Below are 144179 nucleotides of genomic sequence, written 5' to 3' on the forward strand. Positions count from 1 at the left end.
TGGTTGAATGTGGCAAGACGACTTGTTTAGCAGCAGCTTGTTTTGGGAGATAAGAGAGAGTCATGGGTTAAGAGGAGTCCTGTGGTCAGCCTCGTCCTCAGACTGTTGGTCTTGTCCCCGCCTCGAGTCGTCTCCCTCTGTTTCTTTGGTGTCTCATGGTGTCACTCCCCCAGCAGCTTACATTGTGTCTATGTCAAGACGATGTTTCATCTTAAAGCCTCAGGGCTTTGTTAAGCAAATGTTCTTTTTCTGCTGCTGCTGCTGCTGCTGTGAGGATAAAGGCCAACACAAGGTCGGGGGAACAAGACCCGGAGTGGTTGAAGAAAGTACTCGAATCTTTAGATACAAGAAGGAGAAATACAAAAATGTTAGATGACATAATTAAAGAAAAACTGTTGGTGCAAGGTGTTTGTCAAAATAAGAATATGTGAGTGTGAATGATCGACTTTAGTGTTTAAAGTGAAGATGCTCGTTTTGAAATTGGTCCATTTGCAGTGTTTAATCTATAACATGCAATTTCATGAAGTACATATAATGTTCAGTAGTTTCAAATGTTCATAGTCAATCCCATGCTTTACTGTACAGCCATCAGATCAACATGGTTGAATTCAAAGTAGAATATCACCTTCTGTGATGTGTGAGTAAAGAGGAAAAGTCCACAAAAATGAACAGTTACAGTATGGCAAAATTGTATTAAACCACTTGAGACTTTATTATGTAGACCTTAGATTATAGCTGCCATTAAGATAAATGAATAAAAAAAATGATATATGTAAAAATACTCAATAAATTAACAAGTGAAATAATAAGGAAATTAATGTAGAAATAAAAGTCTCAATTATCAAATAAATGTGCAAAAATATGCACAAAAAAATTAAATAATAATAAATAAACAATGTTATTTTATTTTATTTTTTATGATTATTATTTATTTTATTTATTATAATGTCATCTTAAACTATCTGTACAAACCAGTCCTGGCAATGAAGGTAAGCTTATTTAAAATATGGCGCTGGAACCAGGGGCAGTTAGCTTAGCTTACTAGCCTGGCTCTGTCCAAAGGTAACTAAATAAATAGCTGCTTCACCGTGTTTGCGGGCTATATGCTAAGCTAAGTTAACTGTAGCTGTAACTCGCTGTAGCTTCATATTTATCCTCCAAACATAAGGAGTGATATAAATCTTCTCCTCTTACGCTAAGGAATAATGAGGTTATTTTGACGAATGCCAAACTATCTCCCTAAAGGATAATCAAGTGATCTGTGACTTTAATTTATATCTGCTGGTGTTGAGTAGGATTTGATTTAACTTGGCTTTTCCTCTTCTCAATACTCTATTGCACACGATCCAGTGTAAATATGTCATTTCTGTATTTGTAATGATTAACAACACAACATGATTTAGGCCTGCCGTCTGGTGAAGAAAGCTCCACATGAACCTGGGTTTACGCATGTTTCAGTTTTAATCATCAGGCTACGCGTCATAAAACTGGAGGCGGTAGAGAAATATAATGGAGCGTCTGGAATGCATTTTCACTGTTAACTATTATCCCATGTGTGTGACAGGTGGTTACAAACGGGTCTTACGTTTGCTTAATTAGAGCAGCGCTCCAACAGAAACATCTACTGTGACGAAGAGGTGATAAATCTTGGTGATATTATAGCGGCACAGTATTTGGGCTTGAAAAAAAACAATTAAGGCCTTGTTGAGTCATAATCGAGCTGTTTAATGACAGCCTGAGGGTAGAGCAAGAGGAGGAGAACTGAAGGTGTGCTGACATTCCTGCGGGCGGAGAGTTCAGAGTTCAGGTTGAAAAGTCATATTTGGAGCTGCTAATCCGAGCACCTGGCAGCGTAAACACTGAGTCATGGACATGATCTACACACCTGCCTGTAAATCATGCTCAATATAACAGTTATTCCATGGCATGAAGCAAAGAAAATCACACTTCATGGTGTAGATGTTGCTTTTCCAACCTATATGTTTCGACCACCATTTTCTGCCTCCCTGTTGAGGCATTAAAAGACTCAGTAAGTGATTATGAGCAGCAAAGCTTGTCATTACCCAGCACTGTTCTGTGTGTTTCAGACCGTCCTGTTCCCTCCTGTTTCTTGTCTGCCGCTTACACCACAAAAACACTCCATCACTTAGAACTGCCTTTGTTACGACGCAAAACCTAATTACCATGCAATTAGTGTCTGACAAAGACCTTTCTTGTTGAGAATTCACTGAGTTGTGTTTTATGTCCCTGCTGCCCTCAGTGGGATTCTGATTTAAAGTGTTTTTAACTTTGTAAAGTACACTAAAGTGCTGCCTGGTGTCTCTCATTGTCTCCCTGGGGGTTTTAACTGCACATGGGGAAAAGTTTGCCTTCAGAGCTCCATTCTGCCAGAAATCTCTTTAAATTTAGTACAGAAACCCACTTGGTTAGGTTTAGAAAAATATCATAGTTTGGGTTAAAATAAACCATTTTACCCTGAAGGCAAACTTCTCACATGCGCGTTAAATCTGCCACTTGCCGACTTTTTTCCTCCTCAGCCCTTTCTTTTAATAAACATATGATATTGCTGACAAACAAACTGGATGGCATTCCACTGCGAGGCTGAACAAATGAGGGCAAAGAGGCATGAAAGAGACTGCTGACATTAAATCCCCTGAAACGTCAAATAATTTAGTCCATCATTTTTTTTCCGTAAATGAATAGCTGGACGTTTTTGGAAATGTGCTTATTTGCCTCCTTGCAGAACGCTAGGAGCCAGGAGCTGATTAGCTCAGCGAAAAGCACCCGTAAAGCTCACCTATTAAATACTTTATATGTTGTTTGTTGTCTGTTAAAAAATAAATTGTAAATTTTACAATGGCATTATGCCCCAAACTGTGAAGGAGCAGTCACTCCCTAGCATGTTAATTAGAGAGCTTTAGAGGTACTGGAAGGTGGATATTATTAGCTGTGGACAGAGGTAGGCTAGCTGTTTCTCCTGTGTCTCCTGTGTCTTTATGCTAAGCTAAACTAAGCTAAGCTAAGCTAAGTGCCTTTTTTTCTGATGAAACATGTCAGTTTTTAATTGGAGACAGATTTGCTAAAGTGCAGAGTTTATTACACGACAAAAAAACAAAACATCCCACTTCGAACAAAGCAGATTTAATTAAATGTTTAGTTGGTTGCAACAGTATTCCTGCTCCCAGTTCAGTGCCAGACTATTGGACTCTCAGCAGCAAGGCGTTGATTTGCCAGCAGAGGGCAGTGACGAGCTCCAAGAAGAGGAAAGCCTCAATGACTAAGCAAACTTTAGACTTTTAAAAAGGGAGAGTTCTTCATGAGAAATAATGTGTAAAAAGAGGCCAGCTGTTATCACAGCTTGAGTAGTGCTAAAGTAGCACAAAACATAAATTACTCTTTGCATAAATAGTTAATGTAGCTTCAACTTGTAGTAAGACAAGCTCACTGTGGTAAAATAAGAGAATAGTGGTACACTGGAGGGAGAGGGAGAGCTTAATTTATTCACAATATTACAAACATTATGGAATTTTCAACTCCAAACAGGCACAAAAAACAACTCAAACTCTTGACGGAAAATAAAGAGCAGAAAATGTGGATTTAGAAATGTCTCTGCTGTCATCCCACCAGCTCGGATTCATTGAAATATGTCTTTCTTTCTCGGCTTTAAAACAGATTCTGTTTGTATCAATGTCACACGTCTCCGGAAATTTGAAATAAACCAAACAAACATAATCCTTCTTCAAAAACAGGGCGTATTTCCCTGGGACCTCAACAAAACACTGCTTTGATTGAATGACGGAAACAAGGAATGACTCAGGAAGTTGTCAAATGTTTGTTAGTATGCACTCATAGCAGGAACTAAAATGAGTATTTGTCCATGTGCTGCTGCTCCTCCTCTGTGGGAGCATTTTTTCCTCACTCTCTCTCCCCCCCCACAGTCTTTCTTTCTCCAAAATGTTGCATACTTCAGGAATTCCAGCAGCCTGCGAGGAACAACTCTTTTCTAACCCTTCGGCCCCGCGTCAGCACAAGGGCCAAAACAAACATACTTTTGTTTAGCAAACTGAAACAGACAGGGCCGTAAATCTCCAGAGAAAAGTTTCGGTGGTGGTGGGGAGGGGTGGAGGAACTGTTTAGCAGAAGAAACTGAAAATATCTTTCAACGTAAAAGAGTTTCCAGTTTATCTTTTTGACAATTTGAGTTATTAAGTAAATGGTTTTTTTTTAATGGTTAGAGGCGGCTCATGATGCTCGGCCGCTTTGTGGTCATTATAACATAAATATCATATACACAAAAAGGAATCCAAACTCTGGATCAGTTTTTCTTTTTCAGTTCAGCCAACAGGGGACGATAACATTTTTTGATCAGTTTATGACTTCATATGAGTTTTTTGTTGAAAACTTTAAACGGCAAACACCGAGAGGAGTTCTGTCTTTCTGTTTGACAACGAATCTCTACACATGAAATTAAAACATTCATGATTTCAAGCACACACACACACACACACTCATATAAACACACGCTGCACATAATCTGGCGTAGAGCAACAGCTCACAACACCGATGGCTGAAGATTCAGTACAAAGAAATGAATACATCTATAAAAACGAATGCCACTATTAATGTAAAAACACAGATGCAGTTTTTAAAATGGGTAATTCCAAAAGGGGGAAAGTCATTTGATTCAAGAGTCTGTCTTCATTCAAAGCTTTTTTAACTACTGTGTAAATTTAAATAAACTTAAAAAGGTAATATCTGTCTAAAAGGGGAAGAACAGTGGAGGTAGAGAATAGAAAATGTAGTTTCAAGACACCTGAAGTGAAGATTGTGGACTTTCCTCTTTCATAAAAAAAGGGTTTCAAGTATCACGTGTCACCTCTGCGGCGAAGGGGACATTTGGGAGAAAAATACTCAGTGATATAATTGTTGCTTACTTATAATCTGCTTTAAAGAGGTTTAGCACCTCCTTATGAGGAACCTTTCCAGCATGAAATCATCAAGACGTAATAACATAAAGTATGAAATGAGCTGGAAAGGTATTTCACCACAGGCCTTAATGTTGCTGGGTGTGCTCATACCTCTGTTTAAAAAAAAAAAAAAGATTAGTTCTACATTCCTATTCAAAATGAATGACAAATCTAGAAAAATAAGTTTAACTGGATGGAGTAAGGCTTTCAATTGAAATTACTTGAATCTGATTTAAAGAAATGTGCGTTTATGTATTATTACAAAGTGCTTTTTTTTTTTCCATTCACCCTTTTTGGTTTTTAGTGCCTTAATTTGAAATAACATTTAAAAAAACATTCACAAACACATAAAAGATTTAAATCGACTAAATCTATTGTACATTTTACTGACGTGATACAGCACACCGCCCTCTCTCTCAGACTACGCTCTTCCATTGAAGCCTTCTCATAGGTCAAAATACAATCTTAAAGCTTATAATGGGGTTTCCACAGGTGCAGATACAGGGCTGTAGCACTACCGTCTTATTAAAAGAAGTGAAGGACAGTTGCTGAATTGCTAACAGGGAGGGGGGACGCAAAGTTTCCACACAGCAGCTCTAATGGAAAACGTTCCACAGCAACCCCAACATCAAGGCACACAGAAAAGCAAAAAACAGCTCATTCCTCTGTTCAAAGTCAACGGAAACATGTGCGACACATCGGGGGGGGGAGTCTTCAGGTGCACATTGCACAATGGGCGGAGATTGGGTGGAGCGTCCTGGGCACCCTCGGTGGATGGCAGAAAGGCAAGAAGCTTTAGTCTCAACGGTCTTTATTGCTCATCTCGTGTGCATCCTATGTAGTAGGAGACGAGCAGAAGAACCGACAAACTCTATTAAAAGGACAAAAGAAACTCATAACAGAGTGCAAAGTGTGTCAGACATTAACTTGACTACTTATAATCCGTGTGATAAGCACAGCCAAAACACTCTCTACATGTCTTTTTTTGAATATAAGCCATCCTTCTTCAAGTCATAAAAAGAGAAAAGGAGGAATCTGTGCTGTGGTTGCTCCTCCCTTCACAGACTCAGGCTGTTGGAAAGGGCCTCCAGCTGCTCCTCTCCCAGCCTCTGCTTCTCCTCCAGGTCCTTCTGCCGGATGAGCAGCGAGGCCTTGGTCTGGACGAAGCGCCGGTAGTCCTGCAGCTGCTCGGCGGACAGCTGGCGCGACAGGAAGGTGGAGACCAGGTTCTCCCTCCGGTCCAGGTTATCCTTCAGATCTTTGGCGTCCTCCCTCTGTTTGCACAGCAGACGGTGGCGACTGTCCAGAGATTGCTGAGTGCAAAGGAGAATAAGGATCATGAGTTACAGCTGATAGAGATAAAAGATTACATTTCAATTAGAACCTTTTATTCTGGTTTTGTATTCATGCCCTGCAGAGCGTCAGACCCATGCTTATAACATCAAATGGATAAGTAAATATCCTGCTGTGTGCCAAGTCAAACAAATACAGAATTTGAAAGGACTGCTGATAGAAAATCTGAAAGTGAATTGTGTCCAAAACTTCCTTTTGGGTCATATTTTGAGTTTTAATTGAACGTTAATATGTTGTTTGGTGAAACAGAGAGGTGTGAAAATCGCAATATTATGATTGAAACAGCCACAGGGCAGGAGGTGCAGTTTTACCATATGTCAACAGAGGGCAGGGTTAGATATGAATGTCATCGAAACCGGTCTGGAGTTTCGGTGACTCAGTGTAAATACCAGTGTTGCTGATAACAGCAAGAAAACAAACGAGCCTCTAACAAGCCCGCAGTGTGCAGCACGTTCAGCCGGGCTTTTACAGATGGACCAACTGACAAAGAGCTCCTTTCAGGGATAACTCTAGAAATCGAATGTATCCATGCAAACACAAATTGATGCTGTAAATACTGGAACACCTAATGAAACAGGATATTCAGAGGGGAAAAAACAAAGCTAAGCACAGAGCTCAGGTCAGATCCTGTGACACGACTCAGGATATCTGAATTAAAGACATTAATGACTGACGGTGATCGTGTTTTAATTAATGGTATCTACCTCAGATGCAGCATGATGAAATTGAAGGAATTATTTCTCAGTCTATCTAATCAAAAAAGTGCAGTCCTATCAAACTGCTGCATATCAAAAAAGTAATCTTTGAACGTCTGATAAAGCATTTGGCTTAAACAGAGATAAGCTAAAAAAAATAAAAAATAAAAAATGGCGAAACACAGATAACATATTTTGAATTCCACACAGTGAGAAACCTTGACCTCTTTTTAAGTCGCCCTTAAACTGTTTCCAAGCGGCATGTGTTTGCTGTTCTAAGGTAAACAGAACGGAGAGTAGCTGAGGGCCTGGGAGCAGCCAGACACTTCTCACACTCGTTTCGCCAGAAGTTGCAATAAATAATGACATCTGTACGGTTACATAACACATAATCATGTATCCGCGTGTATGTTTAAACAAATTCAGGGAGGAAAGACGGGAGTGCAAATGGACGGTGCATTACAGTACATCAGTAGATCTTTATCACATCTTATTTAACTGATTCAGTTGACCTTTAACCCCAGAGATCTTGGATTCAGTCACAATATTAGCACTCTCATAATGAGTAGAAGACACAGAAACAAGCAGCTTTGATACATGTATATTGGATTTATAGAATTTTTGAAGGAGATTCAAATGGTGATGCTTTGGCTCCATGCTTTTTATTACTTGTGTGACGTAAGATGAAAATAATTACAATTCATTTGGGAATCAGCTGCTAAAACACAGCACTCATAAGCCATACTGACAGAAAATCCAAAGACAAACAAAAGGCAAAAACATGGATAATGTGCAACGGTTTATGTTCATTTGGTTGCATTCAACATTTTTGTTAATGCAGATATCTTGGATTTCGGAGGGTTCTTGAATGCACCAACAAGGAGAGCTTTCAAAACAGTCTCTAGTATGTGTATTCCTATCAGACTGTTATGCAACTTTGACAAATAAATGAAGCAACAAACTAATGTATCGCTATTGCATTGCAAGCTTTTGCAAGCTGTTTATCAAAGAATAGAGTATGAATGAAAAACAAAGGCTTCTGGGAGATATGAGGAATCTTGAAAGGGAACCCTAATTTGTGAACCCACTGATCTCCAATGAAAGAGGATGAAAAAAAACAGCTTTGGGTTCCTCACCTTCTCCTCGGCATCCGTGTGTTGGTCCACGGTGCTCAGGGCGTTCTGCACCCTGGCCAGCCGGGCAGAGAGGCACAGCAGCAGGTTGACCACCCTCTCCAGGTCTCCTATGAACAGGTTGTACCTCTCCAGCTCCACAGGCAGACAGCGGTCACGGACCAGCACCTCCAGGGCCTCTCCGTGGGCCAAGTTCTCCTGAATCTCCGTCTGGAGGGCGCCACGTGTCTCTTCCAGCGAGAGTAGACGCTCCTTGATGTGCGACGCTAACAGACGCTGTAAATGTTAAGCAGAGGAGGTGTGATGTGTGAAGAGATTTTAGGCCGTGATGCTACAGAAGAGATACACATGGTGAAACATGTATTTTTTATCTCCAAATATGTGGGAACAAAATACAGATTTTTCTTTTTAATCTTTCACATTTACAGTAGAATAAAAGCATACTGTATCAAGAGTGAATGTGGGAGGCCGCCAGGAAAAGGGGGAGGCTATCTGCTAAACCAAACATTAGGCAAGTGGGAGACACTGATAAGAGGCCAGACGGTACATCATGTGATAAGAGACACACAACTATCTCAGTCCCAAATGAGTCCGCTTAAGGCCGAATAGCAGCCAAATGGTTTCAAAATGAAATCACCACGGTTTGTGTTTTATGGATGTGGCTAAAGGTCCTACTGTCATGTCTGCTGTCTTGTAATTTGTAATGCACATGCAGCAAAGCTCTGCTTATTTTAGAGACATATTGTTTGGCTATTAGAAAAGTTACACACATTGGCTACACATAGGCTTCTTTATAATGGTTTGTTTCTGTTTTAACTGTGAAAGATCACTTTCACCTCTCTGTCATGGGGAATTAGAACAATATTTGATTGTTTCTAATTATTAGAATATATACATTACTTGTGCTATGAGGTACTTTGGACAAAGACCATCCACTCATTTGCACAAATTAATAATTACCTTTTTCTCGGTGAAGTCAGCTTTGCTCTGCATGTCTGTGCACTGAGGTTTAAGGCTGTCAGGAGCAGAAGGACGAGGCGATGGTTCAGCCCCTTCCACCATTTCAGCGCTAGAAAAAAGAAACATGTGTTTAGGTCATGCTAGCTCTATGCAGTCTGTTAATGTGCCACATACAGAGTCTCCACAGGTAGCATTCTCCACTCCTATTTACATATTACAGAACTCGGAAATGCTACTGCACATTCTCTCTATATCTACACTGTGCTAATACAAGCAGAATGGTGATAGCCCGGTGTGCCTTTTCATGTGATGCAACACAAGGTAACAGAGCACCGGTGGAGCTCAGCTCTTTAGTCATTATAAACTAGAATCAAGTTACACAGAGAAACATCAAACCAGGAATCCTAATTAACTTGCCACTAAAAACAATATTTCAATTCTAAACTAGTTTTAAATTGATTATTATGTCAATTTACACAGCTGTGTATATACAAGATAAAGTGTTTACATTTACAGTCACCTGAAAGGATGGAAAGCAAAAGATTTGGGAAATTTATGAAGTAATGTTACATTTCTATACCAATTAATTTATCATTTCTCATATCTTATTCATAATTTCACAACAATTAATCTCGAGTTGTGTCTTCTCTTACTCAGGCAGTAAAATGCTCTCTATAGTTTAAACTACTGTGAATGTATTTATGACTACCAGAGCTGGTTTAATTTAGATGTTGTGTTCCAGGACATTAACGTTTACCTTTCCGTCGCTCCTTTCTGCTCCTGTTTCTTCTTGTAGTGCTCCTCCATCAGCAGTGTGTCCTCTGACAGCAGCTGCTCCATCAGCATCAGCGCCGTCTTACGATTGGCCAGCGGGTAGAACACTATGGCCAGTGATTGGTCGGCCTTGACCACCGCTTCCACCAGCTCCTCCCACTGCGGTCTCTCAGCGGGCCTCTCCAGGCTCTCCCTCTCTCCCGCCGGTGTCCCCCTCTCCTCATTTTCCTTGGTTTCTCCCGACTTCTCATCTTCCGTTTCGGGATTTTCCTCCGCCTCCACCTCCTGACTGATGTCTGTGTAAGAGACGGAGGTGGGGGGAGACACTGGGGTTTCACTTGTCGGCGTTGGAGGGGCCAAGCTGGTGGACTCGTCTTCAAAAACGTCCATCAGCTGTGAAGTCTGGACTTCCTCTTTGATCTCTTCCTCTGGAGGGAGGATCCACAGTGACGGATCCGTGGTGACGCCGCAGCTCAAAGACACTTCGTGGTTTGAATCAGGCTGTAGGGCGTCTCTGCTTGGTTCATCCACTGACTGCTCCCTCTCTGATCCAGTCGCAGACGGAGAAGACCTGACTCTACTGGAAGTCAAACAAATGATGGTATAAATTAAGAATCACACCGGGCCAAAATTGGATTTTGCAGAATCAGAAAAACAACCTCAAAAGATGACAACGCAATGAATGTCAGGAAGTTCAAATAGTCAAATCATTCCACTGGAGGAAAGAAATACTGCATTGACATTGAGTCTAATCTTACCTGGAGCTAGACCAGTTTTCAAAAGGAAGCTTTGTCTGGGTGGGGGTAGACGTGGTGGATTTGATCTCACTGGTATCTAGACATCTGGGGGAAGGTGGGTCAGGTGAAGTCTCACTGGGCGGTCTACTGGACCTCAGCTCATCTGTGACAGGGCCGTGAGAACCAGGAGATCCAGAGTGAACCCTGACCCGAGAAGAGGCCGGGGAGGTGGATCTGCTTAAGTTCTTTGTTCCTACTGTGGCATCCTCGCCTGATTCTGAGTTCTCCTTCAGCTTTTTCTGGGTTTGGTTTTGTGTCTGACCCTGAGTACTCTTCTGACCAACACTCTCTGGTTCTTGGCCCGCCTGCTCCGTTACATTTTGTTTCTTCCTTCCTTGGTCCTGCCTCTGGGCTTCTCTGACTTCGGCAAAGATCGAAACGCCCATCTTGTCTCCGTCCGGTCCTACTGGTGGAGTCGAATACCTCCACAGGTGATCTAGCTGCTCAGAACTTTTACTCAGGGCTGATGGTCTTTTTAACTTTGATGCCCCGAGTTCTTCCATGGACTTCCCCCTCTGTGCGACCACACGGACCCGCTGCTGGCCCTCAGGGGTCGGCTCTGTTAAGGAGTCCTCAGTGGCATTCGTCTGGGGACTGACATTGACAATCAGTGTTTAAATGTGAAACAAAAGCCGCCATTTTATACAAACAATGATAGATATTTGAATGAAAAGAAAAAAACTGCTACATGCAACACTTTTAACTATCATATTTTCATATGCAACTTCTTTAAAATACAAATAAATCATAGAGCAATCAGGAAAGTTTTACTTCAAAGACCGGCAGTAACATTTAATATTCCTAAAAATCATAATTTAGTTCTTGAAAATGGTTGAGTCAATGACTCTTCTTTTGCAACCCTTGCATTAATCCTTTAAAAGGAATGGTGGTTTGCTGGAGCAGGTGGGTGTTGATTTTTCACTGCCACAATGAATCAAGTGGAGATTTATAGTCTTTTACACACACTCACTGAACTAAAACTCTTCTGACCTAAAACCAATAAAAATGTCCAAATTTGTCTGGGGTGCTGGTAAATACCTCAGGGTTTCCATAGTATCAGCTGGAAATGGATCCTCCTCATAGTCGAGTGCCTACAGGCCCAGAAGAAAAGCCAAAAGGCAACACATGAATTACAATGGAATCTGTAGACACTTCAATTCTTCTGAATTCAAGAGCAAAGTATATAAAATGAATGTGAAACACCACAACCAGATGATGTTAATAATACATATCTTGTTTTCTTTGACTTTTCTGACTGGCTTGTTCATGTTTAACATGTTTTATATTTTGAATTGTCTCAATCTGAAGGGACTTACCTGAAATGCAAGTGGTGTGGATGTGGATCTGCTCCTGAAAAAACTAGGTGGTTCTGGCTGGTCTAAGAGACTCTCCACTGAGGCGGACTTCCCCTGAGATGGACCTTGGCTCTCCCTCCATCTGGGTTGATTCAACTGGCCTGAACAAGACTGAGCTGAGAAGAACTGAGCATACCTGTTTTGGGGAGAATTGAAATACATTTTTTAACGATTTGATCCATACAACAAAAAGCATCACACACATTTTCTTGCTCTAGGGGTCTGCTTCATTTTCGTACCTGATGGAGCTGGTGGAGGAGTCAAGGATGCGGCCCGCAGAATGGGGTCTGTGGAGTTTCTTCTTGGTGTTATTGCCTTCATGATTTCCTGATAGAGGCCTGGGAACCCAATCGAAGGGTTTCTCCCCCAGAGAATGCCTCTGTCTGGATGGAGATGGTATCTGGGGCGTTGGTTGCTGTGGCTCAGCCACTTTCTGGCCCGTCTTACGCTCCATGTACTCCACCAGGGCCTTCTGTTGCAGATGTTTTAAGTTTGTCTTTGAAGAGCTAGGGGCTGAAAGAGCTCTCCCTCTTGTCTCAAACATCTTCCTCCGTGCTGCAACCAGTCCCTGCTCTCCATCCTGCCAACATTCCTCTCCCTCGCTTTCGTTGCCAAAGGAGCGGCATGCAGAGTGGATGGGGGCACCACCGAGCTGGTTGAGTTTCTCTGGTTCAGAGAAGCACATCTTCTTCTGCTCTTGGGTCAGTCGCTTCCTCCCTCCGATGCGTGCTACCTGGGGCTGGGCCACATTCGCTGGTCTCCCGTTTTCCTTTTCAGTCTCTTTGTCCTTCTCCTCATGAATCTCCCTGACCTCTTCTTTTATGCTCCCCCTCTCTGTCTCCTCAGAGGTCACAGAGGGAGTGAGTGTATCTGTGGAAGTCTCAGAGTCCTGTGATGGGGAGAAAGTGTGAATCACTGTGGGCCTCATCTCGGGTTTTTGCCTGATTCGGTGTGGCCATGACAGCTGCAGGTCCCTCCTTTTAAATGAGGTCTCCCTTAGGACTTTTGACTGGGCATCCTTCAGCTTCTCTTTGTAGTACTTTTTAAACGAGTCATCCAGAGTGTTACAGGCAACGGAGAGAACTTCCCCTCTATCTTTCCTGCTTGTGTCACTTTTTTGAGCTCCCTCCTTATCTTCAACAGCCACGTCTTCATGACCTATTCTGTTTGGGATTGCTTCCTTGCCTTTTATACTGAAATCAGCATCCTTTTTAGGCTGTAACGCTGCCCTGCTGGCTCCAGTGAGGTGGTACAGAAGTGGGGTTGTTTCTTTGTTTATCCTCTCGCTGGCTACATCACCCAAAGGCTGCCGTTTCCCTCTCTTTGCCTGCTCCTCTCTCTTGTGGTAGTTGGGCTGTTCATTGTTTATCAGTGAGGTGACCTCCTTCGTATGTTTGGTTGAATGTGGTGGACAGTTTCTGTCAGGTCCACAGTAGAATATAGGGTTGTTGGTAGTGTGGCGCCCAATATCTCGACTCTGAATCATGTCGATCTCCTCTAAGGCGTCGAAGCTTTGGGAGGACTGGGTCGAGATGTAGGATAGTCTGTGGTTCTCCTGGTCCTGGTTTCTGGAGGACAGGTCGTTGCTCTGAGAAGTGAAAGATTCTCTCTCATCTGGAATCACACCACTGGAACAGCGAGAGCTCTCTTGGAGCGGTCTAAACAAATTATCCATTGTGCTGTGGCATCTTTGTTTTTCTCTTAGCCGGTAAGTCTCCACCACAGTGGAGCTCTCGCTCCCAGACTCAGACCCACACACCGATGCAGAGTACGTCCTCATTCCAGATTCAGACTTACAGACTCCCGTGACAAAGTAGAACTGACCCTTATGCTGGATGCTGCTGTTGATTAAACTCTGACCAGCATTCCAGGGGCTGGAAGCTCGAGTTGGCTCTGAACCAAGCCAATCATGAGCTGAGTGTGCTCTTTTGCGCTGACTCTCAAAATGGCTACTGCTACCAGTGGACTTGTTGGGATGGTCTCCATTACACTCACCACTGCTTGAGGAATGTCTCAGTTTCAGGTGCTCGGGCTGGCTTGTGGCTCTGGGAGGTGATCGGCTTGTTGACTTCTGCTGCTCAGAGGCAGCTTTATTATCTGTGATGAAAATGTATTCTGGGTTCAATGGCGTCCTGGTGTGATCATGAACCTGGAGTTGGGGGCGGTAGCTTGGTGGCAGCTGGGCCTGTGGCTGCTGCTGTTGAGAGCCCCTCCAAACTGAGTACACTGGGTCAGACTTGTAGCTTGATTTGCCTGTGTCTGGGTTAGGCGTCTCAGGGTTTAGGGTATTCTGACCATGGGGCTGTGGATGGAGTCGATTGTGGGGTTTGGGAGGTTTTTGTGGCTGTGGCTGCTGGGGTTGAAACTCAGTACCTTGATGGTGGACCCTGCTGTTTTCCAAGTTTTTTGTGGCTATAAAACTATCCATGCGTGCTGGGACTGGAGGAGGACGGACCGGAGGGTAAGCACCTTGGGATGGAGGCCCCTCTTTTTTAGAAAGTGCTTTGTTGTTGGGATAGAGACTGCCATAGCCATTTTGGTTGTGGCGGTTTACATTGGTGCTGGTATTGTTGCGATACTGCTGTGAGATGGCTTCCACAGAGCGATAGATCTGGTCCATGGTCTTTGAGTCGGACTGCAGAACCTGGGTGGGATGGAAAATGGATTTTACATACTTCAGATCAGCATAGTGGCTGAAGGAGCTGGACTGTAGGTCGTCTGGGAGAAAAGGAGAGGGGTAGTCTGGGGCGGTTGATCCGCCAGAGAAGGAGCTGTACGCAGAGTCTCCTTTGCCGTGTTGGTGGTGGCCAAGTTGGTCGGGAATGCTGCTGTTGGACTTGGCTGGGGAGAGCCGGCTGACAGGCAGGCTCAGAGGATGCAGGTCCACGTTGCTCATTCTCTCAAAGTGTAAGTTGTAGGAATCCATGGAGGACTGGGGTGGATGGCAGGAAGGGAAGGGCAGGGTTTGTAAATACGCCGTACGGGTATGTGCGCTGATGCATGTGTGTCTTCCTTGTGGGTGAAACTGGAGAAATTACCACTAATACATTCGCATCAGGGTTGTCCGTCACGCTGGGCGCTAATTAGGTCATTTTCCTGCCTCCTTTTTGTTTATTCAAAGTCCTTTCAAACGGTCTGTTCAGTAGCTCCTGGGGGAGAAAACACAAACACAGAACAAATTTGTTATCAACATGGAAATGTTGACACAGGATTCACATTCAGGGCAAGTGACTGCTCAAACGTGTAAAGGTTAGACACAATGTGACTGACCGATACTCAATACATCACGTGGCTTTGTGTGGTCTCCACAAACTTCCCATTGCATAGCTGTTTGAATGCTTTGCAACAACATGACAATTGTACACAAACACACATGTTTGTATTGGATTGTCAACTTGGCATGTCCACTAGGTTAAAGGTAGACTGCTACACATTCTCCGTGAGCTACCCAACAAAAATAGCAATTTTTTGCTGGGTGCTTTCTACTCAAACACTATGAAGATCCCAGAAAACAGTAAGTCACCAGAGAAAAATCTTTGCCTGGCATTTCTAGGTCGAATTCCTTTAGTAAAAGATCATGCTCCACCTGTTATAAATTGCCAAAGTCAAACCATATACCTCTTGAATATTTCTTTTTTCAGTAGAGAAACTGTTTAAGCCTACCCAGAAACGTAGAGGTGCTGGTACCTGGCAGCACCAGGGGAGAAATCCTTTAATTGTCCTAATTATTATACTCCTGTATTTTACTTCATGTTTTAAGTCTTTTATAATATTATTGTTCTTCATTCATTTGGGATATTTTTCACTCATACCTTCGTTTTTACTTTACTCAAACTACTTCTACTTAACTTGTTAAGTGCCAATTCATTTTTAGGCTTAAATATAAAAAAAAAAATGTTAGCATGTCAAACAAGGTTGTGTCAAAACTAGTGAGCAACTATCAATCATTTTCATTATCAATTAATTGATTGGTCCGAAATGTCATAAATAATGAAAAAAAGGCCCATTTTCTCAGACACATGGTTTTGGTCATTTTTCCGTTTCACAGCTCACACGGTTTACTGCAGCTTGGTTTAGTGGGACAGAACAGTTAACCACCTGTTGAAGGAGTCTGTATGCCTTTTTGCATCAACAAGGCCCAAAATGAACTGCCTTGAGGTTAGCAGTGCACGTTGAAAAACAAAACACACACACACACACACACACAAGAAAATATGCCAGGAATTCCATATGGAGCTACAGAAATCTGGGAGGATTAGTCATGTGATGGATGTATAAAGACTTGTTATACAGAACTGCGACCTGTAAGACTTTTGTACCTTTAACCCTTCTTGTTCGTGGGACAGAAGCATTTGCTTTACTCATTTCCTGACAAATAATCGCCTAAAAATGTCACAATTTGGGCAAGATTTAACTATAACTTAACTATACAAGCACTGTATAGGAAACCTTTACAGGATATGATTCTGTGCAAGAAGCTGTAGTGTTTTGCAGATTGCTTTAAAACTCTATCAACCAATAAAATACCTGCAAATACCACTTAATAAATAGTCTTTGGGCCTTTCAAACTGAGGCTCTTGCAGCACTCATAAGCTGCAGGAAATTTGCTTTGACTGGGATGAATCTTTTAATGGCTAGAAACCAATCGACTTTAATCTCCACTTCAGTCTATGGTGGGTTTCTTCAATCTATTCTAGTACTTTATTTCAAGTTTGCTTATTTACTGTAAAAGCACACAGAATTTAAAAACTTTAAAGGGACGCAATTGGGTAACACACAGAACCCTGCTGCCATCATGAGCTATCCAAAAACGTATCTTCAGAACATAAACCAGCCCCTGCAGGGTAATGATATGTTTATGTTTTACGATGGACTCTAATGACAGAGTAGATTTAGTCTTCTCTCTCCAATGACAAGCATGACTTTGTCATCAAGTTGAAGCTACATACCTGTCACGCATGTACAAAGGTCAATGCGGCCCATAAAACCAAGACAAGCCAACGAGCTAATCAGCTCTGACACTGCAGAATGAGAGCTGGGCTAAAGCACTGACGGAAGTGCAAGAAATGTTGTGGACGAACTAAAAGTTATTCTAGCCAACGAATATAAAAATCCTGACGTAAATGACCACTGATTGACTAAGAGTGACAACTCAAAACTCCTTTATAATCAGTTCAAATGAGCAACATTCTTCCCCAGCATTGTCATGTTTGGTTGCCGAGATGAAATCAAAGATGATCCTAGGTGGTCGATTTGCATACACACAAAACCCACCTCCCAAGAGCCTTTCAAACTACAGTATTAAGGGGGATTCCATGTGTTTATGAAGGCCCTTCTGATCTGTGGTGTGTGTGTTTGTGTCTGTGTGTGTGTGTGTGTGTGTGTGTGTGTGTGTGTGTGTGTGTGTGTGTGTGTGTGTGTGTGTGTGTGTGTGTGTGTGTGTGTGTGTGTGTGTGTGTGTGTGGGGTTTCCAGCCCTCCTCTTCCCTCTGCAGAAAGAGAGGGAGAGGCTCCCAAACAGGGGAGCGCTCAAGTGGAAGTGATGGAGGGGACAGGCAGTGACAAAATGTACAGAGAGGGGGGAGGGAGGGAGAGGGGGGAGGCAGAGGGTGACCGGCCCAGACAAATACCCTCACACGCAAACCACAACAACGTGAGACAAGAGAACTGAACAATGACAGCCGGAAAGCTGAACACAAGTTGGAAGGCTGGATCAACAGTCACAGCAGCAAGGCAGATGGCTACCAAGCCACTAAGAGTTTAACCACTTGCGGACTGGTGTGAATGGAAGTTTAGGAAGTTCAGAGAGCAGTGTTAGCCAGATAGAAAGAGGAAAAAACTCACCCAAACTTTGTGTCTAAGTTGATGACCTTCCTGTTTGCCAACCAAAAAAAGTATTATAAAGTATTCTAAAATTCAATTTAAAGAAGGATTTTCTGAATGATCCACATTTCTCTTTCAGTTCATCTTTCTTCCTCCAAAAGACGGACCAGACTAAGTAACCATGAGAGCTAGATATTAGAGAGAAGGCTTCTAGCGAGTCCCTTCTCCCCCCACCGAGACCCCGAAGCTGCCTAGCGGGAGCCACTGATTGGCCAGCCGATGACGTCCGGCTCTGCGATGCACAATGAGCGCAGCGGAGGGAATATTTCACTGCCGCAGATAGCTGCTAGTGCTGCCGGCCGGCCAAACAACAGAGAGAGAGAGAGAGAGAGAGAGAGAGAGAGGGAAAAAAAAAAAAAAAAAAGAGAGGCCTCGCATTCCTGGCCGGCTTCAAAGACGGAGCAGAGGCCGGGCGCCATTCATTCCCAAGGCCCTGAGCCTGGCACATGGAGACTAGCCAAGGCAGGAGGGAGGACGGAGGACGGAGGAGGGGAGGGGGTATCGTGGTGGGGCCTGGTGGGTGGATGGGTGACCTCCCAGCCTCCACCCAAAAAAAACAAAAAACTGTCACAAAGACTAACTATCCCCCATCATCACCCTCATTTTCTCTCTTATTGCTGACAGCTATTAGTCTGTATTCCTCTATTCTTTAAAACCCTGTTATTAACAGTAGTAAAGAAGTTACACAGCTACCCATTAACCACCTGCAGAAATCTCTAATGATCACTACAGCAGCAACACTGATAAATGTCATCATTGCTGCAATTTATTGTAGAAACTTTGTGTTAAATTTATGTAGAAATTGCACTTTTCAATTTTTCCTGAGAAAAAAAAAATCTTGTTCACGAGACGATAAATGTGACAGCTAAAATGAGAATGAAACACTTTTAATAGACAAGAGGTGGGCTTTATTACATCATAAAGATTTGGTTGCAACTATGTTATCTCAACATATAGTACTAAAATTCACAGAAATAGCTAAGACTTAATGAATACACAATGAGACACTGATATGTCTTTTGCATGGGTCTTACTCTCTCTCACTGTGACCATCGGCTTTCAAAACTCCTGCCAGACAAAGACCCTAGATGCCCTCTCTTTTGTTTTCTACGGTGGCTGGCAGTGCTCATGCTCATCTATGCCAAGTTGTTGTTACTGTTGGTACAGTGTCAGACAAAGTGGTGCAAAGAGCAGCATCATTGTGATGTTGTTGGTTTAACTGCTGCTGCTGTTCCACCTGATGACAACGTAACCTTTCTTTGCAATGTGGTACTGAGACGGGGAGAGATGTAGCCAGATTTCATGATTAATATGTGCAACTGTAGCTTTAATAATATTTTTCAAGATACAAAATTATAGAAAACCCAAAGTGAAATGCTTGCTATACAAGCAGACATTTTGTATTATAAACCAAATCTCACCTAAGTTATTCATTTTATTTTATCCAGTTTTTATTCAGCTTTTGGAAGATATTAAAGGATTTATTGAGTCGCATTCCACACGTGACTAGAAGAGATCTCCATAACAGGGGTCAACATTAAATAGAGATGCGTAAACAAGGATAAGCTCATGACCCCTTTCTGCCCGGTAACTGAGCTAACCAAGTACTATATCATGGTGGAGGGAGGAGAGAGTGTGCCTTAAGAGCCGCAAGAATTTAAAGACCATATGTTGTAAAAAAAATAAACCCAACAAGGTCAGGAAAGGTGTCAGGCCAGGACACGTTCTCGTACTTCCAAGAAGATTGGATTTATAAAACAAATGAAATAGAGAGAGGGAACACACAGTGAGGCTGATGTGAGAGAGGAATGATGGATGGGAGGGGGGGTGTTAAATTCTTTCACTTTTTTTTTTTTTTTTTTTTTTTTGTCATTCATTGGTGATTATGTGTTCCAGCGTGACCTTCACCATGCAGCCACGAGACCGGACAGCCAGGCGTCTGAGAAGCAAAAGGCAGGGATAGATAGAAAACACAGACAAGGAGGTGCAAGATGATAAAGAGATGCATCAGAACCACAAGGTAAAATAAGAGAGAGAGAGAGAGAGAGAGAGAGAGAGGAAGACGAAAAGACACAAGCAGGAAATTTAGGAACTACAGTGACTAATGCCATGGTAGCCAGCCAACCAACTAGCAAGCCAAAAGCAATAAGCTTGTTAGCCCTGCTGGCCTTGCTAAGTCTGCGGATAAAGATGATGATGGGTCGAAGGACCTCTGAGCTAAATAGAAAACTACCGTTAGTAATGTTGCTTTCAATCAGATGCATTCACCAGTGAGGAATAAGACTTTTGGGGTAAAACTCAGGAACTAATAATACATCATCACTGCATAACCTTTTGACACATCAAATCAGGGAAACCTCAGGTGTAATCAATGACATTAGCTGTGGCGTCAATCCATTTAGGGTCAGTGTAACAACAAGTTGTTTCACAAAGATATTTTAGACCGGTCTGTATTGTCAGGGCCAGACTTATTTGTGTTTTTGATGACTGTCAGCCATCAGTGATGTATGTTTTCATCTTTCATTGGCTCTACCCTAAAATATACAGTAGTGAGGACATCGTCAGTTGTCTTCATCTATCCAAAGAAACGATCCTGAGCCTGACTGGCTCCTAGAAATATTCTATTATCTAAAGTCTAACTATAAATAAGATCTTAGCCAAAGTCAAATATATCTTTGTGAATCTGACCCTTGGTATTGTGCATTCCTGCAAATTGGCATGACTTAAGCCTGGTGTGCACAAGATCATTTTTAAATCTCTCCCTGATTTAACAGATTTTTCGGACTTACGTCGTCAGATTGTTTGAGCTGTGTGTGCAAAGTTCTGCACCAAATAGTTTTAAAGTTTTCAACATCCCATCCCTGTTCGTTTCAAACTACAGGATTTCAAATATCAGTCAGCAATCAATTATTCTGATTAAAGTATCCTGGCCACTTGTAATAAAAAGTTACATAGCACTGTGGCTGTATGAACACACTATTGCCTACAACTTTTATTGTGTTAAAAATAATTCAACTGTATAATGTGGACTCTATCTTTCAGACAGGTCAGTTAAAACCATGGCTAATATACCAGACGACTCCAAGGGCAGAGCATTGATTCAAATTAAGAAAACAACAAAAACAAAACTCACACATGGATCCTTGTCACGATGCACAACTCTTGCTTACGAGATGATTGATTTAAGCTACTTGCTGTGTAGGATTTAAATTACTCCACTGACCATTTGGCCCATGAAGGCCGTCATTGAAACATGAAGCAATATATTGTTTACTTACTTACAATGTATAGTATGCTTGACCCTCCAGTAAACGCCACCGAGGTGCGCTTAACTCCCGGTTAGGCTGAGAGTAACAGAAAGTAACAGAAGCCAGTAGAAACGTATCCAGAATCTTTACCTGGTGTCTTAAATGGATGGAGGAGAAATCACACACACTTTCATACTGCACTACGATATCACTTCTGGACTCTAGTCTTCCACAGGACCTGGAAGACCTCATTCCTATTGTTTCCCGATCAAACATAAACAGAAAGGAAGCGGCTTTTTGAAAAGGTGCCATGCACTGTTATCACCTACGCCTGCAGTGCAATTCTTCCTGAATGTGCGTCAGACACATAAAAAAAAGACAGAGCGATTCAGCAGGTCTATGTGTGTGTGTGTGTGTGTGTGTGTGTGTGTGTGTGTGTGTGTGTGTGTGTGTGTGTGTGTGTGTGTGTGTGTGTGTGTGTGTGTGTGTGTGTGTGTGTGAGTGTGTGCAGTGGGAGAGAGAGAGACTGTGGCTGTGTGTTGCTGGGCAGTGCTCACATCGCTGTCTAAAATCTCTAACTGATCAAGACAAGCTGTCACACTCTAATAAGCTCTGCATTCCTGCCTTGATCTGGCCTAAATACTTACTTGACAATATTAACATTTGGGCTACTTGATTTCATAATGATGTTTTCACAAAAGTTGCATACACCGAAATAAACCGTCGATGGCAGCTCTGAAAATAGCTCACAGCCCTGCAATATCTATGTGGCTGTTAGTAAAAAAAAAAAAAATGCTTACTGACACACACACACACACTTTGCACACAAATGCAAAGGTCAATAAGAGTATATTAAGAATATTCTGCGTGATAAAAAAAAACAGTTAAACATTCTGTATCCTCCCTTGTCAACCATTAACCAGGAAGTGCAACACGCCCGGCAGCTTAGAGCCTTAAAACTGAACCCTCTGTGAATGATACACTTCTTATTACTTGCAAGTGGCTTCTGAGAAGACAATTACTTTTGTATTAAGGACCCCCCGGAGGGGCTGCAATATGATCTAGTCATGGTGAATTTAACTGGATACTGTAGGAATTTCTACCAACTAGAATAGCACAAGGCTGCAGGCGGTAGGAGTTTTGTTTGAGTCTAGGTGCGTTTGGTCTAAAAATGGGGCATTGCAAATTCATCATTACTGCAGAGTGTCGTTTTCAGCCTCTGGTATGTGTATTAAAATCTGAGAACATACTGTTCTGGGTCAAAGTCGGATGTGGAATGATTATAAAAAGGGACAATTATGGAAGCAATTGGGTTATCGGGAACTTTTAAACATGATATAAAACAACGTGTGTTGCATAGTGCTTATCGTGGTGAAATAGCATTCATTTGTGCAGGAGCCAACACACTTTTCTTAACTGGAGATGGTAACGTCTGATGTCAGCAGAGAGATGATCTGTGCCTTTCACACACCCGACCTCGAGGCTCAAGGCTCACATGTTTCGCTGGCTTAAAAACAGTGACAGCACCTAACCACATCTCTTCAAATTAAAAGATTACCTTATTCAGAGCAAATGTGTGATACCGCCGCCAACAACAAGGGAGCCACGGTGACAAAAGAGGGGCCAGGACGAGGAATGCATGAAAGGAGGAGAAACACCGAAAGTGAGAAAGAAGAGACAGCCCGGCAGGAAGCTGAGGACAAACACCACAGGAAAAGAAACACACAATAACAAATGACCCACTTCCTGTTTGAAGGTGGGAAAAGTTTCAATGACTCCATCATTACGGGAAAATCTTATCCTAAAAAGAGAAAGAAAAACATCTATTGTTCTTGGTTCCCAAGTGTACCGTCTACGTCTCAGCAGGGCAGATAATACAAGGCTCAGTCTGGTCTTCACCTGAAATTCACCCGTTTAAAAAAAAAAAAAGGATGAATTTTGGGCAAGATCCGCTTTGCATAATTGCATATGTTATTTTCTCAATACTAGATTCATTGTTTAATCACTAAAATGGCAGAAAAGAGGGAACATTTGTTACCTACAGTAGTGTCTAACAAACCAGAAATGATGTTGTCATGAATTCACCACTTTGTAGCAGAGAGCTCAGAGGCACTTCATCATCAGAGACAGACCGTGTCATCTCTTGCCTATAGTCGTCTCTGTTCTGTTACGTAACGAGGTACCGCCTGACAAGCGGACCGCAGAACACATAACTGACGCAAGAATTCATCCACGGTGGCCCCTGAGCTGGTACTGCAGCGGCCATGACACTGTGTGACATCACCAGGAGCACCTGAGGTTTAACACAGAGGTCAAGACTTACCAGAGGAACATTGACTTTACTGTATGTATGGTTCTTGCAATATAACCCATCGTTAGTCTCACAGTGACTTCTATCTCATGATTAAGGGTTTGTAATAACTCACCAAAACTGTATTTTTTTTATCGTTTGAATCACTGACAAACAAAAACAATGAAGCAAATGCTAATATCAGATAAAATACAGGTTAGATGAAAGATCAAATCAAGACAAATCCCAATAATAAACAAAGTGATTAACCCCATTAATGAGAGCACATTATGGGCATCAGTTTGTTTCATAAAATGTCGACAGAAAATAAAGCTAAGGAAATAAGTCCTAATTTAAATACATTACAGAACAATGAAGTCCTTGTGCATGCTGCTATATATCTACATTTCCCCGTTCCAAGTATTTATGGTTACTTATGGAAAGTATTAATGCTTGTAAAATCCGTGGCAAAAGCTGTTAATGGACTTATCGTACCTTATAAAAAGAGTGGTGTGGCATAAAGGCCGTACAATATGACCTGGTACATCCTGCTGTTTTTACAATTTGCATAAAGTGACTTCTGTTCTGCTCAAATGTCAGGACCTTATTACCATAGAAAATAGTGCTGAAAAGTACTAAAATGAAAAGACAATTTGCTTGAATGTTGTTATTTAGAGAGATTCTGAAGTTGTGGTGTCTGCACTTTCCTTCAGACTGCCTCACAATTTTAATTCTATACTGATACTGAGGTAATGAAGTGGTAAAATCAGAATATTTGTATTTTATTTAACTGTCTAGGGCTATGCAGAGGGAATTGTGCATGTTGAATTATGTATTTCTAGCAATGATAGCAGCAGATATCCAGTGACAATCTCAAAATCTATGAAATGGATTGGGACAACAATTTTGTGCAGATATTCATGGTTCCCAGAGGAAGCATCTTATAAACGTTGGTGATCCACTGACTACCACATGGTGAATGACTTTGATGATCCCTGAAGTTTTCATCTAGCTCCATCTTCAAGTCAAAGATGTAATATGGCAATTACAAATAACCAAACGCCTGAAAAACAAATGACATTACCATTAGCCTCAGCTGTACCTTATGTTTGGTGCTAATTAACAAATATATGCATGTGCTCGTGCTAAACTAACAACGTGTTAGCACGCCGATGTTATCATTTAGCACAAGGCTCCATCGTGCCCGAGTACAGCCTCAAAGAGCACTCGATAAAGTAGAGAAAGGTACAAACTCAACTTCAAACAACTAACAATATAAAAACCATACAATAAAACAATCTACTATCTGTATCAGGTAAGAATCTCGATCAGCTGGCAAAACACCTGACACTTTATGGCGGCATGGAACTCTCACCCTCTTTGCCTTATCGCTGGTTTGGTTGTTTGGCAGAGGCACTTTGAAAAGGAATGTGCCTGATAAACAGCTAACAGGTACAGATACAGCAGGTAAAGCAAACATATAAGGTTGTTATATTCAGTACACGGCTGTCCGTTTAACGATGTAAAACTTAATATGCAAATCAAAGAATCAAACTTTCAGCGACTTGTAGTGCTGTGTTTTTCCTCACGCATATTTGTGCTCAACAAGTTTAACAAATTTACTGAGTATTCAAATATCACTTGTATGACTCATCTGTGCAGTGATCTCATCAGTCATGTGTTGCCCTATGCAGACAGCAGGGGAAGATAAGAGGATAAGAGGATAGCCTGCAGGACACTTCCTGGTTGAAGGAAGAACTGTGCATACAGAAAGATCACATTCAATAAAGCAACCTGGTGACTTGTGGCAAAAGGATAGGAATGAGTCCAAGGTGGCTTGTTTAGTCTGAACAAAAGTCTCAAACCCCAAAGATATTCAGTTTAATATCATAGAGGACAAAGAATAACAGAAAAATAATCACATATGGGAATATGGAGCGCTGGATTCTTTCTCTAAAACAAGGCTTTGACGTCACATTCAGTAAGCCATCCTGATTATTTCATATCAAGAGGCTATATTAAAGGCCAAGGACAACGTTTTAGTCCCAATACCCGTTACATAACGACATTAGATATTTAATCCTGCAGCGATGAGAATATGCAAGAGAAGAAGTGACAGATTAACAGAGCGCCAAGGGCAATTTCTGCAGAGACGCCTATGCAACCAATCAGGAATTGCCAAAAAGTGTTTAGCTGTAACACTGAGTGACAGAGTACGCCTTAAATGTAGTCATTCTATTCAGCTGACTTCACTTAGTCTTCTCCAGACATTTCATCCATTTCAGCCAGAAGTGCTATGTCTATAGCCTTGGGTTATTTAGACGCTGCACACAAACATCTTTCATGGGAAAACACACAAAACTTTATCCCCCATTTTTCTGCAGTTAAACACATCATAAAATCTCCACATCAACACACTATCCTATTCACTTTCAGACTACATAATTACGAGTGTGTGTTTTTTTCCCCTCATGAAATCGTCCGACCTCCTGGAGAGGCCAAAGTCAGGTTACAGTACAAAATGACCTGCTGAGCTCTGAGACAACAGCATTCCTCGTACGGCCTTATTGCTCCTCTAGAACCCGTCTAATATGAGGCAATTACAGCCAATGATGGGTATTTTAAACCACAGAATATAATGAAAGCTATACAAGGACTGGAAAAAGAAAAAACACATTCCAGTATCCAACAGTAAATACACTCCCCCAATGCTACCTCAAACAATCGCCGCACAATGCATGCCGGTTAGATTTGTGTCCGACTTGATCCCGACTTCCTCTGACGTCATGCACACGTGGTCAACGATTAACTCACGAGATCGAGGCGGCTGCAGTTTTTAGACCACCATTGTATGCATGACCCAGGGCATGATATTTATAAATTGTTCCAGTAAGCTTGACCAGTGAGCCAGCATGCACCATAATGGCCCTCCTCTGTGAAATGCAGCTATCCTTAGTGGTATTAAATACACCTGTGCTTTTCCAATTCTAACATGTCATAATGTCTGCGTAAAAAAAAAAAGTAAAGTAATGAATACCACTCTCGTGTCTGTACGCTAATAAAAAGCTACAGCTAATAGGCAATTAGCTTAGCTTAGCATAAAGACTGGAAACAGGGGGAAAACAGCTAGCCCTAAGTCCAAAGTAAAAAGTATAACAACACCTAACAGCAATTCTAATTTTTACTATTGAACATGTTTTGTCTTACTCTGTACAAACACATCAAAAAGTATAACTCTTGGTAAGAAAGCAAGTCATCCTCTTTCTCAAAATGTTGAATAAGTCCTTTAAGGGACAAAAAAACCTTCCACCATTGGCAGATGCAGAACATTTTTAACCAATACATTTCGGCAATGCGTGCATCCTTGGTTCATTTTGAATGGGTCACATGCGCACAAACTCTGCACTGACGTCAGAGTAAAAGGCTTTCTGACAGCAGGAGTCATTCATGCGTGGAGCTCCTGCTGTTACATGGGCATGTCTCTGACATCATGTCTGGTAATGAAGAAGAAACAGCCCAAAAAACAAAAAGTAATATGAGGATAAATAGGATAAAAGGTGTGAGAAACGGGGTCACTGTCAACAATCTAATACGGCGTGATGAGAGTGAACAGACATGCCTCTAATCTCTCCTTATATACCCGCCAGGTTGCTTTAAGCAGCGTGAAAAGGAGAGTCCAGATACACGATACGCTGCTTTGCAGAGCCGCAGCGGCAGGACAACAAGGAAGCATTTGCTCAGTGTTGCGCCAGACATTTGAATTGCAAAAGAACCTGCCAGTGTGTGAGGGCGAACGGTTAACATTCACTTCCCCCGCTGACCCCAACATGGCTGCCGTTGATGTCAACATCAGATCCGAGCCGACACTTCAGAAAGCGCATTTCCAATCTAGTTGAGCAACGACTGTAAGGTGAATAAAAGCAATTAAGAATGTGGCCATTCATTCTAAACATTTTTTATTTAGCAAAGTATCAGGAGCACCCACCCTGAGCTCATTAAGAAAAGTGGAAGAGATGATCTATATTTAAGCAGATGAAGATAAATAAGTCTAGTGGGTAACAGGTGTCCATACATGCAGAATCTTTCTGTCTCATATTGCCATTCTTCAAAATCCTGTAATTTATTGGCCTTTCAAATCTCCCTCTGTCTCCTTCTCCTCAGTTTACACCTCTGTTTCCGGCTAATTCCTAAGACAAATAAAAGTTAGAACAGGTGAGTGGAGTAATGACAGCTTCAATAGTCACAATTGTTTCACCTGATCTACTTTGCTGATTAAAGTCCATGAAATACAGAAGGAAATATTTACTTTGGGTTTATCTACCCCGTTTTTTTTTTATCTTGTGAATCATCGCTGTAAAACACACAAAGAACTGGTTTCACCGTATCACAGTTACTGGTCGGAGATCACTTTGGCTCTATTTGTCCAAACGAGCACGTTTGTCCATAAGCTTTGTGTACTGGGACACATTTTTTTTCCCTGCAGAAAGATGCCGATTCAAACAAGTACAAACATTTAACTGATTGGTCCAGAGCAGACCACGGCAAACATTTTCCCTCCCACCTTGTGACGCACAATTTGATATGGAAAAAAAACAGAGGCCCACAAGATGGCTTGATTACATCCGTCAAGGTGTCCGATTTTGCAAAACCTGCCATTTCTGTTGGCCTGAGCTGTCTAATTTATGTGCAAAGCTGGTGAATATAATCAATGAAGTCGACTTTGTTGAAGTTATTGCTTGAATTCAGTTAAAAAAAAAAAAAAAAAAGTTTTAGGCAAACTTTGTCTTTGGCCTCTTCACATACAAAAACAAACCAAAAGCTATCTAGAAGAAAAGAAAAACTTGCACAGCAGTGACAACAGAATTTCAATTACACCTGATGCCCACTCAGCAGCTGTTACAACAAAATGAAAAAAATTGCCCATCATAACAATAAAAAGCCTTCATTTTGGCCCCAAACACACAAAGGGAAAGTTTCAAGAAAGTTTGCTCTCAACATCCATCTGCCATTTCTATCATTTCTCTCCTCTCTCTCCTGCTTCTCACCCGCTCGAGCTCCATATCAAGTCTACAGGGGGGATTTTTTTCTGTAAAATGAAACCTTGAATAAATGTGATTTAGTGGACAGTTTAACGCTAGAAAAGCAAAACTGCGGATTTACATTTGAGAGTGCAAAGATCTCAGCTTTCAACATGTTCCTCGAGGGCTTTTCCATGCCCCCGTACTGTGCAAAGTAGTGCAGCCTCGTCATAGACAAGAAAAATAATGCCCTGGCATTAAAGCGCCCACAGCTTTTGACATTTAATTAATCTGTTCCAGGTGGACACTGAGTTAGCATTCAGCCGGTGTTGTCATAGTTCACCATGGAGCTGATGATCAACGTAACACAGCCAACCATTTTCCCCTTAAACAGGCTGATAAGTCTCTCAAACTCAGTAATCCGGGGTAAGCGCTTTTCCTCTGAGAAGTTTGCTTTATGCTGCATAAAGCTATATTAAGAAAATAATGTAACAATGAAAAAGAAAATGATTATTTTATCCGGAGTACAGTTGGTCTTTGTTAGCGCGATAACCGCGTGGATTGTGATTTTGCAGTCCTCCCGCCTCCATCTCAGTAGATTTTGACAACAGAACATTATCTTATCTTATCTTATCTTATCTTATGTGTGGGAGCTCTATTGTAAGAACAAAGAGAGTCTAATGTGCTCATAATGTGCTCATAATGACAGAGTCCCACCTCCACCTCAGGCTACAGACCGCAGGCTGAATATCTCCCATTATATCTGTGCCTCTGCAGACACTAAACACTCTGCATTGACTTTTAATTGTCCCGCTTTTGTAACTTATACAGTAGCCCAATAGTACTGATCACCGCGCACAGGAGTCAAGTGATTTCTAATCTCCATTGTGTTTCTTAGCACAAAGTCTGCCAACCATGGTTCATTTTTTGGGGGGGAGCTGATCACAATGAGCTCCTTTTACTGCTGGCAGGGCAGGTTTCCTACCTCAGAGCAAGGGATGAGAGGGGGATCAGAGGAGGAAGGTGGGTGGAGGGGAGGGGGGGGTTTAAGGCTGTAAAATAAATTACACAGAGATTAAAACTTCACCAGAAAACTGCGCACACACTCTGGACTTTGTAACCTGGGAGAAAAAAACTGGTGCGGTAGTCAGATGTGGTGCTGCTTGAGGAAGTATCGATGTGAGTATCGGAGAGGAACGTTTCCCCTTCTTATGATGCAAAACTATTTGAAGTAAAAATATACTCTCATGACTTGGGATTTTTTAAGATCTTCCTTTCTAGCAAGATTATCAACAAAAAAAATGTAAGAAAATAACATGTTTTAATTAGGGCTGCAACTACCAATTATTTCTAATCGATCTGATAATTCCCTTTTTTTGATTAATCCTCTATTAAATCTAAAAAGAATGTAAAATGAATGCCCATCACAAGGTGACGTCCCCAAATTTCATGTTTTGTCCAAAGCCCAAAGATATGCAATTCACAATGATGAAAAAACAAAGAGATGCAACAAAAGGTTTCACTGTTTTTGATTGAAAATTCATTGACATGATTAATCTATTATCAAAATATTTTCAAAATTATCTTTCAGACCTAACTTATTTAAAATTGTGTCCTTTATCTCATCAACTGGCCCTCTACTTATCAGTAATATTTATTTATTACACTGTTTTATTCATCAACTTAAACACTGAAAATGTAACTGAGTCACAGCCCAGGTGTTGAAGCCCCTCCAGCTCCGCCTGAACACACACACACACACACACACACACACACACACACACACGGACACACAGGACACACATAAAAAAGAAAGACATCAAGCCTCTACTTCCTCCCATGTCAGACAGCTGTAAATGACTCTTTTATCCGTCCATATCACAGCCGTATTACTGCGTCTGCGGCCGGCTCAGGTCTCGGTGACAACCCCTCACCCACACCTTTTCATCAGGGGCTATGAAACGTGAGAAGGCCCTCCAGCGGACCTGTTAACACGCTGTATTATGGAGGTACAGTGACCACATAAACTCTCAAGCAGACACAAAGGATGAGGGTTTTGCTCTGTAGTACAAACTGAGACAAAAAACTTTGCCTCTCTGCATAGGCCCTTTCTTTTGATGCATCGGTCAACATTTTAAATTTGCATTTCAGTCAAAAAATGTGGCTTGCATTTGGATTGAGTTTGCCACTGAGGCTAACAAAAGAGCACGGGAGAAGAAGACTGCTGACTAGTAAACATGGATGTAAACAATGCAGGTTTTAAAAAATGCTTTTGCTCGAGGACACAAGGTTAGGTTACACTGAATGTAAACATTTGCTCCACAGATGCTCGCATCTTTACTGACTCTATGACTATATAAGAGTTTTTTTGTTTCTGCAGTGCTGTGACAGTTGCATTTCCTGTTTGTCTACAATTACCCATAAAGGTATAGAAAAAGGAGTAAGACATATGTTTTAAAGCTGCCTATACAATGTTACTCACACACACGTACCCACATGACATACGACACTGCCACGTCCCAAAGGGTCCTATAGGGACATACAATAGCGTAGGTGTGGTCCTGTCAGATAACCAGAATAGGCGGACAGACACATAACCATACACACTTTCCAGCCTGCCCTCGGGGGGGTCTTGTATTAGCCAACAATAACCCCGGTCGGCCATTTGTCTCCTTCTCGTCTATCTGCTCTGTAGGACCTGAAGAGGCCTCTCTGTTCCTCTGACAAAAGGAGGACGATCTGACAATAACTCACAACTGCGGACCAGTCAGTGGTCAAACACAGGTAACAAAAGATTAAAAAAAAAATAAAAAAAAAGAAAGCCCTCTGGCCTTGCCTGTAGAAATGAGCTCTGAGGGAACAACTGAGGAGAACAAACTAGACAAAAGATGGTGAGAAAGAGAGCTGGGAAGGATGTGAATGTCTGGGTCCTTTTTCTTTTTTTTGCACAATGAATAAGTGACTTAAACAACTTATTTATTGCAGCAGGGTGTTTGCCCTTCAAGGCCGATAACTGCAAAAATATTAAACCAACTTGTGACAGGGTAGGACCTAATGACTTAAACCGGAATCAACTTCCTTAACCTTTTAAGTTTATAGGATTTTTTAAGCAAACATTGAGCATCATTAGTATTTAATTGGAGTTGTGTTTCTGGCCACCTAAAGAAGCTATGACCAATATTCACTCTTCTTTTAGCTTCTATTTTGCTCCTCACAAACTCCTGAGGGAAATATCTGGTTCTCTAGCTGCTAAAAGCTCCATGATGCCCTGGTGACCTCTATACAAAAGCAATAATACTTTAGAAGAAAGTCTCTACAGTGATTATGGATATGTCGAGTCATGCCAACGGTTCTTATCCTGAGCCGCATCACCTTTATATATAGATATGACCAACACTAAAAACACGGTGCCAAGTTTTACCACAATGAGATAATTGTAATAATAATAATACTTTAATTCTATATAGCGCTTTTCTAGGTACTCAAAGACGCTTACTTGTGTGTTCATCCTGATTAGCTATATCATTTTAAATGTTTCCTTTTGCAACACGCCAGCTAGTTAAAGCAACCTCAGATTTTCCTCCTGTTATTTCCTATTACTTATTAATCATGTGGGGAAAATGTTAACTCGTATATGGCATCTTAAGCAGGCCTCTCTCTTCCTCTTCTGCGCTCTGAATTTAGACAATACGGATTTACTTATATGACAATTTTCGTTTAAACGCAGTGTGCAATAAACTATAACTTTTCTAAAATAAAATAATCCTTTTTTTTCTTTTTTCAGATGACATTAATTACATAACTTATAATGTTTTTAAAATAAAGAAGTTAACATTTTGCCATGATGGTTATTTCTTACATTAGTTCATTCTTGGGGCCCCCAGTCGGCAGTTGTTCAATATGTTGGTAGGATGAGGGTTAAAGAGACCAATCTAATCCTAACTGAATTACTGTATGCAACAATCATGCACTAAAAAGTGAATTACTTTATTAACCCTTTCCAGGGTCATTGGTTTCAGAACAGAGCATGGCGCCATGATGACTTTCACAAACCAGGATGCCACACCTCCATGCTCACTACAGCTAATTATAGCACAACTATTATTCACCATACTTCTAAAACATAAAAGGTACATCCGCATGACATCATGTTATGAGCTTATCCCTATTATGTTATCCTGAATGGCCTCACTTTATTACCGATTAAACCCTTGATAATAAACAGGTCGGATGAACTTTGGTCAGCTGAGTAGTTTTCACATTGTAGCTCTGCTTTACGAGCACAATCTCATTCTTTTGGGGCTAAAGTGTATCCCTGGTCCCCTTCTTATTCCTTTTAATGAAATCATCAGTTCTTACTAAAATATTACACATGATGAAATGCTTGCGATTGATTACATCAGCTGATTTCTATCTAAAATCATGCTAAATAGTTTGGGTGTTTTCATTACAAAGCCTCTCTTTTACCTGATTAAATCAATCGTTTCCCTGTTAAAAGGCACAATAGAATTCCCCGTCCCTTAGAATGAGTCATTCACAGCTATATCCTTAACACATTTATTTTCCTGAAATGAGCAACGGCAGTGAAAGTCTGACATCATGCGAGTACAAAGGTTGAGGTGGAATTACAACAAGATCACACTTCCATTAAGGGAAAGTGTAAACATTACAGGTAAAAAATACCAGAAACCAACAAGCTGTTAACTTATTTATAACTCTGACACCTTCCTGCTACATCCATGTCCATTACCTCACTCTAACACCTAACAAAGAGAGATAATGATTTAAATACAGCAGCAATGGGCCATTTGATAAAAGTTTTTAGAACTTATATCAGCTTTATTTCTGGAATTGAATTATTATTATTTTTAATCTAACATAAAGTATCCCCTGCATAATCCTACCATTTCATTTTGATCCCTTTTAGCAACATTTTTACAAGTTTTTAGAATATAATGTCTTATAAGCTAGTTCCTCCATGAACTTCCTTATTCCATCTGAACCTGAACTAACCTTACTCACACAGCCAAACCAGTTAGTTCATCCTTGTAGAGGTGGGCTGTGTGAAAGGTCATGGAAAGAATGTAAACATCAGTGTAAAAACCCACACACACACCAAGAGTAATTTTCCACTGTTAAAGGAACAACCAGCCCCACGAAGTAAAAAACCCCACCACATTGCATGCAGTTCCAAACCCCCAACTAGTGCGTTGAGTCTGAAATGTCCTAAAATGACTGCACTATTCAAACTTATTGTAATTTGTTAAGTTGCTTTTTCCGCAGCACAACATTAATACCCAACGCACATTTTTTTATTACCTCCGAGTGAGAAGAAATAAGAGAGACATACAGAGAAAGAGATCATGTTCCAACACCCAGGGTGAGTTTACATGTATGGCCCCTTGCTTTGTGACCCTACTCTACTTTATAGCGTTCATGTTGCTTCCATCTTTTGTTTCTGGCTTCCTTTCTTCTTTAGACTTCCTGCAAAGAGTCAGACCACCAACTCACGTTATCACACACAACCACCTGTATGCAACGATAGCACACAAATGTGTGTTTTCGTTGCCACGTGTTTGAATGTTTTGTCTCTGTGTCAACTTATCATGCAACCTTAGATGACTTTCGGATCAACAGGTGTTAATGTGGGCACCTGTGTGTACAAGGCGGATGCATGCTTTTTGGTTTTTGCTCGCCTCTATGCGCATGTGAGTTGTCTGTATGTACGCACGCACGATTTACACCAACATGAACGTCTGTTCTGCACAAACGTCTCTGTCAGGGTCTCTCTGCAGCCTCCAGGTCAGACTCTGTGGGTGCAGTGGAGTCGGGTCGGGTCAGCGGCCTGAATAGGGCGTCCAGCAGCAGCGCACAGAGGGGGCCAGTGTGCTCCTACTGCTCCCACCATCTGACCAATGCACCGCATGAGTGCTTCAGTTTCAGCCACGGCACAAAAACACCAGTGTCTGGTTTCCCCCCAAAAGCGACACTGCCACAGCCACGGGCCGCCTTTTGTTCCCACTTTAAATAAAACATAGTCCAGTCATTAGGTAGAAAGGTCGTCCTGTGCATAATTCAAGGCCGGGTATCAATTTGAGGCGAGGAGATAAGGTTATGGAAGGACAATAGAGGTTTGTATTTTTTTTTGTTTTTGTCACAATACTGTCAAACAACAGATATGTAACATGCAACGTAGAAATTATGAAAATGGCAATTAAATGTGGTGGAAACAGCAGGTTTGGGTTGCTGTTTGTCTCCAGTCCACAATATCCATTACAGGTCTGCAACCTGCAACTAACCATCACCTAACACCAGTTACTCAGTGAGTGGTTTCCCCAAGAGCCTATGATTGTATTGAATTGCTTGTAAAATAAAAACATGCAAAGAAAAATTGAAGAGAATTCTAGTTTTACTAAAATGTTATCTATTATAAACTATTAAGAACACTAAAGATAAAACAGATATCCATATGAGGAGACCAAACTACAGCTACAATAAAATACATTTTTATATATTTGAAAAATTGCAAAACTTACAATACACTAAGTTAGAACATGATGTGACAGACAATTAAGTAGCAATAATAGCCTCCTATGTTCAAAAATAGAATAAACCAGTCTACCCACTAACAAGGACTATTAGTGTTTGCTCCTGACACAACTGAGCTGAGATCAGCTGTAACACATTTAGGGTTCGTTTATTTACCTCCCAACAAGCATTACAACTTTTAAAAACTACACATAAAAAGAAATAATCAAGGTAACAGGTTTTCAATAAGCTGTTTTGACTGGAAAAAGCATGCAACAGGTTGACAGCAGACAACCGAAACCGCAGAGCCGCAGCGATACTGGATGCACCTGCTGCAGCCGAAGACCCCTTCACGTACCTGCGGATTCCCGGCCACTCCGCCTGTTTTTCCAACTTGTAGTCCTTGTTTCTCTCGGCTGTGTTTCTGAATAATGGTTAAAAATAGAATAAACTTACAGACAGAACTCACTTTCTGTTTCTAGACGGCTGACTTGCTTCTCCGCCCCGCGGTAATGAGCTTTCCTTTTGGGTTTTTTTTCTCCCGTCGCTCGCACTCAGCTTACCTTATTCCCTGGAGAGGAGAGGAGCGGATGAAAGGTAATGGATGGCCTTGTTGACCAATCAGACGCGGCGGGAGGCGGGGCATGTTTGGAAGACACGACACCTGATTGGCCAGTTTGTGCTCATGTCGGAACAGTGAAAAAAAAAAAAAAAGGGAATTTCTCTGTATTGTTTTGATAGAAGCAGAAGGTTAAACAGAGCAGGTTTTACTATTATAGGATACTGATCTCACTGAAACCCGTGCAGTATAAGTGAATTGTTTGACATATTAAATATTTATGCTAAGAAAAAAATGTCAAGAAAAAAAAATTGTATAATAGTATAATAAATAGTCCACACAAAAGTTAATGTTCTCAGGGCATTTGGATTGAAAGGGGCTAATCATTCCTAAGAGGCTCTGCAATGCAAAGCTATATAAACTACTTTGAATACCTTTGCTTCATGCACAGAAAGATTAACCAAGCACCATCTATTTCCTGTTAAAACAGACAAATAACTGAGGCTGCATTGTTCGGATGGCTCAGGATTCAGTAAAATAACTAAATATGAACATTAACATTAACATACTCTTATTTTCATCCAGCAGGAAATATGTGTTGTTGTTATTGAATGTGAGACATATTGGTACAGATGCTTTTAGGTAGCCCACATTATATATTTTATATTAGGGCAGGTTCACACTTAGTTACAATTAGATTAAGTCATGTAATATGAACAAAATAATGTCATTCTGAGAGAACTATTGTTAATATAGTGGCACAAAATCAAAAAACAGATATGACATGGATCCTTGTTCCTAATATTATTTTAAATTGTCTCTAGCAAACATCTCCACAGGATAGCTGCTTTTAACCTTTATACACCGTTTTCCTTGCAAGATTACAACCAGGAAGCCTTTCAACGACTGATAAGTGCCTGTTCATACTCTCATTAGTTCAACGTCGGTGATAACACTGCAATCACAACTATCAACAACAAAAATAACAGAGATTGTCATGACAATCCAGTGATAGCAAGGCAGAAACAGATAGGACGACAGCAATGACGGTAGCACCTCATGACCACTTGGTGGCAATTTATTCACAGAGAACTGAAGCACAGGCCGGAGCTGTTGTCAGAATAACGCGTGTGAAATGAGACTTCAGCTCAAACACAGCTGCAAAGGTAGGTTAGTACACTCTGTGACATAGCCTATGTAACTATTTACTTAACTACTTTCTTATATTTTACATGGGGCATTTTCATTTCATGTCACTTTATACTTCATCTCAGAGGGGAATATTATACTTTTTATTCAATTACATTTAAATATCTACTGTAGTAACTTTGCAAATGACGTTATTATAAACAAAACCCATGAGTTTATGAAATACTAGGCATTGCAATATGTTTACAAATCTGTTTACAAAAGTATGTAAATTAAAAAGAAATTGCTGATATTTACTGCTTATTATCAACCAATAGGAAAGAAATTGAAATTTAGTCATTTCCAATTTAAGTCTGCCCGAAAAATATTGATACGGCGTTACCTATGCCATTCATTTAGACTTTATGAAAAGTGTTACTTAGTTTCCAGCTGTGCTCCCACAACATAAACAGAAAATGTTTTTGGCCTCCGGTAGCACTAAGGGTCAGAGGGTCGGTGGTTCGATACCTGGCTTCGGCAGTCGACGTGTCCTTGGGCAAGACACTTAACCCCAAGTTGCTCCCGAAGGCTTGCCATCGGTGTGGACTGGATGTTGCATGAATGTTAGTTAGAGTCTGATGGTGGCACCTTGCATGGTAGCCTGTCATCAGTGTGTGAATGGGTGAATGATATGTAATATACTACTGATTGTAAGTCGCTTTGGATAAAAGCGTCTGCTAAATGACTGTAATGTAATGTACATAAGGATGCAAACAGTGTATTTTGTTGAGTAACAGTGACTGTAAACATTACTTGTATATTATTGTTATACAATTATTGTTCAATAAATCATTTATAATAAATAATTGTTAGGTAGTCAGGAACTTTTCACTTATTCATACCTCCCCCCCCCAAGAAATACCACGTTACATCCCCTTGGCCAAAATAAATAACAGGTTTAGACACGAGATGCCTCAAGCCCTCTTTTGCCTTCTCTAGAACATAATACTCTCGTGCTGCAAGAATAAAATGAGTAACACTCCATTAAACATATCCATATATATTTTATTCTCAATACGGCAAAATACAAAGAATATTCAGGACAGACTCTCATTAGTCACAATTAATACTCACTTCACAAGAATGCTTTAAATTACATAACCTAAGTTTGAAGATCAAACTCAATGAGTACCTTTAATCATATTGCATCCATCATATATAGTATCTCTATCATCAGTTCTCGTAAAACTAATCCAATTTAGACTATTGTACATAGTGTATGCTGCTGGTCTCACTTTAGAGACGACTTTTAGAAAAAAGGTGTTATACAACATACTGTATAAACTGCTACAACTGTTTTGACCTGTAGAGAAATACCTCTGTTTCAAAAAACATGTTGGACCAATTGTTCAAAAGGGACACATAGTAAATACATCTCTCGTTCTCTCTCTCGTGAGGAGGAAACAGACGTGGTTTTACACAACGGACTGTACACACCATCCATCCATCCCATGAGCTTAACAATATACATTTCATGAAAAGAACACGCCTCCATATCAAATACAGAGAAGACCAAATATTCTCACTTGGATCTAGAGACATTAATGATTATGTGGCGACCGTGATACTGGGAGACAGTGAAGCAGAAGACAAAGAATACGAGCACGAGTAAGAAAAAGGACTGAGAAATAAATTTGATATACAGTGTTAAGAGACTGGGATGTTCTCTGTAACAGCTTGGAAGAATAAGAGAACAAAAAAGCCCACAGTGGGGGGGACAAAAAATGTGCATAAAGTATCTCACAAATGTATTTACAGCATTTTTAAATTTCAATAAAAATGTCAACCTGTAGTAGAAATTCACCCTTAAAGAAATGTTATATTTACAATTTATACATTTGTATTTAAATAGAAACATGCAAGTGTTAACATCTTCCTACTGAATGTCCAAAAAAAAAAAAAAAAAAAAAAAAAAGAAACTCATCTTACCCTGGATTCTTTCAAGTTAGAATTAATATTAATTACTACTTACAATGAAATCTCATCATGAACAACCCCAATACATTTACATCTTCCTCATTTCATAAAATGGAACTCCTTAAAATGGCAAAATAGAAAAAAAAAATATTAGGCAAAGGGGCAGAAAAATAAATAAGTGTGAGTAGCAAACTGTTAAAAATTACTCTAATGCTAAATTTTTGTACATCTGACTACAAGATAGTGTAGGGAACACAAGGCGCGGACCTGTACTTACAAAGTGTACCAGTGTATGAAGACATTGACTGGGCTGGCAAAACCCACAGAGGAATCCCTATGAGAAAAGTGGCCTCCAGCTTTAAGTACAAAATGGCTCAAGCCATCTGTGTTTGGTTATAAAAAACAGATCTATATACACATATATACTAAACCAGTACACAAAATTGCAAAAAGCTAAAGGCATTGGACACTTGAGTTCAACAGGTTTCTCACTGAGGCAAGAAAAAGAAGCAGGGAAAAAAAATCCCAAGCCAAAAAGTTTTCCACAGAAACGGATCCTTTTTTTTTTTTTTTGTTAAAAATCCTGCATAGATAAAATAATACCCCCTCTGGCTTTCTCTTTTTCAAGTGCCAGAGGAAATAACAGTATCCCCTCCTACAATTAAGGCCAGGGAGCCAGTGAATGAAAGAAAATACAAAACACAACAAAAAAAAAAAAGGTCAAACCTTGGTCAAATAGTACAATTCTTCAGCTTTGTTTTACCTTGAGATGAAAAGGGTGTACGTTTAAGGGACAATACACCACATTTATGATGGAAAGATACAAATAAAGTGTCAGAAAGAAACAAGACTATTGCAGGTCTGAAACTTTCTGGCACTTTCTTCTTTTCCAAACTCGTCTGCCATTAACCAAAACATAACCAACCATAGTTTCCATGAATACTATTTGACCCAGGCTTAAATGTTTCCAGCATGTTTTAAGTGGAAGTGAGCTTAAAAAACATACACACAAAAAAAAGCACAGTCCTTCATGTCATTGACAATTAACAAAACACACTGAATCTTGGGTGAAATGTTAACGTCTTCATTCAAAAACCACTGCCATCCACATATCCCTTGATGACAACCAGTCATTTTAAACAAGAGAGATGTTGATATCTGGACAGCCGGCATTCACTGTTACTCAGTCGGTCTTTACCCGCCTAACGACTAACTGAAAACGTTTCTTATCTACCGCCTTGTAATACAAGTATGATTAAAATTTAAATAGGAAAAAAAAAAATAAAAATGACATACACAAACAAATACTTTGCATCTCATAACCCTTGGTTCAACCCTGTTTTAAAAGAATGCATTTGAAAAAGTTATACTTCTGCGTGGCCAGAGGAAGAAAAAAAAAAAAAAAAAAAAACTGCTTGGTATATAAATAAAATCTTTATTGGCCGTTATACTTCTTTTTCGAAATATATAATGATAGATTTAAAACTCTTTTATCTATAAATGCAACACTGATGAGTTTGCCTCTAAATATTTCCTTACAGATTTGCTTGATTTTGTTGTTTCAAATTAGTGGTCATTCAGGCCCATTTTGTATAAACTGCACTGTAAATAACTGCATTGCGTGTGTGTGTGTGTGTGTGTGTGTGTGTGTGTGTGTGTGTGTGTGTGTGTGTGTGTGTGTGTGTGTGTGTGGAAGTGATCTTCAATACTTAAGACACTCCCTGCTGTTCCTTAGAAAAATACACTCTGAGCAAACAAGGGATCAAAACAATGAATAACACCGTCTGGAAGTCACTCTTCCTCAAGGAAATTTCTCAATGAACAATGTCGCTACAAGTGTAAAAACATTTCATAGGAAGTGGCCTCGTATCCTGGAGCTTAAAAAGAAAGCAAATCTCTTAGAGAGAACATTGACAAGATCAATTTTATTAAAGGGACCAAGAGGCTAAAGGCTCCTGCTAGCGCCCCCTAGAGGGCATGCTGCTCCTTGCATTAAACCGGACCACAGTGGTTTGAACAAACTGATCAACATTTCATTTTCTAGCCGGGATTAAATTAGTTCATGATTCCGGGAAATAAAAACAACTGTTTAAAAACTAATACGCTGATCGATAAAGAGAACATTTATAAATATGTGTGTGTCAGAAGTATTAATCTGCTGTGCACAGTAGCCCTTCCTACAGTCCAGGATTAAGCTATAGCGCCTAGAGACTTTGCAGGAAAGATAAATCATGATGGTGCAATGTAGCTTCATTTGTGGCCAACTCCATCTTTGCTCTAAAATGTGTTAACAGGACGTGACTTAAAACTGAAAGATTGCAATCAAAATCATGAATGTTGCCAGCTTCCATTAACTGTTAAATAATTTTTTAAAAATGCATAAAATTAGTTAAAGCAAAAAATAATTAAAAAATTCAGATATGATGGGTGGCTGTTTGTTTTCCTGTCACTCACATACAAGGCACAAAAATGATAAAGAGAAACCTTCATTTTAAAGCACCTTTGGTGTTTATGGGAGGTACTTTGGTGAAACAAAGTAAAACAAAAAGTTAAAAGCCAAAGTAGCCTAAAAACCAAACCCCATTTGTAAGCGTTTTCATAGCAAATAGATCACCCAGCGCTTCCATGCCAAGATTGTAAGAATGCCGATATATGAAGCATGGCGATAAGCTTTTTTTTTTTTTTTTTTTCTTCTTCTTCTTTTTTAGTTCCTGTGCTGCAGTTTTCCGATGTTTCTCCCTGTGTGGTGCTGTCGACGGCGTGAGATGCTCTAGACTGCTCAGTGTTTTTGGCAAGCTGGTGTAGAAAATGGACACAGTGTTGGAGATATGTCTGAGAAGTTCATCACGTGTGTGTGTGTTTACATGGAGGAGCAGAGGTGGACTGTTTGTTTGTGTGTGTGCGTGCGTACAGTACATCATTGTATGTGTGTCTGTCTGTGAGGGCGTGCGTGACTGTCTTTGAGCACACGTTGCTGAACTCAAGAAGCTGAGGTGTGTGTGCGTCTGTGTGTGTGTGTGTGTGTGTGACGAAGCAGCGAGCAGGGAACGAGTGCTTGCTAGGGAATAAGCTTTGCGTCCAGTCGCAGCCAGTGGAGGCCCTGCCGCGTGTAACGCACCAGTTCTGTCATGCTGCTGGTGTTGAAGATCAGAGGACCCATCACCTTGTCCAACTCCAAGAAGAATTCTGGGAAAACAAAAGACACAGCAACTCAATTTCAAGATGGAAAAAAGCAGCATCATTTATATTTTCATTATCCTGACTATCTGTTCACTATTTCTCAATAATCAATTGAATGTTTATACTATAAAATGTCAGAAAATAGTGGGGTTTTTTTTTTGCCAAAGCCTAAGATGATGTCTTAAAAGTGCTTGTTATAAACAAACAACATTTCAAAACCTAAAGATATTCACGTTTCACAAATTCTGATATTTGAGAAGCTGAAACCAGCATTTGTTTGATTAATGACCAAAAAAAAAAGGAATGGACTGTTAACAATTTCATGTTCATCAACTAATTGTTCGAGCACTATTAAATTGTTAGTGTTCATTAGGAGTTGTAGCTAATTATCATGCTATTTAAAAGCAATCTTTTTTAGGGTGTTTTTGCCTTCAATTGATAGCAGATGGTAGAGCGGTAAAAAGGGGAAGACACACAACTGAGGTCTCGATCAAATGGTCACACTGTATTCAATTTCGAAACTGAAAGTGCTGGAATTGTAGGAAACTTCCAGAATATCAGCATTACCGTGAAGCGTTCTAAAACAGAGCAACATGTGGGATCAAGTTGCAACACATCAGTGTACTAAAATAAATGTACTGAAGTCATAAAAGCAAAAGGAAAATGCTATAATATTACAGTATTTGGAATGAGACTCTGGTGGTGATACCAATAAGTACACATTTCAGTATTGTGATCTATCAGGAATTCCCCTTTTCATTTGGTCTTTGGTCTCCCACTTGATTCGATGATGCGCCAATTTTATAATGAAGTATTGATTTGTCCTAAAACATGGGCTGTTTTAAGGTAGCTTACCTTTCTGCTCCTTGGATAGTTGCTCCGCCTGGTCCCAGACCTCGGTGGCGTACAGGAAGTTGGAGGTGACCTGGACGTAGCTGGCGGCCATCTGGTGGATACGCTGAGGTATGGTCACAGACGAGCTGGCGCTGCTGCTGCTGCTGACTGACGAGTAGCCACCGGCCGTACCAGGCGACAGTTTGGGAGACACTGGAGAGGGCATACCCGCTGCCTTGCTGAATTGGGAAACAGAAATCGATGGTTGGTCAAACTGTTCTTTATAACATGACGTTATAAGTATCTCAATAGGTGCTGATATTTATATTAAATAGTAGTTTCAAGTAGTTTTCTCAAATCTCTGAAATTCTAAAACTTTTAACAAATGGGAAAATGTCAATTTATTTCCTCTCAACATTCAGCACATGCAGGAAACAGATGGTTCCTTTACAATTATGTCTAATCTACAAACAGCAAGGGAGGACATGACTTACTTTCCCATTCCAGGAGAGGGAGCCTGGGTGTTACTCAGAGAATTCTGTCAAACAAAATAAAGGGAAGAACATTATGTACAGAGCGAGTTACACATTCACATTACAAAATAACTCGGATACATGGAATTCATATTGCATTTCTTTGGTTTTGAAGATTTGCCAAGCCAAACTTCATTCCAGCTTCCAGGAAACAAAAAGTACCTTTAAGTGTTCGGTGAGTGTTTTGGAGTATTTTAGTGCGCTGTCTTTCCTCAGCTTGAATAACCGCAGGTAGAGGAGGGACTGGCATCGGAGGCTGGAAAGAGGAAAAAAAAGGTTCATGTTGTTCCAAAACATGCAAAGAAGAAAGCAATGACCAGAGATAAGTAAATCGTTTAAATACACAACCCTCCTTCCAATCAAATATCTGGGGTTTTGAGGACTTTTGGTTGAAGGCTAAGAACAGGACAACACCTCTTTAACATGAAGTACGTCTCCGGTTGTCAGACAGCGTACTCACCAAAGCACAGCTAGCCTCTTGTCCGCTGAAGTAGCATCTGGGGCCAGGTAGCTTTTTAACTTCATAGTGTATCTGAACATACAGGGAGAACAAATGTTAAGTTTCTCAAAGAACCAACTGCTTAGGTATTAACAGAAACATTTACTTTATAAATAAACACATTTTGCGCTTCCGTAACATGACCTTACAAAAATGGACCCACAAACCCAGGTACATCATCTTTTTAATTCCAAACATCAGTCTTTCTTGTCAAAACCTGGCTCCTACATTACCCACAATCCAACTTGACCACCGTCAGTTCATTTGGATATCGCGTGTGTTATGTCAGCAGCAGGTAAAGTAGCCTCACAGCGCTAGCCACAAGCAGACATGAGGAACCGCCTACAGAGTTTTGGGTTTGTTTTCATATTCAAACTTATAGTCTACAGCCACAACCGACGGCGACTCAAGTTACATCACTTAAGGGCAAATCCAAATGCTCAGTGGTACAACACAAGTCCTGTAAACGGACTTTGGTGTGACAATGAAAAACATTTGTCCTCACTTGATAAGCTCCACCGTTTCAGCATACATGGGGAAGGGAGACTTTGCTTCTTGAGCGCTCTTCTCCAGAGCATTACCACATTCAATGAACGACACCACAGCGTCCAGGTAGTAAACGGCCTTCTCGAAGCGGTCCAGCTGTCAAAGAGGGAACAGGGAATAAAACAATGAAATCACTGTTGGCACTGCATCCCGAGTTAGGGAGCATGTACTGTTCTAATATTACATTTCTGTCTGAAACTGTCACGGATAACTGCTGTTCACATGACTTTCAATTTGACATGGTTTTGGCCATGGTATATAACTGTCATGGTTTGGTGTGGAATACAATAAACTATTTTGATAACAACAGCAACAACTCAATTATGTATGTGTATAACACCATAGATGTGGACTAATGAACTGTACTGTGTGTTAATGAATTGTAATCCACGTACATTATAGATCAATTGAAAAGTGTATCTATAATGTAAAATACTATTTTTAACAGAGGAAAAATATTATTGCTTAGTTTTCAGCAATAGGGTGTGTGTGTGTGTGTTTATTTGTATAATGTTTGCTTGTCTTACTTAATGTAGGAGTTATTTTCTGATTTGCATTTAAAATTACAAAAAAATGGGAACAAGTTTTTTAAGAATTTGGGGTGAATAGCATGCAGCCAAGTCAGATATCTCAGGTCAAATCTCAGGTAAGTCACTGATACTAACCCGGCACTTAAATATAGTCACCTGCTCATTTTTCAGCGACCCGTTGAAAGCATTTTTTTTTTTTTTTTTTTAACTTTCTGCTTAATATCTGTGAGAGCACAGAGAAAGAAGAACTGCTGAGATTCTGTGCCTGAGGTACATTTCCCAGTTAATACAACACAAATTCTATATAGTCATAAAAATGTCAGCAATAAAAAAAGGAAATATGTTAAACAAATAAACTGTGTTGCTTTCTCAAAACATTCATCTCCATGAAAAAACCTCGCCAGGATGTTGTTTCACAAGGCCTAGACCTCTCCTCTCACTGCTTTGCATGCATCAACTGACACTGCAGCATCTAAATTACACATGTAAATAGGCATTAAGCTCACGCTCTTACCAGTGCATCTGCATTGTGTTTCAGTTTCTTGGCCTCTTGTAAGTAGTGATCTGCCGAATGGACCCTGAAACAACATTATTAAACAGGTCAAACTAGTTTAATTACTTCTCTGAACAAGCATACATTTCCACAGATCACGGATAAACAGAAATACAACATCGTTATTCTTCCATTTAATCAAACCATGAAACGGCAGACAACAAACTAAGAGGCAGGACTATTTTTATTTCTTTACCTCTGCATGAAAAGGACACCGATTCCCAACAGAGAGCCTTTTAAAATGGAAATTTACGCCATCTCTCCTGCATGCGGCCACATCTATGCGTGACCTCCCCAACCCTCCTGCAGCTTTATGCATCAAAGGCAACCCTAGATCCCCGCAGCAGTTCTTTCTGCATACCCTGCTGAGGGGTTATCCGCGGTGGAAAGAGCTCCTCTTACCTGTCCTCAAACACCAGCTTGGATCTCTGAGACTTGGAGCCGTCCGTGGAGAGCGGAGGCACAGCCAGCTGGTTATCGCAGCCCTTTGAGGATTTCTCCTGCAGAGACAGCAAGCGAGAAGGAATAAAGTTTCAGGAAAAAAAAAAAAAAGAGGAGCCTGGTGTTTGAAGTGGAGGATAAAGATGGAGAGGGTGAGATTGAGGGTGCATGGAGAAATGGTTCTGTGGATATTGGGCATATACAGTATATAGACCTATGTTCTCCACCACTTCCCTTTCCAACATGCTTCGTTATTCAAGTTCCTCATAGGGAAACACTGCACGGTCGGAAAACTTGATGAAAGGCTGCACCTGCACTTCCCAATATCCACAAAGACAGGTATTCACGCCACAGCAAATGGCCGGGGATTGTGTTACTCGCACTCACCTTGCCCTCGCGTGTGCTGCGTCCCTTGTCCTCTCCTTTTCTGTGTTTGGAGGTGGAGTTGCCCTTGGTGCTGTGGCTTCCCTCCTTCCCACTTCCTGTCCCGCTAGACAAAGACGTGGAGGACTGGCTGACTGTCCTCTTTCGACTCGGATGCTCTGCCTTGGGCGTCCGCTGAAGACCTGATATGGAAGGGGAGGGGACTGGCTCCTCTTTCTTCTCCATAGACCTCTTAGACCTGGCGGGATATGAATCGTCATTGAAACACAGTTATATTTTGATTATTTAAAAAAACAAGACCAGCCTTGTTGCAGTACCGTACTCCAGATCACATTAACATTAACACTAAAAAGATTAAATATTAACATTCCAGATCAACATTAAGATCATAGCCGAGATGTCATTATTATCAAGGTTAACAGGTTTGGCTTAAAAGAGGCTGTGATGTAATAAACAAGCCATTTCAGAAGAGGGGGAAAGAAAACTAGCACGCTTCATGCTGTCTGTAAATAAATGAAGTACTACTGTCACACCAAGCGTTCCCAATGTGCAGAGTGTTTTACTGTGAAAGATAATCAGGAGGGAAAGGAAGAATACTCACTCTTTACTGCTGTTTTTATGATGAGATAGGGACTTCTCCTCTAGCTTGCAACGCTTGCTCTCTGGCTTTGTGCCGTCTTCGTCGTTCTAAAAAGACACAAAAGGTTGCAGGAAATTAAAAGACACATTAAACGATTGATTTGTGTGTGTACAAGCCGCTGTAGGAAGTTAATTGATGACAAAGAAATGTGCAGTCTAGCACTTGAAGTCACGAAGTGCAGTGCAACTTTCTGCCAATGCTTAATGGTACATATCACTTAGATTGTTTGTCTCTTTCTTTGGTAGTTTCACAGCTATTGAAACAAAAAAATGGAACGATCATTACTTCCCTGACGAAAGTAATATTGAAAAAAGATACAAAAATCAGTTTAATCTTAATATTTTAACCTATATAATGTTAAGTGAAAGGAAAATCTTCCCTTGAACTATTCTTTTAGGCCATTTTCAGATTCAGTCTGTTCCGATTCAGGGACTAATTCGAGAGCGGGCCAAAAGTTGTAAAAAATAAAAAAATAAAAATAAAAAGCCCTGGTCAAAAACATAACCTGGGAAGATTTGCCTCAAAACGTTTCCTCGCATCATGTTAACATGATTTAATAATCTTAATAAGGCTAGTTGTTTTGTCTCCAGGCAATCTCCGGCCGCATGTTTTGCCCTGCATCTAAGGGCGAATGCTGTGTTCACATAGGCCCCAACGAACCGAACCTTGGGGTGAAACGCTCAAAGTTTTGAACCAATCGGTCCAGACGAGCTAGATGTGAATACACCTCCCTTACTCTTTTCAAATCAAGAGGTATATTTTAAGATCAATCAAAAACAGCAGAGATTACAGACAGGAATTTGCTCTATCGAGTCTCATACCTTGTGTTTCCTCTTGGCCTTACTCGAGCTCTTCTCAGAGCTCTGTTTGCTGAAGTCTTTGCTGTCCCTGTCTAGAGAGTCGTCCCTCTCCACTTTTATCTCTGCAGGCTCCTTGTAGGGCCGCCCCGGGATCCTAGACAGCAAGCTGAGATCTATAGGAAATGGGAAGGAAAAAGGAAGGGAAGGGTACAGTTTAATTTGGTCCAAAGAAAAGAAAAGCTGCAGGAGTGTTCAAGTGTTAAACAAGTGCACAGGATACAGACAGAATGTGTGCTGCTTTGACTAACCTATCTTCACTAGTAGAACCTGGTGCTGAGGCTGCCTTGCAGGGTAGCGCTCCTCAGGGTCACTGAGGGGAGACAGCAGCTCTTTTTCTTCCATTGGAGAAAACACACACACGGGGGTCCTGATACTCTCCGTGTATTTGGGCGTCTGCGACGACGACGGGATGCTGTCGTTCCCCTCGGAGTCCGACGACGAAGAGTCCGTGTCGACAAACTCACGAGACTTCTGGGAAGTCTTTGTGGGTGCCTTGGCCTTGCGTTTATCTGCAGTGGTAGTGACAGCGGCCGCAGTGGGCCTCGGAGAGGATTTGGGTTCTTTTTTGATGCTGGGTTTGCGGGAACCCTTAGTAGCAGCTTTAGGCCGATGAGGAGGTATCTCTGGAGCCGGCTCACTCTCCACCCTCAGTCCTCCCTTGGGTTCCTCCACCACTGGGGGCTTCTCAGACTTTTTAGGCTGCTTTTTACCCGTACTCCTTCGCGGATTTGTGCCCCCCTCGCTCTGGGCGGGGGATTTTTGCCGGCCACGGCCACCCTCTGCACCCTTTTGTGCCGCCCGTAGGTCCCTGCTTGGGGTGGGTGCCGCTGAGTCTTTTGATCCCCCTACCTGGCTGCTATAGCCGCGTCCTGAGCCATTGTCCCTGCCCTCTTTCTTGCACTTGGTTGGGACATTATTGTCCGCTGGAGAGGCTGGAGAGAACTGCTTGGCCTTCTTGAACCAGTTGTCCAGCTGCCATTTGTTGGCCATGGGTTGTTCAGGCTGAAGGGGAGCAGGAGAACACACACAGACATAACACTTTGTGTTAGTGAGTGAAAAGTATTGTCTGTCTGTCTGTCTGTCTGTCTGTCTGTCTGTCTGTGTATGTATATATATATATATATATATATAAAAAACCCAGTCAAACATAAAAAAGATGGAGAAGAAAGAAAAATTGATGCCTTGTAACTATAACAACCCAAAGTAAGGGTGGACAGAGAGAGGAACAGTTCAATTGAAAATGATGGTTGAGTACCAAATCATCACAAAGAAGCACTTGAGCTTTGTACAAAGTTCCTGGTAAGTCATTACCTCCGGGGAGGCGGGCCGCGGGGGCTCATTGGCTTCGCTGTCTGTCGTGCTGCTTTCACTCTCGCTGTCGGAGCCCGAGCTGCTCTCCGAGCCGCTGTGGCTGCTTGAATCATCCCTGGATTGCTCCGCTCCTTCACTGTTATTGCTGTTGTTACAGAAAAAGTGTAAAACGCCATTTTATTATGTGCAAAAGGGTGTGGAGTACACTTTCAGAGTGTTACACGCTGAAGGATGCATACAAACAACCAAATCATGTGGTGCGTTTAAAATCCTGTTCAATTCCAGGGACACATTTCTTTGTTTTAGGTGAATATCTGAAGTGTTCAATATGCTGATAATCTCTGGAAAACGGACGGCTACACTTTCATAGCTCTCATATCTTAACCACTACATATAGATTCGATTTCTCCAAACGGTTGCATACTTGATCTGTCATTTTCACAATTTTTTTGCTGTATTTTTCCAGAATTTGGAATTTGCCTCACAATGCAGTTATTGTCGCTGCTAAAGGTGCAAAGACTGATGCTATCCCTCATAAATGTACAGTTTTATGGTTTACCTTGCTGAAGTGTTCCTTGAGGCATTCTTTGCAGAGTCCTGTTCTCCATCACTGTCCTCACTGCTGCTGAGCTTAAGGTCATCTTCCAGTACACTGAGATGGAGGAATGACACTAAATTAAATCTTTGTATTTTATTACATTAGTGTAAATGGTGGCTCTGTCTTTATAACTTACTGAGGTCATCTACGCGTCTGGTTACTTAATGTTTCTTACCTTATCATACCTATTTGTTTAAGTATGTAACTCTTTGTTGTCTGAATCAATTCTGGGAAATCTCTAAACATGCGTGAGAAAGGAGAAATGGAGGAAAAGATGGAACACTTACGTGGGCTGGTCTTCGCAAGCTTTAGACTGGTGGCTGCTGGAGCTCTTGGACGAACTACCTCGCTCTAAAAAAAACACAAAAAAACCAACTCATGAGCAATAAGTATATCAGAAAATATAGATGTACATATTTATTTTATATTGGGTTTGAATCAGAAATGAGTATGGTACTCACTGTGCCCACTGGGAAAAGGGTGAGAGTCCTGAGGTTAAAAAAAAAAAAAAAAAAAAAAAAATTAAAAAATAAGGAAGACATTATGAATTATTTTCACAAACCCACAAAAATAATTGTCTGCTCTAAAGATCAGTAAATCAATAAAATCGTAAGTAAGTTCAAACAACTTTAATCTAGTTTGGGTGTGTAGTTCACTATCAGATATTAATCCATCGATTATTAATCAAATATCAATCAGTAGGTAGTCGCATAACTTTATAGTTCCAATTAGACGGCCACAAAAAGGTTTCCCTGGTTTGGTTTATTTTGCTACGTAAGGTCTGCTTGCCCTCAAAACAAGACGCGTAACAAGACATGACACATAATTCGAGTGAAACGGTAAACACAGGGAATGGTGCAATGCCGACCTTGGTTGGGAATGGAAACTTGGAGGGCTCTGTTTTGCAGGGGGTGTGGATGGCTGTCAGCGGAGGGGGCCACGACTGAGTCATTTCCTGAAAGAAAGAAAGAATAAACACAGGCAGGGAAAAATGTCAAAATGAGTTGTAAGGTGTGAGTAATGCAAAGTGCTCCTTCACGGACTCAAGTAATAGTTTTTCCCCCACTTAATACTTGTGATGAAGTTATAATTGGCCTGACAGGGTCTTTTTTTAATTTTTTTAACTAAATACAATTACCTTCAGAATCTCATCAACACAGTTGGCGTCACCAGATCCCTAAAGACGGAAAGATCATGTTAAACACGTTGTCATAATCATCATGACGGTCAGTGCTGCAGGTGGGAGGAGGCAACTCATGCTCCATTCTGAGGAGCATGAGTCATTCTACAGACATTTTATTAGACCTACGAGTTCAATCAGACAGAAGAGTAACATGCTGTGAGGTAATCTCTTCCAGTTATTACATCATTATGAATATATGCTCCAAACATAAACACTGCTCTGCCATTCTTAGTCAACACATTCTATGCACAATGTCTGCTACTTTAGATTTATACAGTACCAGTCAAAAGTTTGGACACACCTTCTCATTCAATGGTTTTTCTTTCTTTTTATTTTTTTCTACATTGTAGATTAATATTGAAGACATCCAAACTATGAAGGAACACATATGGAATTATGTGGTAAACAAACAAATGCTCAACACACCAGAATATGTTTTAGATTTTAGATTCTTCAAAGTAGTTGAATGAGAAGGTGTGTCCAAACGTTTGACTGGTACTGTACTTTAAGTGCTATACATTAACACAAGCCCACAGACAAGCCTTACCTCCACAGGCTGTGAGGGGATCTTGAGTTTTGAAAGTGAGGCCTTGCTGTTGGACTTCATCTCTCCCATGGTGCTGCTGTGCGACTGTCCACTGTAGCTTTCTGCTTGCGAGCTCTTGGGTTCTGCTGTTTCCTGGCCGTCCATAGGCCGCACATACGCTGTGGGCTTCTGCAGCATGGAGCCGGGCTTGGACATGAGAGAGGGGGGAAAAGCCTGACTCGAGTGCTGTCCGGTGGGGAAGGAGGTGTGAACCCGTGAGGGAGAGTCCCAGTTGGCCTCTCTGTCTCGCGGGGACTTGGAGCGGTAGCGCTCCTTGCTGTGATGCTGCTCGGCAGCCAAGGAGCTCCGCAAGTGGCTGTTGCTGCCTGAGGAACTCAGCGAGCCCTTGGCCGGACTCGACGTGTGCGACTTGGAGTGCTCCGACCCTCCGCTGTGTTTACTCGACTTCTTTTCCCGCACCTCCCCTCCGTGTCTTTGGCTACTGCTGCTGCTGCCGCTACTGCCGCTGCTCCTCTGGCTACCGTGGCCGCCCTGGAGTCCTGAGCGTTTCTGGGACTGGGACGAAGAGCTACCTGCTGCGGGGCCAACAGGAGTCCACTTGTTGCTCTGGCTGCTGCCACCGCTACCGACGCCGCGCTGGTCCCCGCCAAACAAAGGTGGGCCCGATTTCTCCTCGGAGGAAGACGAGCTGTTAGATGGTTTACCGCCAATCTTAGGAAGTGTGTCACCAATCGGCTCTTTCATCTCGTCGTAATTGCCCAGCATGCTCTGAATACGGCTTGACAGTTTATCTTCCTTGCTGGACTGAAGAGAGAAGCAGAGAAAGGGGGAGGGGGAGGTGGGGGAGGAGGACAGTGTGAAGATGGAGAAAAAAGAAAAAAAAAATAGAAAAAAGAAAAGCCATAGAGAAAGAAGAGACATAAAATTCAGTGAGAGGAAAAAAATAAATAAATAAGAAGAAAGAGACAAACGGAGGGAAAGCAGAGGAGAGAAGAGGGGCAGAGAAAACAGTCATTATGGGCACAAGTTCAACTCTTGGGTTAATTGCTTTGCTTTCCATCAAAAAAACACTGAAAATGGAATAAAAAAAAATGTATTACTTCAACATAAAAAAAAAACTTAAAAATCACAAAAATATGCAAAATGAGCGAAATTTAAATGCAGATTACATCTGACAAAAGAAAAAAAAAATACTAATTATATCCTGAACCATGTGTCATCAGTCTATAACCGACTTGAGAAAAGAAATCGATTGAACATGGAGATCCGTCAATCATTCAGTGAGCTCATTCAAAATGGGCCCCGATCAGTCCACACCCATCTGTTCACACAGATAAGTCCGCCCGTAGCTCCAGCACAGAGGTTAATCAATCACTTAGAAGCCACAGGTTCCAGCCGACCTGCCAGCAATCAGCCCGTGACAGCCTGTTCAAAATATCCAGTTTCACATGAAGCGTTAGACCTCTATTTTGTTTGACAGACTCACACTCCGGGTGAGGAAACACAAGCCGTTATCTGTAGCAGGAAATGTTAACTAGCTTGGTCATAACATGCACACCACTAACCTCCTGCTAGCGTGTCCCGGCTCACACGTGTGCAGTTGGTGAAGTGGAGCATCACCCATTTTTTTTTTTTTTTTTTTCTTATGGGGACGTTTGTTTTACTTAAGAATGGTGTGTTTTATTATCATTGTATTAAACGTCCAGCTCGACAGAAATACCAGCTTCTTTCTGTAAATACAAGTACTCAATGCAAGTACTTCAAAAGGGTAATACTCTAGCTGATCACACATACCGGCACACATGTTGGCTGATAATGCTAAAAACAATGAAGTGTTAAAAGAAATTAGAAACACCTGAATCATCACGTTTTCTTAAACAGAACACCTGCATATTGCATTGGATTGTTTTGTACAGCCTTTGTTTTTGTCTGCAAAAACGCTCTCACAAACATTTTTAGGTACTTTACCTCCATGTTGACTACAGGAACTGTATGTTAAAGTTTTTGTTCCTGCCCTGCAAAAACTGCCCAGTTCTGTGGCAGTACTTCCCTGCTAACCAGGAACTATCCTTTGCATATAGTCACATGACCACAACAAGAACAGAACACATATTGCTATATCTTCTAAATTTAACCTGCTGTCTTTTCACCTGCAAAAACGGCAAACTATGGCATCAGTTTTTAATCTGTTAACGGTGTAGTTTGCCTGATCTTTGTGGTTACGATGCCGTTAAAAAGGCAAACATGAATGTGATTATTGGATTTTGGATTGATTAAGTAAGTTATGTCCTTTTTCTTATGTTTTTGGGGGGCTAGTTAGATCTCGGCACAATAAAAAAGGCAAACTTAATCATAATCAAGAATTACAATATGCATTTATATACAGTGTGTACGTACTGTATCATCAAATGTACCAATATCACAATTTTAAAGGATCATCATTCTATGCAGCTGAGTTATAAAAGTGTGTGAGCTCAGAACCATAAAGATGTAACCGTTTTTCTGTTCTACATCTGTGAGGCCCCAGCTGCAGCTGCGTGCACACATGGCCTTTAACGCTGAACACAGTAAACTTCCACTTAGTGGAGCATGACAGAGGGGGTTTATTGGGGGGGGGAGAGACGGACGGACGGACTTAAGCTTACATAAGACTCAGACAAGCTGAAGACAAAAAGATACAAAGTGAAGAAAAGCCAATAACTTAAACAGTTGGCTTTTCCCCCCCAGAAAATGTGTACTATTGTTTCTGGAGACAGAAAAACAAAAACGTGCACAATAACACTATTTGCTGCCCTTTTCTTCTCTTGTGCAAAAGGTCAAGGGCTTTTTCCTTCTTCAAAGTCAGCTTTTTACCTTTCACTTTGTTGTGGTTCTGCACTCATCGCTCACCTCTGGTCCTCTTTCTATTACCAACCTGTCAGGGCACATTCCTCTCCGCCTTTCTGATGGCTAACTCTAAGCTAAGGAGAGGCGCCCACTTACCTCTGCTCAAATCTGGTTAGTGGCAAAGATTAAACCAGTTCAGAGTACTCAAATCCTCTTTACAAATTATAATGGCCGAGCAGAAGCCTGAGCAGGGAGTTGGCTGGCCTACATCTATATGTATCTGTGAGCACAAGAGGAAGACATGGGAGGAAGGGGAGGAAGGGGGGGGGGGGGGCTTGCATGATCTTATGTTTACCTTCTTCAGCTGCACTGCAAAAACAGCTAACCAAAGACAGGTGCTGTCAATTCAACCGACTCTTTTGTGTCTTGTGCGGAGTAAGACGATAGCTGATTATCTGACAGCTAACCATTATTTAATTCAAGCCAAATGCTTGGAGAGCAGACTGTTTTTAATACCCATGATTAATGTAACCACACACTATGCTGCACACAGATCAGTAAAATTACAGCTCGAAATGTGCGTAGAATCTTCTGGATTAAAAGAAGGACCGTCATTGACAACAGAGCTTGTTCAGACATGAAGTGCATAGGTATTAAAGCATTTTATGAGTTTGCTCTATTGAGCTTTCATCAAACAAACGGAGAACAAAACCAAGACCGCAGGATCCTGAAGGTCATTGTGAAAGAGAAACAAAATAATAACTAAACCTTTTTTTTTTTTTTTCATTAATAAAAGCAGCCACAAAAAAAACGTGTTCAAGTCTTCATCAAACAGGATTTTTTTTTAAACTAAAAAAAAAAAAAAAAAAAAATCAACAGAATTTTTGTTTTCCAGACTGAAACAATGTAGGAATGAAGTCGAACAAATGTTACATAAAACATGCACGCACGCACACACACGCACACACACACACACACACACACACAAACACAAACACGTGTACAAATACACCAACATAAAGAGTTTCCAACCTTTGCCATAGAAGCCTGAAGCTAAACATTCCTCTCGGCAGTTTAGCTAAGCAGGCAAAAATATCAAAAAAGGTGTAGGTTTGACGGTTCAATGAATACGTGATGACAAAACTGTATCAACATGAATGTTCCTGGAAGATTGTGCAGTTCTCAGTTCCTGTCACTGTTACAAAACTCCTCTAAAATTGACTAATCAATTTTCATGTCAAAACTGAATGAGAGGTTAACAAACTTACCACTTTGTAGGGTTCAGGGAAGAGAGGTGAATTTGCTGGAAAGGCCTCTCCTCCTCCCTGCTGGATTTCTTGATTTCTCCTTTCTCTTTCTTTCATTCGGAGCACATTCCGGTCCTCACGGTTCATGTTGCTAATAACGCAAACAGAACAACAACAACAAGTCAATATAAGAACACGCCGAGGAGGGACTGTAAACAGACTCCTTATCTCGTGGTTTTACAAGGACGGCTGTAAACGACGCGGTGTCATGAAAGTGAGCCGTTCATCAAAGTGTTTGAAGCACTCCCCAAAAAAACAAAAAAAGTTACTCCTGAACAGTGAGGTAACGTAACTAAACACAAGCCCTTCACTTTTCTCTCCGGCTTTGATTTCTTGGTTCAGAAAGGAATAAACGACTAGTTCAAGTTTCCAACTTTTCACCACTAATCATACAGTCAGAGTCCGCCATCGACTACCCTCTACTTTGAATCAGTTTTTTGGTAAACCACAAATAGGACGTTCATTAGCGTTACCCCCACACATCATGAACAGAGGGGAGCGCAGAGATGACCTGTGGAGAAAGTAGTCTCTAATAGGCTTATGCTGGTCTAGACAATACGAAGAAGTCTACTTCTACAACAAATAATCTGCTCGTACAGATGGTCAACGTAAAGCTGTACCCCATCTGAAACTACTAACGTCCGTTTTCAACATTGTGATACATTGAGAAGTTTGTTAACTATAATTTGAATGGGTTGTCGCTCACAAAATAAATTATCCAAATAGAAAAGTGTATGACATGAAAATAATACATAAATCTTTTCTGGAATAGTTTTACGTTAAATCAGCCTGTAATTAGGATTGAATAACCTGCAGTTGTTAAACTTAAGCTTGACTCCATAACCGCTGCGCAAACATCGCTGCCCCTACTGTCCCTCTGAGCATAATGTGCGTAGTGCAAACATTCAATTAAAGAGCCATTTGAGGGCAGAGACCTTGTTATTTTGTGAATGTATGGATTAAGACCAGAGAGACGAAACACCATATGCATGAACATGTAATAAAACTGGGTACACTACCAGAGGATAAAACACAAGGCTGTTAATGTCTTTTTAACAAGTTGTAAAACTTTTCCTTGGCATTTGGACGGAACAAGTTTGTGTTTTTAAGGCACAACCATCACAAAAAAAAGGAGACATCTGTCTGTAACAGAAAGCAACTACGGGGCTTTTATAACCAGAAACAAGCAAATTTCCAGCCAGGCGTGTCGCATCTCGGTTTAAGTCGACAGCTTCAGCCTCTTCCAATGACAACAATGATTTTAAAGCTGTTGACAGTGTGATTATACAGAAACCACCCGGCCTCCTCTTAAACTATAAACACAACACACTGGGGCGTTATCAATCTTTACCAAGTACGGATGAAAAGAAGCAGATAGGAAACGAACAGGAAAATAAAACACTCCACACAGGGAAATCAAACAAGATGTGAGAAGGCAGTCAAATTAGGCTACAGTTTCCTGGAAGAATTTGCACTGCTCTTACATGAAACGTGATCATAACAAGCATTCACATAGTAATATAGAAAGCTGCAGGGCGGGACGTATTTTTCTAGGACAACCCCGGGAGTTAGCATCACACTGGCACCATCGACAAAAAGGCGAATGGGATTTTTCCAGTGGATTATTAATTATCACAGAAAATAAGCACTTTGGCAAACACAAGTTAATGATACTTACACATTTTGTTCAAAACGTTTAGGATTTTTGAAGCGTAAATGCAATCAGCAGAAGTTAAAAGCTCGTGTTAGAGTATAGACAACAAGGCTGTAAAAGGTGGACGAGTCTGCATAATAATATTTACAGACAAATTGATGGATAGATCAAATCATCAAAATCTCTTACGCTTTTGTTAATCACTGAATCTTATTTCAGGCATCCAACCTAAAAACCCATTAAAGACCCATGACTTTGAGACGAGGGAACCTAAAGTACAAACATGCTTTTTCTTCTCCGGGCTTCAGAACTCATTCCTGCAGCAATCTAGTGTAGACTAATTCTTGCCAACACTTGTTCCACCTTTTTACAACTTCTGGCTTATTATCTGTAAGCTTATCAGTTGATCCAAATTGTAATTTCACAACCAACACCTTTACAAAGCAGCTGCCTGTTTTACATCATCAACAACACCCAGCTGTGAGTCACCACTCCTCACAAGCAACTGAATTTCCAGAGTATAGCTAGGAAGGCTATATTAAACCAAAGCCAACGAGGAGACCAAGGCCACTCTGAACTGTTTGAGACGCAACATTAACACTGGTGTTATCAGCAGAGGTGTCAAGAGAAGAAGAAAACATTGTTTGGGTAATCCTTCATCCTAACATCCATCAACATCCCACTGTTTTATCTCTAAACTCACAGCACGGCTGAGAACCAAGTTAAGACAACACATTGTCTTAAACTAAAACCACAAAAGCTGTTGAAGTTTAATTGAACAATACCAAATGTGCTACAACTGTATGAACAACTGACATACAACAAATGGAAACTACAGCAAACAGAACTTAACTCCTACAACATCCTGATGTCAGTTATTTTGCCAGCTGTTAAGTACCAAAACCATTTAATGGTTTTTCACGCTATAAATGTAGTCTGTGGTTTAAGAAAAAGCTAGTTTCGTGTACTCAAAGTAACAGTTTCTACATCTCCACTGATTACAAATAATCAAACAAAATGGTTATGTGCCGTGGGGTGCGTTTAGTATGCTGGTACTAGATGCAAATATAAAAATGAGTCTGTCGATGTCAGTTTTGAAGTGGGGCTGAATGTATGAATGGGCAACTGTGAGCACACTGTTAAATGGTCAAAAGCCACAGGGACAGAGTCCTTTGTAAACACAGCTCCTGTCTATTCTGCCTAACTAATTGACACAAACTGTTGTTTTTTTATTAGCAGAGCAGGGGGTTACACCCTGTCATACTGTAGCACAGCACTTAAGAGAATCCTCAGACTGGAGGCTCTATCGTCTGCTATTGCTTTTTTATTTAACAATACTGGAGCATTAATGTTCCTATTTAGGCCAATACCAGCCAGCAGTCTGTTTTACTTTTGTGCCTTTGCAACATCAGAATAAATTAATTTATATGTTTTTTTTTTCCCCCCAAGGAAATCTTTCTTGGTTAAAATGAAAAGGCTTAACATATCATCCATTTCCCATGTTGTTTTTTTAAAAACGATCACTCCAGTCCTCTTTATGGAGAAAAGGTCAGAGTGTTCTTTCTGTTTTTAATAAATGTGCCAAGAGTCCGAATGGCAAAAAAAGAATGTGAAAAACTTGGCAACATGATGCGACGGTGTGACTGTGGATCAAGCATCTGAGCGCAACCTGTTTTTAAGTTGGCCTTAGACCAGCCTCAAAACTCAAACTATGCTGTTTGGAAAAGTAAACCAAAACCAGGTTGACAATGCGATGACTTTATAAGAACGATAAAAACAGAACCTAATGCCAGGGATAATAACCGTCGGAGGAACATGGCTCTATTAATAGGGAGTAAAGACGCACGGCACACACGTGTGTACCGTTTACAATACGGTAGATGGAAGCTACTGTGTGTAAAGTGTATCTTAGTAAACACAAGTCAGGAGGGATGGAGAGAATTGGAATCACTACGCTAAAATAATCTTTCGTCCAACATGACAGATCAACTACTACAGCATGGCGAAGGGGATATCCCAAGTCGTAGTCCTAATGCCACAGAATCGGGTCATGCTAAATGTCAACTTACTTTCAAATCAAGCATCTACTTTCTTAAGCCAAGTGTTGGAGGATTTACTTTCCCGGTTAAGGGGGGGGGGGGGGGGCCCTGATGGAGAATATTGCTCATTTCTCAAATTCAGTTGCAATTTAACCTGTGGCCTTCTGGGATAAGGAACGTACCAAATATCAGCCCAGTTTGAGAAAATACCCTGGAGAAGCAATTAAATATGTATTTTACGCGTTTCGGTTGTAAACCTTAAGAGGCACAAACCATAAATGGGCCCTGTTTTTTGTTTCTTTCCAAAGGCCCAAGCCACACAGAGTTGATCAGTTGCCAACATAGGAAGGCAGGCAATGTAGATTGTTTCAAAATGGGGACAAAGCTTGGCCAGCAAATCACTTCTTACACAACATGAGTTTAAATGACATCTGGTATTATCAATGTGTGGTGGCCATGTATGTTCATTGTAATCATTCAACAGGGTGCCAGACTGAAAAGGGTCAAAGTCTGAGTTGAAAAGGCAGTTCACTCTGTACCTAAATTAATCAGCTCATCTGTTTCTTTCTGACTCAGAACCAGGTCACGTCTCCTAAACAATCAAAAAAAAAAAAAAAAAAAAAGGAAGAACTGATTGTCATCTGAGACACCATGAATACAGGACTAGGATTCTGTGAGACAGCCATTAAAAGTAGGACAACTAAGAACATTTTAGCGTGACTTGTACAACGCAGTGGAAATGAAGTGCTTTATTATTTCCAGACACCAAGAGAAATGAGTAAAGCAGCCAACTAGCCATGCATTTCTTACCCTGACTGAGAGGCCATGGCCCCAACCACTGAAACATTGGAAGGAGGAGGGAGGAGGATTCAAAGGATCTCCCAAGGATTCAGAAGTATTCTCGTTATGACTTAAATTTCTACGCCAACATCCTCCGCTGGAGAAACAACCTGGCCCTTTTCTTTTTTCCTAAATGTATCTGTGGGCGTCCAGCTGGAAGAGTGTAACTACAGTTTTCTTTACTCGACTCGAAAAAGGTACAGTGTATTTCCTTGGAGTGGTGACAAATCTGACTTAGAGAGGGGAGGCGACTCCTCGTTCTCGGTAGATACCACGTCGGCAAACAGCGGGGGTAGTCGCATGCTAGGTGAAGCCTAAGGGGTCGCAGCAAGCTTTTGTTTTTTTTGTATGTGTAGTGTTTTGAGGTTGAGGCATGTGTGGAGAACAAGAGAGGTGAAAAGAGGCCGGGGGGGGTGAGTGTGTTAATGTTTAGAGTGATTATGTGACAGAGAGACTGGGTACACAAAAAGAGAGCTTTGGCATGTCTCCTGTCCTAAAGAGTGTGAGACGGTCCTGGTGGTGCCTCTGGGTCTTAAATGCCAACAGTGCCATCTTTTAATCAAAGTTATTTAAGCGTATGAATTATCTTAAAGGAGGCACTTAAAGAGGGGAAAATGCTCCACACGACAACAAAGCACAGTGATGATGAGGCATTTGTAAAGACTGCTGAAACATAGTTATACATCTCTATGTCTAAAAAAAAAATTAAAAAAAAATAGTATGACTAAGTACACTTATTAGAATTAAATCAAAGAAGAGAGATTGCAAGAATAGAGCAGTTGAAGAAGGCTAACAGCAGTTTAATATACATTCAAACTCAAAATTAAGAGGAAAAAAAAAAAAAAAAAAAAAGGAGTGGGTTTAGAAAGACAGGATTACCACTAAATAAATAAATAAGCTTGGTCTAGGAAAGACTTACAGCTATACTTATTTACAAAACAGCCTCAGAGGCCAATTAGAGAGGCATTTTACAGGAAGGAAGACATGATTAAGGGGAGCAGCGAGAGGGGGAAGAAAAGCTCACCTCTCCCTGAGAATGGAACGATCCACCTCGTCCCATAAAAGGAGATGTTATTTTACACCACAGGGCCTCTCCTCCGTGTGATGTCACTGCCCTCAGTAAGGCCCGGCCAATAGGGGCCCATCTTTCCGTCAACAACCTCCCTCCCTCCCTCCCTCCCCCACTATGCCCGAGCACAGGGCAAAGCACCCTTGCAGCCCGTTAAAGAGACAGTACGCAGTTTCTCCGGCATGCAGGTTGTAACAGTCGGGAGACATTTTCATCAGCTACACATGATGATGACATGCTGACAAATGTGTTACCATCACACACCGCAGGGATTTTAGTTGTTTTTTTTAACTAGTACACAAACATTATGCCATTTCACTTCTGGTGTCTCTCTGCAGGTTTCCTGTTATGTTAGGGTTGTTGTTAAGATTGTATCACTTCTAAAGCCTCAGTTTTACTTCCAAACACAAACCGCTGCAGACATCATTGAAGTGGAATAGTTTTGTTTATACCATCTGCTTGGAAGAACTGTTCTACACATGTGCAGTAGATCGCTGAAAACTTCTCATTCAGACCTGTCAGGACTTATTCGCATAGCCACAACAAATTGCCGATACGTCCACACAGAGCCTACGCACACAGCCACCAATGACAACATTTACGTCACATGGACCCGAGCGTACGCTAAAGGCATAACCTCGGCTTAAAGCACACTTAGGTCTGACTCCTTGGTATATTGTAGATATCCACTGAAGAGTTGGTACACAGGTTCCAGATACCTTGTCAGGGACCCTTCAGCTCTTTCCAAAGTTCAGATTTATGGTTAAACATCTTTTAAACTTTGCCTGAAACTAACACATATTTTTTAAATGTACCTAAAACCCTTTTCCATGTTATAACTTTTGTTCTGCTACTCATTATGCAAAATTTTAACTGCAGGACCATCAGTCCTGGAAGAAGGGTTCACTCGTTGGCTGCCCATCCAAAGATTCACCCTTTTTCTCCTATTTAGTTTTTCTCCTTGTCAAAATCGAGGATATCAAGTGTTGTTTATTTCAAGATGTTTATAATGCCATTTGGGCAAATGAGGTAATGTGGTGGCATTCCAATGACTCGAGTAAACCGTAACACATTTTTGCTGTTTGACTTAGGGAAGTATGAAAAAAAAAAAAAAAAAAAGACTTGCCCAAGCCCCTACCACGTTTTTAACCTCTTCTGAAAATATTTTATAGCCAATATGTTATATTAATGTTATTATTTCTTATCACCATAAAGTTTCCCCCTTCAAAAATCAATTCTTCTCTCCCTTCTACTTGCTTTGAATTATGAAATGTTACTTTTATTTTGTTCATTGAGGGATTGCGTCGCAATAATGTTATTAAAATAAGGATTATCTAAATTTCCCAAGACGTCGGTGTGTTTTAAATATTCCACTTGGGGGGGGGGGGGGGACATGAATAATGACTTTGTGGGATAATTCAATAATCTTTAGGATTATAAATGAGCAAGAGAAAAAAAACAAGCCTGAAAAAGTCTTGACACAAAATGATGAAATCCAAATTTGGGAAACTCCCTTTGACTCAGTTTACAATCACTTTATTGTGACATGTTTAAATGCGTAGCTCGACGGAAACTTTAAAATTGCGAAGAACTGAGAATGGCTTCATGTCGTTACGTTCAGGGCTCATGTTTTGCGAAATACTCGTGTTTTTGAATAATTAAAAGTAAATACTATCTAATCAAATGTATTTTTTTCTGATCTCTTTCTCTCTGTTTTTTTAGGTTCATACTCAGGGAGTGCTCAGTTTTTTTAAGCACATCCATTATATATATATATATATATATATATATATACCATTTATTTTGATCAATAGAAGAAGGCTACTACCCTTGGTTGTTTAATCAATAATAAATCACATGTAGAAAATGTAACTGAGAACTTAAAAAGTGATGTAATACCACTGAATTAGTATGCAGTCTAAAATTCTTGACTCCATGATGATCACAAAAGGTCCAAATGTTGCGTTCAACAGCGCTAAGGCACACCAAAATGTTGTCATGTGTATTTTGTCATTAATGTTGATACAACAACCCCCCCCTCCCTAAAACTGTCATTAACAGTTTCCTGCATTCATTCAATTTGTGTTTACAAAGAGTATTTTATAATGCATCCACAACAAGTCCTCAGTAATGTGTACAGATGGGTATTCACTGCCCCCTCCTGTGGGGCTTTTGAAGCAAACCTGCTGACAGCATGCATTCCTGAGGGAGTGTCCATTCAAATGCTGCAAACCTGCCTCATATAAGCAGCTGTTTGGGGACCAGCGACATCAAGACCAAACGGCGCGCGACCCAAAAACATAATGATATTTGAAAAAAATGCTTACACTCTTATGAAATCAAGTTACTTTCCTAAAGAAAACACCAGTGGTTATATACAGTAGGATGCAAGCACAAAGACATTTCTCACACAATAGGGGTAATGAATTAGCCGCCTTATTTTCTGTCTTCCTTTTATGTGAAAGTGTTTAGCTGATAATGTTTGAGGCAGTTGATGTCTACATTAGGATTAAGTCTTAGTATTCAGATTCCTTTAGTTCCTGCTTCAGTAAAACCCTTCAATATTTCCATGTGGCTTCAGATTAGCTTCAATTAACATATCAAAACAAGACTCAAAGCCTTGATTGGCATGTTCTCTAAACAACTGCTTATATCCTTTCATTCAGGCAGGTTTGAAGCATTTGAACTGACTCACCGCCTGGAATGCCTCCACTCAGCAGGCGTGCTTTATCCGAATCAGAGGGGGCCGGTAGCATTTACCAACAAGAGCCCAGCGCTGTGACCCATCTGCATTTCAAAACTAATTCGTAATAGATTGATTTAGGAGCATTTTGTTTTATACATCTTATACTTAACATCCAGCAAAAGCTCTTAACTGAGGAATAGTATTTACAACAAGCACAACACACTCTGGTGATAAGATGATAAAACTGCACAATATGCCTCTAGGCCGGTGACGTCTTCATGCCAAGATCATAAAATCAAAATGAGAAAAAACTAAATTGAGCAGCAACTTTCCCAGGCTTTTAGGCTGGCACTTAGTATTTACTAGCTAAAGTACTAGGGGAAGTTACACTGGGTAACTTTTTTTTTTCCTTCAGATTGATTTCTTTTCCATCACTAAATTGTACTTGTCTTGCCTCGTGACCCATTAAAACAGCGTGATAATCTGTGGTTAAGTAAATAGTATGTATAGCTAAACTGTATCCAGTCGAATTGAGAAATAAAGTCAGTCGAGCTTACTAGGAAAAAGCTATTACTGACACAAATAGCACAACTGTTCTTGGTCCTTTTTTCTGCGACATTGTTAGTTATCTTGGCAACATTTCCAAAGAACCTGCGTCATTCATGCTCTTCAATGTTCACACCAAGATGGTCACGAGGCTTTTACGTTTTTGCATAACCCTCTTCACCCATATCTGAACTTTGGTAAGAATTTTTAACAATTTATTAACCACTCCCTTGGCTATGAATCAATGTTGATTCAACATACTGTGACACATACTGTGACACAACCACAGTTTAAACTTTGCATGTTCCAGCATGTCCGGTACACTTTAACAAAATGAGGCTTTATAATCTTGGATAGCTCAATCATTCTTAAATTGTTTACCAATGTCCTGTTAAAATTCTTAGGATTAACGCTGGAATCATTTAGATTTGTTGGGTACAAGTAGCCTGGACTTAAAAGCCGATATGGAACACTGAACACTGAATTCTTAATAAAACAGAGTGACTAGGGATGTCAGTGATTACTTTAGTGAGAACAAATACACTGGTAATCCTCAAAATTGTTACTTTTGTGCCATTTGTGCAATCTAGGACAGCTCCAATAAAACCTTTAAGCACAACATTATAATTATGGTTTGTTTTTTGTACGGCAAGTTCTTGTTTTTCTTCTTAATTAACTTTGATTGTACTGCAAAAAGGCAGTATAAATCAACCGTATAAATAAAGCTTTTGTACGCAAGTGTTTTATAAGCTTTGAATTCACTTATTGCTCATAAATGTAATGTAATGCCAAGAAGCGCTTGGCATTAGAAACCCAACTTGCCTTGTTCAAACTGATCAACCCTAAACTTTGTTTATTCAGGTCTTCTTTAAGCCCAAACCTTTAATTCTTACCTACATAAAACACTCCCCTTAATAGTCTATTACTCGCCCCTATTCAGAAAGCTTAAACTACTGAGCTGAAACATGACTGTATAAAACTGAAGTTATCGTGCAACTTTTGTGTGCAACCAACACACACGCAGTCATTCCTATAAATCACATGTAACATGGAATAACAGGAAATGTCTCTATCCCAGAGTCATAGGGATTTCTGCACAGAGCAGTGTTCCACATATCAGTCACAATCATATTCCTCAGAGAGCAGTCCGGGCTAAATTTGACACTGGGATATCTGCCTGCCTACAAATAGAAACATGCTAACCTATAGCTTACTACTCTGAACCTCAAAATAAACATTCACACTCACCCGAACATGTGTTTTGATACGAGTTGTGTGTCCAAATATGAACGGGAATGAATAGAGAGTGGATGAAACATTTAATTGCATGATTCATAAATGATGAAGGTTCCTTTGTAGGAGCTTAGCTTGGCAATATTAGTTTCTATTGAATCACTTATTACAAGAGTTTTACCTTTGTATTAAATAAATCCATTCTTGCTGTACTGCTCCACTAACTGGGATTTTTACTGTTTATGATACTGATCCATTTGTTATTGCCTGCGAAGCACTTACCATGCTGTGTAAAAACAACTGTTATTTCCCTTTATTAGAGGTATTACTGCTACACATGTCTAAGGCTGATGCTATCATTTTCAGATCAATATTATGGTGCAGTTTCTAACAGAACAGATGTTCGCCAGATCTGTGAAATGAAATGTCCCTTAATGAGCTTCACCTCGACTGGACCATATAGCTAGCCACATGAGAGCTTAACTCACATCCTAGAGAACAAAAGCTGAAGAACAGATGCATGAGGTCAGGACACAGTGAGTAGCACATTTTTCTGCTGCGTGAGCAACACTACTGAGGGATAAAAAAGAAAGAGCTGCTGATGTCCGATTAGATTTGGGAAAATTAAACTAGCAGCCTCTAGAAAAGCCTTCAAACAACTTACTTTCCACAAGCTTCTCTTCAAAGCAGATAAGATTTGATTATTAGCTCACAGGTCTTAGATGAAGTCACAATTAGCTCTTACTTTTGGTAAAGTTCACTAAAAGAATAATAGCATCTGTGCAATAAACGGACCACATGATTGCTATGATGCCATTTTGACTCCACATATTAATTACATTTAAATAATCGAGGAGAGCTGAAGGTGATAAGGACAGGATAAAGGAGCATTGTAAAGCATGTGGTTTATACAGACAAGGAACACTCAGGATTTGAGAGGGGATGACTTATTGTTGTTGAACAGTCTGGAACTAGGTATTGCTCATTTTCCAAACATCCAGCCTGGAAAAACCACACTGTACCACAATAGATGTGTCAAAGCCAAAGAAACATGCACCCACTCCTCCGTCTGGAATGGACAAACAAGTCACCATAACATCTCAACAGAACATTTGCACGATGTGCCTGGCTACAGAGGAAACAGTTATACTGAAGCCACAGAGCAAAACCTAAACAGGAAGTGAAGAGGATTTCACAGTGTGACGCATTACAGGGAGCACAAGATGACAGAGAAGAAATCATTATCTGCTATAAACACACTTTATAGCAGATAACCACACTTACTTGTTTACAGGACTGTTTGTTAATATTTACATCATCTTACAGTGCTGATATTGGTTGTAACCTCATTTTAGGCTGCTTAAGATTTTCCTAGGTCCCTCTGTGCTTACCCTAAATAAAAGAAAAACTACAACACTCAGCCATCTTACATTCAAGTAATTCCGACACATCTCACTTATGAACATTTTCATTTAACAAAAAAGGACAGTGAGCTATTGATGTGAGCCACTACTTTGGTGTAACATGATTTATCTGAACCGTCTCCTTTATTATTCCATATCGTGGTAAAGATTCTCAAATGTTTTCAGGACTTTTGGTCATATCCTCCGGCCCTTGAGCATAACCTGACCTCATCTCCCATCACATCAATATCAATTTCAAGTAAAAGTTTCTGATATATTGCTATCACATTACAGGCCGCCTATAAAGTTAAGCACAGGCATTAAGCTTTAAGCTGCTCTTTCTACTCCTAAAACCAGGCGTGTATTGTAAGATAGCTTTCTAAAATAAAACATTCTCAGACAAACGCTATAAGTGCACTTCGTAAACAACTGCACTCCATAACTCAAACAACTTCAACCTGGATCTACCACCACTGGACTACAGATGTTGTGCCAGCTCTCAGCTACCTGCCATAAATGAGTTCATGACCTCTCCTCTCCCCCCCCACACGATAAACAAGTCGATTGCTATGTCCTTGTCTCCATTTGCCAAACAGACCTGGCTTAATAAAAGACATGTAGCAGGGATATTACCAATTGTTACTTACTTACTGAACTGTGGACTTATGATGCATTTTCTGGCCCTTCCCCCAACTGAGGCACGTAAAATGGCTTCCTAGAAAAGCAAATCAGCTGTCCCCTTTTTTTTTTTTTTTTTTTTTTTTTTGCTAGAACTAAAAGCCCGACACATCAGCTATTATGTTGCCTTCCTTTTCTACAGGGGGGGGCTTTTTGAAGTGATTGCAATTCTGACTGAACACAGCTAGGACTGCCACAATCTGCTGTAATAAACACAGGATCAATGTGCGGAGGCCACACACACATACACACATATACACACACACACACACACACACACACACATACACACACAGGACAACAAACCAAAAAGTTTTCGCCAGTCACTTTGGAAGGAAAACAGAGGATTGTTATGAGGCCTTTAAAAAAGAAAAAAGAAAAACTGTCCTGTTTAGGGAGGAGGAAAACCTGCAAACAAGCACAATAGGTTGATGCTTGAATATTTTCTTTGAATTGTCAAGCTTTATTCAAGAGTTCATCTGCACATTTGTACATGCAGGAAGCTGAAGTGGAGAAGCAGATTGTGTTTACACAAAGCCACATATCAAGCAGCTATCTCCTCAATGTGAAAGCATAGCAATAGTTTGCAAACTATGGTTTAAAAACAAAACAAAAACAACAACAACAAAAAACAAAAACACAAACATCAGACGTCATAATCCGCGAGCATCAGCCAGCATCCCATGAGCACTGCAATAATATCCTGCTTACTTTCTTTTTTTAACAGGAACAAAAAATAACAAAAATAAAAAAAAAACACCTCCACGAATTATTACACTATTATCATCTCAACAATGCACGTGAGCAGAAGTCACAAGCATGCACTGTCTGTGGGGTTAGCGTGAGAAGCTAACACGCTACCTCACAAGACTACCTGCATCTCTGCTTTAGCATTCTGGAGCTAGGCTAGGCTAGGCTAGGCTAGCTGTAGAAACACATTGACATTTTTCTGCAGAAATCTAAATTAACATTCTCCCAGATTATCAGCCAGCCACGGAGGCCAGTCAGTGAGCAGGTGGTGTGTTTAGTGATCCTCGCCATCCTTACCTCTTGTCTTCTTTTTAGGCCCAAACCATTCTAGCTATGGGAGAGCTCTGTTCTCTTTGTCTTTTTTTTTTTTTTTTTTTCTCCACTTCCAAGCTACACACGCAAAATGGACCCAGCAAAAACGCTGTTAACAGCTAAAACACCAGCACCGAATGGAGGGTGTCCATCTTTGCCTTGAAACGCAGCTGCGCATCGAGTTGAAAACTAAATAAATTCATTTCTGTCTGTCGTTCATTGTGTGATTCCTGAACATTAGGGACTGATAGGTAAGGCTGCTAAGTTAAGTAGCCAGCAGGTACCACAGACAGGACTGGATGCATGGATGGCAGCAAGCGGGGAGCCTTCAGGCGCGCTCGGAAATATCTACATCCAACCACCCATGCAAGGAAACATGTAATGTAAAGTTGTTTTTTTTGATTGTTAGAGAAATTATTATTTTCAGAGCGACATACGTGATTATAAAATCGTTTAGTTAAATTTAAAAGAGACATATATATTTAAGCTGTGCGGTTTCACTGGTGATTGTGGTAATTCCGATTTTTTGAATGCAACATTGGTGTGACGCACAGGTTGTACACGATTGTATCAGAGACTTGCCGGTCAAGACGGAAATCATGGAGAGAGCGTTTCATTGTTCTCTTATCTATTTTTAAATATACAACTGGACTATTCAATTTAGTTGTTACATGTGTTTTTTTGGCTTTATTCAAAATGCTGTGAATTAAGTTAAACACGTGATCGTGCATTTTTCCTCACATCCATTAATGGTAACTTTGTGGTGCTTAATTTATGCCATTAACTTCAGTCTTTTGTGTTTCAATGTTCAACAACTAATTAATACATTTCATTCATTAGATTAGTCAATGTTGGATACTTATTTATAGAATAGGAGACATTAATAAAGTATTTCCCGGAGAGATGAGTTGTGTTTGATCAAGCACATTAAGAAATGTAGTTTTTCTGACATTTTAACCTGTAATTAAATGTCTTTAAAATGCACTTTAAAAGTTACTCAAGCTGCACATATGTCACACATATTTTGATAACTTGGTTGTGGCATAATTGACATGTTTGTGGTCTGCCACACCCAAATTCATCATCATCATCAAAGGCCCGGTAGTCTAAGAGGCAAAATATTATCATGATTGCAAATAAAAAATTCAAGAATCTTTTTATATAAACCTAGGAAATAGCACTTTGTCTAATAGCAGACAAAGTGAGATTCTGTTTTTTTTTTTTTAAATCATTTTTTTAAATTAGTTAGTAAAAAGAGTTTATTTAATTTAATTTATTATCATTTTATTATCAAAATCATATGTAAAGTAATTATGTGATTCTCTTCAGCAAAAAGATAATTATAACAGCAAATCACAAGAGACTTAAAAACAAAAAAAAGCTTTATTTTACAGTGAAACAAGCAACTGCAATTTTATAGCAAACAGAACCCCTAATTCCAAACTAATTCAAAAACTAACAGACTTTTATTTCTCATCCTTTCATTGGCCTCAAAGACTATGAATACCAGTTATGGTGTTGTGTTATTGAGGTTTTGAGCAGCACACTTACTGACTCTCTGACTAAAAATATACTTTAATACAAAATCACAAATTCAACATGAATAAGCACATTAGTTTCTTCAGATATATTTAAAATGCATATCCTTAGTAGACCTACAAACTTGAGAAAATATCGCATTAATTAAAGTAACAGGGGAAATGTGTTTTCAAAATAGAACTTGATACAATGACCAACCCAAAATACTCTCTTTTCTCTCATTTCCATTTTTGCTAAAACTGTAGGAGCAGTATTACATCTCCTAAATGTGTCCTGTCCAATCAGATCCATCAATGGATTATAGGTGAAAAAAAAAAAAAAAAACAGTGGATAGCTAAAATCTACTTAGGGTAACAAACAACAAGAACGCCCACTTAATCCAACATATTTATTCATTTCTTCTTTTTCTTCTTCTTTGGAGGTCCTTGATCCGAATCGCTGCTGCTTCCTGAGTCCGAGCTGTCCGAGGACGAAGAGGAGGAGGAAGATGAGGAAGAGCTGTCGTCGTCGCTGTCACTGCTGCTGTCGCTGTCATCTGAAGAGGAGCTAGAGTCGTCGCTGCTGTCGGACGATGAGTCACTTGAGGAGCCGTCTGAATCACTGCTGCTGTCGCTGCCATCTTTAGCCCTGAGAGCAAACGGCAGAGCACAGAGGAAAAACATTAATACAGAGGGTAAAACAGCGTGGGCTGGTATTAAGGCCTCACACTGTACCTGTTACAGTCTGGCAGTTGTGTCACTTTGCAAGTTAGTAAACTTTACAAAAACTTTTTTTTTTTACTAACTAATTATTTGTTGCATTTACTTTGCAACGGAAAATAAAAAATAAAATGACCTGCTTCTTTTTGTTGACTGTTCTTAAGCAGCACTGACCGGCTCGGTTTACCTACTTTGAAAGTGAAATGACATGATATCCATGACGTCACAAGTGCCAATTTGCAAAGTTTTTGTTCGGATGTGTTCCATAAAGTGAGAAAACAGGTGCAAACTTGGAGCAACACTTGCACTAGTACTCTTTATTTTATTCTTTGGCAGTTGTATAAACTAGTGTAGTCACACCAAAAGTAAAGCAATAGGATTAGTCTCGCCCATGAGGGCTTCCACGGTGTCTTTTATGAGGAGGGAGTGAGACTTTAAGTGCTAAATAGTCATTGCTGCGATGTCTCACACATCAGTTCTCCAGAGTCAGCAGCCTCTGATATCTTTTGAATGGTTGGATCTGCCCCTCCCACCAACGGACAATCATGGCAACAAATGAAGCAATTACGCATGACACAACACCATCGTTTAAGATGGAGCCAAACTGTCTGTAGAGTTGCTGAAGTCCACCGCTGAATGAATCACTGTAATACCGGTTTGGTGACATTTCTGAAGTAGATAGTCACAAAGCAAGGTTCAATCAGTGGATTGGGAGAAGTGGTGACACACATGACCCCGGGGAAAACGGTGGAGGGAATTTAGTTGAAGAGACCCATTGACTTGGCAAACACAGGTGTAGCTAATAACATTATTAATTGCAGCACCGCACGGCAATAAATGCTTGAACTAAGCCATTGTTCAAAATATTAGTTCCACCTGTGTAAAAGTTCCACAACACTGATTCATTTGGGAATAATAAAGAAACAGGAGTGCTTAAGTGCTTAAAAGTACAGGGCTTCTCCCGGAGGACATTTTGACGTTTTTCTTGTCACAGTAGAAAAAGCAAAGGTGTAATTAATAAAAATGAATGACAGCTGCATTGGCTTCAGGGTACTCATTAGTAACATCTGTGCTTTTCTGACTACATCAAGTCAAAATGTCTGCGGTGAAAAGGATCTATAAACAACACATTAAATATTCTAAAAGTGATGAAAAAAGTAAAACACATGAAAAAACTAAAGAAAAATTGAGGATAACCAAGAAAATTTGAAACGTATTAATAAATTGATTAAGATCAACACACGTGACCTTTATAAAAAAAAAAGCATTGTGAGAAGAAGGTATTGAAAGTACTGGAATAGAAAATAGTAGCATTGTTTTACTGCGGGGTCTAGAAGAAAGCTGCTTAAGCAGTTTTGAACAAACTGTAGTGGCTCATCGTGGTGATCAACTGTCTCCACTAGAGGGAGCTGTGGTGTCGCACTTCAGTCAACATTGTTCAGATAAGAGTTCTGCAGTTTGGACTTTGAACCAAGAGTTGTAGAGTAACATTGCAAAGGTCATCTACTATCAATAAACACCACTTGATCACATGCCATCACGGCATCCCTTCCCAGGCAGAATCTCACACCAAGTCAAACTTGACTAACACATAATGCTTTTGAAGAAATTTAGACACAAAAAGAGGGACTTGAGTGAACAGGTAACTATTTCTCAAGAGTGTTCCTTTATACAATTTCAGTCTCATCTGAACAGAGTACCATTTTCCATATGTTTGGGTAGTATCATGCATTTTGGCAAAACCAAACATGTTTCTAACTTTTTTTTTTTTTCAGCCAGTCTTCCATAAAGCCTTGCTGGGTGGAGCATAGGTGTCCTATGTACAGATACTACGATCTCCTCTTTTGAGCTCTCCAGCTCCTTCAGGGTCTCTTTGTTGGACCTCTTATCAATGTCTTCTTTTGGTTGTGAATGTGGTGGGCGGCCCTCTATTGGCAAGTTTGTTGTGGTGCCATATTCTTTAAATAAATAAACACGTCCTTCAAATCTATTCAAATTATTGTAATGCAACAAAACAGGCGAAACACCAATGGGTGTGAATAGTTTTGCAAGGCATTGTAACTTAGCCAAATGTGCAAAAATAACTGTTGTTCTAGTGTTGAGTATAGTGCATATAGCGCCTCTAGCACTTGTTTCACATCATACGTATATTTTGAGGAGCCAAAACATATAATATACAGCTTACTTCTTTTTCATTTTCTTCTCATTGGAGCCTTCATTTCCTGTTCTGTAAGGAAAAGAAAATCAACAGCGTTAGAGACATATCATTATTATTTGCCATAAGCTGAGGTTGAATTGGGTCGGTATTCAGAAGTGACAAAGTAGGAATATGTGGGTTTTTTTTTGTAAGAATAGAGTAGATCATTTTTATTCATGGTAAAAAACACACTGTTTCTGGTGTAGAGTGATCTATAAGTGCCAAATCTGATCATTAAAAGAAAACAGTTAGAAATGGGAATATACTTCGCCAGTAACTCTGCAGCTTTATATTAATCATTATGTACTCTAGATGGCCATAAATGTCAATATCATGTCCTCTGCTGACTGGTCAGTTTGTTTCACTACTGTTAACAACGTTTTAATACATCAGAGCTGGGGTCAGATCAGAAATACCACATGACTGATGGGGTCTGAAGCTTTAAACATCACTCCTGCTTTAGAAAGTGCTTCATTCCGTTTGGAAAGTTTGGGCAAAACTTTGTTATAAACACATTATTGGAATGAGAACAGAATACTTGAGAAATATGTTGATGTACACCAGAGAGACATTATCATAGTATGATAACATTTGCACATGATAGCAGGTAATAATGCTATAAAATAAGCTGATTTAATGAATATCATTCTCCAATCACATTACATCGTGATTCATATGAAATGTTACAACGTGAAGTTCCAGAGACATGGGCCTGCAGTGACACTGTGCCTAAACTACACCATCTGAATCGAATGCTACTATCAAAAGCATTACAGATTTAACAATATCAAGCAGGCTGTGATTGGTAGAACCAAAGCTTCAAGTTTGTTTTGGCACAAATCATTCTAGAAAGTTTAGCAGAACAGATAACTATAAAGCCAAAGGTTGTGAAAACCAGCTTCTCTGCATATTCAAAGGCTTCTGACTTGTGACCCTGTGTTTACTGAGCCAAAAAAACATAATAATTGACCATTGAAGTGATCAAGAGAGGCTTTTGGCTTCCTCAAAAACTACCAACAAATGCCAAAAACTGTTCACCTTAAGAAAAAACTCAATTTCAATACACTGCTAGTGACCTAAAATTGCTGCATTTGTGGCATAAAACAGAATCAGCCTGACTTGTGGTGCACTTATGGAGACGCCTTACCCAGTGATGCTGAGGGGTTTGTTTTCATTCTCCTTGAGTTTCTTTTTCATCTCAACTGTTCTTGACGGTCTGTGCACATATTTCCTCTTCCCCGTGCATTCGTAGGTCCAGTGTCCCATCTCCAAACACTTCTGGCAACGCACATGTTGTTTGTTTGCCTCTCTATAAGTAATAAAAAAGACAGATGAGTGTTCATTATTTGTCAAGAACTACTTGAAAATCTGTTGGAAGGTTGAATCCTATCAATGTTTCTGAAGATGCCTGCCAATGTTTTTTTAATCAAACATTCCACAGTCTGTATTTTCACATCTTCTTGAGTATGTGCATGCCTGTTTCTCCAAGTCCTGACGCCTAAACAACAGAGAACATTGGCAACAAATTCCTAAACCACATATAGGAAAGCTGTCTGATCTCCCAACCCTATGGTTAAGATTGGGTAACTATAACTACTCTGTGTAATTTAAGGAAATATTAAGGTCATGGTTAAGGTTCCTAAAACAACAAGGTAAAAAAAAGTTGAAGTTGCAAACCGAGATATTGCATAAATCCAATTTACCACCCCAACGTCCACTTGTTCTTATTTAATCTGCTGTACTCATGTCTCACTTGTAAATAAGATCTCGATCGAAACAAGAGTTCCTCATTAAATAATGCATAACGTTACATTTATTACAATTAGTTTGGATAGCTCAACTGTTCTAAAAAATGTCTTAAGTTAGGAGAGTTGAATTATTTTTCTCTTTTGGGCTTAAAATATAAATCATCTGGACCATTTGCCCTGGCTAAGAAATTAAACAAACAAATAAAATGAATGAATTAAGTTAGAAAAAACGGTCCAATCAAATTTAGAAATATTAAACAGCAGGATCTTCTAGATTGGAAATAAACATTTAATATCTAAATGAAGGAAGGAGCTAGGTTATGTCTTCATCAATTATGCAGACTATTCTCTACTAATGATAGCTCTCTTTAGATACATTAAACATATATATTGTTGTTTGAAGGAGTCCTCATTTAAGAACAAACGAAAATGACTTCAAAACTGATCGAGATGGTCTAATGTTACATGTCAAGCTCTTTTTGAATCTTAAGAACATCTCCCATGTGATTTTTCATACCAAAACTGGTATTGCAACATACTATTAGTCGATATAGAAACGAGATGATCCTGATGTGTTCGCCATATAACGCGCAAAGTAGACCTCCTGTACTGTAAAACACGGTTAGCGATAGTTAATGTGACATATATTACACTATATCACGAATAAGCACAACTCTTGCCGGTTATTTATTAGCTAAAACGTTTAAGTAACTGTTTCAAATGCTACAAAAAAAAATTCGAGCACATAAACCAGTCCGACAGTTGAATAAAAATGATGTATTGGTAGAAAAAAAGACCGTGGCGCATTTGTGCTCCATTAAGCCACGCAGGGTTCGTGTTTTACCTCCTTTATTGACCATAAAGCTCGACGAGCTCAATGTCATCAGTGTTTAAAAGACCACCACGTTCACACAACGATGGAAAAAGATGCATTTTAACGGGTTATCTCAAGTATACTCACGCTTGCCGCCTGGCTATTATCCTGTGCATGGGAGTCGCCATGTTGCAGTTTACTTTTTCTTCTTCGTTGGTATCTGAAGAAACTATCTATTTCCGGTGTTAAATCGAACGCTGTTTCCGTCCTGTTAGAAAACAGCGCCCCCTTTGGTAGTTATATCAAACATATATATATATATATTTTTTATATTTTATATATATATATAAACATATATATATATATATATATATATATACTGTTTATATTGTGTTAAAAAAATGCTGTTTATATTGTTAAAAAAATGCTTTGTTTATAAAGAATGTTGGCATCAAGGTCATTGTTTTTATATCTTCTATTTGGCTGTCTTGGTACACTTTGTACCCACATTGTTACATTTCTATAAATGATCATAATTATGCTATTAAGGAGACTATTAATGAGTTGTTGTATTTGACTGCTATAAAAAAAACTGAGTGGACTGTATCCTGTATTTAAATATATCTGGGGTGTTGTGTTATCTCATCAGCTTTAGTTTAATTTATTTTAGTTAGGTCATGAAACGCATTCAGGCTGTGTATTAAAGGTGTGGCATTTATGGTTTCTGAGTTTTAATTGTAAAATCATAAAAAAAACAGTGATTTCTTGAACGGTATGAGGAAAGAAAAGCTCTAAAATAGAATACGGTTGGTTGGTTGGTTGGTTGGTTGGTTAGGGACAGTTTGGGGTTGTTCAGTCAGGTTTAGGTGATGGCAGAGCCGTATAAAGAAGAGTTTAACGGGTGATGGACTATTTCTTGGATGGCCAAATGGAGCTGCCTTGGACAGATTCAGGCTAGCCGTGAGGTTCCCATAAACTGAGATAACAAATATGAATGTGGCGTTGATACTCTCAACTAACTACCCACACCATTGGGATGTCTTTCAAATGATCTTTTATGTAATTAAACACTTTTATGTCTATCCATTTGTATGCATTTATTTAATTATTTGTCATTATTAAACTGTTTTCCAGTCTTTATTCATTTGTTGACATTTTTTTATCGTACTAAAAATGTACATTTTCTGTTTTCCTTTCATTTTATTATTATTTTTTAAATGTGTACCACTTTGAGCAACATAGTCTGTGTGAGATGTGCTACATAAATAAATATTATTTTTAATATTGGGTTTATTGCTTTAAAAAAAGGAACAGGGAAATGCTTGCAAATCCCAGGGAGTTGAGATTTAGGATGCAGGGTGAGGGTGCTGATGTTGTCTCCATTGAATACTACTGTGGTTCTTGTGCTCTCTTATTTTTGTGTTGCGTTAACTTTATTATAATAGCTCGTACTCCAACATGGATATGCTCATTCACCACCTACACCCACAACTTTATAATCAACTAATTTAGAGGGGGAAATCCTCTGACATGCTTAAATGCACATTTAAATTTGAATCAGTTGTGCTGATGATTTGAAATATCCTTTTTACCTTTTAACAGTGCATCACCAACAGGCATCATGCATTCCACTGCTCTTATTGGCAAAACCTGCCCTGTATAGCATTCAAGGGCTGGGATTTGCCAGGGGTCCATGCTCATTGAGGTACTGGTAACCAGATTTGTTTGGGTCCTATGTCATGACCAGGTGGCAACCTCAGGCTCTGACAAGTGAAGCCAATGAAGAAGTGTCTTAAAACGTGCATTCTCTCTATTGGCCAGCAGGGGGCAACTCCTCTGGTTGCAAAAATAAGTCTGATTGTACTGTATAGAAGTCTATGAGAAAATGACCCTACTTCTCACTTGATTTATTGCCTCAGTAAACATTGTAAACTTGAGTTTATGCGACCCAATCCCATATTCCATGCTCACGGACTCACAGACTTTGAGGTGCGTTCCCGCAAAGTCAATGAGGGTTTAGGGCTGCCCCACTGTCAAATCATCCAGTGTTTTAGGGCTCTCTCAAAGCAATTTTGTGCAAATATTTGTAATTATGTATACTCCAATATCTGAATTTCCATATGCTTTCTAAGAATAATTAACATTACCTTACAAATAATGGATATACCTTCAAATAAAATAAAAAAACTGGACTTTCAAATAATCTAATTAATTCACAATGAGTATACTAATACAATAGGACTATATACATATTATTTTGTCTTTGTCTGTTTGATTTTATGTCCATATCTTCAGATACTGAGATGTACAGGTTGAGCATTTGGTTGTCTGTGTCACCAATGCAGTGCTGCCTCCCACCATTCAACTGTCAATCCAATTTAAAAATAAAGGAATATAATAATTTACCACCCCAACGTCCACTAACTTATCCTGTCATCTTCCATCAGCTGGGAAGGATGAATCTAAACTTTGAACTGTTTTATAGATGTCTGTGATTTTTTTTCTGATGCTGTTTGTATGTGTATGTGTGTGACTGGCTGTGATTGGTTGTGCATCTTATCTTTGTTCTTATTTAATCTGCTGTACTTACTCATGTCTCACTTGTAAATATGATCTCGATCGAAATGAGTGTTCCTCATTAAATAAAGCTTAACGTTACATTTATTACAATTAGTTTGGATAGCTCAACTGTTCTATAAATGTCTTAAGTTAGGAGAGTTGAATTATTTTTCTCTTTTGGGCTTAAAAGTTGGGGGAAACTAAAATATAAATCATCTGAGCCATTTTTCCCTGGCTAAGAAATTAAACAAACAAATCACATGAACGATCCAATCAAATTTAGAAATATTAATCAGCCGGATCTTCCAGATTGGAAATAAACATTTAATATCTAAATGAAGGCAAGAGCTAGGTTATGTCTTCATCTATACTATACACATATTATTTTGTCTTTGTCTGTTTGATTTTATGTCCATATCTTCAGATACTGAGATGTACAGGTTGAGCATTTGGTTGTCTGTGTCACCAACGCAGTGCTGCCTCCCACCATTCAACTGTCATTACACCCACCAATATTAACTTTATGCATGAACATACAAATGTTGTATATCCTTCACATTTGATATTTTATCCAAGTTGGATTGCATTTGTGTTTTGTGTTATGTGTATAATTGTTCAACATACAATGCGTGTAACATTAGCTGTGGTTTGTTCACTCAAAGAATCACACCATGTGGTAGGCTTGTAAAATATGACTTCATACTTTCAACACCCTCATGCACCACAGTCTATTTTTGTTTCCCCCACACAAAATTGATCCCAGTCATCATCAAAACAATCACTTTTTATTTCATTAATGCAATTTGCATTCACAGTAAAGCTTAAGAAACAAAACAAAACTCTCGATAGACAGAAACCCCACTATATTTCCCCCTGATTCTCGAATATTTGAGAACTGTCATTCACATGGCTGTAGAAACATCCAGAGCTATCTAGAACAATGCAAATCTCGCGATAACTCCCGACGAGAAGTCAGCTCCACCACCTTGCTGCTGTACTGTATATATGTCTATGCTGCAGAGACACCGGTTACAGTCAGCCGTGTGGATTATGACGAGAAGTAGCTATACTTAACACGTAGCAAAGGCTGTTAACTACATCCTCAAAGTCCTCACACTTTATTTATTTGTATTAGTCCAGCTGTAGACACCGTTCTAGCTAGAAGGCGGTGTTATCGCTGAAGATGTCAGTGGTGGGATTTGACTTGGGCTTCCAGAGCTGCTATGTAGCTGTAGCCCGAGCCGGAGGGATTGAGACAGTCGCTAATGAATACAGCGACAGATGCACACCGTAAGTACCTACAAACAGGTATTACTTATTAGACGTAAGAGTTATTTATCTCTCTAGAATCACCGCTAGCTAGAACCTCTTTTTTTTTGTCAATGGGGTCTCCGGCGGAGCTAGCCGCTAGCTTTTTTTTCTCGTTCTGTTAGATAAGATGGAAATCAGGATCTCGTTGCCCGGCGAACAGAAGCGGGCGGTGTTACCGTTACCAGACGTTCTAATGTCTTGGAAGGCGATAGCACCCCGACCAACCGGTGTGCGCCGTGTGGTAAACGGGGCGTCTTACGTCATGTTCTCAATCATGACGACAGCCTCAAACAGGGAATATTCTAGCACGTTGTTTGAATTAAAGATATATATTTATATACTGTTTATATTGTGTTTTTTTTTTTTTTTTATAATTTTTTTTTTTAAAGAATGTTTGCATAAAGGGTAATTGTTTTTAAATCTTCTATTTGGCTGGCTTGGTACACTTTGTTCCCACATTGTTACATTTCTATAAATGATCATAATTATGCAATTAAGGAGAATTTATTAATGAGTTGTAGTATTTGACTGCTATAAAAACAATGATGTATTATGTATAAATATATATATATATATATAAATAAATATGTTAGTTAGGTCATGAGGTTTTTGATGGGATATATGAAAATCCATGAAACCCATTCAGGCTGTGTGTTAAAGGTGTGGCATTATGGTTTCCGAGTTTTGATTGTAAAAATCATTTAAAAAAAACAAAACAGTGATTTCTTGAACAGTATGAGGAAAGAAAAGCTCTAAAATGACGTAATGCTTTAAATACATTTTATTAACATTGTGCTATGAGCAAAACATACTCTGTAAGACATTTTATCAATGTAAAGCGTTTATATTCTTCCCTGTACATACCATATCTCATATTAAATACATCTAAAACTGTCAGGAATTGATTGCAATCATAGAACGTGTTTTACATTGAAAACAACATTTAAGCTATTGAGGATGGATGTATTACAGTGTTTGATAACTTTTTGGACTTATTATTATAAATATGAAGCATTAACTGATGTTTTTGGTGAATCTATGAACCAACATGACTGTAAGAAACTAGTTATTACTGAAGCAATTAGTCTTTTTTATTGAATTGTCAAAGGCAAGAGAGATAATAGATTTTTGATTAAGTTATTTAATAATTCTGTGTTGAGACACTCTGATTACAGGTTCAAAATGGTGAAGAGTGGCTTGCTTATGTCCTGTTTTCAATATTATATCTGAATTTGGGGTTTTAGCTATTGGTCAAATAAAATATGCAGTAAAACATATCAGTTTGGTCCCTTGTGATAGGGATGTTTTATATTTTCTAAAGATTTAATGTTTAATCAAATTATATGTCTATTAATCAAACACATGTTTTAATAGTTTTTCATCTTTTCAATTTCAATTTTCTGCTTTTTTTAAATTTAAGTTGTAAAAAAATGTTCTTATGTCCCTGTTTTTTTTCCCTTCACATCACTAGAAATGAGCAAAAAACTCCACATCATAATACTTACTACTCTTGTCTTGCATCAAGAGGTGGTCCATTACCTGTTTAGTCAGATTCCTTTGTGTGTTCACAGCAAATCTAGCTCTGACATCTGTGTTTGATAGAGGTGAAGGTGACATTCATGTTGAAACCACCGCCTGGGAAACAAGTGGACTGACCACATCACTTCAGACTGTTAATAAACAGGATGGTAGCAAGCCTATCTGCAGCCACAGTCCTGTTTTTTAATAAAGCTTTCTTTGAAAGATTATTGATTGATTAATTGACTTAGGGTGTATTCACAAACAGGTGGACAATACAAACTGCTTGCCCGTAATAGCATGTATGTTGTAGTGTAACATTTTCGTTTGTTGTCTTCCAGCTCAGTTGTGTCATTTGGTCCAAGAAATCGATCTGTAGGAGCAGCTGCAAAGAGCCAGGTAAGATCAGTTCAGTTGCCCTGGTGACATCTTTAGAGTTCCTTCTAGTAAAATGCAGAAAAAGTGGCAACTTGTAACTTTTAATTCATTCTCTTTTTTCCTATCTGGTCCAGGTGGTGACGAACTGTCAGAACACGGTGCAGGGCTTCAAGCGCTTCCATAGCCGGGCATTTTCAGATCCCTATGTCCAGTCAGCCAAATCTAACCTGGTGTACGAGTTGGCACAGATGCCATCTGGAGCCACCGGAATAAAAGTAAGATTAAGAATATCACTGTGCCTCTGCTGTGTTAGCAATAACATAGGTAACCACAACTAGTGGGAGACAAAGATGCAATTATTTATAACATAATATCAAAGTAATTTAGGGGTAAGCGCATTCTACAACCCGGTGCTGTGTTTATCAGTGGTACTGCACCCTGAACTAGGTCCAAATTTAAAGGGACAGCCCTAAGAACTTTAACAGACAGAAAGCATAGACAGCTCAACAGCTTATTCTTGATCTTATTGCTTACCCCTCTCTTGGCTGCTGTTTTCCCAAAAAAGTGCCTTACATATTGCTCTTTCCTTTAAATCATAATTCTTCTATGTTATCTCAGTTTGTCTATCCAGTCCTCTGTGCTCTTATCCTAAAAACAGTCTCCCTTACCTCTGTCTTAATATATATTTCATTGGCATTTTGTCTCCTATTACATTTTTCTGTGGTAAGAAATTATCATTGTACTGTGTCTCTGAACCTTTCAATTAGCTGATTGCATAAATATGAATTTTGCTAACCCTTGGTGCCATCAGATTGAGTGTGTAAGACTCTTATGTAAGGTCTTACAAAGTCTACAAATGACAATTCCCGGCGGGCACACTGTAGACACACAGCCCCGCTCTTTTTTGTATCCCTGTGGAGATATTTAATTTGAATCCACAGAAGAAGTGTCAAATCAGAGAAGATTGCAACATCCTGTTGTGGCCTTCCAAATCAGTCCTTTGTATTACGAGTTTTCAGATTGCATAGTTACACATTTATATACATGTATGTTCTAAGGGTCTTGTGGGGCCTGTTTTTATGATCTTTCAATCTCTTAAGATGAAACTGGCGGCCTTTTCAATATGATTTTTCTATGGCTATTTACAGTTACTTATAAGCTTTTTAAAACAAATTGCCTCAACAGTAATCATCTTCCAAATTTTCCTCAACTCTAGGTAATGTACATGGAGGAGGAGAGAGTGTTCAGCATCGAGCAGGTCACTGGCATGCTGCTGACCAAACTGAAGGAGACTGCTGAAAGTGCACTGAAGAAGCCGGTTGCAGACTGTGTCATCTCGGTAAGCGTTTGTGCAGCGGTTTCACAGCTTCAGCACTCAGCAGGGTGTCTGAACATCTATAAAACTTCTGAAATAGACTTGTCAGTACAGTTAATCTTATCTAGTTGGCTTTAAATGTCTAACAGGCGTTAATTTACTTGTTGGATCACTCCACATTGCTTATTTAAAGATGCGACATTGGACTGACGAGGTTTCAAGAGACATGTGACTCACTTTACCTACTTACTGCACTTTACTTACTGTGTATAAATGTACAACCACCTGTTCATGTGACATTTTGAGCTTTTCGCACTACACCAGATGTCTTGTCTGAAAGCTTTTTTTTCCTCTCTTGCACCTTGTTGGTGAATAGCGGGCGGTCTTTCTCGCTGTGCTCCATATATGAATTCACCCAACAGCATCTGTTATATAATGCTACAGATCTCACACAGAGAGGCTGTTACTTTCACTGGTACTAAATCTACAGTTTGCATCAGCCCCAGAGATGGATAAGATGTTATTATAACTCGGGCCAATAGCTAAATTTAGCTATTGGCCCCGAATTTTCCACAAGGAGATGTTTTGTTTTTGCACCCGTAGTTACTAAGACAGCAACGTTATCCAGACATCTTGTGATTCAGGCTATTCATGTATCAATAGTGTTCAAAGTGATCATTCACACAGAAGGACTAACAGGATATGTTTTAACTTTTTTGAAATCTTTGGCATGTTCTCAATGCCCTAGAGTATTATCAACAGTTTTTTTTATTAGAAATGGTTCCAGTCAAATCCCTCATCTGAATTTTTTTTTTTTCCCTCCAAGGTGCCGAGCTATTTCACTGACTCAGATAGAAGGTCTGTCATGGATGCAGCTCAGATCGCAGGCCTCAACTGTCTGCGACTAATGAATGAGACCACTGCAGGTATATTCAAACACAGTATTCTCTATGCAGGACAAGCAGCATCTCAATCATTGCCATTAGTCATCGGGCTTTTTAGACAATTGTGACGTTGTACCGTTAAATTACATCTACCGTAGATGCTATTTTGTGTGAGACATGTTGATTATCTCCTAGAGCAGTTGCCTCTGTTTAGAAAGCTGTGAGAAAAGTATTGCGTTTTCAACTTCTAGCTTAGTACATGGCAAAAGTCATTGATGAGTAAAGGTACCCTGGTTTCAGCCATGCCACTTCTAAATCTATGTAAATATGTCCCAAAAAGAGCTACAATTTCTATGTTTTTGCGAACTGGTAGTTTTCTTTAGGTCAAATGTAGTTAGCATAGTTATGTGCACAAACTAACACAAGAATATGCCTTTTTGTTGCAGTGACTCTGGCGTATGGCATCTATAAGCAGGACCTGCCAGCTCCAGAAGAGAAGCCCAGGGTAGTGGTGTTTGTGGACGTGGGCCACTCGGGTTACCAGGTGTCAGTTTGTGCCTTCAACAAGGGAAAGCTTAAGGTGAGTAATGAATAATTTGTGCCCATTTTGAAAAGCAATACTAGAAAAAGATTTTCAGTTTAGGTTATGATGATACAGCCCTATTTTAATGGCAGATTTGGCCAAAAAGTTGGTCATTTCTTTTCTTATGTGGGGAAAGATAAAGCAGGATGGTAAGCAGTGCTACATAGCAATGTTTGTTTTTTAAATCATTTGTAATGGTCATTTTGCTTCAGTCTAAAGAAAAATGAAACTTATGAGTTGAAAACATTTTATCAGCAGTAAAGTAAATTTAACAACATGTTGCAAACGTTATTGCCTAATAGGAATGCCTTGCCATTGAAGGGGGCCAAAAACAGAAACTGAATTTTATGTATTTATTAGAAACAGACACTTTATCCTCACCGCAATTTATTTATTTAGCAAAACATTTTATATACCTTTTATAACTAATGCAGCTAATGAAGGTTGTTTAACTGAAATGTATGTATTCAAAAAAGAAAATGGGTAAAAAAACCACAAGTCTACTTTTTTCGTTTATCTTCACATGCAGCCATACTAGACATACAGCTGTGCAGTGATATTAAATAATCATCAAACACTTCCTTCTCCGTCAGATCCTGGCCACAGCGTTTGATTCAGAGCTCGGTGGGAAGGCCTTTGACGACATCCTGGTCAACCACTTTTGCGAAGAGTTTGGGAAAAAGTACAAGCTGGACGTCAAGTCCAAGCCCCGGGCGCTGGTCCGACTGTCCCAAGAGTGTGAGAAACTCAAGAAGCTGATGAGCGCCAACTCCTCCGACCTGCCTCTCAACATTGAGTGCTTCATGAATGACATTGACGTTTCCGGTAAACTGAACAGGTGAGATGCGACTTTTCTCAAGTAATTAAGAGGTCAACATCTTATTTTCAATAGGTATAGCAAAAATAATTGATAAGGGCTTTAGAAACACTATTATTTATGGTGTTTGTGCCATCAATGCTGTTAATGAGCCAGAGAAAATAGTGGAACTTGCTCTGTTTATTGATAATGTTGAACCTTTACAGTCTTTTTTAGATTTATTTTCTATCGACTAGTGTCTGAATATTGTAGAGGGGCTGCTATAGATAAGCACAAAAAAAATAAAAAATGCATTGCTATAATTAGAAGTGACTTTTAGCTGTAATCAGTATGCGTGTGTGTGTCTAATAATAATCCTTGACCATGTGTCCCCAGAGGCCACTTTGAGGAGATGTGTGCAGGGCTGCTGGCCAAAGTAGAGGGTCCCCTGCGCAGCGTCATGGAACAAGCCAGTGAGTGCATCTGACTTTAATAGCAGCTGGACTATCCCCGTCAGCACGTGCACATTCGCGTACAGTGCTGAGATGGCCCTTCCACCCAGACACTGCCTCACTCCAATCATTCCTTGCTATCTCTCTACCTCTGCTTGCTCTTGCTGGTCCATTAAAATAAGGGATGACTCATAGAGAACCAGTCATTATTGCCAATTGAATCCCAACAGGATGAGCAAGACAAATCTTGTTCTTGAATCACCCTGAAGGGGTTCGTTTTTGCAATAATGATTGGATCGCTGTACTTTGTCCCTCTTTTTACATGGCTGCTTACTAAAGAAATCCTTAATTTTACACAAATTATTGATTATAAAATGATTTGATTGCTTCAGCTAAAAAGAAGCTGTGTCCGTAGCAACTGTTTGTTATTCATAGCAGCGATTTGCTGTAAATAAATAACAGACTTTTACTTGTACTTTTAACAAGCCTCTTTTGTGTCATTGTCGTCTTCTGCTTCCTGTTATCCAGAGCTGAAAAAGGAAGATGTCTATGCAGTCGAGATTGTGGGCGCTGCCTCCAGAATCCCAGCCATCAAAGAGCGAATCAGCAAATTCTTCGGCAAAGAGCTGAGCACCACCCTGAATGCAGACGAGGCCGTGGCCAGAGGCTGTGCTCTGCAGGTACAGCTCACCTGTCATGACCAACACTTTGGTCCTGTGTGACTCGCACAGCAAACTCACCTGCTGACAGCTGTGAAAGTAGAGTGGCAGGAATATGGCATGCAGGCGCACATGCGTAATGTTTAAGTGACACAACTTATTTGTTGTAACGGCAAGATTTGTGTTCAAACATTTCAATGTGGTTTTCAAAAACATTTTTGTCATTTATGTGTATATTATTAAGTAAGAAAAGACCAAACATTTGATGGTAAAAGCTTCACAAGTACAAATTGATCTAGTTTTCTTTTTTCTTTGTATATTTGGGTCGGATACTAAATTTCTTGCTTTTAGTCATAAAAAGAAAGCGGCTTCAAAGAAAAAGTTTGAGCTTAAATAACTTGTATTTTCCTCCTCTCCTCCCCAGTGTGCCATCTTGTCACCAGCATTCAAAGTCCGAGAGTTTTCCATTACAGATGTTGTCCCCTACTCCATCTCTCTAAAATGGAACTCAGCCGCAGAGGAGGGACTGAGGTAAGATCTCTGTCCCCTGAGGACATCAAATAAGGAGTTGTTTTACTAAATCTTTGAATCTTACTCGGAGAATAGGGGAGTCCTTCACACCGGGTAGTTTGGACATCACGCTTTAAGATTCTGCAAAGCTAATACCTTACCTTATTGTTGATTATGGTTATCAATGGGCTACATTGATATCATGGGGTTTGAGCTTTCAGGAGTTTTTTTAAAAAGCCTTAAAATGTTTAGGAAGGCATTACTCACTGATAGTCACATAGCCTCAACTACTCTATAGTAATAATGAACATAATAGTTTTATTTATGTAGCACTTTTCCTCAACAACACTCAATATTAAAATATAAGTGGAATTTTAAAATCTCAGCCAAACCTGCAGCTAAGACAAGGTTAGAAGTTTGAATTGTGTCTTTCTGAAAGTTTCATTTCATTTCCATTTTACTAGATCGTTTTAAAATCCTGACTCGTTTCCAGCACTGTAAACTATTTGCTTGGATGGTTTACTTTGTTTCCTCATTGACCTCCTCCTGCTGTGTTTTTACAGTGATTGTGAGGTCTTCCCAAAGAACCATGCAGCTCCCTTCTCCAAAGTTTTGACCTTCTTCCGGAAAGAGCCCTTCACCCTAGAAGGTTACTACAACAACCCCAAGGAGCTGCCCTACCCAAACAGCACTATAGGTACTGCAAGTTCTACTTCAGAAGTAGTTGTAATGAAAAAGCTGTGGGAAACTTTCGTATTTATTATTTTAATGTTTAGTTTGCCATGCAAGCTTAAGTCCAAAGTGTGCCAGTTATCAGTAACTTAGAGTCACTTCCTTTTTAGCTTTGAGGTCCGTGTTGGATTATTTACTCATGTTTTTCAGTTGTGACCATGTATCCATTAATTAACCAACTCTATCCAGCCTTAAGTCACAATATGTTTTACGTCATGCTGATTGCTTAAACATGTTATTTAATTTAATAGTTTAATTCCGACATCTAAATAGTTTAGATTCCTGGAAACAAAATATGCAATGTCTTTTCCTGTGATTCAAATGAAGCTGTGTTTTTAAACTTGCGTGAGGTAATTTGGTGCAGACATCCACATATGGTGCTTGTTACCAGCGCAAACAAATCTTTTTATGCCCAACACACTACTCGTCACAGTATTCTCCGAAATGCCAGATGGCGCACAAACCAAATAGACAATGAAGACATGAAGTCAACAAGTGTTTCAGGCCAAACGCCACAAACCAAATTCCTTCAAGCCAAGGAGGAATTTAAATTAACTGTAGACTCATATCCCATGTTCATGGGCAGACATGATCACCCTTATACAATCCCTGTCAAATAAGAAGTCAAGTATTAAATGTATTGGAATGAAAAGAAAGATGAATATAACAATTTGATTTGGCTAGCAAAATATTTACTCGTATGTAGATTTTTTAAGACCTCCTGTTTCTTAAATATCTAAGAAAAACCCAAATTGGTCATCTAAGTAAAATCCTCAGACATGTTAATAATGCTTCTATCAGTAAACTGTTTGTTACAGTCATGTTAAAACGCTCACAGCGGCTAGCTACAAAAATCCAGAGATGCGCCTTGTAGAGCCTTCTCGCTCAATGTGAAATCCACAAAGGCATCATTTTCTGGTTTGTACACCTCACGCCTGCTTTTCTACAGCAAGCATTAACCAAGCATTAGTTTCCTCACCCCTCTCCATTGATATAAAAAGGGATTTTCACCTATTCTAACCTTTCACTCCTTTCTCCGCCCTACAGGCCAGTTCCTGATCAAGAATGTGGTTCCTCAGGGGTCTGGTGAGAGTTCCAAAGTCAAGGTGAAAGTTCGGGTCAACGTTCACGGCATGTTCAGTGTATCGGGCGCCTCGCTCATAGAGGTCATGAAAACAGCTGATGGGGAAGAGCCGATAGAGACGGACCAGCCGAGTAAAGAAGAGGAGGTGTGTACTCCTTGTATTTGCAGAGAATGATGACTGTGTGTGTGTCTGTGAGAAAAAAGCGATGAAAGAGTCACACACAAACACACACAGATGTTTTTTTGTATGCTGCCTGCTTTGTTTCACCTCAGAGTTCCCATACACACAGTCTGGCCACGCCTTGGTTTTTTAAAAGTCAGTGAAGTCATCACAATGGAATTTATCAGTCTTGCCTTAACAAGCTCAAGAAGACTTAAATGGGTTGCATTTGTCTCTCACTAATGCCTCCTTTGTATTAGTTTGGCATTTGAATTTGGTTCGCTCGTCACCATTTGCGCTCAAGAGCCAACTGTTTCAATTTTTTTCCCCAAAGTACTGCATCATAGGTGTTCTTCTGATTTGGATGCCACTCAAAAAACTCTGAGCAGAATTCAAACAATCAAAAATGGCAGGGGGTCATTTCTTTTTTACAAATGGAGGTTGGATACAAGATATTGAACACCTGGACAGTTAACGCTATCAAACACAATACCTCTGCAACAAATACTGCATATACAAAGCTTAACACATGTTTGTTTTGTGGTGTGATAAGCGGTAGCAAACTTCCTCTGCTAAACCGAGGGAGAAGAATGTTAATCTTGAACAATTAGAAATTGACAAACAACAAGATTTGCTCTCACCAAATTAATCTTCTCAAGTCTATTTACATTGTTGTCTTACACATAAGTGTTTGGTTGTTCTCAGGGATTTCTTTTTTTCTTTTTTTTTCTTTTTTTAACCCACAATTTGGATTTAACACAAAATGCAATATGTTATCTTTAATAAAATTGATGACCTATGTCTTTCATTTTGTTACCGTGCGTCAGAACAAAATGCATGTGGACCAGGAGGATCAGAAAATCCAGACTGGAGACAACGGAGACAACAAATCAGAGGTCGAGGAGATGGAGGTAACCTTGTGCTGGGTGTTAAGGCAATCAACATTAGGCCAATTCATTTTCTATACTATATATGGCAGAATTGCCATTTTTACTTCTTTGTTTTTCTACTCCTTGCTTCCTTCCTTTTTTCCCTATTGACATATTAGGGACGTGGGAAGGAAAGGAGGAAGTAAACAAGAAAGGAATAAAGTATTGAAAAAGGGAAACATGAGAAGAGATTTAAAGTTATTGTCAGATTCATGTAAGAGGCTTCTAACCAGTGAAAAATGATTGAAACCGTAATCGACTGAAACACATGTTAAATATTAAACATATCCTTTAGTTATGTCATAATTTAATGTTTTATTTGTATTATAACTAAAATGATTTTTATCTCTCCTTTTTTCAGACAACAGAAGACGCCAAGCAAGCGAAGAAGAACGACCAGCCCCCTCAGGCAAAGAAGCCCAAAGTGAAGACGAAGACAGTGGAGCTGCCCATAGAGAACAATCTGCACGGGCAGCTGTCGGATGACGTACTAAATATGTGTGTGGAGAATGAGGTAATGTTCTAAAAAATCACCAGGAATGTCTAGCATGCACTCACGGTATTTGTCCAGGCCATGTGCTAGTGAAACTTACTGGGTCCTGCTTTCATTTGCTTTTTATTTCAAACAAAGAGGATAGACTGTTGCTCACTTTATAATTTATGTTTAAGATATAATAGCTGTGTTGTATTTCATTACCTAATAATAACAAAATACTTAAAAAACGTCTTTCAACATTGTTATTTAAGATTTATTACAGAGGTGGATTCCTTTTTTACCCCACCATAGAGCTTTTTAACTTTCCCTCTTTATATACTTCACAAGCTTACATTTAGATACCACAACATGATTGTAACATTTCACCAAGGTTGTGATTGTCGTTATTAAATGATATGATGAAGAATCACATACCATAAAGTTACATTCAGATAAGATTCTTTTGGATGTAAGAATCCACCAAATGTAATTTAACATGTATTGTCTGTTTTGTGTGCACCAACCTTATGACTCGTCCAGGGGAAGATGATCATGCAGGACAAGCTAGAGAAGGAGAGGAACGACGCAAAGAATTATGTAGAAGAGTATGTGTACGACATGAGGGATAAACTGCACGGGATCCTGGAGAAGTTTGTGAATGAGGCTGTGAGTATAGATCACACTTGAGACATTAATCTTCACCTAAATTCAGATATACTGCATGTATTCATGTTTTGTTCTGTTGTTGTTTTTGTACATTTTAAATTTAACCTTGCTTCTTGTATGACATGTAGGATCGTGACACGTTCTCCTTAAAGCTGGAGGACACAGAAAGCTGGCTGTATGAAGACGGAGAGGACCAACAGAAACAAGTTTACATTGACAAACTGACTGAACTAAAGGTAACCAGGCATGGTTACTGGACTGTGTAACTGGACAGATGTTTCTAAGTGACCAGGCACCCTGCTTGTTAAGATGACTGTGGTTTACAATATATGTTTATTTTTATTTTTTTGTAAAAGAAAGCTGGTATTCATAGATCGATATTTGAAATAGGAGAATGGCTTTATCCTCTACAATATTACCATTTGTTTCACAAGTTAATTGGTTTATTTTTGTCATGATGACGTTTCTTATGTGTTTTAGTCTTCTGACTAACGGTTTGTCCCTCCTCTACAGAAAATGGGTCAGCCAATTTGTGAGAGGTACATGGAGGCTGAGGAGAGACCAAAAGCATTTGAGGAGCTTGGCAGACTGATCCAGATGTACATGAAGATAATTGAAGCTTACAAGGCAAAGGTAACCTAACAATGAGAGCTAGTTTGTTGTTTAACCAAAGGCTTGCTTAGTTTGATTTTGTTGGTGTTATATTAGAACTTCTAATAACAGTTAATGTGGTTTTATGTGATATAATTTATGAACAATGGCCAGACAGATGTCATAATTTATCTGTGCTTCCCCCCCCCAACAGGATGAGCTGTACGATCATCTGGATGAGCCTGAGGTGACTCGGGTGGAAAAGCTGGTGAAGGACGCCATGATCTGGATGAACAGCAAGATGAACCAGCAGAATAATCAGGACCTCACTCTGGAAGCAGTGGTCAAAGTCGGAGAGATCCAGGCCAAGATTAAGGTACTGACGGTGCATTCAAGGCACATACACATACGCACACACGACATTAAAAATAGTGGAGGTTGTGAAAATGTAAAGGTAGTTTACTAGCTTACTACCACAGGCTTCACCAAATCCACTCCTTGTAGGTTAGTGATTGGTTGTAGAAATCAAAAACTCTGATCAAGTGAGCTAAACACAGTCTCTGGAGAATAAAATGACTTTATTTACTGTTCCTCTAACGAATGCTTTCTTCTTCTTTCTTGTACAGGAGCTTTATTCAGCCTGTAACCCTGTGGTATCCAAACCTAAGCCCAAGGTGGAGCCTCCTAAGGAGGAGAAGATGGAGAATGGGCCAGTCAACGGGCAGGAGGGAAAAGAGAGCCAGCCAAGCAACTCAGACAAACCCACACCTGCGGGCATGGAACAAGGAACGGCGGAAAAAAAGCTTCCTGAAATGGACATTGACTAACTGTTGAAGCTGCGATCTATGTTTCACCTCTGTTTGTCCCGATACTCGCCACTGACTGTCGTTCTTCTGAGATTTTTATCAACGAGACAAAAAAAAACAGCATCCCTAATTAATACAATTCATCAGCCAGCCTCATCGGCATGTCATTTCTCTTTTTCTTTGAAGAATACAAAAATATTGCATAATATTAATATTGAATAGACTACTTTATGACATATAAGTTGTCAGTGTGGGGTGGAAGATGCTTTCTCCGTGTTGCTTTGATGGCCGTTATGTTTAAAGATTGTTTTGTTCAGCATCTCCTGAGCACATTTAAACTAAGAAAGTCAGATTTGAAGAATTGTAAGCAAAGTGGATGTGCAGAAGAAAACTAGTAATACACACAGGACTCCTGACAATGTAAATTATTGCAGTTTATGTCTAAATACGATATAGGTACAGAGGCATATGTAAACGAACATGGATTGTTCCAAGTTGTACATGACTACATATAATTGTAACTGCTGGATTATGATGTATTTAGTTTAAAGTTAAGGAAGGAGTTTTTATTGAGTTTACTTGTATTGTATGTTGAAACTAGATACTATTAAGTTACTGTCATGCAGTATTTCATTGTTTGGCTTTTCTCATTCAAAAGCAATGGTCTGTTGGTTCTCTGGTAGCCTTGTACTGTTTTTTTTCTACTTAACAGTGAACGTTGGTCCAACAAATCTCCTTCTGGGTGCTGCTGTTGTTGCCACATCACACAAAAAAAGCTAAAATAAATATTGACCAAAAAAAAGGAATAGACATTTGTCGTTGTTATTATTGAACACACTACAACACCCTGTCACTGTGAAAACATTGCTTCTCATTCTTAATCACAAAAGGATTACTATTAGGGAGAGCATATATGTGGTGCCTTTTAAGATCGTACTCTTTCTTTTGTGCAAAAAAAGTCCTCACTCAATCATAGTAGGCAAAGTTGACAAGGAAGACATTTTATGCAATTTTACCAGACAATGATGCAAATGCTAAAACTGCACTGGTCCCAATTTCTCAAATATGACTGCTGGTTCTTCTTTTTTTTCTATTTTCAGTAACTTGATGTGAATTTTTCACAAACAAATAATCCAGTGAATATACAGTACCAGTCAAAAGTTTGGACACACCTTCTCATTCAATGGTTTTTCTTAATTTTAATTTTTTTCTACATTGTATAGATTAATATTGAAGACATCCAAACTATGAAGGAACACATATGGAATTATTTGGTAAACAAACAAATGCTCAACAAACCAGAATATGTTTTATATTTTAGATTCTTCAAAGTAGTTGAATGAGAAGGTGTGTCCAAACTTTTGACTGGTACTGTATATGTAGAGATATTAAATTACAGCTGGCTCAACACAGAACATAATAATGGACACAAGTTTTACTGCATGTAAGTTTATTAAAATAAATAAATGAATGAATAAATGAAAATCAAATACCAAGCACCACAGAGGTGCCTGCCAATCAGGTGATCCAACATTATTAAACCAAAATAAATGAGGGAGTGGAGAGGAGAGAGTTTGACTCTGCAGGGGTGCCTGAGTTGACACAAAATAAAACATTATTAAACAATTATCAAAATAAATGCAGTTGGGTGTCATGCAAACAATCAGGTCAGGAAAGATCATTGGATTTATCAACCCAGATGGGCTTAAAACATATTAAAAATATATAAAAATAAAATATAAAAAAAAAAAAAATAAATATGAAAACATGGTTTGAAACACCAAAATAAAACATTATTAAACAATTATTAAAATAAATGTCAGTTGCTGACCTAAGTCATGCAAACAAAGTAATCAAGATTATGATAATAATAATAATAATAATAATAATAATAATAATAATAATAATAATAATAATAATAATGTCAGGAAAGCATTTAGCATTGGATGTATCTGATATTTGTTAATTAATAAAATAAACCTAATTAAATAAAATTGTTTTCAATGATTCAGCTTCTAAAAAATATAAAAAATATTTAAAAATAAAATATAACAAAAAATAAATATGAACGCATGTGTCGCTATTGTCATGGTTTGAATGAATGAAGCATGTAGTACATTAACAGTCCTGCAGGCGGCGCTGTCACACCCACACTGCCTTCAGCCATGAACCAGTCAGAGGGCAGCAGTCAGTAGCATTTTTTGGTCTGAAAAAAGGTGAGAAACGCGCTATGTTTTCATCACTAGCGCTGCGTTACCGCATTTACGTCGACTTACGTTAGCGCAGCACCGAGGAGCGTGGAAGAAGCGTTGCCATGGTTACACGGAGGCAAAGTTCCAGGAGGACGGAAGCTCGGACTGCAGCCACTGTTTACATCGGCTAACGTTAGCTAGCCAGCTAGCTCGAATGCACTGCTGCTAACTTAGTTTCATAGTTCACTAGCTTAACCGTGTGTTGGCGTGAAGTTTGCCAGTTTACCCCCCCATGTCCATAACAACACGTGCGTTTTTTTAAACATTTTTTTTTATTTCTGGCGAGGTTAATATTATTATCAAAGTTTAAAACGAACAAAGTTTACGTTAGCTTAGCTAGCTAGCGTGCTAACTCTGAGGCCAAAGGCTTGACGTTATGTGACAGCAAAGTTGCGTGAGCTGCGTTCACGCATACCACTGTCACTATTGACGTATCGTTCAGCTCTGTGTCAGGCCTTCTTGTGTTGTTTTAATGGTTTATTTTAGTCTTTTGTTGGTAGATTCTCATAATAATAATGATAATAATAACACGTGTTTGTCACCTCATTGTTTTTGTTCTCTTAGGAATGTAAATGTCTGAGGACAAGGAAGCCCAGGAGGACGAGCTGCTTGCTTTGGCGAGTATCTATGATGAAGAGGAGTTCCACCAGGCTGAGTCGGCCCAGGGGGGAGAGATCCAGCTCTGCCTGGAGCTCCCTCCTGGTTTCAAAGTAGTTGTCAAAGGTACATCTGTCTGAATGTGTCAAGACATAACATCCAGTTAAGAGGAACTCATTTGGAAGGTGAATGTAGGAGGCACTTTAGGTGTATTTTGTTGATGATTTTCACTCTTATTAAGGCACATGTACAGTACCAAAGTTACGAACTTATTGTCTTATAAAGAATAACTATAATGCAGAACTTTATGTTAAGTACAACTTAAGCAAAAGACAAAGATCCCTATGTGCACAGGTACACTCGGGAACATCACCACCAGCCCGAGAGACCGGTAGGTTTCATTCCACTCCAGAGGAGGACAGAATCTGTTTGTTGTGTTAGCTCGGGGAGATTGAGAATGAGATGCACTTTTTGTTTTACTGTCCTGTCTACGAGGACATAAGGGATGTCCTCTTCAGTAAAATGACTTCCATTTATGTTGAATTCTTTTGGCTGGATGACTATGAAAAATTTGAGTTTTGTTTCAGGAAAGGAACCTTCTTTGTAGCAGATTTTATTTGCCAGGCCTGTTGGTGTCTTGTAAACCAATGAGGGTTGGGCATGTTTTGTGCATGACATGAGAATAAAAGATATCTATCTATCTATCTATCTATCTATCTATCTATCTATCTATCTATCTAGTACCAGTCAAAAGTTTGGACACCTTCTCATTCAATGGTTTTTCTTTATTTTTATTATTTCTACATTGTAGATTAATATTGAAGACATCCAAACTATGAAGGAACACATATGGAATTATGTGGTAAACAAACAAATGCTCAACAAACCAGAATATGTTTTATTTTATTCTTTTTGAAGAAGTCCAAACTTTTGACTGGTACTGTATTTGTCTCCCTGCCGTTAGGAATGTAACTGTATCTTCTCTGTGTGTTGCAGGAGAGAAGCAAACTGAATATAATGTCTGCTTCTTACCTCCGGTGGTGCTCAACTTTGAGCTCCCTGCAGACTATCCATCCGCATCATCGCCGATCTTCACCCTCAGCTCTAAATGGATGACCAGAGCGCAGGTAAAGAAAAATCGTGGTGGCTTAAATAATTGTTCGCTGCATCACTTTACAAAAGTCGACCCGCACGTGCTGGCAAGGTTTGATTAAGTATTCAAATTGAGAGGCGACTAAGGAAAAGTGAGTGGCTTCACGTTGAAAAAGGGGCCATTGTTGGTAAAGAAAGTCTCCTTTACCATTGATCGCTCTCAATATCTGTTCCATTTTTACCTCCTCAGATGAGCTCTCTGTGCAGACGTCTGGATGAGCTGTGCGAGGAGAACCGAGGCTGTGTGATTCTTTTCACGTGGATCCAGTTCCTCAAAGAGGAGGCTCTGGACTTTCTGGGCATCAAGTCTCCGCTTGAAGTCATTAAGGGAGGAAGTAAGGCAGGTGGTGAGCGCAGGAAAACCGACCCAGCAGCGACAGGTAGACTATGTGTTTTGTTAAATTAATGGTGTTGTTTTTTCTTTTTTGCTTGTGTGGATGCTTCTGCATTAGATAAGATACCTCTCTAATAGTCATACCAGCTTATTATCTATAAAAAAGTAGATCATATTTAGCTATTTCCTTTTATTTACAGTTCAACTTAAAGAAATATTAAGTCAGTATAAACACTAATATGCTCTTCTGCTATTCTGTAGATTCGCTGGGTACAACACTTACAGTTAATATTTATTCACAATGCATAATTTGTTATAAGATAATTGCTGGTGTCTCAAACAAATGCGTTATTTGGTTAAAGCACATTATGTAAGTGTCCTCAGTCAATTTACATGTAAAGTAAAATCGCTTCTCGACAAGCATTTTTCCTCCATTAGAAAATGTGTAGCTCACCATTGTTTTTTAAACCAAATGTCTTTAGTTAGTTTTTTCGAATAATTAATTCGTTTTTCAATTTTGTTCAGCTCTGACGCAGTGTGGGAGTCCTCCTGAAAACGCAGAGGAGAAGAAAAGAGAAACGAAGAAGGAAAAGTTTCAAACACAGATCTCATCATCTTCTCAAATGGATACGCGGGCGGTTTTGGTGATGGACCCGCGTGCCGACCTCCTACCTCAGCTCCTGAACTTTGACGAGGAGCAGCGCCAGAAGGTGTTTGACAGCAAGGTGTTCGGCTGCGGGATCTGCTTTGTGGAGAAGCTGGGCTCAAACTGCCTCTGCTTTAAGGAGTGCCAGCATGTCTACTGCAAGGACTGCATGACTGAATACTTCCAGATCCAAATACGGGACGGCAACGTTCAGTGCCTTAATTGCCCTGAGCCCAAATGTACCTCCATAGCTAATCCATCGCAGGTAAAAGAGCAGTAAAGTAGATGTGTGTGTGAACGTGCTTGATTGTCGATCCTAAATCACTTTACTGTTGAATAAGTGCCTTTTTAGAGAAGGAACCATCTGCCTCCCTCTGTCTTCGTCTCTCAGGTAAAGCAGCTGGTGGATGAGGAGCTGTTTGCACGTTATGACCGTTTGCTGCTTCAGTCCAGTCTGGACCTAATGGCCGACGTGGTCTACTGTCCCCGCCAGTCCTGCGCCACCGCTGTTATGGTAGAGCCAGACTCAACCATGGGGATTTGCGCGGCTTGCCAGTACGCCTTTTGCACCCTGTGCAAGCTGGGTTATCACGGTCTCTCCCACTGTAAAACTTCTGCAGGTAATATAACTGAAAATAATAGAATTATTCAAGCTGTAGCAACAGGTTCTCTATTGAGAGAGGGAAAAAAAAAAAAAAAAAACCCATATATATATATATATATATATATATATATATATATATATATATATATATATATATATATAGAGATATAGATATATATAGATATATAGAGAGAGAGAGAGAGAGAGAGAGAGACTGAAATGTGTGGGTTTGTGCCCCAGAAAGAAGTATGAGCTGAGAGCCATATCTGATCTGGTTCTAACACGTTTACTTAATTGTTACTTTATATTTTTGCTAGTTTTTTTGTTATAACATATTTCTAAATTCAGTATCAAGTTACTGTTCACCCTCTCATCACCCTCTCATCTTGATCTGCTGCATGTCTGCATGAATGTGAGTCATAGTCCTGTTTTTTTGTGTTTCATTCTATTTGGCACTTTATGTTGAACGAACAACACCAGCCATAGCTCTACAGTTATGCTGATTACGAAAGTGTAAATTAAGAAAAGAATCTCTGTGGGTAAATAGAGTTAAGACTCTCATGAAATATTATTTTTTGCAATATTTAATACTAATTGGATTATGTATTCTAGATACCACTGTTGCTGTTATTTGGTTTTGTTGACTTCTACTTAACTAAAACTAAATGTACGGTAGTGATGCTCAATTTTGTAAGCTAAACACACATTATAAAGTCCCTTGTGGGTCAATACATTGTGAATAATATTTTTTTTCAGGTGCTGCAATGGTGGAATATTTCTAAAAGATGGTTTAAAAGTTAAAAAAAATCTATTGGAGACACATTTTATTAATGTCAACCCTGACTTTCTCTCCCTGTTTTCTGCCGACAGAGGAATTGCGTAACCTTAGAGACGAGTACCTGTCAGCCACAGCTATTGGGAAAAAGTTCATGGAGCAACGCTTTGGGAAGAGGGTGATCCAGAAAGCAGTGGAAGAGTCCTTTAGCAGAGACTGGCTCAATGAGAACTGCAAATTGTGCCCCCGCTGTGGAACCAACATACAGGTTTGGCTCCCCCTGCTGGTCACAGTTCAGTTAGAGCAGGCTTTGACTTCATCACCAGGGGTCACTGCTGTCCGTTTAGAAAATGAAAATAACATTTATTTTGCTTATATTATTATTGTTTGATGACAGTAGATGTTTGCTGAGTCCTCTCCTGCTAATGCATTTTCTCTGTGTCTTTTCTAGAAATCTGATGGCTGTAATAAGATGACCTGTACCTCCTGTAAACAATACTTCTGTTGGCTTTGTTTGGGCCTCCTCAGCAAAGTCAACCCGTACAGTCACTTTAACAACCCACATTCACCCTGTTATAACCAGTGAGTGATGTTGTTTCAATTTTGTTTTTGTGTGTTCACCACTCCAGCTAAGTAGTCACAAGTAGACACTTACTGTACGTCAATAACGTTTGACCTTTTGTTTTTTCTGTCGCAGACTCTTCCAAGGTGTGGATCTTGAAGACGAAGATGCCTTCTGGAGTGATGAGGAGGACTGACGCCTGTGCAGTACCTCACTGCTGAATGCTCCATTTGAATGCACTTTATCTCCCATTACCATCACTTCACCTTTGACACTAACTATGCCTGCATCAGCTCAACAGTGCCACTACAACATGTACCGTGGTACCGCAGATTATGTTTTGAATATGATCAGGCTTCTGGGGTATAAAACATTCAACGTCTGTGTGTAAATTGTTCATACTAAATATATATATGCCGGATTTCATGTATACAACATATTCAGGAATGGCAAGTACAGTTTTAGCTTTTTATCTCAGAGAGTAATAAAGAAACAACTGTGGTCATTTTGGTAAAAGTAGAGCATTTCTTAAAAACATCAAGAATACAATGTTAGTGATTGTGAATCGTTTAGATATGACAATGTCATAGGACTGGACTGTTATTTCAAAACTCAAAAGAAACAAAAAGAAATGTAAGTCTATCTTTACTATATTCTAGATTAGGTATTAATATCTACTCTCTCCTTATTTGGACTGTTTCATGATGAGTTTTGACATTCACAGGCTTGTAATGATCAACAGGTGATACAGGAGCCACTGACTCAGTTTGGCCAAGTCAAGGTGTTTGCTTACAATGAGCTAGCAACTAGCAAAGTGTTGTAGGGAAAAAGGACTGTGTTTGCTCTTCTTTTTCATATTCAGTATTTACCCACTGGCTGTCCTTCTGTCATATGTCAAAACTATGACACCAAAACTAACAGCTAACTTCTCTTCAGACAAACTTCAAGGTGGATAATGAAGTGAATTTCAAAAACTAACCAAGACACACACAACCTTGATACAGGATTTACTTCAATGTGGGCTAACCTGAAGATTGATATCCCAAACATAATTACATAATTACATAGCCTTTGTTGTTGGTTTCGGGTTGACTACCAGAATCGGAAACACAACATTTTTTTTCATCTTTTCTCGGGATGTACATTTTTTTTTTTTTTTACTTTAATTATGTTTGGATTTACTTTTTCTTGAGATGGGTTCATTTACCTTTGTATGTCATATGATTTAAATTTTTACGAGATTGGGTTTCCTAATTAGTTTGAGTTGCATGTATTTTTCAATACAGAATAATGGAGGACACTGCAGTAAATGTTCATGACAGTCAATCCTCTGATGGGGTTACTGGGATTGTGGTCATGGTGTGTGTTGAATCATTCAGGGACTGAGGTGTGAGAATGGAAATCCTGACTGTAAACAATCCTGACTTTTAGGAATGATTTATTCACGCCCTCCTTTGCACAACTTGTTACTTGAATGTTGCCAAAGTTAAGTGTCAAAGAGAGGCCAAATGATCTTGATAATATCTAGAGAATGTTAATTTATTTTCCTTTATTTTATTACAATTTTTTTTAAGCTTTTGATCAGAAAGGAGGCTGTTCTGTTTGAAGTTGAACCCTGCATCAAATCAGTTCTTCATCAACGTTGAATGCTTCAAAAGTGCAGACCACTTTTAGAATGAATGCAGGTGTGGACTTAAAAAGACAATCTCTTGCTCAGTCTTGAAATGCACATGGATTCACTTTCCCCTCAGTGCAGACCGCCTGTCACTTCATGTCTCATGTAAGAATCATTTGAGACCTGCAGATTCCTGTTAAAATGCATTCAGCATAAGTTTTGTCCAAATAAATGTTACCACTTTACAGTTTGTCGATGAAAGTCATTGGATTTAAAACTGAAAGACAGAAAAAAAGAGTTTGGGCAAAGGTATTCAATTTAGTTAGTAACAAAGACACTGGATTCAAAAAGTATAGCTGTCAAATAAGTTACATTGTTATTAATGCCGGGAAGAAACAGATTCATTAGTAAAATATCAAAAGTACAACACAAGTCCAGTAGAGACCACAAGAGACAACGGTTACTGATAATGTTGTAAGAGCAACTCATTAGCTCCAGAAAGCTAATATAGTGGCTCGCTTGATCATAGGAATACTAGTTATACTAAAACACAAAACATCTGTAATAAAAAAGCGCCTATAGAGAAAGCTCCAACAAGGCATTTTAAGGAGAAGATACTGCCGGTCAGTATTTGCTTACGGCAGTGGCAGAACAATAATACAGTTTCAGTTGCTGTGAGTTCATGATACATTTTATTGCTGGTTTTCAAAAGTTATTTTAAGCTGTTATACTCTTTAAGTTGTTCCAAAGAAATGTACACCCCCAAGATGGACCACATTAAGGCTTCCAGTCCAATTTCCTGAAAGCTATTGTCAAATGGTGATTTGGTAAATGTCTAGTGAGAAAAAACTGAATTTAGTACAGGAGTATTTCTACTATACTTTTTTATGGTTGTTTAAAGACAAAAAGTCAAAAAAATAAAATTATAAATACTTGAAAAAGTTTAATAAATGTTTGAATACATACAAATTTGGACATTCAAATAATATTTTTATTATTCAACAACAGTAATTCCACATTTTTAAAAGGCAAATACTGATAAATTAATTTTCTAACCTGATGGAACCTGTTCAGATGTTCTAACGGATTCATTTCAGTTTTCCTCAATTTAGTATTCAGAGTTAAGATCGAGAATGAAACTGCAAAATCAGAAATATTAACACGATTGATTATTTTCTGTTCGATTAAAAAATAAGCTCTGTTTAGTGCTTTAAGTGAGCTTTTACAACACCTTGTTACCTGAAACATGACCCACATTTACCCTGTAATCCAGAGGTTACACTGTGACAGCAAGGGGAACAATGCAATACTAAAGAAACAAAGAGCCCACGTTTGAGCCTGAGATTGAAAAGAGACGACAACATTGTGTAATCCCTTTGGCTAGAGTTGCTGACAGGGGATAACCCTTTTTAAATGGCCCCTCTCTCCTGTCCTGTCCCATCCCCGGCCTCGTGCCCCCCCCCAGCCCCTGCTTGTCTTTCACCATACACTGACTGGCTGGCTGACTGACTGAACTGTTAGTATGCCCATAAAGACACCTGCTCTCAGGAAACCACAAGCAGCAGCACCTGACCATCACAGAGGAACCCTCAAAATCCCTGATTCCTTTCTCCTCGCCGAACCACAAAAAAACAGGAAGAGACTCAAAGGAAAAAAAAGGTCAGTGGATCTCTGATGTGTTGGCTGATGGGAAGCGGCCTGGGGCTCGGGCCCGCGGTGTTGAAGATCCCAGAACTTGCTGTCATGAATGTGTGTGTTCTGTTGTCGGCCATGTTTTTGTGGAATGCATTGGTGATGTTGAGCTGTCTGGCTGGGGAAACTACTATGTTTTTCCAATGCTGGGGACTACACATTAACTTATGAATCACTGTTTTGTGATTATTTATAAAACTTTACTTATCAATCAATTTGTCTATCTAAAAAGCATGTGCTAAATAACCCTTAAAGCATTTTAATTGTGGTATTTTTGATACGATGGCTTTCTATTATTAATCAGATTCAAATTCTGAAATAAATATCTGTATAAATCAAAGCCATCTCTAGCAAGGGATAGTATAATACAAATTAATACATTCATTACAAGACATATTAAAGCAATACTACAAAAGTCCCCCCAAAAAAGAAAAAGCAATTTGAATAATTTTCAGGCCTTCCTGTCTACAACAAATTTAATAAATCACAGGCAAGAAACATGCAGCATTATATTAAAGAAAACAGAAAAATACTAATTAAATAATCTATCTTGCCTTTTTTCCAGGCCTTAGAGACAAAGTTAGCTCAAACACATCAAAATTAAACAGCATTTCCAATTATTTGATTAATGCTTTTACACCAGAATATTTCATTTTTTTATTTCATTTTTTTGTTATGTCATGGAACATCATCATTCTTATTGTAAATCATTGTTGTATGTTCAGGACAAAACAAATATGGGACTCTTTCTCACACAGCTCACACAGTTTTTTCTTCCTGAGTGTTTTTTAGATTCTGCCAACCTTGATACCTTGGCTTTTAGATAAGTGAGATGTAAAATAAATAAGCAACAGTACACTCTGTGTATGGTGATCTCATTTCTGAGAGGCAGAAGCATTTTGAAGGAAAATAGTTGCATCAATAAACTTTTCTTTGAAACACAAGTGACATATATTATTATGTGTTCACCCAGTCAAAAACAATCTCAAGTAAGAATGGATTTGTGAGTAAACCAACAAAAATATATTTTAGATCTAAAACAGTTCTAGACTACCATGACACACTGACATTTTTCTACTGAATTTAAATCTCTCGGAAATAAAATGTGAAGATCATTTTAAGATTTTCCCTTTTGGAATAGTCTTTGTTGACAACAGAAATTAACAGAAAAAAAACAACACTCATTGAGTGATCTAAAAAGTATACACATCCTTCAAAATGTTTAGCAATGCATCATGTTTTACTAGCCCATCAGCCGTTTTGCATATGACAACTTTACAAAATATCAACAACTTAAAACTGCAAAATTTACCTCTGAAATAATCAAGTAAGCTATCTTGAAGTACCGGTACCTAAAAAGTGTAACATACTTCAAAATTGTAAATGTATTTTTGTTAACACCAAGCTTTATTAACTCTCCCGTAGGAGACATATAGTGAGACCAGACCACCCATAGCTCATCCACTGCGGGACCAAGAACACATCCAATATGATTGAGAGTGACAGAGAGCTGTCGGCCATGGTGCAGGAGCTGTGGGACAATGACGTCAACAGACTCAAACCTGGAAAAGACTACAGGATCTCCCTGCAGGTGCACACCACACACACACCACACACACACACACACACACACACACACACACACACACACACACACACACACACACACACACACACACACACACACACACACACACACACACACACACACACACTCCCAGACATGAGGCCACTCCCTTCATTAATCATGGTTTACAACTGTTTATTATGTGTAATTAACATTTATACCCATGCTATATAAAGGGATAGATCAGTTTGTATAAGCTTTCCAACTTCAATATGAATAGAAAAAACCAAGACCTACTGGAGAGGTAAAGAACATGTGACAGGGAGCAGTGAGGATTGTGGGAAATGTGGTCTTAATCTCAACTGCCAACTCAGATTAGACAACAGAACATTTTTACTGTTGGTGTGTTAGTATATTATGTTTGCTCCTTTTGTTTGAGGTAGCAGCTTTTCTATATCACCTATATTTCTTTACTTGTAGGTGGTTTAGTTATTGTTTTACTCTGTAGAAGTGCGTCCATGTCTCAAAAGTAGCTCTGACAGCATACACAATGTAAGAAAGCAGGAGAAAAAAGCATTTTAGATGTGCCAGAAATATTCGCAAAAGTCCAGTTATTAAGTTTGAGTGGTTCTCTTCATGCCGCAGGGCAAAGCCGAAACCAGCATGGCCATCAACGACAACAATGATGGAGCAGGGTCTCCTCTGTTTACATTTGTCGATGAGAACATTTTCAAAAAGGAGACTTTTTTGGGTAAGTGAATCATCTTTCTTCATCTAACACAAATGCTCCGTCAAAAATGTTTGAATTGATGTAATCTCTTCACACATTCCACTGAACCGTTTGCCAGTTAGATACTATCCTCCTCCTCCTCCTCCTCCTCCTCGCCTCCCTTCAGAGTAAAGCTCCTTCATCTACTCATAATCTCCTTATGACGAACGGTGGCATGTTGCATAACCACAGAGCATGCAGAGTTTACTGTGCTGGGTGCAGAAACATGCTCCTCTATAACCACTGGCTTTTTAACATCTTCCTATGTCACGATAACTTCTGAGGAACGTTTCATCTGCCAATTCTTTTCCCTTGATGTTTTCACAGATTTATGCTGTGTATCATGTTGCCCTCACACAGAGCTGTAAAGGGAATTATTAAAGAATTATGTAACAGTTTGTGTTCAGAGTTCACTCTGAGGCAGCTGCCCTAATGAAAAAAAGAAGGATTTCCCATGTTCTCTAGCAACCTGCTTCACTGCTCCTCACCCGGTTACTTGAGCTGGTGCTTTTTTTCAAAACAAATGTTTCCAAGTAGACACAAAAATCTGTATTGAGACTTTTTTCCCGTCTATACTATAATCAGCTTCCTTAATTGTCATTATATCCATGTCCCAGACTGAACAAAATCCCCTTTTGAAGAGTGTCTGTGTTTGTTTCTACAGCCTTTATCTCCCTGTTGGATAATTATGTGAGTGACACCGGCGAGCCAGAAATTGTAACCCCTGAGGAGGTGGCGGAGAATCACAAGTTCCTGGACGCCATCATTCAGACTCCCACTATGAAGGTACCTGTGGGGACGTTTGGAAATAAACTCTCCCCTCCAGCTGTGTCTCTTAAAGGCCCATTTCTACTAAAACATTTAAGAGAACTAATTAAGAGTTGCACCGTTTTTTTTTAATATTCATATAATTCAATCAAACTGACTTTTACAGTGATTGAATTGTTAATAAATGATTACTTTTATAATACAAATATACACACATGCTAAGACATTCTAATTAAGCAAGTTAATTTGCTAACATTTACTCATAATCATCAACAAAGACAAAGTACATTAGAGGCTAATGGGGATATCATTAGTTTTGCAGTTAGATTTTCACCTGATGATGGTGGAAGATTTAAAAGTCAGGGGGTCATGAAAGTCAGTTAAATTGATTGTCTGGGAACCATTATTGTCTGCACAAAAAGTGACTGGCAATCTGTCAAATAGTTGTGATTCAAGCGTGGCTGAAGATGTAAATGACAACATTTTATTGTAAATTCTTGTTTGTTTGCAGTTAGCTCATAGATACCTAGTAGAGAAGCACCTCTCTCCAGAGGATGATACACAATTCAAGGAGCAGCTGTACAGGATCTGGTTTGAACTTTACGCGAGGAGAGGATCCAGCAGGTGGGTGGAGTCTGGCACAGCACCTAAATATAACTTCACTGGTGGAATCTGGCACTGTGGTGGTAACCTTCTTACTGTGAGAAACCTCTGTCTAACACATCCAGTCAGAATCGCTGTGAACTACTGAAAAATGCATTATTGCTGCGTGTATTCAGGAAGGAAACAGCCACTAAACACCACACGTTGTCCCAGTGGCCCACAAGTTAATACAATTTAGTCGTTTTAATAGATGCCAAGCTGCTAGGGTGAGAGTTATAAGGCCCCATCTGCCCTTCAAATTAACTGAGCTTGCGGCGTAACCATGAGCTGGTGACATTAAAAGAAAAAAAGTGTCTGCATTGAACAAGTGAGAAAGAAATAACTGACAATATTGCAACGATAGCCTACACTACATCGGCTTTACAACGAATCAGCGAATGTGTCCGTCTGTCTCCCACCAGGCCTGACTCCTCTGGATTTGAACATGTGTTTGTGGGAGAGACGAGAGGAGGGACTGTCATCGGCTTTCACAACTGGATCCAGCTCTACCTGCAAGAGAAGCTGGGCAACGTTGATTACAAAGGCTACAGCGTCAATGCAAATTCACCCCAGGTACGGTGTTGTTGTTGATTTTAGGTTGGACCTCAATGGGGAATGAATATATCTTCAGATCTATTGTGTCTGTATTGTATTGTATCTCTGAAATGTATCATCTTTCTTCCTTTTCTCACCTCCTCTACTCCGCCCAAGTTGACTTGCACTCTTTGCAGTCTAATCTCTTGCTCACATCATGGTTCTTGCACAGTGATGAGAAACCTCACATCCTGCTATGACCACGTTTTCCCTCTCTCATTCTGCTCAGCTCTCTGTATTTTGTCTGTCTAACGTGAATGCAAATCACGGGATATTAAAAATGTTCCATTCAAACATGAAAAGGAGTCTCCTGTAGTTTAAAACAGTGTATCATTTTCATATCATATTTGCGTATTTTCTTTCACCAATCTCCTCTGCAGTTTCAAGGCATCATGCAACACACTGCATACCAAAGTATTTGCATGGAGCACTACACCCAACTGACACCATTATCTTGAATATAACTCTTTGTTCACCTGCAATTTCTTTTTCTCTCTCTCTCACCGCAGCCTGACGAGAACAAACACATCATGGCCCTTCAGTTCAGCTGGAAGGACGGCATAAAGCCCAAGGGCAGCATCTTCGTCGGCGTCAGTCCCGAGTTTGAGTTCGCCCTCTACACCCTCTGTTTCCTCACCTCGCCCAACGAACGCGTCAAAGTACAGTTCAGTTTCTACGACGTGGAGATTGTTTGCCACCACTACAACCAAAAGCACATAGGCACCACTTACCCTGTGCTCCTGAAGTACAGGAAGCCTACCTAGTAACTTGACTAGAAATCAATCTGAGACACAACTTCTCCAACACATGAGCTTGCATACAAAGTGTCACAGGTATTGTTGTTGTCTTTTTATTTGAGATGAAGATACAATAAAACCTTATAAGACCAGATTGCATTTGTTTTTATTGCACAGTGATGCCTATTCTGAGAGTGTCTTCAACAGTAAGTGAGACACACATTATATATTATATCATATTATATTATACTATACTATACTATATTATTTTATATTATGTTATGTTATATTATATTATATTATGTTATGTTGTATTATATATTATATTATATCATATCATATCATATCATATCATATTATATTATATTATATTATTTTATATTATATTTCACTCTCCCTCACTCTCCATCTTTCTGTTTGTCTGTCTCTCTCTCTCAATCATATTATATTATATTATATTATATTATATTATTTTATATTATATTTCACTCTCCCTCACTCTCCATCTCTCTGTTTGTCTGTCTCTCTCTCTCTCAACATATGTCTATATTCAAGTGATACATTTATATATAAATAAGCCCCACAATTAACAGCTGCAATATTAAAGTGATGAACACATTAATACGGCAATAATTATAATCCAGTAACATGATAAACACTATTCTAAAATGGGCAATATTTCAAAGCGAGTACTTTTCTTTTTGATATTTCATATTGAGGTACTTTTACTTAAGTACATTTTTGAATTCAGGACTTTTACTTGAAACTTGAGCATTTCAGTGTTATTGAGTACTTCCTCCAGTACAGATGATGTGTGACTTTTATTTAGTATTAACATTTTCCTAGCATTTAAATTTTCCTAGCTAATTCCACCAGTAGTTTTTAATGCTATTGATAGTTCCACTTTGTTCCAAATGGAGGCGCTAGAGAGTTTGTTGTGGCCAATGACGTCAATCGATTGGCGAGAAAGACCTTTATCAAGCTGGCAAGAATGAAAATAAAAACTGTTGTGGTTTCAAAATAAAAGCATCAGAGCTGTCAATATTTAAATAGAAATTGTAATATTTCTTCATGATACAAATCTACTGAAGGGCCCCTCGGCTTTGGAACGACCTGCCTGAGGAGATAAGGCTTGCAAAATCAGTAATCTCTTTTAAATCACTTCTTAAAACACATTTTTACAGAATGGCTTTTATGTGATGTCGTCGTTTTAATGTTTTGTTTTATTTGGTTATACTATTTTATCTTATATTCGTTTACTATTTTATGTTTATCCATTTCACTGGATTTTATTTATTTTGTTAGTTTATTTAATTGTCACTTGTTATTTCATTTTGTTTCTTAGTTTAGTTTTATCCTAACGATCGTTCTTAATGTTTCAATCTATTGCATTGTTTTGCTGCCTTAAGATAATATAAGATAAGATAATCCTTTTTTAGTCCCGCAGTGGGGAAATTTACAGGATTACAGCAGCATAGAGGATAGTGCAAACAAGAGCCATAGTAAAAAAACAAGATCAAAAATAAGTCTTATAAATAAGCAAATGAGCAATAAAAAAAACAATAAAAAAACAGTAAGGAATCCACAGTAACTGAAATATTATATATACAGACAGAAACTATTATAACTATTGTATTGCACAGTGTATTAGTATTGCCTTGTCTGTCGAAGCACTTTGTAATCCTTGTTTTTAAAAGGTGCTATATAAATAAAGTTATTACTAATATTATTATTATTATTTCATTTCGTTTCTTAGTTTAGTTTTATCCTAACGATTGTTTTTAATGTTTCATCTATTGCACTGTTTTGCTGCCTTTGTCTGTCGAAGCACTTTGTAAACCTTGTTTTTAAAAGGTGCTACATAAATAAAGTTATTATTATTATTATTATTTCGTTTCTTAGTTTAGTTTTATCCTAACGATTGTTTTTAATAAATGAAAACAACAGCGGAGACCACAGTCTGTCATCATGCTGACCAGCCCCCCATGTGGATATACTGTACATTTTTATTTTTATTTTATTTTAATTGTATAATATGTATTTATTATCTGTTTCTATGTAATTGAGCTGCTGCAACACCAAATTTCCCCCATGGGGATCAATAAATTAATATAATAATAATTAATGAGAATTAATAAATAGAATTCATCTATTGCACAGTTTTGCTGCCTTTGTCTGTCGAAGCACTTGTAAAAGGTGCTACATAAATAAATTATTATTATTATTATTATTATTTTGTTTCTTAGTTTAGTTTTATCCTAACGATTGTTTTTAATAAATGAAAACAACAGCGGAGACCACAGTCTGTCATCATGCTGACCAGCCCCCCCCATGTGGATATACTGTACATTTTTATTTTATTTTATTTTAATTGTATAATATGTATTTATTATCTGTTTCTATGTAATTGAGCTGCTGCAACATCCAAATTTCCCCCATGGGGATCAATAAAGGAATATAATAATAATTAATGAGAATTAATAAATAGAATTCATCTATTGCACTGTTTTGCTGCCTTTGTCTGTCGAAGCACTTGTAAAAGGTGCTACATAAATAAAGTTATTATTATTATTATTATTATTATTATTATTATTATTATTATTATGTAGGATAGCTCATTCTTCATAAAAAACATACAGTGTTTTTAGTGTCTTTATTTTGAAAAAGACAACCGGAAGCCTTGTGGTTTCCTCTCACAACCCTCCAGCTTGACAGTGGTGTGCCCTGCTCAGTCGAGGAGGAAACAGGTCTTCATTGTCGCGGAGGACATTGAGCTCACACTTCGTGCTGTTATATCATTTTTCCTCTGGTGTCCCGGCGGCTTTTCTCCCCTTTTTTTCCCCGGCTTGTTGTCGATTCACAGTCGGAATGGCCGAGCCAAGCGGCAGATATCAGCAGGTACGGAAACACCGTCGGTCCCTACCAGACAACCGCGTTTTAAGGGTTTTTACGTCACATGTTACATGTTCACGTTAGCTCTAAACTGTTTACGTTATGACGCGGACGCGCAGTGCCCACGTGTGTTGGTGGTCAACATTCTCACTGTGATGGTCGTCAATTAGGTCGTTTATTGTTTTCTTTCTTCAGGTTCATGTCGTTATTCTCCATCGGGTGAAGATGGCCGTTTCCGTGTTAGATGTGGCACATGACCTAAGTGGGTGTGTTTGGTGGGCATCGAACCTAATGTTGCCATGTCAGACCTGTCCTTATGTCTTTTGCAGGACTTTTTTTTTTTAAATTGGTAGCTTACTGATTTAAAGATATCATTACTGTGCAATAATAGTTATAATAGTTATTCTGTCTGTACAGTACCAGTCAAAAGTTTGGACACACCTTCTCATTCAACTACTTTGAAGAATCTAAAATATAAAACATATTCTGGTTTGTTGAGCATTTGTTTGTTTACCACATAATTCCATATGTGTTCCTTCATAGTTTGGATGTCTTCAATATTAATCTACAATGTAGGAAAAAATAAAAATAAAGAAAAAACATTGAATGAGAAGGTGTGTCCAAACTTTTGACTGGTACTGTATATATAATATTTCAGTTATTCTGGATTATTTACTGTTTTTATTGCTTATTTGCTTATTTATAATACTTAGTTTTGATCTTGTTTCTTTTTTTTTTTTAAACAATGTCTCTTGTTTGCACTATAACCTATGCTGCTGCAATCCTGTAAATGTATTATTATCTTATCTTATCTTATCTTATCATATGTCCAGAGTGACAGTTAACATTACTTGAGTAGAGATTTGTTTGTTGAGTTTTTATTCAGTTGTTATTTTTCAAGAGGAATTTCCTTGAAATTATTGAAAACCCATTTAAATATTCCCTCATCGTTCATTTGTATTAGTAGACAAGTTTAATATTTCTGCATGTTCAGCTGATGGTGAAAAAAAATTGGGAAATGCACTTGTTGCCCGTCTACCAATTTTCCCTGTAATGTAATCTTACAAATTTATGATGGGTTTACAGTTTATTTTTAATAGGAAATGATAAGAAACTAAAGGGCCTGTGAAAGAAAGTCTCACCCACATCAAAACCAAGCCTGTAATAATAATAATAATAAAATAATAATAATAATTTAATTTTTTAATTTTATATAGCGCTTTTCATAGATACAAACAAAACAAAAAAAGGGCAAACAAAACAAACAAACAGAACATTAAAATGTTCTGTAACATTTACCTCTAAAAACTAGGGCTGCCCCCTAAAAATTCTTACACATCTCTGGTAAATATAATATTTAAAATGGTGTTTTTGGTAATTCTTTGTGGATAAATTACATTTTTACAACTAAATTGAATCAACTAATCGATCCTCACACTCTCTTGTGTCTTACTCTTAACAAGAGAAAGAAATAGGGAGAAATGAGCAACATCTTATCGCTCATTTCCTCTTATTAATGTTCTATGTGCTTGCAAACCTTTTTTTAATGTGGACCTGGTTTCCATTCTTCTCCTCTGATCATTTTATTGATATTTAAGTTTAATAGTTCTTTAAATAGGCCAGGGTGTTAAAATAATAATGTATCACTACATAAGCGGTGAGAAGCTTCTTTTAACTAAAAACATCTGTTTCAAACTGATGGCGGACAATGCTATCACACATGTTTAGTATTCAATTGCCAAATTTGTAAATCAGACCATATCTAGTTCCTCCACACGGCTCACAACACGGCGACAGCTGAGGCTAAGGCTAATGACGCTTACAGCGCTAACTGTGCAAACAACAGCAACAGTGGCGGAGCTAACAGTGTTTGCCTGCTCCGGCATCAATGTGAGCGTTTAAATAAACCAGGATGTTGTTTTTCCTGCTCCCACAGCTGCCCAATGAGGAGGACCCAGAGGAGAGTCAAGAGGTGGCAGCTGACGCTCCTCCCCCGTACAGCAGCATCACAGTGGGCAATGCTGGTAAGGCCATGGCTCATCCAGATGTTTCCCTGGTGCTGATGTTGAACCCATAGAGATGCCGTATTCGTGTTGGTCTGCACAGTGAGGGGGAAACACGGCCCTTTAAGAGATCTTGAGCCAGTGAATAACAAATAACTGTGGATTATTTGAGAAAGGGCGTTAGGGCATTGTATAGGGTATTAATATTAATATCTTTATAACTGCAGTATACCGCCTCAAAAGGATAAATAAACTGATAGGTAAACACAACACACAGGTCAGATATCAATCATTTCTTCAGAGATCAAGATTTTTTTGTCCCAGATCTCGTATGTCCTTTAATATTGGGTTTCTGTTGATCCCATACTTATATTCACATAAATGTTGACTAAATATCTATCTGTGACATTAAAATTGCAGTTGTAGCCTTCTTAAATTTGCACATTTTATTTTTCACAAGCTTTCTTTATCCAAACACTGAAAGTCTTGATTCAAAGGTATACAGTTGAAAGACTTAAATTATTGATACGATATGAGTAAAAGTTTAATTCGTAGAACGTCGAAATTGAACATTCAGTAGGCCTCTTAGTGGAACATGATAGTAGACTCGTACATGTTTAACTCATGTAGAACAGCATGGTGTTTCATTAACCATGCCGCCCCACTTATTTTACCACTATAGGGTCAGTCAAACATTTGCTCTGTGAGAAAAAAAAATCTCAAACAGAAAGAAATTTGTCTTGTTTGCACAAGCAGCACCTTTTATTGTAATTCAGTTGGGATTCGTTGGAAATTCTAGTTCAGAGATCACCTCCCAGCGTTGAGCCTGTTTCCACTTTCCAATCCGCTTGATATGACTGATGACAGTCAATGCGTGATGCAGTTACTTGTCGGCTGTCGGACAACACAAAATACTTTGTATTAGTAAAACTTCTGCCTCTGTTTGTGAAACTGTGCTGTTTCTTCCTCAGCCTACTTTGACTACAAGGAAGACGGGGGTTTCCCAAAGCCTCCATCATACAGCGTAGCGACCACGCTGCCTTCCTATGACGAAGCAGAAAGAACCAAGACTGAGACTACTGTTCCCCTGGTAACCGGGAGAGTGAGTATCTCACTTTTTATTTTTATTTTTTGCATTTTTGCCTGTGGTGACATTCTCTATGTACACTGACACACACTGTACCCTCTTGTGCCCAAACACTTCATTTGTCATCTGCAAGGCAGGAAGTGTGTAGCGCCCTGCAATGGAAAGCTTTTGTTCTCGTTCGGTCTTCAGCACTCTGTCTGTCTGTACGCGAACTTATCTGATTGTGTCTATTTGTCTTTCCGACATGAACATTTGTGACTAGTTTGAACAGTAGGGTACTCATAAATACAAAGAAAAACATTTTTTATCACTCAGATTTAAGATTAAGATTTAGATATTCCTTTATTGATCGCCATGGGGGAAATTCGGGTGTTGCAGCAGCTCAAGTACAGAGAAACAGATTAAGATAATAAATAAAACATATACAATAATAAAAAAACAACAGTATATCTACATGATATTTAATGCCATTTAGTTATATTGTTTCACACAATAACCACAGTTTATGTCTCACAAGGGCTCCCAGGTGCTCTCCCTTTTCTTGTTGTCGTTAATGGTTCAATCTCCCAGGCTCCTGAACTACCCACTGTGCACTTTGTGCCCACGTTTGTTTTTCTGAGTAAACTCTGAGTAAATATTGGTGTGGCATTTGAAACGTTAAGGAAGCTTCTGTACTGATGCAGGGACGGCATTACATGTTCTGACAAGTCTCGAACCTGTATTGTAGCAAATTTAGCCACAAAGGCAAATGTTTCCAGTGGTATTCAAAATTCTCATGATTGTGCAGCCCTGATATTTATCTATGTGTTGGGTACCTTACAAGAGGGTTAGTTTGAAATAAGTAGTGAAATCTTCATTTTCAATTTGCTTTTAAGCTGCTAGTTGTTTTGATGTTGTAGTTGTTTTTAATGCTTGCAACCACATCTTACTAAAAAAAAAAACGAAGCCAAAAACCTTTCATTACTGATGCGTCGTTGAAATGAAGCTATAATTGTTTTGATATTATAGTCTATTTGATATCCGGCGCATTAAAAGTTTCAAAATCTAGGGACTGTCCATGTGGTTTTATAAAGACAAATCATTGGTTTACGGGAACCTTTTCTTTTCCAGTTATTGTGTAGCTGTCTTCTTCATTCACAAAGGGCAAAGTACGCCTCCTGGTCCACATGATGCCATTAGCTGGAGGGACTGTTTGCAAAAGAACACCAGTAATCTAACCTCCCATGAGCAGGCTTTACTAAGAAAGTCTCCGAGTCTCTCCGTCTTATCATCAGAAACTACACGACGGGCCTTTTTAGAAATGACTTTCTGTTTAAAAAAACGTCAAGTAGGAAAAGAAAAAAAAAGACATTTCACACAGCTCATGTCTGACCTCTACTGGTCACTGTGATGCTTTGCAACTTGACTGCATGTGGGGCCATCCTGTTTGATTTGCTGGTGTTGTGTTTCTCTGCCAAACACCGCCTTGCGATCAGCAGCAGCAGCAGCAGCCTCAGCACAGGGAACGCCTGGAGACTTTTGACGATGTAATTCGCAGTACGCTGGAGGTAACTGGGAGGAGTGGGAGGAGAGTGTATGGTGAGAGGAAGAGTATTCGTTGTGTGAGAACGCAGATGTACCTTCAGTGTTGATGTGTTCAGTTCCTCACCCTTTCTCGTACGTTTGTGTATTTGGAGTGCTCGCGAGTGTTTGGTTGATAGGAATGCAACATCTACCGGTTCTCCTGATGTCCTACATTTAATTGAACTGTCTCCAGACCCTTTTAGCTAATGTGACACTGATGGTTATTAAACTGGCTTGCTGTGTTGTGGTGGTTCCATTGGTCTGTTGGTTGTTTGTGTTGTATTTACTCTGTTTTCCTACAAAGCTTGGTTTCCACTCAGGTGCTTGCCCGTGCTTAATCACAATTCACTCTGATCTCAGTCGTCACTACTTTGTACTTGTAGAGTTTTGAATACAGCATTGTGAATTGGTTAAACTAAAACACACTTTTTTCAAAATGATTGATTGGTAGACTGGAAATAGTTTCAAAAAAGGAGAGTAAAGTCCTTGGAAGTAAAAACTCACTCTCTTGTCTTTTTGCTCTCCTGTTGCTTATTCCATCACAGGATGAAGACTTTGTGACCAGAGACGACTTTGAAGACGCTGATCAGCTGAGGATAGGAAATGACGGCATCTTCATGCTGACTTTTTTCAGTTAGTAACTCAAACCTACTCGTCTTTCTCTGCACCCATCATCTTTAATCATCAGCTCTCCTCTTCCTAGATTTCGGGAGAAGTTACATATTCTCTTTTTTTAAATGCAAATGAGTGAAATTCCCGTTATTTCAATTTTTTTAGTTTCTGCAGACATGACTAACTCTTTTTTTTCTCCCTCCATCCTCTGTCCAGTGGCCTTCCTGTTCAACTGGATCGGTTTCTTCCTGTCTTTCTGTCTGACCACCTCAGCAGCCGGCCGCTACGGGGCCATCTCAGGCTTCGGCCTCTCCCTAATCAAATGGATCCTCATAGTCAGGGTACGACAAGGACACACACACACACACACACACACACACACACACACACACACACACACACACACACACACACACACACACACAAACACTGCACGCATAGAATGTGGTTTTATGTACGCACAAACAACCCAAAACACCACTCTGGTATTTTAATGTGTGTGCTGTAGTGGTTGACTTATTAAAGTTCTGTCTGTTGCGTTTCTAGTTCTCCACATACTTCCCCGGTTACTTTGATGGACAGTACTGGCTGTGGTGGGTGTTCCTGGTTTTGGGTAAGTAGCCAACCTCTTTAATTTAAATGATTCAAATAGGAAATTGAATGTTTTTGCCCTGCTTGTGAGACAGTTGTGCTAAGCGGAGCTCCACTGCAGCAGTGTTGAGGTCATATATGTTACAGAATAGTTACAGCTGGATAGTTAGCTCTAATTATGTTATATTGACTATAGAGTTGCAAAGTTGGAGGAGAATACGTTTTTCCCCACAGTAAATTCACATTTTGTCATTATAATCAATATTTGGATATAAACAATAGATTAAATGACTAGGCAGAGGTAAATGGTCACTATTGTAGTGAATTATAACCCCCCCCTTATGGCACTTCCAGATGTGTCTCACTTTCCCCTTTTTTTTTTTTTTTTTGCTCTCCAGGCTTTTTGCTCTTCCTTCGAGGATTCATCAACTATGCCAGAATCCGCAAGCTGGCTGACACATTCTCCAACCTGCCCCGCACCCGGGTCCTCTTCATCTACTGAGCTCACAATCCAGCAGTTTTCATCATACATTTTTTTCCCCCTTTTCAGTGAAACATACTGTCTGGTTTTATCAAATCACAACGGGAGAAAAGAACACGTTTCCCCCTCTGCTTGACATGATTTGGACAATACATCTATTGTCCTCTTTTGGTGTAAAATAGTGTAATGCTGTAAAACCCTTCAGTTTTTAGTGGTGAACTGTCAAGTGCTATTTGCAGTCATGAAGTGTGTGATGTATAAATGAATGCCTTATTTACTGTTTTACTGCCTGTTGGTAGCAGCAGCATGAGCTGTTCTCCTGTTAGCCACCAGGGGGCAGTCTTGTTTGTGTTTTCTCTCATCAGTCTTCTGTCAGATGACGTCATGGTTCTCAGCCCAGGAATTAGAGGGTAATTTTGGGGTTATGGGTTGATTTACTCAATGTAAAATAATGTTTCAAGTACCAGTTTAATGTGCTTTTAACCCTTTTGACTAATTCGTTGCGAAATAGTGTTTAATTCAGTTAATATAAGACTGAAAATGTCAAATGATTAGCTTTTGTTGGTGATCAGGGGCTGAAAAGGTTGAGGCTATATAGAAGATAACGGGCCAGGTTTCCCGATTTACTTATTTAAATAGAAATTGTCCGTGCTTACACACACTGTAATCAGGAGTGTTGTTTCCTTACATTCCTTCTTTGACAGGCTGCCCTGCTCAAGGACAGAGTGACAGGGATGGAATAAGCTGATATCCTGTCACTCCACTGTGCAATTAAACGCCCTATCCTAGTCACTGGCACCAAATGATTGGTTTCAAATGAGGAAAAAAATGATCGTATTGCCAGAAGTGATTTGGAAACCCTGCCCTTATATGAAGAGCAGAGATTTTTCTTTGACCCAGCAATGAAATAATGAAAGAGTCATTCATTTAATGTATATCCTCATTGTAGTGGAAGTGGAATGATTATTTTTTAGAAGAATATCGATATCTCGCTTGGAAAATGTTTGCAATTAAACTGGAAAAAGTCATTTTTGGTGTTAAGCTATTTATTACATGATAATAAGCTCCCTGTAAATATATCACATGACATAAAAGCTATTATAGTTTTGCTAGTTACTCATGTTGCAGTATGCCACTTCCTCTCAGATAAGCTTATTGATATTAACTAAAAGGAGGAGATATTTTTTTTGTCACAGCTGGATTTTATTAAACATTTTACATACAAACATTTCAGTCAAGTCATTCCATGCTGATGTTTTCTGGGCTGCTTTAAGAGGAAACTCAGGTGTGGCTTGACTTTAGGAAAACATTAAAGCAAAGCATTTCAAAGAACCCGATGATTCACAGAGAAGAAGAAGAAGAAGACATTTTATTTTCTTCAAACTACATAAATCAGAGAAATATATCAAGGATTTGAGAAATGATACTCTCCCAGTGGATGATAAATTGTTTTAGATAATCAAGTTTAATTTGAACTCTACCTCGCCCAGATGACCTTACCTACCTACCTAACTAACTAAAAACAATCTTCCACGTGAAGTATTTTATAGTTCTGTTATGTGGAGGATTCAGAAAGGTGGAGATCCAGCCGTCCTCGGCCACAGGGAGAGGAAGCTGAGCTGACCATGATGTTCAGTTACTGACATGAGACGTACTTTTAGCCATGCTAAAATTAACACACAGGAGATGTGTGTGTGTGTGTGCAGGAATCAAGATGATTTACTGGTGGTGGTTAATTATACATGTCAGCAGTGTTTTTCCTTGCAGTTGGAACAGGAAGTGAAGGTCACCCCACCTGGAAGACATGTCGCACCAACTGACACAGTGTTTGGTTTCACTGGAAACTTTTACTGTCACGTAGTGTCCCATCAGCACGGTTGGATATTGGCCTCTAGTGGCGCTCACTTGACATGACATTAGCTCCTTTCAGGTCATTTTTACGGTGCACAGAGGGGAAAATGTCACTTTCAATTCACTACAAATGATTGTTTTACAGCATGTGATTAGAGTAGTCGCGAGAAAATAGCAGAGAAGTCAAGCAAACCAGATTTTCATGCTTGCAAAAATCAATTTTAAGGTGGATATTAATTTCAAAACTCACTCCATGTGGTCCACACTTTTTAGAAGATTCATAAGTGTGGTTAGATGACAGGAAACTCTGAATTTGACTGCATGCTGAGAGGAAACGATTGAATGTTGGGTGACATTGTTAACAAATGTTTCTCTTCACTGTAAACTATACGTTTCCTGCGTTGTTTACCTCTGGCTTGCTGCACCACTGCTTTCTGAAAATCTGATTTCCTGAACTCATTTCTTCTTATGCGCTGTGCACTTTGGAGAAAACAGAAACAGCTGTTGGTCAGAAATTGCAGATGTGCAGTAGCTCTGGGACTGAAATGTGAACTTAAACTGTCTCAGCTTTAGAAAACAAATCATTTGAGTATTTTAAGATCATTTCTTTGTTAACTGATTCAATTTTACTCAGCAGAAATAGCCTGTTAAGCACGGCAAATAGGGCAAAGGTCATACTCCAGACCAGCAACACCAGTCTAATGAACCACCACGTCACCAGATGACCTTGGAAAAAACAAACTTCATTTTGCCAGGTGCAGACGGGTTTAATCGCTGACAGTGTTTCAGCTGTAAATTCTGGCAAAGCACACACAATAAAATTCCTTATCATCGACATCGTACACAGATTGAGCCTCAGTCCACTTGAATCCCTCTGTAACGTCATCCCTCCTCTGCTCCGGCAGGGTCACCCGGTCCAGGTGTTCTCGTTATCCAGATGTCATTCATAAAATAACTCCATTGTGCCAAGAGCTGTCTGTGTCTTGTCAGCTGCCCTCGATTTACAGAGACGGAAGTATTTCTTGGAGTAATTGATGGGAATTATGTGTGCTAGCCAAGTGCTTGTGCTGCTTGCATGTTTTAGCTATCAAAAGATAAGAGGAGACCTTTTTTTGATTTACAGAGAGCCTGGGACTGAGCCATCTTTCCGAAAGAGACATGCTGAACTTGGCTGGCTTCGGTTAGAAAGACTTTTTGTGCAAACAATTTGAATTTACAATAGCTGATAGAAGCCTGTTGTCCGAAACAATTGGGAGATTTTCCCATTAACCCTACTCAGGGTTCGTTCAGGGGTTGTGTTTTTCTGTGGCTGTTTCCCGAGGTAATGAGGACACTGCAGGCTAGTTTAGAACCTTTTCTGCAGAAAATAAATGGTGCAATATTTATGTGATCTTCCTAACTTGACTGCAGAATTGAGTGAGTAAACTGCTTGTGAGATTTGGATGTAATAAATGAATCATTTCATCATTTACACATTATTTTTCTACTGTTACATGTCAAAAGGTCATACATGAAAATACTTCTTTTAGATTTCTATAAAAAAAGGCTTTTAGTGACACAGAAAGACAGATTTTGATAACTCCCTTTTGTTCACGCTCAAATGAATACTTTGACATTTTGGGGAAAACACTTGCTTTCCTGTTGACAGTTAAAGGAGAAGATGGATACTGCTCTCAAACACGGGAGTGGTATCGACCTCCTCATTTAACTTTCGGCAAGAGAGCGATAAGGATTGTGTTGCATGATCATCACTTTCTCTTTTTTTATACCTCCCTCATCAACTTCCACTGTTGGACTTGAGAGCAAGACACTTTGAATTTAAATTGCTCCACTAAAGTTGCTCAACAGCACAATAATGGCCATATTGAGCAGCTGCCAGGTGTGAAACTACTACTGCTGTATGAAGGTTAGAAAAAAAAATCCCTCCCATACACATGGGATACATCAAATTAGAGACACTAATTTGCATGAGATAAGAACGTTTCACATTATGTGACCCTGGATCAGATCTGTGTTCCAAACAGATCAGGTAGATTGCTCATGAAAGGAAATTGTTTTCGCAGCGTTGGCACAAAAACAGAACATATAAAGAACAAGATCACAGACTTTGTCCATGATAGAATAAGTGCATGAGAAACAATACAGCAATCATCAGTAGACAGCACCAGCATGTTGTGCTAATAAGAGTTCCACAGGGCACTGTTCTGTTCAGCACAAATGGAGCTAAAGCTGTCTTAGTTTTCTCAGAAAGGCATATGGTGGAACGAGTGAAAGGCCGGTGGAAAAATCACTTGTAACATGTTTATCCTCCTCGGTAAGACGTAGATAAAACGCCTGGCTTTAAAAAGATCCATTCTGTTAACACAAGAGGGGGTTCTGGGAAATGTGGTCTGAGATATACTAGTGATGATCATCTCCTCCGAGCTCTCACTTGTACTTAAAATTATATTACAAATAATATATACATATATATATATACAATGTATACAAATTTCAACCAAAATAAAATTGATGTTAACAGATGAGAGCTTACATGATTAAAGACCTGCAGGCATTCCACTGGAAACTTTTCACATTTTTAATTTATCTTTATTTATTTTTAAGTCAGGATATCCTGCCATTCCCCTTCACTTTAGACAAACTGCAGTCAGATCCTCCTGCTGTCAGTCTGAGTTTCAGATGGGAGGTTTCCCAGGATGTGGGGAAGATGTGGGTTGCATCCAAATGATATGTCCGTCTTTTTCTTCTCTGTGTGTGTGTGTGTGTGTGTGTGTGTGATTGGGCCAGGGGGAGGGGTGTTATCATTGATGTGTGAGTCATCCTGACCCTCCCCTCCTCTCCCTTGCACTTTATGTGGCGTATTCATGTGTGTGCTTAAAAATGCGTGCGTATATTTGGATGTGTTTGCATGAGCCTCATGGAGGCGATGGAAGTGTTGGAAGTCTACATGCTTCTAATGCCAATAAACAGGCTGTGATGTCATTTTTACCTGTATGTGTGTCATGGCGCATGGTGTGAGCATCCCTCTATATTGTGTGTACGCACGTGTGTGTATGTGTGTGCGCGTGTGTGTGTGTGAGGTTGGTAAAGCAGTGGTGAGTCATCCACAGGCCAACGTTGCCTGTTACCATGGGTCACACACAGCAGGTTCCCCACCTCCCCATGAGCTCCTTTTTTTTTTTTTTTTTTTTTTACCCACCTCTCTTCCTTATCCTCTTCCTCCTTCTTCTTCTCCTCCCCCTCCATCTCCTCCTCTTCTTTTTCCTCTCTGACTCACAGATGACTCCCCCACCATCACCAATGACATCACCACCCCCTCCCTAACACTTTGTTGTGGTGAATCATACTGTACGTTGAGATTTTCTCGGCTCCTCTCCTCGGCCAACCAGCAGGGCAAACCTGAATGTCACCCATTCATTGATAAAACCACGTCAAGTCGCGTTTGTCTCTCTGACTACTGTGACCATTAGGTGATGTCATCCATTATAAGATATGTGCAGTGATGTAATTAAAAGGGATTAGATGAGCGAGGTTTCAGAGTCACAGAAAGCTCATACTCTAGATGCGATTATTACGTCTCTGTGTGTTTAAAGTAGGCTACATGTAATGATAAGAGTCATCTCCTGGTTGAGTTACTGGATGTCCACAGAAGCTGGGGGCAGCTGAAACGTTCAACATTTCCAAAGATGGAGGGTCACTTTCATAGTGGAGGGTATTTTCTATGTAACACACATGAGAGAATCAATATACCTGCTACCGGTTTAATGCTGTTTTTATGCAGCTCAGACAGGTGGTGGTACAAACATGCAAACAAACAGTGATGCGTCAAAAAAGGAAGTAGAGCCCAAGCTTACAAACTGTGCATTGGAATACCCATACTACCATCAACTATTTATTATGCCAAAAAAAGACATTTGTAGTCAAAGGCAGTATGGAAAAAATACCAGGATGTCCCCACGCATCCGTTTGCATTTAGCAGTTTGCTAGCCAGCATGCATTTCTTGCTATTCTGACCCACAATCCTCTGCAGCGGATGTATAAGCAAGAGGGTCAAAGTTCAAGGAGCAATGTTATGACAAATGAGTTTGACCCAATTGAATGCAAACTGCATGCAACAATATGTACTTTGTAAGAGCAGCTGCAGTATGTAAAAAAAGTATAAAGAAAATGTATGTGATTTGGAAAGCTGTGATATATATTCCTTTCGTGCAATATGCTTGTTAGACATCAAGGGTACACTTCATGCCTTTTGGTGAGAAACACTGAATGGTAACATTTGATCAAAGTTATTTCTTGGTGCCATAAACATTCAGATATTAAACTTTTGATTACTTGTGATATTAAACCTACATTTCAAAAGTAATCAAAATGTGTTATCTATCCTGGATAACTTAATCGGATATGGTTGCAGTTACAGTTGTTAATGAATAAAACAAGAATCCAGGTTAGCATTATTCCACTTTTATGAAATTTTAAGTGTACCATTTTATATACTTTATTCTAAATTAACGCTACCTAGACATTTTTCATGGCTGTTGTAGCTTGATCCATCAGTTGGCAAACCGGAATGTAACATTATTCTTCTGTTGCACTCAATACAAGGTATTCTGCATACAAGAATAAAAATGTACAGAATCCATAAGGCCAGTACATTAGAATATGCTTTCTCTGGCCTTTTCTGTCAGCCTTTACTGGAAATGTATCAAATGTACCAGATTTTGCAACGTACAAAAATGGTTTACTGTCCTTCAATGTATTGCTGGTAATCATCCATTGACAATAATGTAATCTCATTACATCTCTCCCTATATATTTCTTGCTGTGTGGCACAATTTAGTCTATAATGTGAAAAATGACCCCTGTTTCTCACTTTAATGCTTACCTCCACAGACTGCTGATGAGTTAGGTTCTGCAGACGTTTCTGAATGTCATAAAACGCCGATTGTGTTGTCTCTGTTATTAACTTTGCAGAATGTCTGCGTACGCCAGTGGTAGATAAGATCCCGCTGTATTAGATACAGTTTGTCCATGACTTCATCCTGCAGTGATGTCAAAGACCTGGATTGTTGTTCACCTTCACACTATTAAATTCTGCCTGAAAGATTGTAGGTTATTGGTTAGAAGCTGTGACTATAATCGTCTCTCTGCTCCTACCGCATGCAATGTCTTGTATTCTATTGTAAATTTATTATTGTGATAAATCACATAGCATGTAATGTTTAATATGTACTGTCCATTCTATTACATTATCCTCTTGGCTGCCACCTATTGCAATGTATCACGCAGAACTAGACAACATGTATTGTATTGATAGTGTTCCTGCATGTTGTATTGCAGGTAATTGCTATTCAATTCAATTCAATTCAATTCAATTCAATTCAATTCAATTCAATTCTATTCTATTTAACAGTTTTTAGATTGTGAGTTGTTTGCTTTTTGACTCTGAGTTGTCACATCCTCGGCCACCTCAAGCATACCTCCTGTCAACAGTTTAATTACTGTTAAAAGTCAGTGCTCTCGGAAATCTAGCTCACATTTGACTGAACATGCTGTAACCATGGCGACAATAAACCGTGCACAACAGTGATGGCTAAACTCAGAAGTAAGGATGAAACTACCCAAATATACTCATTACATTTGACAAGAGTTCTAGTTTGCCTTATCGTGTATCTTTGTGAGCTTTAACAGTAAGTGCTGATCATTTATTTACTACTGCAGAATATTGTATTTGAATGTATTTCTTTTGTTCTGCATTATTGTATTCTCCTGAATATGTATAATATTCTTGTGTGAGACAGTCTGTGTTCGTTCTAGCTGTGTGAATCCACCTGCCGTCTGCCTCTGTCTCGGCTTACAGGGCTTTTTGTGAATGGAGAATTGCTGTGCTATGACGGGAGGATGGCTGAATGGGAGGGAGCGGCGGGCGGATGAATGGGAGGGATGGAGGGACGCATGTGGCGAGGGAGGGAGAGATGTGGAGGCTACGTCACATTACGTTTCCGCAGTGCATCAAGGGAACTGGTCTGTCTGTGACTCATACTGTCAGGATGGGGTGGGGAGGGGGTAGTGGAGAGGAGAGAGAGAGAAAGAGAGAGAGAGAGAGAAGGGCAGAGGGAGGAGGAGACAGAGAGGATGAGGATGAGGAAGAGAGAGAAGTAAAGGAGGGGTCTGGTCTTTTTTTGTCCTACCTTTAGTTTTTTTTTCTTTATTTTCCATCGCTCCATCCCCCATCAGTGATGTAATACAGGTGACCTATTCATCACAGGGAGGAAGCCTTCCTCTTCTTCCTCTTCCTCTCCTCTCCTCTCATTTTATCTCTGTCTCCCCTCCTTCCTCACTACCTCCCTCCCTCCCTCCCTCCCTCCTCTCCTCTCCTCTCCTCGCTCAGCTGACTGGCTGAATGCATGAATGAACAGGCCTCGCTCCTTTTATAGCGGTGGGGGAGGGGATGACACAGGAAGCCATGAGGCAGACGCAGAGCAGGAGTGGAGGAAGGAGTTAGTGATAAAGAAGAAAGGGAGGGAGGAGGAGAGAGAGTTCCCATGGCATCTCAATGGATACACATCGACTGCTGATCTCATCCTTTACGTGCGAGGCTGTTGCTATTATCTGTCTGTCTGTGCTCGCGTGTGTGTGTGTGCAGGCATATGGGTTCATGTGTGTAATGTATGAATAGATGCTGTATTGTTACATGCATTGAGGAATCCATGTGCACAGTCTCATGCCTAATGATGATGCTTCCTCTTTGTGTCACCTTCTCCTGCTTTATAGAAACTATGAATGAATGAGACAGTGAGCTGTCACACATGGTTTAGAGTCTGCAAATATTTTTGGTGATAATTAGGTAATTCTCAACATGTATCCATCCATGTTACACAGCAGGTGTTTCCTCTTCTGATTATTTTCTATATCAGCACATCCCTGTGTGCAGTAGCAAAGTGACTTATGGCCACTTACACGGACAAAAGAGACATTGTGCTCAAATGATCAAAATAAAATAAAATAATTTGAATAACTTTCAGTTTATTTCAAATGTATCAAAACTTAATCAGTCAATCAACAATAATCAGCATTTTTGAATTGACAATTTAAAGAAAGTGTAATGGGAATTCAGCAGCTTGTTGAGATTAACCCGCTCAGAAATCACCTGAATCTGCAGTTCCCCTCAGTTATATGGAGCATTTTAGCGTCTTTCAGTTCATTGTTTTGTTTTTACTGCCCACATCTTTAGATTTAGGTTTAAGCCTGCCCAGCACCAAACAGCAAAGTTAGTGACTAACTGGTAAACATATTGCATATAACAACTGAAGAGCCACGTATTTCCCCCAGGAGTTGGTTCCTGAAGTGGCAATTGGTAGTGATGCTTTATTTCCCAATTTTCCCAAGTTTTTAGCTCGCAATATGTTGAATTATAACTTGAGACTTGAGGCTCAAACTGCTGCAGAAATTGTTGAAGACAGTTTAACTCATAATTAGGTCTGTTTAACCAGTAAGAGTTGATGGTAACGGTAGCGCAACGCAGCAGTGCAGTTCCTATGGTTACCTGCAGTTAATATACCTTGTGCACTGACTTAAAACAGTTTATAAACTGTCAACCGGAACTATGCTTGAGCTGATATTATTTTCAGGGAATCAGAGATGAATATTTTCTGTGGCCATGGAATAAATACATTTTAAGTTTATCCTATGACCTTTTGAAATCATCCTACATAGCTATAAATAGATATATGTGATAACTGACTATATAAAATAAGCCTCTGCTTATGTCTATCAAATGTATGCACAGTGCTAAATGCAGTATGCATATGTATGTATATTTTATATATTATTATATACATATTATGTCCATACATGTTTACTTTGCTATATAGACCATATAAGTGTGTGTGTGTGTCTGTGTGCACACTCATTGCCAGTCATCAGACCCTAGTTGTCTCTGCCTCCACCTTGTATGAGTCAGAGCTGCAGTACAGTGTGGGAGGGGCTGGGATTGGATATCCTGCTAGTGGCTCGTCCACACGCACGCAGGCACACATTCATATTGTTATATCAGTAAGGACCCTCAGTGGTGGAATACATTCCTAAATGTTTAGAAGTGAGGACCAGACTGGACAAACAGCAACATATATGTTTGAACTTAACATACACAAGTCCACACACAAACACACACACACACACACACACACACACACACACACACACACACACACACACACACAAACACACACACACACACACACACACACACACACACACACACACACACACACACACACGCACACAAACACAGCATGCTGTCACATCCGGCCCTGCGCTCCACAGCGTGGCCTATAATTAGCTGCCTGCAAAGCTGACTGCCTAGAGATGAGATGAGCTAACCAGAGAGAGAAGGAGAGGAAGAGAAGGAGATGAGCTAACCACATGGAGGTAGATGCTGCTCCACCGAGAGAGGATGAAGAGGAGGAAGAATGTTGAGAAAGAGGGAATGTGAGTAGGGAGAAATAACCCAAATAGAGGTGAATCTTCATAAAGGGGAATTGATAGAGGAGAGATGGAGCCCATTCACAGGAATTTATCCGAAGCGTTACGGTACGATGGGTTCACACACTCAGTGTTGGTTGCCCCTGCAGGGATTAAACACCAAACCCCTTGCAGTGACACACACGTCCACAGCCCATTCAGCTATACAAGACTACCAAATAAGGGATTGGAGATGTGTGTGTGAGAGCCTTCATCTGCACATACTCAGAGACTGGAGCATTTTTATGAATGGGGCTCCGGCAGCCAGAGCGGTAAAGTATGTCAGAGCACTATAATGAGAGCTGCGATGGTCTCTTAAAGTAGCACGGTTTCATCTGTATAACAAAAAGTAGGCTTGAGATTTTGAATGAATGAGTCAGGATCGACGTAACCTGGCTACATGGGCACTGTAGGCAGGAGGGGGGGGGGGGGGATGGGGCGTGGGGGTATGGGCTGGTGTTGGTAGGGGGCGAGGGAGTCGGGGAGAGAGACAGAGAAGGAAAGAGGGAGGGGTTTGTGTATGACTCATACTCTCTCCTCTCTCATTGTCACTCCACTGCATTGGAGGACTTCTGGCCTGCTGTGGGCTCTCCCTCCTTTATCTCCATCTCCCCGTCTGGCTCTCCGTTTGCTCCACAGCTTCTCCACCACTGCATTGTTGCTTTGTCTCATCCATGCAGGTGATGAGGAAGACTTCTTTACCACTTGAACCCACTAACCCTGATGGTGGGTCAGTCAGTAAAAGATAATTGTCTAAACCAACAGAAATGTTGTTTATATTAAAATGGAGGTAATATGGAATTAGTATAACATTTTGCACGGGGATATTTCTATTTGATGGGATGGTGCAAGCATAAAAAAACTCTTCATTCTTGGGTTTAAATATTTCAGACAGTGTTAACATCGGATATCACTAATGATAGGTGGAACAATTAACACAATTCTCCCAGTGAAAGCCTCAAAAGCCAACTGCTGTTTTAAACCTTTACTGTAAGTGTGTTTAACTCGCTGCATAGCAGTGCAGCTACATGCATAGCCGTATGAGAGGTGTTAAAGCTTCTGTATTTCACAGACTGGCCAACCTTTACTCTACTTCATTCAGTACCATGACGTCACATGAAATAAACACAAACTTGCTGCTGTTCAGGGAAGCCAGTGTGCAAAGCTGTGGAGTGTAGCTGCTCCCTTAAATGTGCTTGGCCTTTGAAATGACTTTATTTTGTCTTTAAATAATAATATTAATAATGTTAATAATATTAATATTAGTAATACTACTACTACTACTACTACTACTACTACTACTACTACTACTACTACTACTAATAATAATAATAATAATGTGGTGTCTCTCATATTATGATTATTTTTGCAAGAAGGCAGACTAAATACTGGGAGAAGCCAGATGCGTGGAACATGGCATGACATGGGGAAAGACTTTAAAGTTGGAAGCAGGACTGTTTTCTCCCTAAGTATCGGTCTGATTAGTTTGTTTGCACAACAGTAAAGTATGTAATATAGTTACACAATCATAGTATAATTAAAAAGTGAAAAGATCTTATTAAAGACTTCCAGACCCGAAAATCTGCAGAATGTTGGAAGATAAGCAAACCTAATGCTGGACAACAGTTAGACACAGTGACATAGCCACATTGTTTGATAATGATGATGACAAATCTGGATATGTCTCCAAGAAAATGTAAAATAAATAATATAATAATAAATAAGTGATACAGGATTTTTGTCTGCCATTTCTGTTGGTCCAGTACATAGCGCTGGAAACAGAAAATCTCGCTTTTTTGAAAGAGGGTGGCGAGTTCTGAGATGAGAGGGACATACATTTTACATGATGGAAATACCTCCTGGAAACTCACCGGCGGGGGTGGTGCTGATGGTGGTGGTGGGGGCTTGACTTGCTCATGCGTGTGCAGTGCGTTCATTATTATTCCATGCCTTCCTCGGCTTGACTAATGGGTGCACTGGGCCCTGTGCTTTCACGCTGGGCTGGAGGAGGCATGGAAATAAGATACAGCGTGTGTGAGTCAGTCAGTGGTCATTACAAATTAACAAACAGCTGGTGACCTGAAGACTTTAAGCAACCAAAACCGCTGATCTTTAATTAGGAGAACTTGGAAAGGTGAATAAGTTAAGTTCTGTGTTCTCATGTTCTGTCTGTTGATTAATTATCATTGCCTAATGTGTTCTCAATTGGAATAAAATAAATGTGCAGGGTTGCTTATTATTAGCTTTGAGGGAATTAAACTGTAATATACAATATACAGTGCCAGTATACGACGTGGAGGGCACTTTAAAAAAAAAAAAAAAAAAAGGTAAACCCTTTATTTAACTATCACCATAGTGAGTTTCACTGCTTGTTGTTGTTATTTTGAAATCCTCTTTTGTCAGGGCACTGGAAGTTTTTGTATCTCTTTTTAGCAAAAAAGCTGAATTTAAGTTACTTTATATATACATATGTTAAATTAGCTCCTTAAAAATGTTAAAATGACCCTGAACAGTGATGTACTGTTTGTGCTAATATGGTCTGTTATGCAAAGTACTCCCACTAGGCTGACATGTAATGGAAGTGTGGAATCCCCTCATACTGATGGGCAAATGTGGTTTGACAATGCTTTTTTATGCAGATTTTTTAGCAGGTTCAGAATAATGTTTAACAATGGTCCTCATCATCTTTGTTGAGCATGTTAGCATCCTAACATTTGTCACACTCGCTTAAGAAGCTTTTGAGTGCAAACAGGGGATTTGAAGAGCCACAGAAATGCTGATCTGCAAGGCATATTCAGTAATTAACACAAATATATTTTAAATTTAATGCATTTTTGTACCCGAGATGTTCATAGATTGATATTTCAAAATAGTCATGAACCAGGTCATTGTAGTTGAGTTAACTTTATACTCACTGTTCTGTGGTTGTTATTATAAACTGCAGAGAAACTGGTCAATCAATGATTAACTTTCTCCTCTGTGTTTGGGGTACACGGCTTCCACACAGCATTGTCCAGCATTACGTTACTCTGGGTTTGACTAGAAAGTCTTCAAAAATCATACAGTTTTGGAACTTTAGTTTGAGACACATCGTCCAGCTCTAAAAAATAACATAAAACAGACCTCTCTTCGGCTTATGTTGGGTCATATATCAGACCCCAATAAATCATGATTATAGCTCAATTATATGGTTCCCATGAGCAACTTTCAATCAGACTGTTCTATAATTTTACCTCCCTTCTCTTTTTGACACATTTACTTTTCAGTCCAATAGAGACGATGTGTAAAGATGTCTCGAGTAATGGAGCCATCAGAGTGAGCCAAGAGAAAGTTCCAAGCTGATCATTGTTCTCCTAAATCATACTATTTGAAAGGTGATATTGTTTAAATGATTACCTTATATAACTTATTATTGAATGCGATTTAGTAACAAAGAATTTTTGAGTTGCCTTTCATGAAACTACTCCTGACAAAATATGGTTTCTGTTTCCACTGTTCCCTGGCAAACCATAACACAAGTTCAACATATCCCTGAGGTAAAAATCTAGACATGAAATTTATCTCAGGATATCTTTCTAATACCTTGTGTCTGAATGATTGCAGGACTTTTCTGGTTTCAATAAAATCAATTTATTCAGGAACATTCAACATTTTTAAGGGACAATACATCAAACACAAACAAGTTGTTTTAAGGCAATTAAAAAAAAAATAACTACAGGTTTTTGATATGGTTTTGAAAGGCAATTACTGTCGAGAAAGTTCAATGAACTGGAATTAAAAATTCGATGTCACTGCGCAGTAACATAATACAATGAAGGAGAAACAAAAAACTTCTGGCAAGGCTTGTCATTTTTTGCAGTGTATAAACAAGCCCTTTTAATGATTAACTGCAAACTACACCTTACATAATGCCTCCTGGGCCTTATGTGGTCATGTCTTTGTACCTGTTATATGTCACTTACAAGAATTCAGTGAGTAATTGACATGAAGCAAGTTGTCCTTAGGTTAACAAAGACGTCGATTAAAACATTACTATGATTATACTGCTGTACATTTACTATTTTTAGCAAATACAAGCAGCTACCTAAATATGTGCTATAGTTTTATGCGCAGACTGGTCAGCCGTTAACAGATGTGAGGAGTCACAGGAACAGCAAGTCATTGTGAAGCAGTGGCCAGAGGAAAAGAGGAAGAGGAGAGGTAATGAAGGTGTAATTTGCTAACCATCTGTGAGGTGCCTCGCTGCCCCGGGGGTTTCCTCTTCCCCGGAACTCCCCCACCGCAGGGGCACAGGTGCTGGAGGAGGAGGAGGAGGAGGAGGAGGAGGAGGAGGAGGTGAGGGTGACTGGTAGAGAGGGAAGGGAGGGGTAAGGTAGGAAATATTGAAGGGGAAAAAACAGACGGAGAGGGAAGATGAATGAGGGAGGCAAGAGAGAGAGATGGAACATGGATCAAGAGGATAAAATGACAGAAGTGTGAAGTAAATAAGGAAGGGTTAGGAGGCAAAGAAATGTTGGGTTTTATTGGGGTAGAAGAAGATACATATGAAATGAAAGGGCACCCTCATTGGTCAAGTCTTCATGTCGGTCTTTATTGCATAATCCCAATTTCCCCAAAGGCATCTTGTAGTGCAAGTTTTATGTATTCTCTGAGCTGAACAATTTTTAAACATTCTTAAAAGAAATATCCATATAGGTCTGGTGATGAAGGCTTGGAAAAAGTAAATAGAAAAAAAATCTGTTACAGTCTGAATATTTCTTACAATACTGAATAACTGCCTTCAACAGTTCAGCTCTGTCTCTTTTGTTTATGCATTAACTATTCCACAGCCAAGCCATTTTACCTTCCATCAAATCTTCCTTCCCCGTCCTTCACCTCTGACTCTCCATCCTTAAGCTCTACTATAACTCAACAACATCACTCTCTTCCTTCCTGCTCCAATCCATTTGCTTCTATTCTCTTCCGCTGTAATGCTTCACTTTGCAAAATTTTTTAAAATCAATCGAAGGATGTTTCCAATTCTAAAACGTACAAACATTATTTCAGTCTTAGTTTCAGTCATAAATGTAACCATGATCCTCATTCAAAAAACAACAGTGATTTAGCATAGGTCTCTCTAAGATTTACAAGATATGGAATGAAGTTCTGGGCCCATAAGGGAGGTCAGCTACACAAAACTAAACTCAAGTTATGCTAACTTAAAAAAATGAAATAGAATTGAACAGACTTATCAAACCTCACAAATGTAACACAAAGGGAAATATAATGTGCATATAATGGCTGATCAGACCATTTTTAAAACAAAGGAGTAACAGATAGGCAAGCACTACAGAAAAAAAAAAAAAAATAAAACAGAACAAGTATATTACTATAAATATTTGAGAAATCACAAAAACAAAAGCACCAACAAACTGATATTCTCTGAGAAACAGTCAAAACTAGAAATCCCATTCCCCCCACGATGTGCAAGCACTTGGTACATTCTTATTGGACACTTCCTGTATTTAAAAGCCATACTTAATGGATGCATCTTTTGGTCCAACCTGACAAGATGTCTTTCCAACCAGCGGCCCACTCAACAACGGTAACTCAAACAATACGTTGACTTACAGTGAGTGAACTTATCAAAAGACAATCTAAAGTGTGACTAGATATGTGCTAAATGTGTGCACTGCAAATAGAAAACAATATACTGGCAACCTTTACCTGTTCCATGGGCAATGTGCATAAGGTCAAAAGGTCAACAAACTCAATGAGGATGAAATTAACTATTAATATAACCTATACAGAGTGTGCGGGAGGCGTAGCGGCATTTAAATCTGCTTTGTGGCAGCAGGTGCAGCACTCGCACATCCACATCCTTGTGTCTCTTTTCATCGACCCTGCTCACCCTGCCCCCATCTCACCCAGTAAACTCCTCACTTCCCCTTGAACATGCAGGCTGGTGGAGGTGGAGGTGGTGGCTGGGCTCCTTCCTGCTTTGAAGCGCTTCAGTCAGCTGTGTTGCCTCTGACTGCCTCTCTCTGAGGGGCATATAATGGCTTTTAAGACGTCCTGGCTTCCTCCATAATAACCGCTTCCTCTGCTCTTGTCCTGTCCTGGCTGTCTGGGTGTGTGGGTGGCTGGCTGACCAATGCTTAACTCACATCTGTACTAAAAATCTTCTTGTCTCCAATAATCTGTCCCTTGTACATAAAGGTCTGTCATAGTTTGCCTTTTTTTTCTGGTGTCACTGTCTAATCATGTTTTAGTACTAATCGTTCCATGTTTCAAGTAACTTCCAAACTGTCCTGGTGCTTGGTGTTTCTCCGTGCTGATGTCTTTGTGTCGTAATCTGAGGTTGCAAATGGCTGCTTGCTTGCAAATTATTTTAATTGTAAATCCCTCTAAGTGACTGACTTAGGTTTACAGATTGGCTGGTTAGTTGTCTTGCCGATTAACTGACGGGATGGATGGCTGCTTTAGTGCCTGGCTCTTTGACTGACTGGCTGATTAAAAGCTGGCTCCTTAAGTAGCTGACTTATTGGCTGTGGAATGCAGCAGGTGGTGCAAAATCTGAATGGGTTTTGCGGTTGTGTGTGCATACATGCACGTTTATGTTTGTGCGTACGTGTGCGTGTCTGGGTGCGTGTTTTTTCCCATGGTTGTAGCCATTGAATTTTTTTTCCAGGCCCTCCGATTGCTTCTCTAATCTGGCATGTTTCACATTCCCAATTTCCTCCGCTGATGCATGACTCCTCCGCTCTGTGTCGGGCTGGAGACTGAAGAGAAGAAATTAATACAACTTCCTCTCTGTCTGTCCGACTGTCTATCTGTCTCTCTCTACTCTAGCTCTAGTACAGCTGAGAAAAATGTCAACTTCATGGAGACGCTAGAGGAAAGGTCAAGGGATCGCCAACGCCATTAGTCTGTAAAAAAATTAAATGTCAATCCAACCTAAAGCTGTTGAGATATTTCCTAAATATTCTATTTTCCTAAATATTCAATTTTTGCCCTCAGTCCGTTTTGCCACAAAAAAAAAACCTTGGCATGAGCCGATCCAACCGTCTCCATGAGATCATGATATGATAAAGACTCAGGTTTCTGGTATCAAAGTCCTGTGATATGTCCACGTGCCTTCCCACCCCGACCACCTCCCTACTACCCGTGTAGGGTCCAAACACTGTTGCACCTCTTACACTCGAAAAAGTGTTGAGACAGAACATAATCCAGGCGAGTAAATCTATCTCAAAAATTTGTCAAAACAAATTAGTAGTGTATAAAAAGAATCTGAGAAAGGGCTGTTCCAATCATACCTTAATATACACATATAAAGGATATAACATGTGACCTGGTTGTGGCGCAATCGGAGATGAAAAACACAAACTTAATGTTCGCACACACACACACACACACACACACACACACACACACACACACACACACACACACACACACACACACACACACATACAGATCCACACACACGCATACATACAGATCCACTTTATCATTAGGTAAACAAAGGGCAGCGGAAGCTCCGGAACACTCTATCAGCAGGCTATCTACAGTACTGTTGACTCTACCGTCCCTTATCGGTTACATGAACTCTACTCTGTCACATAAACATGCTCTCTCTCTCTCTCGCTCTCTCTCTCTCTGTTGCATATTTTGCCACAAATTCGTATAAATGTCCTGCATGAGTATGTATGTTAGTTTGTGCAAGTCTCAGTGTGTATATGTGTGTGTGACAGGATGTATCTCTGTGTGTGTGTGTGTGTCCGTGCTCTGCTCAGTAAGATTAAAGCTGCAGGGCATGTGAATCTGATACCAGCCCTTCTGATGCAACAACGCTGCTGGATTCATTTTGTTTGTCATCACGCCCATTACTAGTGGGGATGCACATGCACACTGTCATGGGCTGGAAGAATGAAGCAAACTTAATTGGCAACAATCATTTATAATTGCTAAAAGTTATTTATCAAGCAAAAAACTAATCCTCTGGTTCCATCCTCTCCACTGTTACTCTGCTGATTTCTCTCTTTTATATCCTTGTAAATTGAATATCTTCTGGATTGTGGTCGAACAAAACAAGCCAACGTCATCATGGTTTCTAGCTGCTTCCCCTTGTTGCCAGTCTTTATGCTGAGCTAAGCTAACAGTCTCCTGGCAGTGACTTTATATTTAAAGAACAGATACGATAAGTCTTCTTGATTAAACCTCAGCAACAATTATTCATAAAAGTTCTTCCTTTATTGTGATGATGATGTATCTGATAGGTTTCTGTAAACCCACATGTAAGTGTTCTGCAGTTTAACGTGCAGCGTAATAGCTGGCAAGCAATGTACAGACTTAACATGTCAGCAGAATCAGAACAATTTCACAAGCAAGCAAAACATCTGACATATATACTGTAGTTGGAAAAGAGAGGTTGACTGAGATTTCTAAGAAACTTTTCACTAGTTGCTCCTGTTCTTGTTTGCAGAGGGATTTGCCAGGAAAGGGAGACATGCAGTTCTTTCAAGGATATCCCAAAGGGAATCCAAATACCCCAGTATTCATCAGATGTTTGTTGTACTAAGTCAACTTTTCCCAGGGTCAGTGTGAGTGTGCCACATTTTAGCAGAGGGTAACTGAGGTAGACTGTTATACCATGTAAATACGAAAAATCTGCCTAAATTCATTTATACATTATTGTCTTGCCCCAGATCAGATCTGGAGGTCATACAAGAAAAGTAAAGGTCAACTTAATTTCAAAATCTCCCTTAAAGACAATGTTACCTTTTTCTTTATCGTTTTCTGTTTCTCTGGCAGTCACCTCCTTTTTTTGCACTCACCTCTCTTGTTTTGTCCTCTTCTCCCTTTCTAACCCCCTTCCTTCCTTCCTTCCTTCCTTTTTCTTTGTCCCCATCCTCCATGCTAAATGAGAACCAGACGTTCAGCAGACCTAATCAAGATGTCCTCAGCTGAATGAGCTTTATTATGGGATGGGTAAACAGTGAGTTCCGATGTTGCCGGGGGATAAAGTCCCGGGACAAACCAGGGTTGATGAGAAGAATGATACCGACATCACAAAGTGAATACTTGTCAGTTAAAACCACCATTTGTTGATGTCGGAGAGATCTTTTCAGGATTAAAACCCAGAAATTGTAAAAGGTTGAGGAATAATTACACTGCTTATCACAACTGTTGGCATAGCAACTAACAGTGCAAAGCTATGTTTTATAGAAATTGTCGTCTTTAAGTAGTTAAAGTTAAGCTTACCATTGTATTATACACTTTGAAATTGTTTGTTGTTACTCTTTTGAACTCTCAGTCCACGAGTGGTTTTGTGCAGTTTCCTGTGGATTGGTGCTTTGAGTGGTCCCGCCATAAACCCTGAGCTGTGCTTGTTTTGTCCTTAATGATGAGAGGCCATTCAGAATAACAACCTGTACATAAAGCATGGCCGTAAAAAGCTGTGCGGTGAGGCTGCTCTTGAGCGTTAACTATGGATCGGATTCCTCGTGGCAGATGTCTAACCCCAAAACATTCACTGGGGGAGTTCATTCTCAAAATGTCTTTGCCTTAAGACACATTTTTCACATCAGATCATTGGAGGTTAACTGTAGAGGCAGCAAGCAGATAAGCTCCAAACTGTATTTTTTTAGGTAAACAACATGACAAACCTCATATAGTGTGAATGACAATGCAATAATCCTGCTCAAAACACTCAGATGTCTAGTTGGTCTTTGTTAACAAAAATTCACGGCGGTGCAGGAAGTGGTGAGCTTTACATTTGTGGCAATGACTATTTGTTTAGAACCAGAAGAGATACTAGTTGGGAACATACCGTTATGTAATATTAAAACGTTAGCATAAATTCATGCTAACGCTCCCTCTCGGGTAAACACTGTAAGCGCCGTCAGCACTTTTGCTGTAGTTTGCACTGTTACGGGCGGCAAACTCCAGCTCGGAAGTGCCTTAAACTTGCATTCTCTTAACTGGCCATCAGGGGTCGTCTCACCTGGTTGCAAAAAGAAGTCAGATTGTATTGAAGTCTATGAGAAAGTAACCCTACTTCACACTTGTTTTATTACCTCAATAAACACGGGTTTATAGTCTCAATTGCTAGTTTTAATGGTGATGGCAAAAATGCAGAACACAAGGCTTTAAAATATAATCACGATATAATAACGATGACTATACGTCCACTTCTTATATAAAGTCTATGCGTTGTCATATTAAATATGAGCCGCCGGGTTGCTGTTGACATGTTGAAAGTAATTGAGAGGGAATCAAAATGCTCTCAAATGAACCCAAGTTAAAGGTTCATGTTCAAGTTTCCAGGTCTAATCTTTGTATTATTTGTTAAGCAACCTGAACAGGAAATTTCACACACAAAAGCACCAAAGGTTGACAAAGACAAACCACAGAAATAGTTCCGTTTGCCGCATGTTTGCAGTGTACAGTACCAGCATGAATCAAATCACCAAGAGAAACAGTGAGTGATTGTTTTTTTTAACTACGTTCCCCACTGTGGCCTCTCTGTTGACTGGAGCTTAACTGGTAGTCAAACAGAAAGCCCTTATCATAGGTAAACACTAAGTGGCCACTCAGCCATCCGGCTACAGAGATAGGCATGGAGGGATAAACATCTATCGCCACGCAGAGCTGCGTTCAAATTGAATTTCCGTTCTCCAATTTGAAGTCTTGTTTATATCCAAAAGCATCTGGAATATTAACATGCCCTTGAAAGAATTTCCTGGCATGCCTCGTGCAGTGACCACATGCATCTTTGAGTGCCATGTTAATGCGAATGTGCGCATGTTCAGCAGGCCATGTCCCAGTTTGTGCGTGTTCATGTTTCTCTTTGTGAGAGTGTACAGTACATATTGGAAAACCTGGTACGGCTTTGTGTATTGTGTCTGTACCTGTATGTGTTCCGCTGTTTGTCTACTTCTAAAAGTCTAAAGTCCTCATTACTGTAAAACATTCAAATATGGGGGCATTTGAAAACCATGTTAAGTACTAAGGCTAAGGTTTGTCATTTGACTCTTAAATGGTTTGAATGCTTTTTTTCCCCAATTTGTTTCACCTGTTTCCCCTCAAGGATAATGCTGGCGTGTTCTACTTTTTTAATTTTCTTACTGTCAAAAAATATCTTACTTTGAGACTTCTCTGCCATGCCTGTGACCTCAAGACCATTCGTTCTTACTAAAGATCAAAATCTTTAATCTTTTTTGTAAATGCTCAGTAACTTTCAAAAACAGCTGGGCATTAGTTTTAAGGTCACCTAAACGGGAGTAAATAGTCCTCTTGTAGGGGGATTATTTCCAGCTGCGAATCAATACACATTTGGTAGACATGTGCGTATTTACAGCACCAGAATAATGCATGTGGGATTGGCTCAAAATAAACTACATGACCCATGTTCATTATAATGAAGGAACATGGGACTCGATTTGTTTTTCAGAGTTTTTGGACAAGAATGTAGGTTTATAGTGCAGGGAGTACATTTGATCAGGTTTTGGTAATACTTGCAGGATAAATTAATAACTTCTATTATTTCTTTATTGCGATTCGTGACAATAAGATAAATATATTCTATTGTCAGCCTGCTTTTTTTCTCTTAACACCTGTTCTCATGTGGAACTGGCACACAGGATCAACAACATGTGCTATTATACCCTCAAATTCACAAGGGTGTAATCCTTAAGCATAACTTAATTCATAAAAAACTATACATGTCATCTATACATGTGTTCATCTTGAACTTTTTTTAGACATGTTTGTTGACACACAAGGCCTGTTTCTTACCATGAACCTGGCAGCAGGGAAAAATGCGGTGTGAGGGATGTTGTAAAAAATCTAAAAACAACTCCCTGCACACTTATTTTGCTCTTGTTTTCCTGCAGCACACCAGTTTTGCGTTTTGGGGAGTGATGGAGGGAAGGCGGGATCGAGTGCGTAGTGCTGACAGTATTTATAGCACGCTGTTCTGACCAAAATTATCAGTGTACCACAAAATAACTTCCTCTTGCCTCACCACCAAATAACAGGAAGCCTTCAATTGTACGTATTTATTAATTCTAACACACACGCATGCACTCACGCAGACACACAGCTGTGCACACACTGAAATGAATGCACACAAACAGCTCATACATCCAGCACATGAAAACATGCACTTGTGTACATACACACATATGTACATACACACAGACATATGTAGTGAGGGTTTTGCTGTCTTTATAAATAGAGCAGCTACTGGAGCTCTGTAAAGTTGGCTGTGTAAACTTCCTCCACTTTTCTAGAGTTGTTTTTTCTTTGTACTCACAAACTCTCTCGCTCTTTCCTCTGTCTGTTGCTCTCATGCACATCCAGATGGACACACGCATGTGGAGACACACTCACACAAACATGCACACACTCAAAAAGTCTGGCCTCCATTAGAGAGCCATTCAGAGTTTGGGCGAGGGGGTCAAAGGTGAGAGTGTGTTAATTGGTGACGTGGGGGGTCTTTTCTGCATGACTGACCATCACTTCCATGTGCACACACAAACGCATAAACACAAAAACACACATATATATTTATAAATTATACTTAAGTCCTACTCTTTTCCACTACTGCGGTCTGTCTCTTTCTGTCTTCTCAGTGTTTTGCCTTTGGGCCTGTAAATCACAAGTTGAATGTTTCAACGCAGCACAAAATACAATCACAGATGCTGCACCTGGTAGACATGTTAGTGAGCATGTGCACATGTGCAGCTCTGTGTGTGCGCATGTGAGAATGTATGAGTGCATGCCCGCCGACCAGTGACTGTGGCAACAATGCCAGAATTTGTCTTTTTAACAAAAACATATGATTGTAATTGAATTGAGTAATTTTAAAGCACTGAAAATATTTGATGTCATCTCTGCCAGTACCACATGTTATATATAAATACGCCTGGTTAGGGTTGTTGAAACTATACTTGTGCACATATATTTCCGTTAAATGAATTGTAATGATAGATATCAAAGTCAAGATGCTCAAAGAGGTCCAAAGCCTAGTTTACCAAATAAACAAATGGCCTGCAGGACATTGGAACACAAAAGCCCTATATCAAAACCCTAAGTTTTCTACCTCTAGTGTGTATTGAATTACAAGCATGTGCTCTCAACTGGTAAAGCATCATATTTTTTTTCCATTAACACAATCCCTGAATTCTTATTGGAACTGTAGCCAAACTTGGTCAAAAGCACCCATCTCTGAGCTGATCTTGTTGTGCAAATGAAATAGATCGGACAAGTTACAATTTGTTCCTCATCTATAGGTACTTCTGCAGCATTGGTAATAGGTAGGTTCATAGGTTGAATCATAGTCTTACAAATTTTGAGACTACCTCTCTAAAAAAGTTATCTAAGCTGGTGTTAGATTCTAAACCGACCACCAGGCTAAAAGTCTTAAAGATTTCTGACCTACAATGCTGAATAGTGTTAACTTATCACTTACGACTGGAATGGTCCCCACATCTTTTAAGATTTCTGTGGTTAAACCTCTACTTAAGAAACCACTCCTTCAACCAGGATCTCTGACTAATTATAGTTGTAGGTATTAGTGTATCAACAAGCTTGACACACACTTTTTTAACTCTGCTTTCAGGACCTTTCACTCCACTGAAACTGTACTTTCTAAAGTGGTGAATGATCTTTGGCTTAAATCGATACAGATTCCACCTCTGTGCTTCTACTACTAGATGTCATAGATCTTTGTATACTTCTAGATCGACTGAAACTTGCCGTCTCTGGCCTGGCTCTTGCGTTGTTAAAATCTTACTCCTCTAAAAGAACACAGTACGCTTTCTATCAAAATACTCCATCTACACTTTCCGAGGTGAAATATGGAGTACCTCAGGGCTCCGTTCTTGTCCCTCTGCTCTTCTCTTTGGCCTCTTAACCAAGTTAAACGCAGTCATGGAATCAAATTATTCTGCTATGCTGACGATGCTCACCTGTATGTGCCTGTAAATAGTTTTTTTATGCATTAAATGCACAACCTGTATTAATTGACTGCCAGCTGGTGTTTCAATTGTGCTCCCGAGTGCTAAAAATCTACATAACACATAACACTTCTCTTTATTTTGTGTTTTGTGACAGACGCCTTTAGAGCGAGCATCCACGTCAGACAAAGTTAACGATTAGTTTTGTTATGCAAGTATTGAGTCAAAAATCCCATTCAGCTGGTGTAAGAGCCCTCCAATGTGCCCGCATACTTGTGAGTGCGTCTGTTTCCTCACCCAGGTGAGTGCATTATCTGTGTTTGAGTGTGAGAGAAAGAGGAGTTGGCCGGGGTTGCGTAACCACCATGTGCCTGGAGCCGGCAGCTCGTTAACCTGCCTTCCTTCCTGCTGTCACCTCAAACTAAATAAACACAGAGGCTATCTGCTGTGCATGCACATGTGCACTAACACTCACACACACACGGTCTCTCTTATACTTGCATTCATGCGCATGGACATTTCTTTCTGTCTTTCTCTCTCACCTGAACACATGAGCTGTTCATGTATGTCACCGAAGGCTGTTGCCTTTGAGGGAGGAAAAGATCATATATCTTTTTCTGATCACAAACACACACAGACACACGCACTTACTTTGAGCTTTTATTTACCCTGTGGGGAGGATGTTACAGTTAGGATGGGATACAACATGTCATTAAGGAATCCTGCCTCTGACAGTTGAAAACAAGCTGCCGGGTCCCTGCGGACTATAACTTCGGTTTGGATGTTTTTCAGCGGATGGCTTATTGGTACCCAACCAAGGTTTGCAGATGTTGTGACAGGGCAACCAAGATGTTTTGAGAAAAAGACATATAGCTTTAGACAAAGTTGAAATGTGAACGGTGGTACAAAACCTTCGCCTCGTTACTTTTTATGAATTTACTGAAGTAATGATAAAAGGTTTTAATCAGGAGTTTTTATGTTTTGTTTTACATTGCGCAAACATGGCTGTAAATACTTTTAAAAGTACACATCAGGCTTACGTCATTGTTTTCTCCAGCGACACTTAACTGAAAGGCTGGCTTTTTCATATAAATCATACATATGTTTAGTTTTTTGGGTGTGACATTGAGTTTTTAGATTCAGCCAGCTTAATTTGGAGGCAGTCTAAAACAAGATTAGGAATTGTATTAAAAATGTGCTAAAAACAATGGGGATAGCATGAGTTGGGAGAAACGTTGATGTCTACAGGATTATATGTTTTTCTTTTTCCATGTGTCCATATAAAGAATTTGGGACATTGTAAGTAATTACAAGACGTTGGTCTGCAAAGTTTGACCTCATTTAATTTGACTTTCTTCGTCCTAAGGCCTTTAAATCTGTTCAATACGCATTTTGAAACTTCAGCTCTTCATTCCACAAACACAAAACATATCAAACCACATGTAACGAACCCACATCAAGCACTCATGTTTGTTTCATAAAAAATAATTACATTAACATACCCTACCCATACTTTTAATCTTGGACGAAATGTTTCAACCTTAATCTTTGCTGGGCCTCTTTGACAGTGGGGTTTCGTATTAGTTTCTTTCCTTTAAAAAAAACAACAACACAGAAAAATGGGGGAGGAGTAGCAGAGGAAGCATTAATAAACAAAGAAATAAATAATGTTTATTGCGAGCCAGACATCACAGTGGGTTTATGGCTGGACTGTAAACTAGAAGAACAGGCTTAGAATTTACATAATTACTTCCTGGTGTAAATTACTCACCCCCTCCCTCTCCCACTCTTCATCTATCTGCCTCTCTCTCTTTCTCTCTTTCTCTCTTTCTCTCTCTCTCTCTACAAATTATTGGACAAATATTATTATTTTATTTTACAATTGCTTTTGTGAAGTGTCAAATTCTTTGCTTCAAAATTGTGATGTTGACTGAAATCCATCAGCAAAAGACTTGTAGAAGTTAGTGAGAGACAGTGGGCCCACCCTGGCCTTCAGTAATGATATTTATATACCACTGATTTGCTATCGGAAGCACAGATGTTTTTAATGGGATGTTTATTTCAATTAACTTATGAACATACATGGCAAAGTTATCACAAACGGCTTATTTTGTTTGGTTTCGCTACAATATCTGCAACTAAGGGATGACATAGTTGGTTATTCTTATGTTTGGTACTCAAACGGAAAAAAAAGCCAACAGTTACACAAGCACAAGATACAGCATGCCTACTATATTGGCATTTAATCAAAACCGCAATCTGTCCCTTACCTGAACCAAAGTGCTTTGCTGGTCTCTGGTGTCAAAGTCCATTGCTTTGTACCTCCAAACATTCACCTCCCCATGTCACTCAAAAAAGAAAATGACAGAAAACATGATTCAGGAACACAATTCTTTCCAAGTTATTACTTTTGTGCTTTTTCTGATCTGCTAACTTTGCGGTTAATGTTTGGTTAAGGCAACTTCTCAGTTAAGGTTAGTGAAATAGCCTCAATGGTAAAAACAAAAAAAATCAACGTGGATTAATCTTATACCAGCTGGGACACTGAAGTATTCTGAATTGAGGGTTGATCATGAAGTTCCTTACATAACTTCCAGCTGGTTAACATTATTACTTTATCTCTCCCTGATAACCCTTTCACTAATACAACCAAATGAATTAGAGTTTATACAATGTCAATTATACTATTTTGAAAAGTGCAATTTGGTAATAACTTATACAGGCCTCACTAATTAATATTGCTAAAGCTATTTTTAAAACTAAACACGACAAATCTTTTTGTTTTCGCATTATCACAATGAAAAGACATGCTTTACAATGAAATCCTTCAGCTGCGAGCTGCAAGGAGTGTTTTCTGACTCTGGTCCAGCGTTAAATTGTAAAGCACAGGGTTAGGTAAGTGGAGGTCAGGGAACACGAGGACAAATTGCTAAATGAAACGTTTCTTCTTCTTTAGGTCAGACTCTTTGCCTTTCTGGTGTTTATGTCCTGGGCTTGGGAGGAGTGGGGTGGAGGAAGGAAGTGGGGACGAAACAGAAGAAAGAATGAAGACCTTCTCCTTCTCTGGCCTGTTTGGTCGGAACACAAATGTCTATCACTGGTCATTTCAGTCTTTTCCTCTCTCCTGACACTTTCTTCACCTCTTTCTCCCTTCTTTTTCATTCTTCCACTCTTTCCACAGCATTCTGCATCTCTTGCTCTGCCTCTTATTTCCCACTGGGATGACAGCCATGTGCTTTGGAGGCCCTCAGAGATGAAACCACACGTTTGAGCTGTAGCA

The 144179-nt window shown here is 39.5% G+C and overlaps 7 protein-coding genes across 14 annotated transcripts; 4 read left to right on the forward strand and 3 right to left on the reverse strand.

Annotated features, from left to right (window-relative positions):
* Window positions 1-6025: 6025 nt before the first annotated feature.
* Window positions 6026-35558, reverse strand: shroom1 (shroom family member 1). Of its 3 annotated transcripts, none has more exons than XM_054626059.1 (9): window positions 35470-35558; window positions 12274-15183; window positions 11996-12170; window positions 11718-11770; window positions 10641-11273; window positions 9866-10462; window positions 9109-9217; window positions 8152-8424; window positions 6026-6280 (listed from the first exon to the last, which is right to left on the reverse strand). In XM_054626059.1, the coding sequence occupies exons 2-9, from the start codon at window positions 14958-14960 to the stop codon at window positions 6026-6028; spliced, it is 4782 nt and encodes a 1593-aa protein (XP_054482034.1). In that variant the 5' UTR covers window positions 14961-15183; window positions 35470-35558. The 3 variants fall into 3 exon arrangements, with proteins under 3 accessions (XP_054482034.1, XP_054482035.1, XP_054482033.1); XM_054626060.1 differs by having other exon boundaries at window positions 9866-10459; window positions 35359-35517; XM_054626058.1 differs by having other exon boundaries at window positions 35359-35517.
* Window positions 35559-37746: 2188 nt separating this feature from the next.
* On the reverse strand, window positions 37747-68898 carry aff4 (AF4/FMR2 family, member 4). Of its 4 annotated transcripts, none has more exons than XM_054625608.1 (21): window positions 68632-68898; window positions 55398-55527; window positions 51304-52098; window positions 50712-50750; window positions 50442-50528; window positions 50035-50062; window positions 49861-49924; window positions 49535-49627; window positions 48976-49120; window positions 47913-48666; window positions 47626-47777; window positions 46766-46851; window positions 46168-46402; window positions 45742-45839; window positions 45301-45364; window positions 44216-44352; window positions 43672-43743; window positions 43374-43467; window positions 43173-43216; window positions 42700-42917; window positions 37747-41850 (listed from the first exon to the last, which is right to left on the reverse strand). In XM_054625608.1, the coding sequence occupies exons 2-21, from the start codon at window positions 55521-55523 to the stop codon at window positions 41723-41725; spliced, it is 3459 nt and encodes a 1152-aa protein (XP_054481583.1). In that variant the 5' UTR covers window positions 55524-55527; window positions 68632-68898; the 3' UTR covers window positions 37747-41722. The 4 variants fall into 4 exon arrangements, with proteins under 4 accessions (XP_054481583.1, XP_054481582.1, XP_054481584.1 ...); XM_054625607.1 differs by having other exon boundaries at window positions 51304-52107; XM_054625609.1 differs by lacking the exon at window positions 68632-68898 and having other exon boundaries at window positions 51304-52102; window positions 55398-55471.
* Window positions 68899-70036: 1138 nt separating this feature from the next.
* Window positions 70037-75899, reverse strand: zcchc10 (zinc finger, CCHC domain containing 10). The gene is made up of 4 exons (XM_054626349.1): window positions 75790-75899; window positions 74228-74389; window positions 73069-73110; window positions 70037-70812 (listed from the first exon to the last, which is right to left on the reverse strand). The coding sequence occupies exons 1-4, from the start codon at window positions 75828-75830 to the stop codon at window positions 70578-70580; spliced, it is 480 nt and encodes a 159-aa protein (XP_054482324.1). The 5' UTR covers window positions 75831-75899; the 3' UTR covers window positions 70037-70577.
* A 3321-nt stretch (window positions 75900-79220) lies between these two features.
* hspa4a (heat shock protein 4a) lies at window positions 79221-92852 on the forward strand. The gene is made up of 19 exons (XM_054625252.1): window positions 79221-79491; window positions 81372-81429; window positions 81543-81683; window positions 82625-82747; window positions 83550-83649; window positions 84054-84187; window positions 84784-85028; window positions 85383-85459; window positions 85967-86118; window positions 86522-86628; window positions 87171-87304; window positions 88387-88568; window positions 89411-89494; window positions 89874-90026; window positions 90528-90653; window positions 90782-90889; window positions 91167-91286; window positions 91459-91620; window positions 91871-92852. Exons 1-19 carry the CDS (start codon window positions 79385-79387, stop codon window positions 92069-92071), a joined length of 2514 nt encoding a protein of 837 aa, XP_054481227.1. The 5' UTR covers window positions 79221-79384; the 3' UTR covers window positions 92072-92852.
* A 1351-nt stretch (window positions 92853-94203) lies between these two features.
* Window positions 94204-100830, forward strand: rnf14 (ring finger protein 14). 2 transcript variants are annotated; one of them, XM_054625840.1, is made up of 9 exons: window positions 94204-94266; window positions 94867-95025; window positions 95896-96026; window positions 96242-96431; window positions 96911-97296; window positions 97423-97651; window positions 98506-98678; window positions 98862-98992; window positions 99108-100830. In XM_054625840.1, exons 2-9 carry the CDS (start codon window positions 94875-94877, stop codon window positions 99166-99168), a joined length of 1452 nt encoding a protein of 483 aa, XP_054481815.1. In that variant the 5' UTR covers window positions 94204-94266; window positions 94867-94874; the 3' UTR covers window positions 99169-100830. The 2 variants fall into 2 exon arrangements, with proteins under 2 accessions (XP_054481815.1, XP_054481814.1); XM_054625839.1 differs by lacking the exon at window positions 94204-94266 and adding an exon at window positions 94300-94550.
* Window positions 100831-103768: 2938 nt separating this feature from the next.
* On the forward strand, window positions 103769-107383 carry endou2 (endonuclease, polyU-specific 2). The gene is made up of 6 exons (XM_054626352.1): window positions 103769-103870; window positions 104492-104597; window positions 105280-105401; window positions 105895-106007; window positions 106448-106598; window positions 107129-107383. Exons 1-6 carry the CDS (start codon window positions 103769-103771, stop codon window positions 107381-107383), a joined length of 849 nt encoding a protein of 282 aa, XP_054482327.1.
* Window positions 107384-110055: 2672 nt separating this feature from the next.
* LOC129113397 (NEDD4 family-interacting protein 1-like) lies at window positions 110056-117613 on the forward strand. Of its 2 annotated transcripts, none has more exons than XM_054625658.1 (7): window positions 110056-110254; window positions 112185-112272; window positions 113223-113353; window positions 115447-115534; window positions 115730-115854; window positions 116060-116126; window positions 116503-117613. In XM_054625658.1, the coding sequence occupies exons 1-7, from the start codon at window positions 110225-110227 to the stop codon at window positions 116604-116606; spliced, it is 633 nt and encodes a 210-aa protein (XP_054481633.1). In that variant the 5' UTR covers window positions 110056-110224; the 3' UTR covers window positions 116607-117613. The 2 variants fall into 2 exon arrangements, with proteins under 2 accessions (XP_054481633.1, XP_054481634.1); XM_054625659.1 differs by having other exon boundaries at window positions 113223-113341.
* The last annotated feature ends 26566 nt before the right edge of the window (window positions 117614-144179 follow it).

The sequence above is a fragment of the Anoplopoma fimbria genome, chromosome 24 (genome assembly GCF_027596085.1).
Source record: "Anoplopoma fimbria isolate UVic2021 breed Golden Eagle Sablefish chromosome 24, Afim_UVic_2022, whole genome shotgun sequence".
Lineage (NCBI taxonomy): Eukaryota > Metazoa > Chordata > Actinopteri > Perciformes > Anoplopomatidae > Anoplopoma > Anoplopoma fimbria.

What these genes read in the sequence shown, in the direction of transcription:
- shroom1 (XM_054626059.1), bottom strand. Translation starts at nt 14,960, where the DNA reads ATGGATTCCTACAACTTACACTTTGAGAGAATGAGCAACGTGGACCTG. An exon ending in GATACTATGGAAACCCTGAG is followed by an intron (nt 11,274 to 11,717) that starts GTATTTACCAGC and finishes TGTCAATGTCAG; the next exon opens with TCCCCAGACGAATGCCACTG. An exon ending in ACACGGATGCCGAGGAGAAG is followed by an intron (nt 6,281 to 8,151) that starts GTGAGGAACCCA and finishes CTTTGCACTCAG; the next exon opens with CAATCTCTGGACAGTCGCCA.
- aff4 (XM_054625607.1), bottom strand. Translation starts at nt 55,523, where the DNA reads ATGAACCGTGAGGACCGGAATGTGCTCCGAATGAAAGAAAGAGAAAGG. An exon ending in CCCTTTTCCCAGTGGGCACA is followed by an intron (nt 49,925 to 50,034) that starts GTGAGTACCATA and finishes TGTTTTTTTTAG; the next exon opens with AGCGAGGTAGTTCGTCCAAG. An exon ending in GGTTCTACTAGTGAAGATAG is followed by an intron (nt 47,778 to 47,912) that starts GTTAGTCAAAGC and finishes CATTTCCTATAG; the next exon opens with ATCTCAGCTTGCTGTCTAGG.
- zcchc10 (XM_054626349.1), bottom strand. Translation starts at nt 75,830, where the DNA reads ATGGCGACTCCCATGCACAGGATAATAGCCAGGCGGCAAGC. An exon ending in AAACCCCTCAGCATCACTGG is followed by an intron (nt 73,111 to 74,227) that starts GTAAGGCGTCTC and finishes TTTTCCTTACAG; the next exon opens with AACAGGAAATGAAGGCTCCA. An exon ending in GAGAAGAAAATGAAAAAGAA is followed by an intron (nt 70,813 to 73,068) that starts GTAAGCTGTATA and finishes GTTTGCTCTCAG; the next exon opens with GGCTAAAGATGGCAGCGACA.
- hspa4a (XM_054625252.1), top strand. Translation starts at nt 79,385, where the DNA reads ATGTCAGTGGTGGGATTTGACTTGGGCTTCCAGAGCTGCTATGTAGCT. An exon ending in CAGCGTCATGGAACAAGCCA is followed by an intron (nt 85,460 to 85,966) that starts GTGAGTGCATCT and finishes CCTGTTATCCAG; the next exon opens with AGCTGAAAAAGGAAGATGTC. An exon ending in TTGAAGCTTACAAGGCAAAG is followed by an intron (nt 91,287 to 91,458) that starts GTAACCTAACAA and finishes CCCCCCCAACAG; the next exon opens with GATGAGCTGTACGATCATCT.
- rnf14 (XM_054625840.1), top strand. Translation starts at nt 94,875, where the DNA reads ATGTCTGAGGACAAGGAAGCCCAGGAGGACGAGCTGCTTGCTTTGGCG. An exon ending in CCATAGCTAATCCATCGCAG is followed by an intron (nt 97,297 to 97,422) that starts GTAAAAGAGCAG and finishes TTCGTCTCTCAG; the next exon opens with GTAAAGCAGCTGGTGGATGA. An exon ending in CATTCACCCTGTTATAACCA is followed by an intron (nt 98,993 to 99,107) that starts GTGAGTGATGTT and finishes TTTCTGTCGCAG; the next exon opens with ACTCTTCCAAGGTGTGGATC.
- endou2 (XM_054626352.1), top strand. Translation starts at nt 103,769, where the DNA reads ATGATTGAGAGTGACAGAGAGCTGTCGGCCATGGTGCAGGAGCTGTGG. An exon ending in ACTACAGGATCTCCCTGCAG is followed by an intron (nt 103,871 to 104,491) that starts GTGCACACCACA and finishes TTCATGCCGCAG; the next exon opens with GGCAAAGCCGAAACCAGCAT. An exon ending in CAAAAAGGAGACTTTTTTGG is followed by an intron (nt 104,598 to 105,279) that starts GTAAGTGAATCA and finishes TTGTTTCTACAG; the next exon opens with CCTTTATCTCCCTGTTGGAT.
- LOC129113397 (XM_054625658.1), top strand. Translation starts at nt 110,225, where the DNA reads ATGGCCGAGCCAAGCGGCAGATATCAGCAG. An exon ending in CAAGCGGCAGATATCAGCAG is followed by an intron (nt 110,255 to 112,184) that starts GTACGGAAACAC and finishes CTGCTCCCACAG; the next exon opens with CTGCCCAATGAGGAGGACCC. An exon ending in GTGGGTGTTCCTGGTTTTGG is followed by an intron (nt 116,127 to 116,502) that starts GTAAGTAGCCAA and finishes TTTGCTCTCCAG; the next exon opens with GCTTTTTGCTCTTCCTTCGA.